Source organism: Elaeis guineensis, chromosome 14 (genome assembly GCF_000442705.2).
Source record: "Elaeis guineensis isolate ETL-2024a chromosome 14, EG11, whole genome shotgun sequence".
Classification (NCBI taxonomy): Eukaryota; Viridiplantae; Streptophyta; class Magnoliopsida; order Arecales; family Arecaceae; genus Elaeis; species Elaeis guineensis.
In genome coordinates, this window is record NC_026006.2 from 57560655 (window position 1) to 57671596 (window position 110942).

Sequence of the window (110942 nt, forward strand, 5' to 3'; positions counted from 1 at the left end):
CCCCCTCTGTTAAGTGCTGCAGGCCAAAAGAAAGAGTTGGTCATTATGGTTACAGAGAGGATTCCTTCAACTTTTATTATTTGAATGATGCTGAGAATAAAAGTACACTGAAAATAATTGAAATTCTAAGTTTATTCTTACTTGGGTTCATAAAATGTGCTTGCCTCTCTGTATCCATTTGACTATCCAGTTGACCAAGATTGCTTGTGTTTTGAGCACCATCTTGAGCCTGGTCCAAGGCCTGAACCCAAGCTTGCTCAGCCTGACATCTCTATTTCCAGCCCTATCCATGTAGAGGAGATTTGGACACACCAGGAAATGTTAATCCTTTTTTTTTTTTAATTGTTCTGTTATCCATCTACCTGTTATGATTAGAGACACATGCCACTGGACCAAACCAAGCTTTTCATCATTGTACAGCTTTCCATGTGGAAGTGGGACAATACTGATGATACCCACATTGTTCCATAAAAAAATGCTTCATGCACCCACTCGTGGCATCATTTCACTCTACTTGATCCATGGTGCCCAAACCATGTGTCATTTTGAGAGTGAAATAGGCATCCTTGTCACCTATTTGGTTAGTCTTATAAGAACCTAGGATCATTAAAGTCGCTTTATATTGAGATCATCTAATTTCTCTTATCAATTTGTCTAGGGATGATGGCGATCGAGCAATAGATAAGCTATGAAGGCTAGAGATTGGATCAAAGAAATGAGGAGATGGTGTGCCACGAAGCACTAGATCATTTATCTGGCTAGTTATGATGTTGGTGATGGCTTTCAATGTAAAGCAGAAATGGCAAAAGGGAGCTTTGCGAAGAGATTTGTTGGTGCCATTGAGGAGATAGAGTTAGATATGCTTGGGAATCTCAATTCAGAAGCAATGCATGGAGGTGGGGTCATAGGGACCCATTTGTAATGATCTTTTCGTTGCAATGCAAAATGATCTTTTTTGCACTACCAATGGTATGCGTTGCTTGCACGTTTTGATCAAATGCGAACCCACACCAAACAGAGGTTAGGATGTTAGGATGTTACTACTGCCAAAAAATTCAGTAAAATCATATAGCAGTTATAGGTTCCATCGCAGCTTAAATACTTGCCAGTGGAAAGAAAGAATTATCCCACAAGACAAAATATGATCCATACCACCAATCACCATGGTAGATTTTTTTGAGCACATTAAGCAAGATTTTGTAGAAAATCCATGTTAGAAAGACCAAGTTCATGACCATGTGAGTGAGACCAAGTCCATACATAGAGTGCATTGCTGCATGCTATAGTTTATGTAAGGTCAAGTTAATCATTGTAATTAAAAAACATTGTTCAATTATGCAAAGAAAATATCATGATGGATGGTGATGTAGGGTCCTAGCACAAGGAAGCATGACAAAGTATCAACGGTACATGATACAGTCATCGGTGGTACAATTAACTGTAGACTAACTGATTAATGGAGGCAGAACTCCAAAAACCTAATCAACCAGTAAGGTCTAATAGTGGATTATTGTGATGAAGAAACAAGTTCAATGTTGTTATATAGAAGGTTGTTATCATGTAACAACTCAGAATCTTATCCAAAAAATTAGTCAGAAAATATTATTTGGATTTCTTGGCTCTGTATAAATATCTAGATCTTCCCGATAAATAATCAATGTAGGATTAAATACATGTCCGATCCTTGTATATCATCATCTATCCACCTGTATGACTATCTTTTCTTGCATTAGGGATTGAATATTTGGATGTGATGAATGGTTTGAATGATGGACATAGGAAAGGAGGATTGCAAATCCATAACCTACATAAAAACTTTAATATAGAAGTGTTACATATATAGTGAAGATTTCTCGGTCAGGGATGAAGAAACAAGTCATGTATATATCACTATGAGAGTGAAGCTAATAGTGGATCCTTGATAAATCATGGTAAAATCTTTGAAGAATCCATCACTTGATGTATGGCTCAATGCACATTCCAAGTATAGCTAATTTAGTTGTATAGTTTATAAGTGGGGTCTTCCTAATAGAATCAATTATGCTAACTACTCCCAAAGATCTCTTTCTTCTCCCAAATATTACATTTTCCTTCTTCAATACTTCTATCGAATAGTTTCATTTTAATCAAACTATTGCAAGCAGTCATTTAGTCTGAAATAGCATTACCACTTGCAGTGAATGTAATTAATTATCAAGCTAATTGTTACTCACTGGTATAAAGTAAGAAGAAAATTTGCTAAGGAATTTATCCTTGTCAATGATCCAAGTAATAGGAAAGGCACAGTTCTTTCATATGGATTACACCAGAACAAGGAAAAATGCAAAATGGCAAGTAGCGTATAATTGATTGCCTTGTGGTTTTATAATTGTGAAATATGGAACTACCCACAACCAGCTGGTAGCGTGCAGTGTTAGAAAGTTAAGGACCAAGTTGACTAAAGGCTGTACTTTCTTCCTTATTTGGAGTGTGGATTATTGAGGATATACTAGAAAGCTATACTAAACAGAGAATGGAATTATCTGTTTGAAATAAGATAATTATTCACCACCAACAATCTGTTTGAAATAAGATAATTATTCACCACCAACTCAGGTTTGAAACTTAGATCTATCACTTGGAGAGATTAGCAGCAATCAACAAAATTACGACCTGTTGGCTTCCATCATATGCATGACATGTGTCGATCGCTAGTCTATATGGAATGTTGACATTCCACCAATTTTTGCAAATTCTTTCTCCAAAGTGTTATCTAACACTCCAGCTACCACAATTTTGAGAACCGAAAGCATGATCATTAGATGCATATTTTTTCCTACCAAGTGATACTATTAAAGAAATCAGAATGTTATATATGTTCCACTTTATCCTTCATCGGGGTGCTTTAAAGAATTAGTCATGCTTAACAGCCACATCTTCCTATTCTCATCTATTGTTACTTTCTTTTATCCTGTGTTTGATCATGATCATGAGGAGAAGATGGATGATCTTCAATTACTGTTTGGTTCAAAAATTCTTTAGAAAGATGGATGAAAAGAAAGAATTGCTTGTAAGTGACACAAACTTTCATAAGTGAATAAACCTCCGGTCACTTTCTTTGGATCTAAATATATCGATAATTTATCAAATTGGAAGCTTAAAAGTTTATAGAAAACTTTGAGAGGATACCAATGAGAATAGATATCAATACCAATGGCCTGGATTTGAATCCAAAAAATGACACTATGTTGCACGACTCTATACACTACGTAGTTCACCATCCCCCATGGTACAAGAGAAATAATGCAATTTACAATACTACAATTCTGTGCTACCAAAATAAATGTCCCATGAAATTGCATCTATTCACTACTTAGCTTAATTAAGTGGCAATTGCATGCTGCCCAAATGCCACGTTGGTTGGTGAACCGAGTGGCGAATAGACCGTGCTGCACGACATTTCTCGATCCAGAATAAGAATGTGTAAAGTTTAGGTTGGACAGTTGAATTGGTAATGCCAATTTTTTCTCATCATGCCAAGATCGATTACCCATAATTTTATCTATGGGCTTTATGAAGCTCATCTTTTTCATATATAACACAAAGTCTTTGGCTATAAATGACCTACCAATAGCAGTCGCTACCCTATAGCTCATATTCTTTGGGTTGGGAGAGTTGGAATCTAATGATGTCTCCATGGGCTTTCTCCTCTCTCTTCCTATCTTTCTTCCTTATCTTTCTCCCAAGCAAAGCCAAGCCTTTCGACCACCATTTTCAACCAAATTGCACCTCAAATCCTCCGGTGGTCTCGGTCTCGGTGTTCCCCTACGATGTGGAGCTGCTACAGTTTGCACTGAACTTGGAACATATGGAGTGTGATTGGTTCTTGTATGGTGCACTTGGTCATGGGCTTGACGCCATTGCACCAGAGCTTGCCATGGGTGGACCACCTCCGATAGGTGCCATGAAGGCCAAGCTTGATCATCTTACACAGCGCATCATTGCGGAGTTTGGTTATCAAGAAGTTGGCCACTTAAGGTCTCTCCCTCTCTCTCTCTCCTCTCTCTCTCTCTCATGTGCGTGTCATCGCATGGCATGTCAGCATGCACGCTGACAATCCCATCTCGGATGAGTTATATCTATGTAGTATGAATACATCCAATAAAATTAAAAAATAACATATCATAAATATCAAAAAATCCCATCACAACATTTGGAATGCAAGAAGTTTTGCACTTTTTCTTTTTCTTTTTTTTTTTTTCACTCGGTTTTCAAAGAAATAGTTTTGCTCTCTCTCATTTTAGATGTGTAAAAAGTTCTATGATGCTGCCTTAAATTGATATTGGCATAAATTATTTTCAGTATTTTTCTTGTGAGAGAATTGGAATGATCCGTCAAAAAGTCGGACTTGTTTTTTTTTTTTTGTGCTTTTTAATGTATATAAATATCAAGAAAGCTAACATTTTAACGAGATATATTTAAATCTTGCAACAATGAAAAGCCATTTGACAAAATTAAATAGCAAACTTTGCAAGCTAGAAACTAGCATTCGTGGATGTCCCGATTAGCCAACAAGTAAACGGTAGGTTCGATAATGTCTTGACCTGCTTGGAGTCAAATTTCTACATGACCTGACTCATTTGCAACCTTATCTATCACCAATTCACTTGTGTCCACATACACGCAACTATGATGGATTTTTCCTTCATGTTTTTGGTATTGTTTATTATCATCTTTTATGCGACATTTTGCAATTGACGAATCTTCTTGTGGTTGATGCTAAGGGCCATCAAATCTACGGTCGGTGGGTTGCCAAGGCCTTTGATAGATCTGAGCGTACACAACTTCGCAAAGATAATGGATGATGCATTTGGATATCATCTGAACCCTCCATTCAATCCTTATATCAACAGCCTCAACTACTTGCTGGCCTCTTATATAATACCATACATGGGCCTCGTGGGCTACGTTGGTGCTAACCCAAACATCGATGGCTTCGTTTCAAAAAGGGTAATACACAAACACCACATGTTGATGCACCTTGTATTATTAATATTGATTCCATTATCTTATGTACTGATACGAAATTTGCTCTTATATGCAATTTGATCGATAAAATCGAGAAAAACATAGTAATGTCTCTTAGACAAGAATGAAATATATAATACCTCAATCTGTTGTTGTATTGATTAAACTTTCTGACTCACAGCAAATTAGGTTCTTGGTAAGCTCATTTCAAACTCAAATCAAAGAAACATTTACTTGAAGAACTCTCTGTAGGGGCAATAGTATGCAACTGCTCACTCAGCTATATCCCATCTGCACTCTTAATCATTAGCTAATCGTTGGAATTATAGTCACCAGTCTGGACATGGGAGCTGTGAATTCTAGATGAAATTAATAGTCTCATGACTCCTGATGTTGTTAAAAACTTACAATTACTCCTATATCTTACTTCACTATCATAAATATTAAATTTTGACTTATGGCGAATTAAAACATACACCAGTAGCTGCGCTAAAATGCTTTATGCTTCAAACTAGGATATGAGGAAACACTAGGCCAATTAATCTCTCTTCCAAGGAGTGAATGAAACTGAGCTATCATAATGATACAAACAAAGATGAAACATGTCACTTGGTTTTCATGCAGCTTTTAGCAGGCTTGTTAGCAGTGGAAGCTGGGCAAGATGCAATAATAAGAGCTCTACTCTATGAGCGAGCCAAAGAGCTAGTCCCACCTTACAACATCACAGTTGCTCAGTTTACCATCCACATATCGAACCTAAGAAATGAACTTGCAAAGTGTGGGATCAAAGACGAAGGTCTCATCGTCCCCACCGAGCTAGGAGCGGAGCAGAGGACATGCAGTAATATCATATCAGCCAATGCTGATTCGCTGGCTTACAGGCGAAACCCTGCTGAGATCCTCAGAGTTGTGTATGGAACTGGCAATGAGCACCAACCTGGTGGTTTCCTGCCCAAAGGAGGAAATGGAAAAATAGCTAGAGAACTTCTGCAAGGAGCTTAGGAGATGTCTTATGTCATATGCTTGTATCTTGTTACTCATATAGTGTTGGTTGAATGATATGTAGAAACTAAATTACACTTATAGTTTATTACATAAGATATCTTGTGAAATTAATCTTTTACACAGCAAAAGCTTCCTGCTGCTCTGATAGCCTAGCATGTAAAATTGACCAACCATGCATTGAAAACTATTTGCCTGTTGCCGGTGAATTTAGATTGAAAACTCACTCTTGGTTAGTGGATAAATTGAAATTAGTTTCACTTACGGAACACCTTGACATGAATAAATCTCATTGCAATCAAATCTTCTGCCAAAAAATGAAACAACAGTTTGCAGTTTTGACCTGCCAAGCACTAACTTTGCTGGAAAGCAAACATTGCCTGTGCTTGCTAGTTTATAACCGAATATAGTTTGCTGCTTAAATTAATTATTTTCTTATTGTTTGGTAACGAAAGTAAGCTAGATCACTAAATTTTACAAGTAAACATTAAAAATCAGAAATGTGCTTATATCTACATGAATAATCTCCAAATGTGCAAGTCTAGATGCCATATCAGCACACAATGGGTGCTCAAACTACTTACATTTTATTATTCGGTAACAGAACTAAACCAAATATTCTCCAAGAACAGAAGTAAACCAAATAGCTAAATCTTACAACATTAAAAATCAGATATATGCGAATGCCAATGTGAATAATCTCCAAAAGCATAACCGATACACCGCGAGTGCGACTATGGTTTTAGCTGTGTTCGTTTTACCGAACATGAATAAACCATGATTCACACAGTTACAGACAAGCCACTTAGCATCATATTTGGTGAAAATATTACCAAAGATATTGAATATGTGTAGCAGGGCAACAAATATAACTAAACTAATATCAGAAGCCACCTGACCTACAATATTACCATTTCTTGGCTGCACTTGAGCTCATTCAAAGGCTTCCAGTGATTCAGAAGCTTTTTTTCACAAGAAACCCCCATTTTCCCAAAATTTAAATTCAAAACACTACCTTAATCATAATCATTTATGAAACTCCCTGAAAACACTCAGATGGAAAAGTATAATACAAAAGTTGGGATAAGAATTAACAATGAATAAAGAAATAAAAGAACCGATTAAATTCTCAGAATTTCTTCAAAGCTCTGTAAATATTTCTAAGAACAGTCATTGTCATGAACATAGCAGCAATTAGCATACTGCAAACCCTAACAGTAGCCACAGCTTGACTCAAATAAATTAAAAAGAATCACCAGTTTTCACAAGAACCACCAACAATCACATACTGAAAGCCTGTGCATTGCAGGTGGGAAAGTTGTAAGAGGGGAGACCCCATCCACTAAATTTAGGTGAACAAATAACATCAACCATCAACTAGACCACACAGACCCCAGGGTACAAACAGCTACATTTTGGCAGAAAGATAACAGATGAGAAAACAACAATGCTACCAAGTTCATCTGATTAAATCATCACAGAACAGCTGAAAAACAAGATTACCAAGAAATCACTTTAAGAGTCATGAAAATATGAGCAGATATCAGCAAATATTAAAAAGTAAAAACCAAGCACCATCTAGCTGTTAATTGAATTTAAGAAAACTAGGTGGTCTGATATCCCTATTTCAAAGCAAATAAAACTTGGAAGATTTGGCACCATCAACTAAAAGAGCTCAAAACATCCCCCCTTACATGTCCACAAAGAATATCTGAATACTCCTGACAAAATATGGAACCATGCTAAATAATCAGACAGCAGCAGCAGCACCAGAGGCAGCAAGCAGCCTCCTAGCCTCCTCGATGATGCTGAGCTTGACATCCTTGCCTTCGGAAGAGAAAACCTCGGCTTTGTCCACTTGCCAATGGTGAAGACATTGCCAATACGAGTTGCAAACTCGTGACCAAGTGCATCTTGGAAGTTGGAGGTGGATAGTCTCAAAACTACCCTCGGCTTCTCTCTGTTCTTTTTTTTATTTTTGATGAGAAAGGAGGTCAGACAGACCACCCAGATGATCTTATTATAATTGAAGATGTCCACACCCAACAATGCATCGGTCGAAAACGGAGAGTAGAGCAGTGACAGGTTAGAAACGGGGGTCTGATGCTGTTGCGAACAGAGAAGGGAGGCAGAGAACAGGTAAAACTAGTAGATTCAAAGCAGTAGGTTGCTCCCAGCTGAAGTCAACAGGGATCTGAACGCTTGACTGGAGCTAATCTAATTTTAGACAAGAGCTTTCCAAAGTGCGACAAAACTGAAGGCTTACACAGTAGTGACCAGCCTTTGAAGTTGCTCAGAGCTTCCACAGCTACCGAGTTTAGCGACGAATTTTTGTGGAGGAAAAGCCTGGAATTTCATTCTTTCCAACAAGACCAAGCTACTGTTGCAAGTAGCATTAAAACCAGAGGTCGAAAGTTCTTAGGAGAATTTCTCTTCATATAGTCCAAACAAAGAAATTTGAATGAAGATCAGGGATGCAGCAGCAAATTTAATTAAGCTGCCAGGTAACCGAGCTGATCCAATCCGATTCGAATCCGAAGCATGCACGGATTTGAAAAAAGTACTTGAAATGGGTTTAGATAATAGCATGCCCTACCTTGAATCCAATCGATATAATCTTAAGGATCCATTCTTTGATGGACAAATATCAAAAAAAAAATGGCAACTTTCTCATTGATCAACTTATCCATGGTATTATGCTTCTCTAATTAAATGAATTATTTTTTCATAGATAGAATTTATCCAGAAAATGAAAAAAGTTTTACCCGTAGATAAGTCTTTTTTCTATTAACTAGAAAAAATATTTTTTTATTTTATTTCTAATATACCCCTAACCCTATAATAATATAATAATAATATAATATTATCTTATATATAATATAACATTATTATTGGATAATAATATTATATTATTTTTAATATAATATATTATTATAGTATAATATGTTATTATATTATTATAATATAATATTAATATTTCATAGTATTATAATAAAATGTAATATAATGTATGCATTGTATACTATATAATATATTTTTTATTTTATTATATATAATATAATTTATTATATTATATCATATATATTATCTATATTTATGAACATATATTATATGATATTGTATATTATAACATACAAAATATAATATATTATACTATTTTATACTATATATAGTAATATTTATATAATAAAGAGTGTTATAGAAAATATAGATAAATCTTAGCAACTTACCTGAAAAACTAGTAATGCAAAACAATATGGATAATAGATTCCTGAGCTATTTTCTAATATATAAAAGAACATGAATAAATTATTTTTTTATTTAAATATTGTGCAGAAAATACTTACTTAGAAAAATATATATTCTTGGGAATATTTTTTGTTCTAAAAAAAGAGAGAGACATAAGATATAGGTTTTAAAATTATAATTCTTTTATAATATTTACATGTATCCAATTTGATCCGATCTAATATTTTTTATTCATCCGATCTGATCCGACTTGCATCTATACTTGATCCGATCCTATATGGGTATGAGGTGGACATGAATATGAGCCTTTTAACTACGAGATGGATATAAGTATTGGCTAACCTAATCGATACTCAATCCGTTGCTATCCCCATTGAGAAAAGATAATCTATAGCTTTGGCAACTTGATGACCAATGGTGCATCCATCCAAAAAATGCCTAATCTTCCTTCCAAGCATGTCTCTATTGTTGAGTTTGTTTTTGCAACATAACCACGAGAAGCATTTGATTTTTAGAGGGACGCTGAGGTTCCACACACACACACAGAGAGAGAGAGAGAGAGAGAGAGAGAGAGAGAGGAAGGGAAGTTGCATTTGATGCCGGTGGAATTTAAGAACCGATACATTGAAGAGGAGAGAAGATGCCACTAGCCTTCCACACAATCCTATCATCTTCCAGTTCCAGGTTGATTTGCCGCTGGATGCAAGTTTATTTTCCATCTCCCTGTTCTTTGATTGTAAAATTGTGGCACAGAGCCATTACTTTTCCTGCTGAGATGGAATAGTAATGGGAAGATGGGATTGGAGCAAAGCTTGGCAAAACCAGTTCTCTCTCCAAAAAGGTGTACTGATCCCATTTCCAACGTATGTTCGATTCTGTTCCAGAAAGGTGGCAAAGCACGTATAACGTCACGCCACATAAAAGAATATCTCTCGACTTTTCTATGGTAAGCAAAGCGAATCTGTTTCTTCCAAAGTTCCAAGTTCTTAGGTAAGTATCCTCCAACCCCATTTTAAGAGGAAGGCTATATTCATTTGAGAAATATCTTTGGACTCCAAGCTCTCCCTCTTTTTGTCAGCATAATATTTTTCAATTTACCTTGCAAGAGATGCCATTTGACGAAGAGCCTTCGCACCACAGGAATGATCGCCAACAGGAGTCAATTTTCTTTATAACCCAAGTTGGGATTCTGCAGGGAGACATAAATTGCAACAGAAGAGAAGAGAATCGAATTTATTAAGATCAGTCGACCGGCAAGAGATGGGCACTTAGGAGGTGTTTAGTTCGCAATCAGAATCAGAATAAGAATGAGAATCGGAATAGCTTGGAATCGAAATCGAAATCGCAATGGTCAAATCCCCCAAAGCATTTGGTTTGTGACCAGAATCAGAATCGAAATCGAAATTGGAATGAAAAATTGAATCCATAGTGAAGAGTAGAAATTGAGTTCTATATAAATTGAGCCATTCACATTCTACCCTGGAATTGGAATCAGAATGAAACTCCTCCAACCAAACGGTTAGAATTGGAGTCATCCATTCCGATTCCGATTCCAATTTTAGACCCTCACTCCCCTCTACTCTTCCAAGTGGCTAATCTTGATTCCGTGCATCGAACCAGCAACATCTATTCAGCTTTGGATGGTTGTTTATTGCCCAATGGCCGCCCAAGGTACTTAAAAAGGAAGGCGCGATACATTGCAATTAAGCCATGAAGCACATAATTCTCCTAGACCTTCTTATGGACCAACATGAGAGATGGAACTCTTTTGATAATTGATACCAAGTCCGAAGCATAGGGCAAAGCTGTTCTTGATAACCCCAACACGTCCCCTGTTCCTTCCACCGGTCACCATGACAACATCTCCAACATCAAAATTGATGAAGTCAACAATCTTGTTAGTCTCCAGATCAAGCTTAATTGTGTCATTAGCTTTAATCAGAGGTCTGGATAACGAATTGCGCAACCATCATCAAACTGAAAGATGACACAAACAGAGAACTTTTTAAGTCAGCACACAACAAAAACCATTTGCTACAAAATAAGTTTCATCAATAGACTACCCGTGCATCATATGATAATTCATAGCTAAGTAGTTTCAGCAAGATCAAGGGAATGACATCTAGAAAATTAAATGCATTTTTGCCATAGTTTTATAAGCAATTATGAGTTAAAGCAATTGATGATTCAAAAATGACACGAATGAAATCATCTCAGCACCAATGAAAGAGAAAAAGAAAATATTGTGGTAGTTGAAAAAGTTCAAGACTAGTGAAAGCAGATCAGCAAGCAATTTCCATTGAAAGAATATACTGTTCAAGAAAGCAAGGACATGTGGCAGGCAACTTATGTAAGAGAGAGAGAGAGAGAGAGAGGGTTATTTTCTTTTCTTTTTTTTTTTTTTTTTTTTTTTTTTTGGAGGGTGAGGGTCAAAGAGAAAATAGTGATTTCTTTTGATCGTTCAGCAACAACCATGGACTACCTAGATATTATGATGGTGCATCAATACATAGAAAAGAAAACAAAAAGAAAAGGGGGAAAAAGATGATTCAGACCTTAGCCTCCTGATCCCTCATCAAGTGGAGACCTATATTAGTCGTAGTAATCGATACAACATCTACAAATTACAGAATAGAATAGCATCGAGATAATAGATATGATTAATATTTCCTAAACAATGCTATGGAAATGTTTATGACAAAATATCGGTCATACACATGCATACCCATGAAACCAGATGGATATATAGGTGTTTCCCGTCCTAACCTTTCCATCAAACATTACAAGTATTCACATCAGAATTGCAATGACTTCACGGTAGTCGGTACGTAAGACCATACTTCAACCTGTTCCTTAAGATCAGAATGAGGGGCAAATATCCCTTGCTTTGTATGGGATGGAAGATGGCTTAACAACTTTATACAATAAGAAGAAAGTGTAAGAAAATTAGAAAGGAGGAGGAGAAAAGAAGAAGTGATTAAGGGCTTGAAGCGTGATTATCAACTCTCTTAAAAGAGTAATTGCCTGCATATGGAGAATTGCAGACAACGCTCTTTTTTAAGATACTACAAGCTCCATTAGAATTTTATAAGTAACTAAAGGAAGTCACGTTCAAATTTATTGATTTTGAACAGTTGTATTCATGAGCAGTTATACCTTTCTAGAGAAGTTATGTCTCTTCAGAATTTTTATTCTTTCTAGAGAAGTTATGTCTCTTGAAGTTTTATTCAAATAGACTTTAACTGCTCAAATTAAAAATTCTTAATTAAAAGAAAAGACCTTTTATCTCAAAGGCCTAAGCCCCAAGTTTAAGTCCAAGTTCTTTAAATATTAATATAAATATATGCTATTATATTATATCATATTACATGCCTAGCACATGAGACCCACTATTAAAAAAGTTCTAGTCTTGACAAGGGTTGGCTATCTTATAAGCCTTTCAACAACACAACAAACTTCCAATGTGGGACTAAAATTCCTCACAATATTATAAATTTTCTAATAATCGCCCACTAATTTGTAATATTATCCTCATAATACCATGCATAATAGAAAGTATCTCATGGATTTGCACTTCCTAATAGTGTAAATATTTTAAAATTTAGACAAAGTTAATGGTATTACCTAGAATTGAACCATAACCTTTTTTTTTCTTTTTATACCCAAATCGAAAATATCACACATATGGTATTATGCTGTCACTTAAGATTCTGCCTTGCTCTAGCACTTAAAGGCCATGTGCTAATCTTGATTCATGAATATTTACAAGAGTAAACCTTTTAACTCTTGTTTGAAGCGGCACTACTTCAATATTTATATAGATAAAAATATCATTATATCCCTGTTACTCCAGATATTTAATATTTTTATTAAGAGCTTATGCTCGCCCTCTCTCTTGGTAACAGTCAGCACTGATTATCGTAAAATGAGGCCAAAATAATTTAGTGCCAAAATACAGCATTGGTAACTTGTTGTTACCCATTGAACTTACGTTTATTGTTAGTTTTGATAACTCAAGTTTGGGTTCCCATTACCAATGCCTTTTACATTAAGGATTTCAACCCTATTCCACTAGATGTTGATATTATAGCATCTCTTGGTAGTGCTTTTGTAAGTGGGTCAACCAAGTTCCTATAGGATTTAACATAAATGATTGTTATGACACCACTTGTAATTAGTTCTCTTTTGTAGGTATGTTGCAGACTTATGTGCCTAGACTTTTCATTTTAAATTTTATTTTGGGCTACACTCATTGTCGCCTCACTATCACAATATATGGAAATGGTTGTCATTGGTTGTGGCTACAACGCTATGTCTAATAGTATATTTCTCAACCATTCTGCTTCTTTTTCAGCAGCTGCCAATGCTAAAAATTCAGATTTCATTGCTGAATGAGTAATGTAAGTCTATTTCTTAGATGCCCAATTAACAGCACCACCATCAAAAGTAAAAATTCATCATGATGTGGATTTTTTATCATCATCAGTTATCCAACTGGCATCAGAAAATCCTTCCAAAGTACTAGAAAAATCATTATAATAAATTCCCAAATCTTTGGTTTTCTTCAAATATCCAAGTACTCTAAAAATGGCTCTCCAATGTTCTTTGCTTGGTTTACTTATATGCCTTGAAAGTTTGCAAACTGCATATGCTATAACCGATCCAGTACAATGTGTTGCATATATTATACTTCCTATAACACTAGCATATTCAAGTTGTGCTACAACTCTTCCACAATTTTCAGTCAGCTTTATTTTAAAATCAAAAGGAGAATTAAAATTTTTGATTCCTAAATACTTAAATTTTTAAGTAATTTTTCTATATAATGTGATTGATTTAAAATTATTCCATTATTGTCTCTTTTGACTAGAGCTGTCAATTTTGATTGGGCATGTTGGGTTGGCCCACCCCACCATGTAAATGAGATGGGTTGGGTTTATATTTTAGCAATCCATTTAAAAGTGGATCAAATGATCCATCCCGTTTGGGTCGGTGGGTCGGGGCGAGCTGACCGTCTCTTTTTATTTATACATATATATATATATATTTCAAAAGAGGGTTCTGATATTATTGAAAGATAATTGATAAAGAAGAGGAAGAAGATGAAGAATTGCATGATGAGGACCACAATAATGATATGGAGGATAATTTTTGGAGTCTTTGATTTGCCTCTAAATTAGTTTGAAAATTAAAACTTAAAGTCTTTTAAGTTTGAATTGTATTAAGTATTTAGTTTAAGTTTGACAATTTCATTTTGTAATTCTAAGAATTGAGATATGAGATTTTGATTGGTTGATTTGAGCTCAAATTGAATATGAAATTCAGTTTATATTATTGTCTACAGTTTTTTTTTTTTTTTTTGAATTTTGACGGGTTGGCCCGTTTAACCTGTGGCTCATGGTGGGTCAGGTTGGGTCGGATTGGGATTTTTCTAACCCATCAGTTAAATAGGCTAGCCCGCCCCTATCCATTTAGAGGCGGGTCGATATGGGTCGGGGTGGATCGGGGTGGGCCGGCCCATCTTGACAGCTCTACTTTTGACCTTAATTTTCAAAATAATATCACTTCATTAAAATCTTTCATTTTAAACATTGAAGTTAGATACTTCTTAGTTTCATCAACTCCAAGCATGTTCGTACCAAAAATGAATAAATCATCCACATATAGACATGTACATATGATCACGCCATAGTCTTTTGTGAATTTAGAATAAATGCATTTATCTGCATTATTGTGTACAAAGCCATTTGATAGTATAGTACTATCAAAATTTTCATGTCATTGTTTTGGAGCTTGTTTTAATCTATAAAAAAACTTTACTAATTTGCAAATTTTCTTCTCATTTTTAGGAAGAACAAATCTTTCTGGTTGCTCCATATATATTTCTTCACTTAGATCTCTATTTAAGAAGGCCATTTTAACATCTATTTGATGCACATATAACTTACAAATCGAAGCCAAAGCAAAAGGCATTCTTATGGATATTATTCTTGCTATAGGAGCATAAGTATCAAAATAATCAATCCCTTCCTTTTGTGTGAAATCTTTAGCAACTAATGTTACCTTAAAGGTTTGCACAGAATGATCTGTATTATATTTTCTTCTAAATACCCATTTGCAACCTATAGGTTTTGATCCAGGAGGTAGATCAACCAAAATCCAAGTATTATTGGACAATATAGAATCCATCTCATCATTTATTGCTTCTTTCCAAAAGGCTGCATCTCTTGAAGACATAGCCTCCTTGAAAGTTTTTGATCATCTTCAATATTTAGCAATATGGGTATCTTTTGATACACATTGGTTCTACTTTCTTCCATAAGGAAGACTATTGCATGGGAGGAAATAAAGTCAGAGTCAAAGTATTTTTCTTTTCTTGCTCTTTGACTTCTTCTATACTCAAGTTTGAATCTCAACGTCTTTTCTCTTATTCAATGGAGCATTAGAAGTCAAGTCACTTGGTTCACAATTAGGAACAATTACATTTAGCTCATATAAAGAATTATCACAAGAATTATATAAAAATTTATTCTCAATAAATTCAACATGTATAGATTCTACAATAACATTTGATTGTAAATCCAAAAGTCTATATGCCTTAGAATTTTGTGCATAACCAACAAAAATACTTTTATTACCTCTTGGACCTAATTTTATTTTTTGTGGATCAAGAACCTTATAAAAGGCTAAGCACCCCAACACTTTAAAATAATCCAAGTTAGGTTTACTACTATACCAAATTTCATAAGGTTAAGTTTTAATACTCTTAGAAAGAACTCTATTAAGTATATAACATGCTGTTAATATGGCTTACCCCATAAATCATTTGATAAACGAGCATTCAAAAGCATAGCATTTGTCATGTCAACCAAAGTCCTATTTTTTTTTCAGCTAAACCATTTTGCCTATGGTGTGTAAGGAGCACTCTTTTCAATTGATGTATTAATCCATGCTCTTCACAATAATTGTCAAATTCAGTAAAAAAATACTCTCCTCCTCTATCACTTCTTAAAATCTTGATTTTTTATTCAGTTGATTCTCCACAGCAGATTTATACTCTTTAAATTTTTGAAAGGCTTCATCCTTTATTTTAATTAGATAGACATATGTAAGTCTCGAGCAATCATCTATGAATGTTATGAAATATCTTTTATCTCTTCTGGTTAAATGTCCATCTAACTCACACAGGTCAGAATGCACTAAATCGAGCAATTGTGTATTTCTCTTAACACTATGAAAGGGTTTCTTTGTCATTTATGCTTGTATGCATATTTCACACTTATCTATTTTTTCATGTTTGTATCACTGTTATTAAACCCGGCCCGGCCCGACCGGTCGGACCGCAAACCCGGTGACCCGATCAGAAGACCGGGCCGGTTATCTAATTAAACCGTTTATGTTTAAAATTCGGTTAAAACCGTATGAATCGGCCGGTTGAACCGTGAACCATCTGACCCGGTCGAACCCGGTTGAGCCGTGAAATTAAAAATCAAAATTCTGATTCGAGATCGTTCGACTTCTTGGCTTCCTCCCGTCGTCCCCGTCCCTTCGTCTCTTTGTTCCCGAGCTCAAACCCCAGCGGCCCAAGGGCCCCAACCTCAGCCAGTCCGCCATCTTCCCTCGGCATCGTCGGCGACGAAATCAGCAGCGGCAGCCGGCAGCGGAGGAGAGGAGAACCGAGTCTTCTCCGTCTCCGGTCAGCCGGTGAGTAATCTAAGTCTAAATCTTTTTTTTTTTTCAAATCTCCGGAGTCCGACAGCTCTGCTCCGTCCGCTTCCTCCAAGGCTCCAACCGCGAGTCCGCGACGGCCCTCCTCTGCTCGCCCTCCTTTGCCTCTTTCTTCTCCGCTCGGCCACCTTCGCCCTCCGCCTCCTCCTCCTCCGCCGTCCGCCTCCACTTCCTCCGCTCGATCCCCTCCCCCTCTGCCTCCTCCTCCGTCGGCTCCTTCCCCCCTCTGCCATCTCCTCCTCCTCCGTATGCTCGACTCCCTCCCCCCTCTGCCTCCTCCTCCCTCGGCTCCCTCCCCCTCCGCCGCCTCCTTCTCCTCCTCCATACGCTCAACCCCCTCCCCCCTCGGCCTCCTCCTCCGCTCCGTTCCCTCCCCCTCCGCCTCCTCCTCCTCCGTACGCTCCCCCCTCTGCCTCCTCCACTCGGCTCCCTCCCCCCTTCGCATCCTCCTCCTCCTCCTCCATATGGCCGTCGGTCGTCCGCCTTCCTCCCCCTTCCGCCGCCTCCTCCTCCTCCTCCGTATACAGCAGCGGACACGGGGAATTTTTTTTTTTTTTTAAATGCTGTGACCTGTGAGCAGGAGCCTGTGACTGTCTGCGGAGTGCGGTAATACAGTATTACTGTAAACAGTTTTACTGCAGCTGTATTACTGTAAACATCACAGTACAGTAAACACATTCCGTTCCGTGAACATGAAAAAAAAAAATTTTTTTAATGATGCTATGCTGATTGACCCGATAAATATTAAATATTATTTTTTAATTTCTGTAATCTGTGATCACCATGAGTTTGACTCTATAGGATCATGGGAAAAAAAATTTGGATAGAAATAAAAGAAGATGTTGATGACTTCATCTTGTTATTTATTTATTTTATCTTCTACTTATAAATTATAGCTTAATTTAATTTTCTTTGTAGATTATCAAAATGGCCTCTGTTGAGGGAAGTATGCCATCCATGGATGATTCAAGTAATACTTCATCCACTCAAATAACTGGGGTTAGAGGTAAAAGTGATCCTGCATGGAATCATTGTAGAGAAGCTCCTGAACTTAGTGGTAATACCAAAAGGATGAAGTTGGCATGCTTGTATTGTGGAAAGTCATTTGCTGGTGGTGGGATCAATCACTTCAAACAACATCTTGCAGGAGTAAAAGGAGAAGTAGAACCATGTCACAAGGTGCCGGCGGATATTCGCCATCAAATGATACAAAATATTCAAGCTATTAGTGAGAAGAAGAAAAGAACAAAGGAAATGGGTGAAGATTACAATCCCTTTAGTGCAAGGCATAAGGAACATGAGGAACAAGTATATTATAGGCAATTAGGTGAAGATGATGACATACAAGAAATTCCTCCCTCATCAAACAAGTCTACGGGTAATGTATTACCTACAAGAGGTAAAAATATAGAAGGTGGAAAAGGAAAACAACTAGGAACAATTGGAAATTATTTCATGCCCAGAACAACTCCTGGTGCTCAACCAACTATAAAAAGCTTGTTGCAAAACAAAGAAGCAGTTGAAAGGTGTGATCTTGCAGTGGCAAAATGGATGATAGATGCATGTGTGCCATTTAATGCTGTCAACTCTAAGTATTATCAGTGCACGATAGATGCAATAGCTAGTATGGGGTCGGGTTACAAAGCTCCAAATTTTCATTCTGTTCGTGGTTATTTGTTAACCAAGAATGTTGATGAGGTGAAAAAGTATGTTGAAAGCTTTCGTGCCACATGGAAGAAAACAGGATGCACAATCATGGCTGATGGATGGACAGATCAGTGTAGGAGAACTTTGATTAATTTTTTAGTTTATTGTCCTAGAGGGACCGTATTTTTGAAAAGTGTGGATGCTTCAGATACCTCAAAGACAGCTGATATGTTGTATAAGTTGTTCAAAGAAATTGTCATGTCCGTTGGTTTTGAAAATGTGGTTCATGTAGTGACTGATAATGCTGCAAACTATGTTGCTGCAGGTAAAAAGTTGGAGCAAGACTTTTCTACACTTTTTTGGTCACCTTGTGCTGCTCATTGTCTTAATCTCATCATGCAAGACATTGGCAAGTTAGTTTCAGTGAAGAACACCGTAGCCCATGCTGCAGGTATCACAAAATATATTTATAATCACTGTTATCCTTTATATTTGATGAGAAAATTTACTGATGGAAAGGAGATAATTCGTCCGGCACCTACACGTTTTGCTACCAATTTTATTGCTTTACAAAGCATATTGGGCCACAAAGATGCATTAAGAGCAATGGTGACTTCTAGAGAGTGGACAACTTCAGCTTATGCTAAAGATAGTAAAGGAAAAAAGCTCACCGATGACGTGCTTAATTCTCTTTTTTGGAATGAATGTGCTACCATTGTTAAACTAACAGAGCCTTTAATTCGAGTTTTGAGGATTGTTGACAGTGATGATAGACCTTCAATGGGTTACTTGTATCATGCTATGCATCAAGCTAGAGATGAAATGATCAAGAGATTTAGAAGGAGAAAGATTGTAGTTGAACCTTATTTGAGAATAGTTGATTCTCGGTGGGATTTGCAATTACACCAAAATCTTCATGCAGCTGGATTTTGGTTGAATCCCTGTTTTCAATATGACTCAGAACTTATGGATAAACATCCTCGTAGTGTTTCTGGACTCTTAGATGTCATAGAGAGATATTCATTTGGTAATCCAACCTTGCAGGAGAACTTAACTAATGAGATGAGATTATTTAGAAATGCAGAAAATGACTTTGGACGCTCATCGGCTATAAATGATCGAAGTCGCTTGGCTCCAGGTAAGCTTGTTCCTTAGTTATGTTCTTATGCTTTCATTAGTTTTATTGATATAAAGTTTTTTCAATTACATTCTATTTTAACAAATACAATATTTTGTATCTAGATGAATGGTGGGTCACCTATGGAAGTTGTGCACCTAATTTGCAAAAGTTAGCTATTCGTGTTTTAAGCCAAACTTGTAGTGCATCCGGGTGCGAGAGAAATTGGAGCATCTTCGAACATATTCATTCTAAAAAGAGAAATAGGTTAGAGCATCAAAGGCTTAATGATCTAGTATTTGTGCACTATAATTTGAGACTACAACAAAGGTAATTTTATTGTGAATGATATCCAATTACTTGTATTTATTTTTTGTTATTTAATTTTCAAACTAATAAATATTAAATACAGGTTTTATTTCAAGGGTCGCAACTATGATCCTATTGACTTTGAATTGTTTGGTGATAATGATGCGTGGATATTAGTCGATGAGCCATCGGAGTTAACTAGTGAGGAATTAAAAACTTTTCACCGTGAATTGGCATCATGTTCTATTCAAGAAAATAATAATAATGGTGAGCGAATTATTTTATTATATAGTTTATGAATAAAATATTATTATAATTTTATTACATATGATTTTTCTTTTTAACTTTTTGTTAAAATTATGGTTTTGTAGATATATTGAACTTGGAAGATTTGGATGGTGATGATGATGAAAATGATGGAAATGATGCGAATAGGAGAGAAGATGGAGGAGATGAGAACATTGCAACTCAAGAAGATGTTTTTGCAAATATTGACATAAATTTCAGTCCATTAGTTTGAATTTTTATGTTGTGTACTTGTTTATCACTTTTAATTTTTTTTTTTAAAAGATATTGAAGTGAAATGTCGTACATTATTATGTACTTGTTTGTTAAAACTTTTCATTTTGCTAGCAGATGTGGATGGTTATGTTTTAAAGTTTAAACTACTAGTTATTATGCATTTATAACTTTATGCCATTAAATCTTTATATTCATCAATATTTTAGTCTAATTATTTGTATTTATAGGATTACAGTTTTGTTTCATTTGTATTTTGATACTTGTAACATTGGAATATATATTATCAGGACTATTATTGTATTTCTGGATATAAACAGGTTATTAAATTTTAGATTTTATGATTTGTGCATTGACCCGCCGGTTCAACCGTTGACCCGACGGTTGGACCACTGACCCATTAACCCGGTGCCTTATCCGGGTTAAGGTCCGGGCCGGGTTTAATAACTTTGGTTTGTATATTATATATCCATTTTTGGACATAAATTTCATAGAACCAAAATTTAAATATCCTAATCTAACATGCCATAATAAAGAATTAGATTTAGCAATATAAGAAGAAAGCATATTCACGTTATTAATGCTAAGCTTAAACAATCAATCACAACAGTATCCCTTTCCAACAAACAGACCACCCTTAGATACAACTACACTGTTAGACTCGATAAGAATCTTAAAATCCTTCTTACAAAGTAAACTTGTAGAAACTAAATTCTTCCTAATTTCAGAAACATGATACACATTCATTAAAGTTAACTTCTGTCCAGAAGTGAATTACAAATCAACAGTTCCTTTTCTTTCAACTTTGGCGACAACATTATTGCCCATTAGAACTCCTTCATGGTGCCTGCATTCAGTATATATTTTGAAGAGGTTTCTGTCATTGCACACACGAACAGTGGCACCAGAATCAAGCCATCATTCTTCAGACTTGGAAACATCGGCCATGTTTGCTTCTATTATCATGCCAATCTGTATATCAGAAACCATATCAACCAATTCGGAGACAGCTTCTTCAACTAGATTTGTATTTTCAAAATTCTCTGTACCAGAGTTCCTTGCAGCCTTCTTGAACCTGCACTCATGAATGACATGGCCTTTCTTTCCACAATGGAAACAGGTTACAGGCTTGTTATTCTTTTTCTTAAAGGTTCTTTTCAAACTTTTAGATCAGAACCAGAAGGCTGATACTTTGCCTTATTATGAGGATAATGCATGATATTATTAACCTCAGAATTGGAGTGCATAAACTGTGCATCACGTGCATGAGTCTCACACCCAATTTGGAGATGAGTTTTAAACCGTTCTAAGGTTATAGTATCAAAAGGACTGTAGAACATTCTTTTTTTAATTACTCCATGAAGGAGGTAGTTTGGACAGAATTGCACCAATTTGAAGTGCATCAGAAATTTTGACATTAAGATCTCACTACAAGAAAATAGCCTTTTTGCAATGAAATTATTTGTGTTGAAAATATTTTCATCATCAATAATATTATTTATGGTGATAAAAATATTCATCACAAATAATTTACTATTTACGATGAAAATAATTTTTCATCGTAAATAGTCGCGTATCAATGACGAAAAAAATTTTCATCATAAATATTTATTATTTGTGATAAATATTTTCATCGTAAATAATGTGTCATTTATTTTAATTTTAAATTTTTAAATATTAGAGATGAAAATATTTTCATCATAAATAATTAAGTCTTTATGATGAAAATTTTTTTCATCACCAATAAGTTTATTTGCAACGCAAATATTATCATCATCAATATTTGAAAAAAATAAAAAAAATTAAAAATTATTGATTATTTACGATGAAAATATTTTCATCATCAAAATTTAAAAAAATAAAAAGTTAATTACTTATTATTTGCGATGAAAATTTTTCATCATAAATAATTAAGTATTTACGATAAAAAAAATTTACATCATAAATACTTAATTATTTATGATAAAAATATTTTCATCATCAATATTAAAAAATTAAAAATTAAAAAAATTATAAAATTTAAATTTTTGATTTTGTGTAAGGCAACTGCATCTATTTTTTGTAGCTGCTATATATATTTTTTATCCTTTTATATAGGAAAGAAGTAAATATGAGTTATGATCCAGATCGAACTTTTGTATGAAAAAATTATATGAAAGTAGGCGATATTCGTAAAGTAGAATGAATAGATCTTTTTGAATGAAATGAACTATACATTTATTTACGACGTAAAATTCATCTGTTCATCACTGTCACTGTTACTAGTGATATCAATGAATCTTTTTGATGGAGTATCTATCTTAAGCTGCATAAAAGGAGTCTCTTTTCATGCAGAAACCATATAGTTAAGCAGCGCATTCTAGCATGGCTTCTACAATCTTGAAAGGTAACATATTTCTGCATCGATCGACGCTCAAATGTATCTCTGTAGGAGTTTCAATCATGATAAGATAAATAATACGAGCACTCATCTTTCTAGTAATGCAAAGTATAAATATGAACTTGTACTTTATAACATACTTGCACTATCCGCAGGTCTGTTTTGATTCTGATTAATTGCTCTTTAATGCTCACACAATTTTTCTTAAATTTCTCAAGCTCGATCCTCACATACAATATACGAGCTTCTGGACTCTAACTTTCTATCTCTATCCTATCTTTCAAATCTCAATCTTGATAGATTTCTCTCGTAATCTCAAATTATCGTGATATTTTCGTACTCCGACTTTCAGAACGAGGACTCCAAGAAGAAGACGAGCTTCTTGGAGATCGAAGATCTCAAAGCTATCAAACTCTCATAGTGTCTATTCTATTGCGGAAGCCAAAGAGCTGATCTTATAATAATTATTAGCGACGTAAATTAAATTTTTTATCATAATTATATTTTTTACATAATTTTTTTTGAAGAAAAAAATATTTTTTGAAGAAAAAATCATAAATTAACTATTTATATAATTTTTTTTGATTAATAGAAAATTAATCTTTTCGATGACATTATTTTGAAAAAATTTTTTAGACCAAATATTTTTTAGATTAAAAAAATAATTTTATTTTTCATCATAAATATTTTTTTAATATCATTTTTTTGTTAAATTTTTTGGATGAAAAATTTTCTTAATGGAAAAAATTCAAAATTAATTTTTTTATGAAATTATTATTGAAAATATTTTTAGACTGAAAATTTTGAAAAAAAAAATTAAATTATTAGCGATGTAAACCAAATTTTATTGCAAATAGTCTTTAAATTTTTTTCTAAATTTTTTTTAAAAAAATATTTGCAATGTAAATTTATTTTTTATCGATAACCATGTTTTAAAAATATTATTTTAATCAATTTTTATGAAAAAAATTATTAATAGAAAAAAATTATTAGTGGCAAAAAAAATTTTGTCAGCAAAACCATTTTAAAAATATTTTTTTATTTTTTTGAAAAAAAATTATTAAAGAAAAAAATTTTGGATGGTATTTATTAGCGACGAAAATCATATTTTCGTCGCTAATACCCTTATTAACGATGCATATTTTTATTTTCATCATCAATAATTTATTTCATAAATTTTTTGTACGAAATTTTTTTAGAAGAAAAATTTTTTAATGGAGAATTTTTAGCGGGCCTTATTGATGATGAAAATTAATTTTCATTGCGAATAAGCATATTAGCGATGAAAATTTTCATCGTTAATAGTTGTTCATTTATTACAGGTCAAGTCGACGTTGCTTCTCTTCTTGCAGAGCCTCGTAACCCTTCCCGCGAAACCCTCTCCCTCTCCCTCTCCGAGCTCTACCCCCCTCTCTTCCCACCGACGACCGCATCTCCATCGCCGTCCAGTGCAGGCTTCCACCATCGCGGGGATCCACCATCGTGGGCTTCTACCGTGGCTTCCACCGTCTTCGACTTCCACCGTTGCTTCCATCGGATTCTCCGCCATTGCCGTCCGCCGGAGGTAAGAATGCTTCCCTCTCCCTCTCTTTAATATTTAAGGAATTTTGACTACCAGAGGAAAGAAACGAAGGGAGGAGCATGGGGGGGGGGCACGACAGAAGGGTGCGGGTGGGTGAGGGCGATGACACCGCGACAGCGCGGGTCGCAGGGGGTTAGAGAGGGTGGCGGCGTCGCAGGGGGTGGGTCATGAGGGGTGGGTGAGGGCGGCGGTGTCACGGGAGTGGGGGTCACGGGGGTTTGGTGAGGGCGGTAGGGGTTGGTGAGGGCGGCGGCACCGTGGGAGTGTGGGTTGCGTGGGATGGGTCAGGGCGGTGGGGGGTGGGTGACGATGGTGCACCGCGGGGCAGGGGTCGCGGGGGCCAAGTCCGGGCGGTGGGGGGTGGGTGACGGCGGTAGTGCCACAAGAGCAGAGGTTGTGGGGGCCAAGTCCGGACGATGCGGGGTGGGTGGCAGTGGCGGCACTGCGAGAGCAGAGGTCCCGAGGGCTGAGTGTAGGCGGCAGGGGTGGGTGATGGCGACGGCGACGGCAACGATGACGTGGGGTTGGGGCAAGCCGCAAGGGGCGGGTCAGGCCGTGGAGGATGATGTTTAAGAAAAAAGTAATTTTTAGAAAAAAAATATTTAGGATAAAATATATTTAGAAAAAAAAATTATTAAAAAAAATATTTAAGAAAAAAATATTTAGGAAAAAAATATTTTTAGATAAACATATTTTAGAATAAAATAAAAAATTATTTATTATATATATAAAAGTTAAAACATGGATTGGATCGGGTCGCGGGGGGAGAGGAGGGTTAATCGATCCAAATCCAATCGGGTTGGCTCTGGACCGGGTCAAATGTCTGCTCGAGCCCAACCGATGGCCAAACAGGCCCCATTTTTTTGGCTAGAGCTTGGCCTGAATGGTTTGGAGCCGAGTCCGAAGCCCGATCCGATGGACCTCGAGCCAGCCCGATGGACCTCCTGGTGGCCCAACCCACTTCCAGTACTATCTGCAGGACTGCCTCTATAGTGCTGCTTTTGGTGAATTTACAAGATGAGGGAGAGGAAGTGGAGGATATTCATATTTATTACATAAATTTTTTAGTGTTACTATTAATTTTTTTATTATTCCACTAGCACAATACACGTTACTTTTGCTTATTACAATTTAATTATTTTATATGCTGTTTATATTTTTTTCTTATTATAATTAAATATAAAAAATATTCTTACTTTACAAAAAATTCTATTAAAATTTTTGATGAAAAAATTTCAATGCAGAGTTATTCTTTTTTGATAAATTAGAAATCCATCTCTGAATGTATGTTCAGAGATGGTAGTTAAATTACATTGAGCAGTAGATTTTCGTTCAAGAGTCGATCTTGATCAAGATCGACTCTTGGATGTCTCGTATTCAAGCTTTTTAAAAAAACAATAATCTTATTATTGTTAATAGTTGATATTTTATTTCATTATGTGATTGTCAGCAGTTATCTGTCCATTGTTCTTCAGATATATGGTGGATAGGATGCGTAGGCATCATATTCATGTCATATACTTAGAGAACCATGAAGAGATGCTGTCGAAATTTTCACAATAATAAAATAAAATATCAACTATAACAATAATAAGATTATTACTTTTCTAAAAGGGCCACACTTGTTAGTAATGATTTGAAACGGATAGAATCATATATTTTTGCTTCATTAAATTGATAGAAGGAGATTTTTGTATTATTGTTCAGTCTGTGTTCTTTAATGCATGCTGTTTTATATAAAATGATCAGTGTCTGGATCCAAATCAGGATTTAGTTCGAAATTTGGATCGAAATTCGATCCGAAATTCAGATCGAGATCGATTTAGATGAATACCACTAAAATTTTTTTGTTGTTAATGATTTTCGTGTTTGTTGTTAGATAGATATCAACAAAAGTTGGATGAATGTCAGAGATATTTTTTTGTCTGAATAGCAAAAAGGTGTTCGAGATTTATTGAGTTTGCATGATATAAGGCTGACAGTGCTAATCAAATAAAGTGTCCATACAAGAGATATGTCAATATGGTATATTATCACATAATACTTGTTGAGGAGTATCTGCTATGTTATAGTATGGACAAGAAGTATACTCGCTGGATATGGCATGGAGAGAGTGATTCGAATGAAGTTGTGTGCGACAATGACGATACTGAAGATGATAGTGATGCTACTGAATCTGTCGAACGTGATGGTATAGGAGGACTATTGGATGATTTACATCATAGTTTTTGTTCAAATGTATGCATGAGTACTAATGCATCTGAAGGTAATTCTGATCATGAACATAATATTCGGCTTGACGTAGAAGGACTTCTGAACAGTTTGCAAAGCTTGTAAAGAATACACGAGAGCCGCTCTATCCAAATTGTGCAAAGTTCTTCAAGTTAGAATTTTTAATAAAATTACCTCATATTAAAACCATGAACCGATAGAGTTAGAAGTCATTTGATCAAAATTTGATATTGATTAAAGCAGCTCTTTCCGATAGAGAGAGCTTCCGAAATCATATTCTGAAGCAAAAATATACATGCGAAAATTGAGACTTGCTATATTCCTATACATGCCTACAAAAATGACTATATATTATTTTATTAAGATAACGAATAGATAATTGAATGTTCAAAATATGGTGAGCCTAGGTACAAAATCGATAATAGAAAAGGAAAAAAGATACCTCAAAAAGTTTTGAGATATTTTTCATTAATTCTAAGACTTCAAAGGTTGTATATGTCCACAAAACAGCTGAAAAAATGAGATGGCATCATGAGTAGCAGATTCTGGAGGAGAACATACTTAGCTACCCGACCGACTCCATAGTGTGGAAAGACTTCGATACAAAGCATCTGCACTTTGTGAGTGACCCGCGCAATATCTGGCTTGGTCTAGCGATGGATGGATTTAATCTCTTTAGCAATTTGAGTACTTCCTACAGTATATGACCTGTGCTGCTAGTTGTATATAATATATCACCTTGAAAGTGTATGAAAGAACCATTTATTTTTATGTCACTGTTGATTCCAGATTCGAAAGCACCAATTAATAAAATTGATGTATATCTACAACGTTAATTGATGATCTAAAGAAGCTATGAGAAAATAAAGTACAGGCATATGATTCTATGAGTCGAAAGAATTTTAAGTTGCATGCTTCAATTTTATGGATCATAAATAATTTTTCTACACATAAAATTTATCTGGATGGAGTACCAAAGGATATCTGACATGTCCAATATGCAACAAGGATGCATCCTCCTTACATTTAAAGTATGGATGAAAAATATGCTTCATAGGTCATCGATGGTTTCTATTTGGTAATCACTTTTGGAGGATCCGTTACAACCAATATTTTGATGGTAAGTGCAACCGATGTCCGCCACATAAGGAGTTAAGTGTGGCAGAAGTTTTAGAACAACTTGAAGTTATTGGAAACATCTAATTTGGAAAAATATCGGATACTCGCAAGTGAAAGCGTACTGAAGCTGAGCTGAATTGGATGAAGTGAAGTATTTTTTTCGAACTACTATATTGGAAGCAGCTACTACTTCATCATAATTAGATGTAATACATATTGAGAAGAATATTTATGATAATATCATCAGTATAGTATTGAATATTCAGAAAAAATAAAAGATAGTACAAAAGCTCGTCTTGATTTGTAGGAAATAAAAATTTGATCGAAGTTGTATTTAGTTCATCGATATGATAGATTTTTTATGCCACCTGCATGTTATTCATTATTTGGTGAGAAAAAGAAGAGTTTCTATAGATAATTCAAAATCGTAAAGTTTTTTATGGTTACGTTTCAAACGTATCATGGTGTGTTGACAATAACGACAGTAATATCTCTGGCATAAAAAGTCATCACTTTCATGTGATGATGCAATGCTTGCTTGCTGTGGTCATGTGTGACTATTTGGATGGTATGTTTAAACTACATTGATTGAGTTGAGAATATTCTTCTGAGAACTGTATTATCGAAAATTGAAGATTAACTTACTTAAAAATTTGAGAAGGACATCATGCTCATTCTTTGTAAGTTAAAAAAAAAATCACCATCATTTTTTGATGTTATGGTGCATCTGACTATTCATCTTCCAAAGAAAGCTCTTTTGGTCAGACCGATAATTATCGATAGATGTATCCTATTGAAAGGTAAAAAAATTGTATACACTTTATCATATCAGTTATAAGATATAAATATATTTTTAAAATTTTAGTTTATTTTTATTTATAGATTCTTGTGTATTTTAAAAAAAATATGTGCGCAATAAAGTATGGCTGAAAGGTCTATAGCGAAAGCATACATAGCTACGGAGTGTTTATGTTCTGCTGATGTATTTTAACGATATCGAAATAAGATTCAATCATACAGATCGTAATGTAGATCGTGAATTGGGTGACAATGAACTATACTGTCTATATTTAAACAAACGGTTCGACCATTGGTGGAAGAGATATTAATTTATGGACGTGAATGAGCTATCCAAGCACACTTCTATGTTCTAAATAATTATGAAGAAATTGAAGATTTATTGAGTAAATACCATCTTAGTATATTGTTTAATGTTCTAAGTAATTTTTTTATGTTGATGTAAAATTAAAAATCATAACTTGTAGCAGTGAGCAAAAGAGTATACTATCTAGAGAGAATAATATGAATGTTGATGATCGACATAGAAAAAAATTTATAAAATGATTTGGAGACCTTATAAGTTACATAGTAATATATTATTTTTAATAATTATAAAAATAATTATTGAACCAACATAATTTTTTATGTTATGGTATAGATGAAATATAAGTATTTCAATAAAGAAGAGGGTGCAATCGATGAGTTGTACGATTTAGTATCTGATCCTAATTGAAGGATTAACCACTACGCATCCTATATCATTAGAGGAATGAGATTTTACACAAGAAGCTTGAGATGCAACGACGAATTCAGAATAGTGGGATTGCTACGATAGGATATGAAGGAGAAAAAGAGATTGAATATTATAGTGTACTATAGATATCATAGAACTGAAGTGTGGATCCAGTAATTCAATATTCTTATTTCAATGTGAATGATGGGATATTAAGAATAAAAAGATCGGTATTCATATCGATCCAACTTTATCAGTATAAATTTTGCACGAACATGGTACCAGAATGAGCCGTATATATTAGCAACTCAAGCGAAACAAGTAATATATTTGAAAGATCTAAAGTATCGAGGTAATTGATATGTCGTACAAAGAATAACACCTAGAAGCATATATGACACACCAACCCGACTAGAGATGGATGAAAATTTAGATTTACATGAAGAGAAAGCTTTTCAAGAGGAAGAACAAACATTAGTCAAGCTTCTTGTTGATGAAGAACTTGTAATAACTGCTTTGAATAGGGCTGATCTGCCGTCCAACGAAGTTGAAACAGATTTTGTATTTAATCTTGATGAGTCAGAGGGCGACGATCCGTTCATAAATGACGATGAGATAGAAGACATACATTAGTTGATTATTATGATTCGGAGGAGGACCTACACATCGAGGAAGATACGAATATTATGAGTAGATTATATTCTTTGTTGATTTCTCTTGCATAATGGTATGCGATTATTCTATTCATTAATGTAATTTATTTTTTTATTTTTTTAATATTTATTTTTTATATCAAAATTATAGATATGGACGAGGAGATAGACGATATCGTTCGATTCGCAGTCCACTCTAAGACTGAGGCGCCTTCACCCATTTCACTGCCGCACCAGCAGAGTCGTCAGAGGGTCCTGCACTGGTAGTCCCAGTGAGCAGGTCTGAATGAGGCGGATCCGAATGGTATTATTATATTTTTTATATAATAAAATTTATTTTTTTATTTGATAGCTATCATACTAATGATTTATTTATTTTGTTTCAGGTCAGTCTCCACAGTGGTGTGGTGAGGAGAGGTCCATCGAAGAACCTCGCTCTAAAGCATTGGAGATGCGAGCATCCGGGATAGCATCTCTATATTGAGATATCACCCGATTACACCAGACCTATTTGGAGATGGTGCGAGCCATGCAGACTGAGTTGGGCATCATATGCCATAGTTATGCCCCCGAGATGCTTTTCGATTGGTGTCACATTGTACGGGCTCAGAGAGAATTTTCTACACTCATTATAGTAAAATAAATTATACTATGAATATTTAATTAGCATGATATTTTTAATATTTTTATTGGTAGGATATATTTGATATTGTTGATTTTGAGGAGGATCATGTGCAGCGAGCTGTGGACATTCATTTATATTTGCATTTCAAGAAGTATCGCCATCGCATTTATCAGCATTGGTACCATATGATGCAGGATCATGGGGTGGAGGCAGCATGGCAGTGGCTGTATGACAGCATCACTATGGATGATTGGGCTCTCGTATGTCGGCATTATGAGCATCCGACATATCAGGTTACACATCCAAATTTTTTTTTTTAGAGTTTAATGATTGAATCATTTATTCTTAAATTTAGTTTGTTACCTACTAATTTGACTGCTAACTGTATAGAGACGATGTATCCAGAATACCGCAAATTGAGTGAGACAGATCGTGTCGCATTGTGGGAGTTCGAGGTCATTCACTCGTCATATGGAGCAGATGATAAGTAATTTCTAATTAGCATATTTTAACTCTCTATTTAAAAAATTTTTAATTAATTATTCTCAAATTACAGAGAGATACAGAGAGTGGCGAGCTTCCTAATAGGATCAATATCTATCAACGGACCCACCAGCGATGGTCAGGAGAGTGGACGACGGGGAGCCAAGAGCTTTTTGTAAGTTTTTCAATTATTTTTTTCATTCGCAGTTTGATTTTCAGTATGAAATTAAAATAACTATAACTTTAATTTTCAAGATCGTATGATAGGCATCAGATCCCAGCTTACTCCTGAGGGCTGACTGCACTACAGATGACAGATCTGTGATCAGGTGCTTGGTATGAGATCCTGTTATATTAGAGGTCTAAGATATGGGATCAGTGCTTCCTCATCTCACGCTCGTCCAGGGCTGACATCCATCTACCTGCCATGCTCAACTGGTGGAGATATAAAGACAGGCTACTGAGGATCGACAGCGGACTGAGCAGTGAGCTGATGAGTTGGTTGCACGCGTCGATGAGTACCAGCTATTCAGACCAGATGATGGAGCGGATGGCGCAGATAAAACGGATGATGCAGCTAATGAGGCAGCAGCAGGCCGGTCCGAGCTTTTCAACGCTCTCCTTCCCCAGCCCGTTCTCCTTCTGCAGATGCTGACACTTGACGGTCTGTTTATATTGCTTGTTATTTTTATTTCAACTTCTTATAATTTTAATTTAATATAATAAAATATAAATTTATTTATAAATTTTTTATGTAATTTTTTATTTTTATTTTATAAATTATAAATAAAAAATATTATAAATATAAATTTAACATATATATTCATAAATTATTTTTAAAAAATTATGTTTAAATTTTTAGGATAGAATTATTTTTGATGAAATTTTGATCGTCAAAAAATCAATTAGCGACAAAACAATTGGTCGTAAATAATTTTTTAATAAATTTAAAAGTATTAAAATTTTATATTAAATTATAGCAACGAAAATAGTTTCGTCGTAAATAATTGCTAATTTAGTAGCGACGAAAATTTTCATCGGTAATTATCGTATTTGCGACAAAACTTTTATGTCGCTAATTTTTTTTATAAATCTAAATTTTATAAAATTTTAAATTAAATTAATAGCGACGAAATATTTCTTCATAAATATTTTTTTAATTATTTTTTATTAGTGACGTAATAATTCATTGTAAATTAATTTTTTTACGACAAAAATTTTTTATCGTGAATAATTTTTGAAAAATACTTTTTTTAACGAAAAATTTTTGATCGGTAATATCGATTATTGGCGATAAAATTTTTTTCTGTCGTAAAAAATTATCAACGACGTTATTATTTGCGATGAAATATCAGCGACAATAACTTCGTCATTAATAATTATTACTGACAAAAATTATACTAACGATAATTTTTTGATCGCTAATATTCTGTTCTGTTGCAGTATCTCTTAATTTAGACACTAATACTTGCAGTTCATGTATTTGATCCATGATTAACAAATATCATGCATCTTAAATTCGAAATATTGCAAAGACAGGAATTTGACGGTACCTTTCTTCTCATTCTTATAAGTTGTCTCCAGTGCAATCCAGATTTTCTTTGAAGACTTCAGATTGAAGTATAGATCATAAAGATGTTCAGTCAGAGTATTCAGAATGTGCCCACGACACATGAGTTCATCTTCTTCACGTTTTTTCTTTCTGTCTTCCCTTCTTCTGACTCTCTATCAATTGGTTCTGGAAGTGCAGCAAGGTTTGGATCCAGAACGTAATAAATTTTCAAAGCAGTGAGTAAGAAAACCATCTTGTCTTTCCAATGGATGAAATTGGATCCATCAAACCGATCAAATTTGATGAATTCTTGTTTCATGATGGAGAGACTTGAATTCGTATTTGACTCCATTGCAGTAGCAGTTAATTACTCTTTTAAATGGTAAGAAAATTAGAAAGAACAAGGAGAAAAAGAGAAGTGATTAAGAGCTTGAAGCGTGATTATCAACTCTCTTAAAAGAGTAATTGCCTGCGTATGGAGAATTACAGACACGCTCTTTCAAGGTACTACAAGCTCCTTTAGAATTCTATAAGTGACTGAAGGAAGTCACGTTCAAATTTATTGATTTGAATAGTTGTGTTCATGAGCAGTTGTACCTTTCCAGAGAGTTATGTCTCTTCAGAATTTAATTCCAATAGACTTTAACTGCTCAAAATAAAAAAATTAAAAGAAAAATATCTCAAAAAAAAAAAAAAAAAAAAAAAAAAAAAAAAAAAAAAAAAAAAAAAAAAAAAAAAAAACTTCCAAAATGGGACTAAAATTCCTCACAATATTACAAACTATCTAACAGAAAGAGGGACAATACTAATGACACCCATATTGTTCCCATAAAAAATACTTAATACACCCTCCCATGGCATCACTTGACTCTACTTCCTCTCGCTGATACATGGTGCCCAACCCATGCGTCATTTTGAGATGTGAAATAGGCATCATTGTCACCTGTTTGGTTGGTCTTATAAGATCCCAGGATCATTGGAGTGGCTTTAAATGTCCTGCATTATATTGAGATCATCTAATTTTTCTAATTGATTTGTCTAAGGATGACAACAATCGAGCGATAGATAGGCAATGGAGGATAGAGATTGTTAGCAAGATTTAGAAGCGCATATCAATATATAATAATTTTTTATCAATATAATTTTATAGTATTTTATTTTTTTAGTATAATTTTATATTATTTTTTTTGTTAGAATGATTCTGTACCAATTATTTTTTTTTTTTTCATAGGACCTAGTATAAATAACTTCTATGATGTATTTAATAAAATTAAAATAAAGACGATGAAATTTTTTTTTCTTCCTATCTTCTTCTCTACTTCACAAATATTTTAACAGAGATGGATCAAAGAAATGAGGAGATGGTGCACCGCAAAGCGCCAGATCATTTATCCAGCTAATTATAATGTGATGAAAGCTTTGAAGGCAAAGGAGAAGGCGGACATGGAAAAATGTTGGCATTGAGAAGGAAATGGCATATTCTTTCAAAGGACAGATTTGTGGTGCCCTTAGGAGCTAGAGTCACATATGCTTGGGAACCTTAATTCAGAAGCAATGCATGGAGGTGGGGCCATAGGGACCAATTTGTAATTAATGATCTATTCATTGCAATGCAAAATATGTTTAGTGCACTACCAATGATATGCGTTGCGTGCACGTTTTGTTCGAATGTGAACCCACACCAAATAGAGATTAATTAGGATGTGAGTACTACTCACCGCAGTCAAACGCGCTCTTGGTTTAGTTTTGTGGCAATTGCACGCTGCCCACGTCAATGGCCGGACCATGATGACGTGTTTCAATCTCCTCCTACCACGTTGGTTGGTGGACCATGTGAGGAGTAGACCGTGCTGCATGACTTTTCTCGATCCAGCCCAGGAACGTACGAAGTTTAGGTTGGACGGTTGAATTGGTAACGTGAAGCCAAGGCCGATCACCCATGTCTTATCGAGAAATATTTTGTCCACGGCCTCCGATTAAGTAAAAATATATCATCCAATTATATTAGATAATATAGTATAATTAATAATAAAATAGACACATTTAATTTTTGATATTTTTTTATCCGTAGAATAAAAAATAACGATATTATTATTTTTTTGATATTTTATATAATTTTTGTTGAATATATATGATATTTTAAATAATATATATAATTTTTTATATTTTTATATGATATTTTAATGATTATTATGACTTTCTGATGCCTTTTATATATATATATATATATATATATGAATTTTTGAAGAATATATATAACTTCTTAATGCATAACGACTTTCTGAGTAATATATATGATTTTTTATATTTTATATGATATCTTGTTGATTATTATAACTAACGAAAATCATATAAGTCATCAGAAAGTTATAATAATTATGAAAAGTCATATATATTATTCAGAAATTATATATATTATTTTAGATATCATATATATTTATAAGAAATAATATAAGACACCAAAGATCATATATATGGTTGAAAATATCATATATATTTATAAAAAATTATATATATTATTCGAGATATCATATATATTCATAAAAATCATATATATTATTCAGAATGTCACATATATTCACAAGAAGTCATGTAAAACATCAGAATACCACATAGTTTAGGATGTCATATATGTATATTCATAGAAAATTTATATATTGTTCAAAATATTATATATATTCACAAGAAGTCATATAAACATTAGAAAATAATAAATTATTTTTTTATTCTATAAAAAAAAATATTTTTTAAAAAAATTAAAAAAATAAATTATTAAATATCGACCCCATTATTAATCACGATGTGGCCCATATGGTTAGGTGGTGCACCTTTTTTTTTTTTTCAAAGGTGGTGGACAAAAGATTGCTGTTTTATCTATCTTTATATCTAACACAAAGTTTTTGGCTATAAATGACCTACGAGGATCCTCCACCGCCTCATAGCCGTGGTTTGGGACTTGGGAGAGAGTTGGCATCCAATGGTGTCTGCCCGGGCTTTCTCCTCTCTATTCCTATCTTTCTTCTTCGTGTTTCTCCGAGCAAAGCCGAGCCTCTCGACCACCACTTTAAGCCAAATTGTGCCCCAAATCCACCAGTGGGCTTGGTCCCGGTGTTCTCCTACGATGTGGACCCGCTGCAGTTTGCACTGAATTGGAACATACGGAGTGTGAATTCTTCTTGTATGGTGCACTTGGTTATGGGCTCGACGCCATTGCACCAGAGCTTGCCATGGGTGGACCACCTCCAATTGGCGCCATGAAGGCCAAGCTTGATCATCTTACACAGCGCATAATTGAGGAGTTTGGTTATCAAGAAGTTGGCCACTTGAGGTCTCTCTCCCCTCCCCCCCTCCCCCATGCCTGTGCATACGTGTCTGTGTTATTAGTACTATCACTTAGCATGCTTACATGTACGCTAAACAATTCCATCATATTTCTTTTGATTTGGATAGATCAGACTTATCTGATATAAATATATCCAATAAAATCAAAAAATAAAATATCATGAATTGTTGAAGAATACTAGCATAATCATCCCTCAATTTTCAGTCGTTGCCCAAAGAAATAGTTTTACTCTTTTTCTCATTGATATGTGCAAGATGTTCTATGATGTTGTCTTCAATCTGATATTGGCATAAATCATTTTCAATTGTTGCGAGAGAATTACAATGATCCATCCAAAAATCAGCCTTTTTTTTTTATTTTTTAATGTATAAAAACAAATATCAAGAAAGTTAACATTTTAACAAGATGCATTTATTTCATGCAACAATGAAAAGCCATTTGACAAAATTAAATGTAAACTTTGCAAGCTAGAAACTGGTATTGATTTTAACCAAGTTTAGGCAACAAGTAAACGAGTAGGTTCCGTGAAGTCTTGACCTGCTTGGAGTCAGATTTCTAAATGACCTGACTCATTTGCAACCTTAGCTATCACCAATGCACAAGTCTACACATACATGCAACTAGAATGGATTTTCCCTTTATATTTTTTGTGTTGTTTATTATCATTTTTATGCAACGTTTTGCAACTGACAAATCTTGTTGTGGTTGATTTTAAGGGCCATCAAATCTACGGTCGGTGGGTTTCCAAGGCCTTTGATAGATCTGAGCGTACCCAACTTCGCAAGATAATGGATGATGCATTTGGATATCATCTGAACCCTCCATTCAATCCATACATCAACAGCCTCAACTACTTGCTGGCCTCTTATATAATACCATACATGGGCCTCGTGGGCTACGTTGGTACTAACCCGAACATCGACGGCTTCGTTTCAAAAAGGGTAATACACAAACACCCCACATTGATGCACCTTGTATTATTAATATTGATGCCATTATCTTATGTACTTGTACTAAATTTGCTCCAATATGAATATGATCAATAAAATCGAGAAAAACATAGTAATGTCCCTTAGATAAGAATGAAGTATGTAATACCTCAATCGCTGTCGTACAGATTAAATCTTCTATTTGACGCCCATCCAATTAGGTTTTCGGTAAGCTCAAGTAAAACTCAAATAAAAAAAATATTAAAGGGGTCCGCTTGAAGGGAGTTGACGTCTTGAATCAAAATAGGAATAGATGACTCCTATTCTAACTATTTTGTTAGGAGAATTTCATTTCGATTCTAATTTCGAGATGAAATGGAAATAGTCGATCTATCTAAACTACGATCCTTACTCTCTTCTAAGAATTCAGATTTTCATTTTGATTCTGATTCCGGATTATAAATCAACGCTGCTATGGATTTGATCATTCCAATTTTGGTTGTCAACCAAACACCCTTCAAATTTAATTGAAGAACTCTCCATGAGGATATACAACTGCTCACGAATAAAGCTAATATATACCTGCCTATCCAACTAATTAAATATATGGCAGCTATACTCCATTTGCACTCTTAATCATCATCAAAGAGTTGGAATCATAGTCAGACTGGACATGGAAACTGTGAATTCTAGATGAAATTAATACAATCTCATATGACTCTTGATGTTGTTAAAAACTTACAATTACTAATATATCTTACTTCACTGCCATAAATCTTAACTGCTGACTCAAGGCAAATTAAAACATACACCGTTAGCTGCACCAAAATGCTTTATGCTTCAAACTAGGATATGAAGAAACACTAGGCCAATTAATCTCTCTTCCAAGGAGTGAATGGAACTAAGCCACAATAATGATACAAACAAACTTGTCACTTGGTTTTCATGCAGCTTTTAGCAGGCTTATTAGCAGTGGAAGCCGGGCAAGATGCAATTATAAGGGCTCTGCTCTATGAACAAGCCCAAGAGCTAGTTCCACCTTATAACATCACAGTTGCTGAGTTCACCATCCGCATATCAAACCTGAGAAATGAACTGGCGAGCTGTGGGATCAAAGACGAAGGTCTAATCGTCCCCATCGAGCTTGGAGCAGAGCAGAGGACAACCAGTAATATCATATCAGCCAATAATGACTCGCTCGGTTACAGGCGAACCCCTGCTGAGATCCTCAGAGTTCTGTATGGAACTGGTAATGAGCACCAACCTGGTGGTTTCCTGCCCAAAGGAGGGAATGGAAAAATAGCTAGAGAATTTCTGCAAGGAGCTTAGGAGATGGCTTGTCTCATATAGTTTGTATCTTGCTACTAAATAAAGGGTTGGTTGAATGATAGATATATGGAAACTAAATTATACTTGCACTTTGTTATATAAGATATGAAATTAATCTTTTATATAGCAAAAGAAAATCTTCCAGTTGCTCTGAAAGCCTTGCATGTAAAATTGGCCCACCATTGACAACTATTTGCCCGTTATGGTGAATTCAGATGACAAACTCACTCTTGCTTAGTAGATAAATTAAAGACACCTTGACACAAGTAAATCTCATTGCAGTCAAATCTTCTGCAAAAAATGAAACAATAGTTGGCAGTTTTGACCTACCAAGCGCACACAGACTTTACTGGAAATCAAGCAGTGTCTCTGCTTGCTAGTTTAAAATGGAATACAGGCTGCCACATAATTTAATTATTTTCTTATTGTTTGGAAACAAAAGTAAACTAGATCACTAAATTTTACAGGTAAACATTAAAAAACCATAAATGTGTTAATATCCACATGAATAATCTCCAAAGGGTCTGCCGAGATGCCATTACAGCACATAGTGGGCACTCAAGTTGCTTTTTATTTTTTGGTAACAAAACTAAATCTCATAACTAAATTTTACAAGTAAAAATTAAAAGTCAGATATTGCAAAGTCGTGTAAGCACATAAGGCACACTCCATTTTTCCGAACATGAATAAACCGGGATTCACATAGTAACAAACACATGAAAATATTACCTAGATATTGAATATGTCTAGCAGGGCAACAAATATAACTAAATTAATATCGGAAGCCACATGAGCTACAACACTACAATTTCTTGGTTGCACTTGAACTCATTCAAAGGCTTCAAGCGATTCAGAAACCTTTTTTACAACAAGAAGCCCCTTTTTCCCAAAATCTCAATTGCAAAAACACTATGATAATCACAACCATTTACCAAACTCCATTGAAACACTCAGATGGAAAAGTTTAATATAAAAGTTGGAATAAGAATTAACCAATGAATGAACTAATAAAAGAATTGATTAAATTTTCAAAATTTCTCAAAAGTCTGGAAATACTTATAATTTGTTATAGATCGATGCTGGCAGAACAGTCATTGCCATAAACATAGCAGCAATTAGCATATTGCAAACCCTAACAGTAGCCACAGCTTGACTCAAATAAATTAAAAGGAATCACCAGTTCTAACAAGAACCAGGAAAATCACATACTGAAAGCCTGGCATTGGAAAGGCAGGCAGGCGGCAAATTTGTAAGAGGGGAGACCTCATCCACCACAATCTTAGGTGACCACGTAACATTAGCACACAACTAGACCACACAGGCCCAAGGGCACAAACAACTACATTTGGCAGGATAACAGATGAGCAGCAGCAATGCCACCAAGTTCATCTGATTTAATCATCACAGAACAGCTAAAAAAAAAAAACCAAGAAACCACTTTAATAGTCATGAAAAGATGAGCAGATATAATCAAATATTAATAAGTAAAAACCAAGCACTATCTGGCTGTTAATTGAATTTAAGAGAACTAAAAGGTCTGATATCCCTATTTCAAAGCAAACAAAACTTGGAAAATTTGACACCAACAACTAAAAGGGCTCAAAACATCCCCCCTTGCATGTCCACAAAATACATCTGAATATCCCTTACAAAATATGGAAGCATGCTCAATACTCAGATGGTAGCAGCAGCACCAGAGGCGGCGAGCCGCTTCCTAGCCTCCTCGATGATGCTGAGCTTGATACCCTTGCCTTTGGGAAGAGAAACCCATGGCTTTGTCCCCTTGCCAATGGTGAAGACGTTGCCAATACGAGTTGCAAACTCATGACCAAGTGCATCTTGGAGGTGGATAGTCTCAAAACTACCCTTGTGCTTCTCCCTGTTCTTGATAACACCCACACGTCCCCTGTTCCTTCCACCAGTCACCATGACAACATTTCCAACATCAAACTTGATGAAGTCAACGATCTTGTTAGCCTCCAGATCAAGCTTAATAGTGTCGTTAGCTTTAATCAGGGGGTCTGGATAACGAATTGTGCGACCATCAAAAGTATTCAGATAAGGAATGCCTTTCTGACCAAATTGAACAGACCGGACCTTGCATAGCTTGAACTGAAAGATGACAACAAAGAATTTTTTAAGGCCATAACAACAAAAACCATTTGCTGCAAAACAAAAGTTTCATCAATAGACTAGCAGTGCATCATATGATAAGTCATAGATCAGTAATTTCAGCAAGATCAAGGGAATGGCATCTAGAATATAAAATGCATTAGCATGGGTCAGCAATAGTTTTATAAGCAGCTATGAGTTAAAGCAATTGATTGATTAAAAAATCACATCAGCAACAATAGAGAGAGAGAGAGAGAGAGAGAAAGAGAGAGGATAGGGCTTTTTTTTTTTTTTTTTTTTTGGGAGTGGGTGAGGGTTGAAGAGAAAATAATGATTTCTTTTGATCATTCAGCAAGCATGAGCTACCTAGATATTATGACAGCATATTAATGCATAAAACAAAAAGAAAAAAAAAAAAAAAAAAGGACAGACCTTAGCCTCCTCATCCCTGATCGAGTGGAGACGGAATCGCCCTTTGGTGTCATAGAGGAGACGAAAGTTCTCATTAGTCTTAGGTATTGATACAACATCTGCAAATAACAGAATAGAACAGCATCAAGATAACAAATATGACTAATATTTTCTAAACAATGGTATGGAAATGTTTATGACAAAATATAGCTGATCAATATGCATACCCATGAAACCAGATGGATAGGTCTTATCAGTCCTGACCTTTCCATCAACCATTACATGTCTTTGCATCAGAATTGCAATGACTTCACGATAAGTAAGAGCATACTTCAACCTATTCCTTAGGATCAGAATGAGGGGCAAACACTCCCTTGCTTTGTGTGGGCCAGAAGATGGCTTGGGGGCCTAACAAATAACCACTTTATAATGTAAGAAGCAAGGGGATGACAATATAGTAATTTTTTTTCTGAAGAGAAAAAGACACAGCATGTTGTTGACTTACAAAGGCACCACCAAGCTTGTCCAGCATCCAATGCTTTGGGGCATTAAGCCTCTTCAGATGCTTCTTCAATCCCCTTGCCTGAAGTAAAACAAGCATGACGGTCAGCAACAAAATGAAAAATAAGTACCCACAAGAGATAAGGTGCCTGAATTTCTACTATATATAAAGTAGCAGAATAACTTTTACACAGTGCTTTCATGCCAGCAAAATAAACTAGTATTTTGCAACCGACATTATCAAAAGGAGAAAATCAAACTACAAGTAAAACCAGACAAAAAAGATATTTGCCCCACACAATCGCTCTTTTTATATTTCTAAGAACAAGCTGGCACAGTTCAAATTGAATGATTTCTTGTCAACCTTCCTTGTAAAAATCTTGCATTTTTCAACTAATATTCTGATAACACATAGTGGAGAACGAATCCAATTAAATGCACAGACAATAGATAATCTTCAACTGGAAGCCTATATGGTGACCCAAGGGCTAAAAACAGCAGTTGAAAAAGTGACCCATTATCTCACCTATCTACAGCAGTTGAAAGGAAGTTAATGTTCCAGTATGAATTAGTCGAAAAGGAAAAAGACTCAGCCAGAACTCATTGTGGGGTTGGTCATTCAACAAAATGAGTTTCTTCATGATATTTGGAAGTACTCATCCAGATGCTTTATATAGGGAACGGAAAACAGACTCAGATTTCAAATGAACGAAGGAGGGATCAAGTTTTTAGCATGTTTTCTTGACAAATGAAAAACTGAACGGACCAGAATTGGTACTGGGTTTATATTGACCGATATTTCTGCAACAGAATATATGCAGACTCCAATGTGCATTAGCATGCACAGTTATCAATGAGTAGCTATATTTGAAAAAAATTAAAAACAAAGTTCAGATGAGAAATGTTGAACCTAAAACAACGATTTATGCTAGCATCTATTGCATAAAAAAGTCGACCATAGCAGATAACAATATGATTGGTGTATAACAATCTATGGCATTTTGACAGAGCTAAAACAAAAATGTTTTAGCCCAAAGGCGAATTTTTTGCTTGCAGCAGACTGGTATCAACTTGACGACATAACATAAATACTAGGGGGTGCAATTTATACCACTAATCAAACAAGTCCTTTTCTTTTTTTTTTTTTTCCAAATCTTATAGTAACGTAAACAAGGGGAATCTACTTTTTCCCATTTTCCATTATTTTTCCAAACTCTAACATAGACAGATTCAAAACATAGGGTTACATATCCCACAACATTATTCGCCAAGCTGTATTCACACTCCAGTCTCAAAACAGCCACAAAAGCTCTCTCTTTCTGCTTTAGTTTACAATATAATTTCATACAAGATTTTTTTTTTTCCCAAGGATGTTAAAATAGAGTGGAAAAGTATGGATCCTCGCAGAAACTCGCAAACAAATCAACAAATTTTTCATAAACGGATACTTTCTACAGCTCCAACTCTATTTTTCCAATCTAAAATCAAAACGTTCTAGCGGAAAAAAAAAAAAAAAAACTTTTTTTTTTCTATTGAAAACCCTACAATGTAATCGCCCACTAGATGGCGCAAAAGAAATAAATCGAAAATCCTCAAAGAACCAGGAAAAAAAAAAAACAAGTCAAGTGGAAGAGCTTGTAAACCCTAACGCTGGATCGAAACCCAATCTGGGGAAAAGAAGCCAAATCATAGCAATTAACTACATCAAGAAGCACAAATAACATCACTATGATTGAAAGGAGGCTGGAATCGAACCATTGTTGTTTTAGATCTCCACCTTCTCCTCCTGCTGCAAGAGCTGGAAGTCGCGCGGAGATCCCGTTCGGCTCTTGGAAAGAAAGGTCAGAGGCCAAACCTTAAGAGGAACGCGAATACAAGCTTGTAGGGTTTATGACATCGGTCTCAAATTACGAGAGTGCCCTGGTATTTGTTCGCCGTCCAACCTCATATCCACGGTCCAGATGTTGACCATCATTTGGACCGGGTCCAAGGAGAAAATCGGTTGGGTTCGCTGGCGAGTACGGCTTGCCCAGAAATGGACCCCATCCGCTGTGGAGTCAATTAATGAAACCTGGTGTCCCAAATTAAATTTTTTATTTATTTATAATTAATTTTAAAAAAATTACTAAAATAATATCGATTCCAAATTATTTAAAAAAATATTATTCAGAAAAAAATATTTTTCAAAAATATTTTCTTTGTCAACTCACCTGAGTCGTCTTTGGATAGGATGGTTTATAAGTAACTTTTTGATAGGACGACTTCTTCTTTCTCTTATTTATTTTTTTTTTATATTTTATTTATTTTTTTATTTTAAATTAATATTAAAATATAAATATAAATAAATAAATATTTTTTTTTGAATCAAGAAAAATATTAAAAAATTTAAAATTTTTAAGAATAAAAAGTCAAAACTTAGGTTTTAGTTCAAATTTTTTTAAATTTGAAACTTTTAAAATTTTATCTCTCCGGAATGAATAGATTAATGGATCTTAAAATTTATTAAAAATTATTTTGTAACTCACTAACATCAAAAGATCAATTATCGTTAATTTTAATTTCAAAAAAATATATATTTTATATTGCACTCCATATATGTACTAGTTTTCTGATTTAGAAAATTTTCAAGATCCGTAACGATAGATAGTCACAAATTGTATCCAACTGCTTCAATAAATTTTGACAAAATAAATTTAATTTTGACAAGCCCAACTGACTTCAACAAATTAAATTTATCTTGTCAAAATTTGTTAAAGTCAGTTGGACACAATTTGTGACTATCTGCCGTTACGGATGCTGAAAATTTTCCAAGTCAGGAAACTAGCACATATATGGAGGGCTATATAAAATATATATTTTTTTAAATCAAAATTGATAGTAATTAATCTTAGATGTTAGTGAGGTATAAAATAATTTTTAATAAATTTTGAGATTCTTTAACTTATTCGTTCCGAAGAAAAAAAATTTTAAAAGTTTCAGATTTGAAAAAAATTGAACTAAAATCTAAATTTTGACTTCTTATTCTTAAAAATTTTAATTTTTATGATATTTTTATTAATTTTAAATATAAAATATTTGTTTATTTATATTTATATTTTAAAGTTAATAGAGAATAAAAAAATAAAGATATTAACTTAAAATATAAATAAGACACAGAAAGACACAGAAAGGGAGAGTAAATAAGATACAGAAAGGGGGAAGAGATAGAAAGGGGAGAGTTGTCCTATTAAAGGAAGACTTATAAAGCCATCCTATCAAAGGGTGACTCATTTCTCTGATCCATCCGGTCTCTAGTTGGGGGTCAGATTGGTAAGTTGGCAAAAAAAATCGCCTTTTGAAAGGACGACTTTCTTCTGAACAGTATTTTCATAAATAATTTGAGCTCGACATTATTTTGATAATTTTTTTAAAATTAATCATAAATAGATAAAAAATCCATCCAAATTTATGACCCAGCACCATCAAACATATGCCGGTTAGAGATGAAAATGGATCGGATAATATTCATTAAAATTTATTTTTATATCAAATATATTTGAATATTAATAAAAATTTGAATGTCTGACTAATATCTATATCTTTATCTATATCCAAAAATATGTATGAATATAGATAGATAACTGTCCAATTCATATTTGAATATCTGATTTTACTTGTAACTATTTAATTATATACAATACTTATTAACTTTTAAGAGTATATAACTATATTAATATGCCATTAACTTAGTTTAGTTAATATCTTTGATTGTATGATAAAAAAAGTCTAATTATCCAACAAATATTTATATTGATATCAATACTACTCGTGTTTGATCTTTATCCATATCCATTTAAAATAATTATGGATATAAATTTGTACATTTGACTAATATTTGTATCTATATTTATATTTATTAGATAAAATAAAATATAGATATGAATATACTAATATCCGATCCACACCCGATTCAATTTCAACATTAATATTGATTCATAATTCGAAGATGATGGTGAGACAACACTAAACAAATTGTAGTGTTATATATTAAATATTTTGTAAATTCTCACAACTCTGCTTTTGGACATGTTTGATTGGAAAAAGTTGATTTAGAATCAGAATGAGAATGGATGACTCCCATTCTTAGTTGGAAGAGTTTTATTCTCATTCTAATTCGAGGATAGAATGAAAATATTCTAATCCTAACAAATCCAAGCCCTACTCTTTTTTAATATTCAAATCATATCTGGTTTCAATTTCAATCATGAACTAAAGATATTAGGGATACAGCTATTCCGACCATCATTCCAATCCATCCTGATTCGTATTTAGATCTCAATAACCAAATGCGCCTTTATATTTTTCCAAGCATAAATCTTGAATTAATTATACCAAAAAAAAAAAGGAAAAGAGATTAAAAAAAAACAACTTTAGGGACATCTCACGTGTTGTTGACGGAGATATAAACAGTAAATCATGTGTTGTCCAGGCCTTCTCACATGAGGTGCTCAGGAGATCTTGATTGGCAAAAGCTATGAAAAGTTACGTAAAAGATATCAAAAGTTCTCTTATATTCTAGCTTCCTTTCTCTCTCCCCCTAAGTTCTCTTCTATTCTAGCTCTCTCCCTCTCTACGTGTGTGTGTGCTTGTGCACGTGTGCACCCTCGCTCCCCACTGCCTCAAGATAATCGCTGGCAACTTGCAGGGTCAACAAACGTAAAAACTTCATACCCAAAAAAAAGAGGTTAAAGATTTTGGACTTGTTCACTAAATTTGAATGCACCTTAAGCATGAGGTATGTGCATAGATTACATGCAATCAAAGTATGGAAAATTGTCGATCATCTCTTAACCAGCCATAATCGACGGCATGACTCTTATGATCTAGGAGAGATTAGCCATTGGTCCCTTGACTATCAACAGAAGCATATCATCAATCAGAGTTAAGTCAATAATGTTATGAATTACAAAGTGAAGCAGCAGCATCATGCAACCTAATCAATACTTAGGAGATACTCCAATGAAAACCACCAGTAGTTATTCCAAAAGTGGAACACTAAATCATCCAATCCTAATGATATTTCGAATGGATATCCACCAAATTTGATCACATCAACTCATAAAATAAAGCACAGTTAGGCGATATGTTTAGTCTTCAAAGTTAAACAAATTTCCCTCCCACAAAAGCAAGACAAAATACTACTCTTCTAACAAATTAGAGGGTAACCAATTGCTTGATCACGAGGGAGGGAAGAAATAGATGCCAAATGACCTAATTGCTCCTTTTGTAGCCTAAGGATTCCATGTTGGATCACGAGGGCTAAAAAAACAACTCCTAACTTTCGAATTAAGGAACTTGAGTGCAACACTGGACTCAATGCACCTTGGTGTCTTGTATTGGTTGATTGAGCTACCTTGGCTAATGAATATGTCCATTAAGGCTTCAAAAGTGCCAGCCTCAACCAGGCGAATTTCCAATGGTCCCACAGATTTATCATTCGACCGACATCGTCGATAGATATAGTCAAGCGATTCTTCGATGGCGATACAACAATCTTGGAGAAGATGATCATCAAGTGGTATTATTTGACTTGTGTCATCAGAGGTGCATTTGATCTCCCAGAAGAGCACATAGTGTCCAGGAATGGTGGATGTGTCTGTATGGCTAGTGTATTCTACAAGAATTAGATTGTTGGCTTCTAAGAGCTTCTTGGAAGTGGTAATGCTCTTATGGAGGTCTTCTTCATTGGTTTTGTCAAGATCCACACTAAGCACAACATTTCTCCGGCAAATAAACCTGAACTGAGGAGCATTATTGTGGAAGCCACTAACTTGGAGCACATCTCCAATCCTGTACCTATAGAGGCCTGTGCTAAAACAAGATTCATAAGTTAATGAGCCATTAGTTTCATCAAAAAAAAGTAATGAGACATTAAATTAATTTAAGTTACAAAATAATCATCGGCATTATTTTTTTTTTCTGTATTAATTCAGCAAATCTTTCAATCTAGAGTCATAATCCTGTAAGCACAAGCTTTTTCAAATTTTATCTTAATTGCACCAATTCTTGCCTTCGATTCAAGATGTGTCCAGTGCAGTTTTAGAGGAAAGATAAGAGCTAATAGCTAACATGAATTTTATTAGGAAATTCCAAATCCTAAATCATAATTTTATTGGTGAATTTTAAAATTATTTATCAAAAAATGAAGCAAAATTACATAACTTGACCTATTAATCCTTCATTTACTTCAACTTACCAGCAAATGTGGTGACAACAAGCTCATAGTAGCATCCAATCTTGACATCAACCAAGCCCACCACCTTGTCATTCTCCACCTCCTTGACCTGATCCAATCCCAATCCCAATCCCAATCCATCCTCCAAGGGTATGAACTCAAAGTAGCCCATGTTGGGTAGCAGAGTGTAGGACACCTCCATCGGATCACATAACGGCCTCAAATTCACACCAAAGTAGCACTCCGAGGAGGCATACATCACACACACCAAAGGTATCTTTGCATCACTGTAGTACTCCAGCATTGGAATGTACTGTGCCATTGACCCTGTTAGCACTGCCTCAATGTACTTAGCCTTAGGCCACAGTTTGCAGATTATTCCCTTCCATGATCCATTGCTACAGATGGATTCAATCTCATCGGCGAGCATCGGGTTTGGCGACGCTAGCAAGGCCGACATCGCCGACCGGCATTCCTCATCGGTGATGGTTGAATTCAGTCGACCAGAACGTATGTCATTCGCTAAGTCAATCCAGTTGCACTCGAGGAAGCTGATGGAGCGGAGGAAGGCAGAGGCGAAGACTGCACCGAGGCGGAGGACATGGTGGCGGTGGATGAGGCCGGCAAGGAGCTGGCAGTACATGCTCTGGTGGCTGCCAGGGCAGAGGATGGCGGCGTCAGGGCTTGTGTAGTCATTGAAGGGATCTCGAGGGCGATGCCGGAAATGTTGGCCCTTGTAGTAGCTGGTGAGCACAGGCCGGGCCGGCATGCCACAAGCCGTCGGAGTTTCGGCCTTGACAAAGAGGAGGTACATGGCCTTGCCTTTGTCCAGCCCTGGGATGTACCTGAGGAGATGGATTTGGATGGCAAAATGCAGGAGGTTATTTTGATGAACAGCTAGCATAACATTGTAAGTTCAGTGCAATAGATGAACATGATGCTAAATTTTATGCTAGCCAGCCTGTTGGTAAAAGTATCTGATAAGTTTTAGTAGCAAGCTAAAACTAAATCCTGCTTTATTAAGATTAGAATGACCCAAATCACTTTCTTGTGACAACAAATTTTACTACTGACAAAAGCTTCAAAGTGGCACCTTGTTTCTAGGAAGACAAGAATTGTAATCATTAGGAGCCTTATGCATTAAAACTTTGAACCAATTGTCAATATTGTTATGATGGTCGTGAAAAAAGAAAAGAAAATAGTTGTTATAATGGATTTAGTCAAGTTTTGCGAAGCATCTAGGCGATAAAATGAAGCATGGATTCCACCACCTTTTGTTTCTTAGAAACCAAGAGCAAACAATTTATAATACTAAGTGCGTTTTTAACATTTAATGTTGACTGCAAATGTCTTACAAGTAGGGCGATTTTATTTGCCAAAAGGCATTCTTACTGGTTCATAATGGGCATGATGAGGTTGTAAAGATAAGTTCTGCGGTCGATATCCTCTGCAATGGATGGCATCAATCTTGGCTCCCCACCAGAAGTCCCTGAGCTGCATGCAAATCATACACTTCAGAAACCATTACATGATAGACTTTGAAGATTGATATGCCAAGATAGAGTTCTGTGATGTTACTTTATAGAAAATTTAGGAAGAAATAGCAAAGCTCGAGGAATCGAAATAGACGGCAATTTATTTGAAACAAATCACTTGTTTAAAAAATTTAATTATGATATATGATAAATTTTGTGAATGAAACAACAAAAGAAGTTGAAATATTAAACGTTGGAGTGAAAAAAAAAAAAATCAGGAGAGGAAAGAAAAATAAATTAAAAAAAAATGGATGAGGGTTTTGAACAATTACTAGAATTTTGTAGGGGGAAAAGGGCCGGGGGGGGGGGGGGGGGGCCTCCACAAAGACCAAAACACAAGCCAGTATGATGAAACAAATGTACTGGATCTTGATGGAACTATGTTGAGTAAGATTAGATGTGTTCATCTAAGGTGGGGCCTCTCCTGTTGCAATCAACCTTGCGTTCTGGACCACAAGGAGACCATATGTAGAGGTCGCTCTAGGCCAAGTTAAAACAGATGCCACAGAGAGTTGGTGTTTATGACATCATTGCACCATACTATAACAAAGAAATTGAAGGGTAGAGAGAATGCACCTTGTCAACATCTCTGTAATTGGGTAGCCAGATATGATGGAAGAATCCTCGCCATTAGCAATCCTCTGTATGTATGGCTGGATTTCGTCGTACGTGATCACCGGCACCCTGCACTTATACTCTGCAACATCTGTAGACCCCTCCATATACTTGCTCAAGTACTCAGTGGCTCCATTTCTTGTAAGGATCTCCTTCAGGATCATCTCTTGGACTTCTCTGGCATTCATCGTCAACCTTTCAAGCTCTCGCAGCGCATTCTCTCCTTTGTATTCCAACTTCTTCCCATCCATAACTCAAAAGCAAAAGAGAATATAGATGTCAACAGAGAAAGGAAGGCTAAAACCACAAGGTGATGAGTGTAGAGTCTTGTAGGTGCTTATATAATGTGAGTGGATAAATGAAGCAGCATATCTTCTTCTTTTCTTGGTGAATCCGCCAAATTCCAGCCAATCTGACAATGCAACTCCAGTGGGGTGGAGGACCCACGACCTTTTTCGACATGATGGCATGTTTCAATAGTTGTAGAACTTCCACAATTTTTATAGCTAAAAGAGTATCACTATTAGTCTCCATTTTTCTCAAAAAAAAAAAAGAGAGTATCACTATTCTATGATATCCTTGCATGCGAGGTAAAATTTGAAATGCTCAATAACCATAAGTCTTTTTGCTCATCTGACATGGAGCTCCACCATAGAAATTTGTTTAATGTCCTCATGATGATTTTAAGACTAAGGTTTCCTTGTCTGCTAAAAATCAGATGAACGCAATCAAGATATAATCTCTTAAAGCATATACGTGTGGTAGAATTTAAGCAGCATGATGACTGACAAAATGGAAATAAAGGTGATTGTTTGGATTTTATTCCTGGAATTATTCTATTTATAAATGAACAATGAAGTTTCACCTGCTTCATAGTGGAGGATCATAGGTCTGAAACAAAATTGGCATTTCATCAAACATTTTATGAAATCAGTTGAGCTTGAGTAATATCTTTGACAATTTAACACTAGATAAGTTTAGTTTAAGCATGCAAGACTAAAAGATAAAAAGCTCAACTCGAGGTTTCAGACATGGTGAAGTCCAATGGCTTGTCCAACTCTACTATGGAAGTTTTTCATTTTAGCTAAAATAATGGAACAATATAATCAAATGCTATTTGATTTTTATACTGTTGAATTATTAAAGGCGTTCATATCATTGTCTAAAATCTTGTTATTCCAGTTAAAACTTTTTTTCTGAAAAAACGAAGAAGATTCCAGTTAAAACGGGGCAACTTGATGCACATAGTTCCAACACCAAATGAAATTTAGTTAAAATTGTCATACATATAGCAGACACCTTTTCTTCGTAAGGTAGTTTTTAATCCACATGAGTTGAACTTGTTAATTAATGTAATCAATGGATAAGTTATTTTATATAGGGAATCCAACCATTGGCAAAATTTGTCTAGAGTGCTGCCGACCACAGTCAATTTGGACCTCTTTGATATTTTCGATATCGGATCAGGTAACATGAACCTATAAAGCTAGTCCTGCAAATAATGATTGAGATATTCTGTAGAACACTCTTTTTGTTTCAGTTTCAAAGTAAACATGATTGATGATTCTGGTAATCACTATTGATATCCTATGACAATGTGATAAGGCATGTTATCTACCTCACCTTTTAAATAATTTCATAAACATAGAGTGTACATACTAGAAATTTTATGACCTTTTAAATCTTCAGTTTTGCCAGCAGCTAATAATATTTTTCATCACCGCAGCTGTCACACATCAGATTTTGTTCCTGATTCTTTTTGCACATGATAATCAAAAGTACACTTAATGCTTTTTGAGATGGACTACAATCCTAGCACTCTGGTAGTCTTGCTTATATTGAAGAGATCAATCAAGATTGCGGTACAGATTCTCCCACCATGGAACACAAGCTAAAGCAGGAATCACGAAGGTGACAGACATTTTTGGCACATGTCCTGCCTCATGTAACTCCAATTCTGTTAGTGCTACAAATACATTGATACAGAATTTGTAATGACAGTCCATATCACTCACCATCACGTCTGGGCATCTTGGCTCAGGTTTCTAAGATAGCAAGAAAGACTGCGAAAGCATGAAAATGAGTGAAGAGGATGGTGAAGATGAACTAAATCTGTCATATTTTATTGCTGATTTTCTCCTTCCCTATCAACAAACACAGCCCTTATTCTGTTGTTTTCTTCTTCAAACATGACTGGGTTTTTGAAGCAAATTCGTGTTAGATCTCATGCAGCACAAACATTGTACAATTTTAACTGCTTATTTGTAAGATATCACTTGAGATTCTGTTTTCTATACATATGCCAAAGTTCAAGATCATGTTGGCATGCTATTTAATTATTTAGATCAAATACCGAAACATTTGCCCACTCACTTGCATAGAATTTACATGTTTTCTGAAGAAAAAGGCACACCAATGCCGTCGCCTAGAAGTGTTGCTAAATGAGTGTATATTGGCTCAGGACTAAGTCTCCATTTGAGTCTTGTGCAACATGCATTTACGTACAGAACTGCTGCTACTTTAATTGACATACGTATGTGCAAAGCAAGTGACATAGTTCTAACACTTTTCATGACCACAATCCATCTGAAAAGATGGCAGAACAAAGAAGGGTTCTCCAAAGATAAGATTGCATCATATCTCTCGGAATATAATCTTCTGGAAGTGAAATCCATTTGCATCTTGAAGCTTCTGTAATAAGATTTTCCAAAGGTCTCCACACTCCACATTTCCTAGCTTCAAGTAGTTGTCAAAGAGCCCTCTGTCGCTCGATATCTAAATAGCTGGTGACATCTATGTGGAGATGGATCTCAGTTTGCACAAATGACAAAGGATTCTTTATGAGATTAACAGTGTAATATTCCATGCATCCTTGTGGAAGTTAAAGGCACACACGAGTGGAAAGTAATTGCAGGAATACTAGAGATTGTATTGCACCAAGATATTCGATGATCAGATCCTGTTGCGTCACAATATATTTCGTGATTGTTTGATGTCACCATCATCATAAAGCTTGTCCTCTACAGAAGTGGGTGCTCGCCACAAATGTTACAATTCTGGTATAAACTTTGAGGCTTGCCAAAATGTTGTGGCACCCCATATTCTCATTGCTTTTGTCAACAGAACAGTGCATTGGTGCTTTCAATTGCAATGTCTCTAAGAAAAGATTTATAAATGCATGGCTAAAGACCTCTCCCACACTCCAACAACTGTCCTTTTAAATCCTTTCGCAAGACAAGAAGGTGCACCTTTGGTCACATTATGGTGCTTCCATTATCGACTGGTTGATCCGGACAATTAGCCATGGATCGAATGCTGGATAGGCTTCAACATTCCCATGTGCTTATCAACTTCATCCACTATTCTAATGTGTGCACGAATAATAATGGCAATCGTCAAATCAACGCTTTTTGGAATTTATCAGCAATGATGCACTATAAGGTGGATGATGGATCGACAGCGACTACCTGGACAAATTCTCCTGATTCCAGGATTCTACTTGCTTTAGTACTTCAACCAGAGGCCAGTAGTGAGGATGGGTTTTGGATGCACCAGTGCTTGACAAAAAGAGCAGGCCATAATTTCGATGGAGGGAGGAGGAAAGGGGTGGGTGGGGGTCGCTTGTGCTTTTTCTGTCCTTCAAGGAGTATGGTGGAGGGCTGCCTTTCGGTCATGAGAAGTTGACAAACAGAAAGTTTTGTCCATGTGACCCACATCCCTCCATTTGTTTGTTATCCTTTCTTGGACTCATTTTACTACACATGCCTTGCACATCTCTCTCACCCCCAAAGGCCAACAAGAATATTAGGGAAGCATCATAATTAACTTGCAAAAAGGAAGCATTTGTTATATAATGAGCAAGTTTTCTTTACTTAGTGCATGAAAATATATCATTGATGTAAAAGAAATGGTCTCGAATGTCCTGCTGGTGGACTTAAGCATCAAAAATTTTATTGGCAAAATTTTTTGTTATATTCTAATTCTATGACAAGAAGAAGCAAAGAAATTTTCATTCCTAGAGTCACTTGATATTCTATGCTGCTATCATGAAATGACTGAAGGATGCACATCATTGTTTCGAACAGCACTCAAGTCATTTCCTGTAATAATCTGGCGAATATTAGGATCATCCAACAACAAAAACAAAAGCCATCAACTTCTACCTCACTTTGGCACCAATCTTCTAAAGCAGAGATTAAGAGGTTGGATGCGAATCATACATCAGATAAAAAGGCTTGTCGGTGTTTATCCACCTTATCTACCTGGCCACAAGTTCAAGCCTGCCTTATTCTAGCCAAATAAGCAGAGTTACCAAAATAATAATAGTGAACGTTAATAAATAATAATTATGAAAGTGTGCAAAAGATGAAAAGACCTTGGTTGTGCTTAAGCATTTTATATTTGATTCTAATGACAAACCCTGCTTGTTTAGTCTTATTGCATCGGTACTTTTGTCTCAACAAATACGTGAAATACTGCATAGAAATTATTGTCAGAGGCTTTTGCATGGAACTTCTGCCATTCCTTCTTTCATTTTCAGTTTTCTGACTGATGAATGCTCTAAAAATTTTACAAAAATTGCAAGAGTAAAAGGACTCCATGAAACATATTTGCTCAGTCTAGCTCAGTTTTCTTCCTGGTTTTTGAAAACAAAAACAGAAAACATGAGCAATACCAAAAGGCCTATAAAAGAATGATCTGCCCCTCATTTTTCAACTTATTGCTACATTTCCCTGTTCACTGGCCATACTTGGGTCTGGCTAGAAACAATGATTGCTTCAATCTCTGTTGGCTGATTTCCATGCCAACAATTCACACTCTGCATGCAAGTACTACCGTACAATGCTTTGATACAGTGCAATCCTCCATACTGGCCATTAGCTAAACTCGAATCTCAATTAAAGTTCACAAGAATTGTGCACTCCATTTGAGGCAAAAACATCTAACAGTGATCGCACGATTTACTAGTGGACTCTGTAAATGTTATGGCAGAATTATACAGCAGTTGAAAGCCCCACTCAACAATCCTCATCAACCACTACCTTTTGAAATCATCTAATATAAACTTTTTTTTTTTTTTGGGGGTAGAAACATCTAATATAAACTTTGACAATTGACATGTTGTAAGGATCTGAATTTATGATGTGCATAATCGAATGATATGACTGAAACCGTTCATTGTGGCAGATGCAACCAAAAATTGCCAACTTGTCAAGAATATCTAATCTCTACATTAAATCCTAGTTTAATTCTAGTCTTTCTATATATGACATGTATTTAACTAAAAGCCAATATTTAACCATTGCTCCATTAGCACAATCCATCTATGATAGGACTAACTATTGTTGTTTTACTGTTTTAGCTGTTCATCCAATGAGAGCATTAATCCTTGAAATTATAAATTTAGAGTGACATTACCAGAAAAACACTTTTCATTGTTTCTGTCTGTAGCGGTAGTTATAACAGCAGTTCATTTCCACAAATGACCTGTCAAAGGCTTTATCATGTAAAGTTGCAAGTAATAATCATAACCTAAAGGCCAAGGGATCCCATTAAGCAAGATTTCAGTCAGTGTCCTAAAACCATTAACAAGTACCGGCTAAGGCAAAAATAGATCTAGAGTTTTGATATAATATATAATGTAATATAATATAATGATTATAATCTAATTAATAATAAATTATAATATAATAGATTATATTATATTATTAGTAATATTTTTATATCAAATTATATTTAATAATATAATAATACTATAATAGATTTATATTATATATTTATAATATATTATAATATTATATTTATAGTATAATGATATAATATGATATAATTATGAGATTTGTTAGTGGATATTTTGTCATTAAAAAAATTTTATTTAAATAAAACAGCTTTTCGATATTAGTCAAAATGTATTTTTGGGGAAGCTTCAAAAAAGAACTTTCTCCAAATAGATCTTTTCAGTTTTCCGATAAAATCAAAACAACTTTCTGATTTTTTATCAAATATTATTATATTATCCCAAAATACTTTTTAGAGCTAGAAAGTACTTTCTGATATTTAAAAGCTTTGCCAAATTGAGCCTTAGTTATATTGCCCCTCCATCTTTGTTTGTGCTGCTTGTTTCAAAAACTACCACATTCACAAACTCCCAGTGATGTTGAAAATGAGGATCAACAAGATAGCCGAGCCAGATAGTAACTGTAACCCCATGGAAGCACAATGGATTTGGAGTTTCCCCACCGAATACCATGAGGACTCTAGGACCTAGAGATCAAGAGGGTGGTAGAATCCATAACGTGATCTTCCAATCAAGGAATGATTTCCACTCCTAAATGTTTCAACCACAGGGAAGTTTTAGATCTTCCAACGCAGTCCACGGTCCTGCTTCTGAGTGGTTCGATATTGGAATTCAGGTTCTTCGACTATAGGCATGTTTTAGATCCATTTCTTCTTGCACTCTTTGTAGATAGACTAAATGTTTATCTTCAATCCAGTTACTATCATGCCTAAACCAGAAACAGTTTTATTGAAAGAGGGAGACCAGCCCGGTCGAACTGTAATTAACTAATGACCTTGTTGAGATCACGCGCACCGGATAGGATCGACCTAAACTTTTAATCTAATGTCTAATCTCTTTGAGACAATTCGTCAAATACATTGCAGGCATAAATAAATAAAGACAAATAAACCAAGATTTATGTGGTTCGGCACAAGAGGCCTACATCCACGGGGAGGAGGAGCAATCCACTATAAATCCATCCCGAAAAATAGGTACAATATGAGGTATAAAATATCCAAAACCGAAATCAACAAGAAGGCAACAAAATATCGAATAGAAGGCAACAAAGATCCAATCGGATGTACCAATCTCAGCCTCGGCAATAGATCAAAGGTAAGAGAATACCTGAGGCGAAGATACCTTTCTCAATCCTCGACAAAAAATCAAGATGAATACCTCTTTACCAACCGAAGAAGCGTTCGGTCATCAGCACAGGGCATCCGTGAAACCGAGAAGGAAGAAGAAAGGTAGAACACCAACCAAAAGCCTTTATCCACCAGGAACTCAAGAAGAAAGAGAGACGACACACCAGGGAAAACACCAACAGAACACTAGCGGAAGAATGCCAGAAAAAACACCAACAGGAGAAAGCCAAGAACCAAGCCTGCGCAAGAACACCAGGAACCATCGCGCACCCTTCAAAAAAAAAAGATGCTGCGGCCTCCTTTTAAAGAAGAAAAAACAAACTCCGCAAAATAGAGGTTCACCCGAAGAGGAATTCTAAGCTATCACAGGAGATAAACAAGGAAAGAATATATATATAACCATTTTGCAGAAAACCCCCTGATCTCTCTATAATTTTGGAGCAATATATAACAATCCTCCTCCTTGCGACAAATATTGTACCTTTTATATCAGATGTGAAAAAAAAACTTTTATAACCTCCTCCTCACCACAAGCCCCGCAGGGCATTACCAAATGCTTATACCAATCAAGTTCAGGAAATTCCTGAACTTAATTGCAGGGATTGGTTTAGTGAACATGTCAGCCAGATTATGGGCAGTGTAAATTTTCTGAACCCTGACATCACCTTTCTCTACCAGATCTCTGATGAAGTGATACCTGACATCTACATGCTTTGTTCGTTCGTGATACATCTGGTCTCTGGTAAGGTACAAAGCACTCTGACTGTCACAATGAATGTCCAAACAATCCTGTTCGAGACCCAAATCCTGTACCAACCCTTTTAGCCAAATAGCTTCCTTTGCTGCCTCTGTTAATGCCATATATTCTGCTTCAGTGGTAGATAAAGTAACTGTAGACTGCAAAGTAGCCTTCCAACTGACTGCACATCCAGAAAGAATAAACACATATCCGGTCAAAGATCTTCTCCTGTCCAAGTCACAAGCATAATCTGAATCACAAAATTCTGTAACTATGCAATTACTCTGTGCAGTAAATATCAATCCCAATTTAGAAGTGCCTTTTAGATATCTAAGTATCCATTTCACAGCTGACCAGTGAGCCTTTCCAGGCTTATCCATGTATCTGCTTACAACGCTTATGCCTGTGAAATATCAGGTCGAGTACAGACCATCGCGTACATGATGCTGCCAACTGCGCTCGCATATAGTACTCTAGACATATATCTCTCCTCATCCTCAGTCTGAGGAGAGTCTCTGGCAGAAAATCTAAAATGACTGGCAAAGGGGTAGTGACAGGCTTAACTGTAGACATACCAAATCTGTCCAAGATTTTTTAATATAATTATGCTGAGTAAGAAAAAATCTACCTGACTGCTTGTCACGAATAATCTCCATCCCAAGTATCTTCTTTACCGATCCAAGGTCCTTCATATCAAATGCAGTACTGAGCTTGGCTTTCAATTTCTGGATGATTGATATGTCCTTGACTGTAATTAACATATCATCCACATATAATAACAAATAACAAAAGGACCCATTGAAAGCTGCTGGTGATACACACAACTGTCATATGGAGATCTACTGTATCCATGGTCGACATAAATTTGTCAAATTTACGGTACCACTATCTTGGAGACTGCTTGAGACCATATAATGATCTCTTGAGTAATCATACATGATCTTCTTTATTTGGAACCTCAAAACCAGGTGATTGTTGCATATAGATCTGTTCCTCTAAATCACCGTGAAGAAAAGCTGTTTTAACATCTAGTTGTTCCAACTCCAAATTTTGAGAAACAACAAAAACAAGTAACATACGGATAGAAGAGTGTTTGACTACAGGAGAAAATACCTCCTTGTAATCAATACCCTCTCGTTGACTGTATCCCTTTGCTACTAACCTGGCCTTATATCTAAAATCTTGAGGAGTGACTCCTTCTTTCCTTTTGAAGATCCATTTGCAGCTAATTGCCTTCTCACCTTTTGGTAATTTGACTAACTCTCAAATCTGATTCTTTTCTAGAGACTGAAGTTCTTCAACCATAGCCATGGTCCATTTATCAGCCCGTGAACTACTAATAGCCTCCTGATATGTGATCAGCTCATCACCAATGGTGTCTGCAACACTCAGAGCATAATAGACTAACTCAGCACAAGCAGAATCCTCAAAGCCATACCTTTAAGGTATTTTGATCTGACGCCTGGGTCTTCGGTGGCAATACTATCAATCTGATCCTGATCTTGTAATGTTACCTCCTCCTGAGTCTGAATTTCTGCATATGTCTATTGTTGTTGTTCATTATAAATATCTTCACTTGACTGCTGCTGCTGTGATTTAACAGTCTGATCAATATCTACAACAGTCCTATCCTGCTGACCCCGATCCTGATCTCTCTGAGAAGAATTAGGCTATAGCTGCCTTGAAGCAGTGGCTGTCTCATGAAATGTCACATCCCTGCTGACTAGAAATCCTTGAGATCCAGCTCTATGCACCATAATTTATAGCTCTTTACCCTATATGCATATCCAATAAATATGGACTTTTTAGCCCGGGGTCCAACTTTCCATCTCTTACAATGCATAAGCTGGACACCCAAAGATTCTGAGTACTGAATAGTCTACAGGTCTTCCTGTCCACATCTCTTTCAGAGTCTTCATGCTTAATGCTGATGCTGGAGATCGGTTTATAATATAGCAGGCTATGTGAGCGGCCTCTGTCCAAAAATCTCTACTTAATCCAGAACTAGATAGCATAGATCTGACTCTCTCTAATAGTGTGCGGTTCATGCGTTCTGCCACACCACTCTGTTGAGATGTACCCACTGTTGTTATATGTCTAATAATGCCTTCTGACTTGCAAAAGTTATCAAATTCTGTAGAACAAAATTTTAAACCATTATCAGTCCGAAAATTTTCACCTTCCTTTCAGTTTGCCTCTCGACCATAGACTTCCACCTTTTGAATGTTTCAAATACATCACTCTTATTTTTAATGGTATATATCCAGACTTTCCGGGAGTAATCATCATAAAAGTAAGTATATATCTTGATCCACCCTTGGATGTAATTGGGGCAGGTCCCATAGGTCAGAATGAATATAGTCTAATATACCAGTTGTCCTATGCACGCCTGTAGTGAAGCTGACTCTGTATTATTTTTCAAATATGCAGTGCTCACAGAATCCAAGTGCACCAATTTTCTGACCACTCAGCAGACCACGCCTGCTCAGTTCCTGTAGACCTATGTCTAAAATGTGTCCTAGTCTGTAGTGCCATAAATGTGTCAACTGCTCAATAGAAGATTGTACTGCTGATGCCTGACCAACAACTGTACTGCCATCCAGGTAGTAAAGGGTGCCACTTAATTTACCTCTCAATAAAGTTAATATCCCTTTATTGATAGTTATAGATCCTCTACCCCATCTGCCCTCATATCCTGCTCTGTCTAAGGCATGTATTGAGAGAAGGTTCCTTTTTAATTTAGGAACATATCTGACATCATCCAATATCACCACGGTATTTGAATTAGATTTAATTTGTATCATTCCAATACCTTCTATATTATAGATACCATCATCTCCAAGAAGAATAGTACCACCTTCATAAGATCTAAAGGAAGAGAACCATTCCTTGTGAGGTGTCATGTGGAAGGATGCTCCAGAATCCACGATCCAAGTGTCAGCATGACTAACACTGCAGACAGCTGTAAACACTGATCATTTGGTATACTGCTATGACTTCCTGAAGAAACTGCAATTGATGCTGTATCAGAGATTGTTCCTTTATCTTTTTGTTCCTTCTCCCTTTTAGATTGTAGAAGTCTACATTCAGATTTTCAGTGGCCTGACTTTTTGCAATAGTGACAAATACCTGATCTTTTGGGCCTAGACTTTGATCTATTTTTGGACTTACTTCTACCATGTCCCCCTTTTTCTGTTCATCTCTACCTCTAACAGTAAGACCTTAAGCTGGAGTCTGAGCCTGATGCTGAAGCTGTACTTTTAATCTAAGTTCATTGGATAACAAGGTAGCTTCTACTTCTTCAAGACTTATTGTTTCTCTTCCATAAAATATGGTAGTGGTAATATGCTCAAAGGACTTAGGCAAAGAGTAAATTAAAATCAAAGCCTTATCTTCTTCATCTACATCGACACCAACATTTACTAGATCAAGCAGGAGCTTATTATACTCATCCAAGTGATCCTTAAGTGAAGTTCCTTCTGTCATGCGAAATGTGTGTAATTTTTTCCTCAAATATAATTTATTAGTCAGGAATTTTGTCATATATAAACTGTCTAGTTTTTTCCATACACTTTTGGTTGTATCTAGTTCCACAATATTTGCATAGGACTTTATCATTTAAACCTGAAAACAAGGTTCCTAGGACTCTCTCGTTAATTTCTTCTTTAGCAGCCTCATTATCTCCCGGATTGAATCCATACCCTTAAGGCTTTTGCTACACTTTAACCAACAAATATTTCATCATTACCTTCCATAGTGAAAAGTCTCTCGTGCCATCAAAGACGGCCACTTCATGCCTGATGGTGGTGGAGTGAGAGATGACGCCGGATCATTAGCCATTGAAAAACTTTATTTCTTGTCACCAGCCATCCAAGTGCTCTGATACCAATTGTTGAGATCACGCGCACCGGATAGGATCGACCTAGGCTTTTGATCTAATATCTAATCTCTTTGAGATAATTCGCCAAACAATTGCAGGCATAAATAAACAAAGACAAAGAAATCAAGATTTACGTGGTTCGGCACAAGGGGCCTACATCCACGGGGAGGAGGAGCAATCCACTATAAATCCATCCCGAAAAATAGGTACAATATGAGGTATAAAATATTCAAAACCGAAATCAACAAGAAGGCAACAGAGTATCGAATAGAAGGCAACCAAGATCCAATCGGATCTACCAATCTCAGCCTCGGCAATAGATCAAAGGTAAGAGAATACCTGAGGCGAAGATACCTTTCTCAATCCTCGACAAAAAATCAAGATGAATACCTCCTTACCAATCGAAGAAGCGTTCGGTCATCAGCACAGGGCATCCGTGAAATCGAGAAGGAAGAAGAAAGGTAGAACACCAACCAAAAGCCTTCATCCACCAGGAACTCAAGAAGAAAGAGAGACGACACACCAAGGAGAACACCAACAGAACACCAGTGGAAGAACGTCAGGAAAAACACCAGCGGGAGAAAGCCAAGAACCAAGCCCGCGCAAGAACACCAGGAACCACCGCGCACCCTTCAAAAAAAAAGATGCTGCGGCCTCCTTTTAAAGAAGAAAAAACAAACTCCGCGAAATAGAGGTTCATCCGAAGAGGAATTCTAAGCTGTCACAAGAGATAAACAAGAAAGAATATATATATATAATTATTTTGCAGAAAACCCCCTGATCTCTCTATAATTTTGGAGCAATATATAACAAACCTGTTAACTGGCTGTGAAAAATGTTTCGACTAGATCATCTGTTTTAAAATACTTGTTTCAATATCAGCAGACACCCTAGGTTACCGTTATTAACCACCATGTTGGAAATAAAGGTTGTTAGTTGCCTATCCCATCCTTACACTAGTACTTACATTGGTCGGATATACTCAATAGACCATCATACAAAAAAGAAAAATAAAAATCCAACTGAAATGGGAATGCATCTCAGAGTTTTAGTCATGTTCCAATAGATGGTGCAAGTTGAGTTGTTGGGGAGCCATATGAAAGTGGATACTCAGCTGAACATGTATTTCATCAGATGTGCATTGGTTCTCATCCCAGTTAAAACTGCTACAATATAAAGTGGTCAAGTAGCATGAGCTTATGATGATCGACCGTTAAAATGTCATACAGAAAACCTCAGCATATCAAGAACTTCAGCATACCAAGAAAGCACAAAACTGGACAGGGCCAATTTTACACCAGCTTTGAGGCCTCAAGTAACAAAAAGCATAACCTAGTAGAAGCAAATTGATGTCATATAAGTTGCCACTGTTGCAGAAAACTTCAGCATATCAACAAATCACAAAACTCTAACATATCAAGAAATCACAAAACCATAAATAATTGATTTTACACAGACTTTAAGGTCTCAGGTAACAAAGTGCAGTATCTAAAACAGATGCAACTGATGTCACATACACTGATGCTCTCAACTACAAGAGCCAAGTAACAATTATCCCACCTGGTCTTCCCACTTCATAAGCTAAAACCTTTGATACCAAAAGCAATCAGTCACAAGAAAAATATCCCTCAAAACATCCATAATTTTAGAGGAGAAGCACTGAAAAGCATCTTGGAGAATGTTAAACTTGACAGTTGGACTTGAAACAAAGTAGGTTATTTCTCAATATGCTGTGTGGACCCGCGGATGTGGTTGCAGCAACTCTTGAGTTGATAGTTGAGCTTGAAACAAAGTTTTCTTGCTGGGATTTTTTTGACGAAGGACCCTTTCAATGCTTAAATCAGATAAAATTTAGAGAATAATAGAAGAGAGAAAAACAGTTGAGAAAGAGTAAGAGCTTAGTAGCTGTTATGGAGATGGGCAGGATGTACAGTAACTACATGGTAATGACTATAATAATGCTTAACTACATAGTAACAACTATCCATATAATTCAGTAGTTATAGCTGTTTTAAACATACAATAATGACTGAGTGGATATAATTGCCATCGATATTTTCATACTGACATAATCATGCCTTCAGCTAATACATATCCGAAAAGAATGAGATGAATATTATCAAGATAGGTCTACTTCAGTTGTTATCGAGGTTAGACAAAACATCCACCACATCAATATATTTTTCTATTTATTTTAGGACACATTTTTGTTTTGTTCAATGGCTGGTGGCACAATTAATAAGAAGCTAAAATAAGACCAACGTGTAAAAGAAAAACTAGCTAAAAATGAATGGATGCACAGCCCTAAGAAATGGCACATATCTTTTCATTAGCATGATATTGATGGACCCAATTGATGCCCTACTAATAATTATTTTCTAAGAAAATCATACTATATTAGCCATTCACTAAATCTATGAGCAAAATTTTAGATTCATTGGTCATTTTTAGAGCATGGCCATCGAGTAATTCTTCCACCTTGGCTCCACCTTGTTTCCGCCCAATCACACGCGTACACTTGTCCGCACAGGGCACGACTCTTCCCGCCTATGACTCGAACATCTGAAGAGCAACACAGGCCACTCCTTGGACCCGCAAAGCCGTACGCGCTACCGCACCAAAAAATCCCGTGCGCGCGTCTGGACCTCGCCCACGATATCCGGCCCGCGGCGGACACTACGAAGCCACCGCTCACCTGCATCCAGACCAAAACCAACCGCCCCACCTTATCTCTCTCTTTCTCCGTCTCCGACCATCTCCTCTGTTTGATCTCTCTCTTCTTTTCTCCGGATCCTTTCTTCCATGGAAGCTGCTGCCGTCCTCCGTTCCTTCCAAGGTAACTCTCTTATCTTCTTTTCCGGCTCATTCACTTCATTATATCCGAGCTTTTGATTCTCTTAGGTGGCTGCAATTTGTGATGTTTTTTACTTTCATTAGCGGAATTGTAATGTATTTTTCACGATTTAAGTTTGCAGCTTTTTTTTTCCCGACCGGTGAGCTTGAAAATTGTCTTTCGATCTTGGTTACATGGATTTTTGGTGGTTCTTGGTGTTGGATTCTTGGGAAGATTCCAAAAACCTTGCCTTGGGATTGTTAGCTAATAATCAGTACTGATAAAATAGTGCTTTATGGAATCTTACTGAATCTTGGCACGCCTTTGATGAGATCCCATGATTATATTTGCGATTGTCAAGCTTTTAGAACTGAGGTGAAGTGAGATTTGTGGCTATAGATCAGTTTAGGTTTAAATTTTCGTAGATGAACATATATGAAAGAGAAGAAATTTTAGGTTAATTGCGCTGGATCCATTATATTTCATTGATTAAAATATCTTGCATTTTATTTTAAAAGAATTGTTTGAACGGAGACTCGTTACATCTTCTTTTTCCCCTGAAGTTACCTGCTTATCCATGTTGCATGTGCAATAATGATCCATGAACTAAAACAAGCATCATAAGAGGAAGAAGGTTAGCAATGGTGGTTTCTATCAAATGGTTTGGGTGGTTAAGCATGTGGGAAGCTCAAAGCAAGTCTAGTGAACAACTTGGTACACCTGCAACGATGACAACAAGCATCCTTCACTTGACTTTTAACTTCTCAGAGAAATAAGTTTCAGAGGGGAATTGATACAGCCCTGTTAACCGAAGGTGACAAGTTAAATTTGATAAGATTGGGATTGATTGAATCAGCAAAAATCAACTTACTGTATCTGAGTGTAATTTTGTAAAGAAAGAAGAATAGAGAGAACAGAAAATAGAGTAGGGGAATGATTACAGGTAAAATTTGATTAGATTTGGGATTGACCTACTGACCAAAAAGCAACTTGCTCTGTAATTTAGTAGAGAAAGAAGAATAGAGTGAACGGAAAATAGAGTAGGAATGGGAAGAAATAGAATATGAAAAACAAAGAACACAGAAGGAAAAGCATATGAGATGAAAATTTAGTCTCCATCAATCATCATGAAAACCAATTATACTAGCTAATAATATAGTAAGACTCCACAAATAGGAGACTTTATGAAGGCATTACACTCTAGTTTTTCTCCATAAGAAATATAAAAGAAAAAGAAGCATGTATATTCCTTCCAAACTTTCTGAACATAGCAAAATTTGTCTCAATGTAACAAAGAATCAAACATCAAAAATCAAAATCATTTCAAATTTTCAAGACACAACCCTATTGGCCCAAACCTATCCTAACTCAACCTTAACCTAGATTAATATGGATAGACACTAATCTTTTCTAAAAGAATATTAGTATTGGCTCTTGCTATGTGCACATGAAAAGTTCTATCAACCACATGGCAAGAGGGAATCCGTGCAAAATTGATGTGATACTTTTTTTTTTGTTGGGGTAGTGGGAGGGAGCTGTTGAATAGTGCGTTGACATTCCAGCTCCCCCCGTAGACCTGGGAAGCTTGTCATATCGATGAAACAAGTTTCCCAAAGCTCTTTCCTTTTTAGAATAGATTGAAAATGGTAGAAAATGATCTAGAAGGATCACTAGATCCATTATGGACTACTATAGCCACTTTGGGTAGGTTTGGATGGGGTTTTGGAGCAAGATATTCACCACTCCAAGACTCAATCATGAACCAACATGCCATAACTTTATCATCTAGCATCTATTTTTATCGTGCCAAGCACCAAAATGAAATTCTTGACAAGTGATATGATGATGCATCCACCCTTAAAGGGTTCTCGTGAGCCCATGATGATGTTTGGGCCTTAAAACAAGCTAGTTAAAGTAAAAGTTACCTTTATTTCAGAAAAGAATTTGCTCAGGCATAACTCTCAATATATGAGAAATTAAGCGAAGTAGCAGAAGAAAAAATTGATATAGAAGTCGAGATATAGCTCCATGGGATTTTTAAATTTTCATGATTTTTTCTACCAGTCATGACTATTTTAGAAAATTTGTAACATCTTTTAATGAAAAGACGAATCCATTCTGGATTTTGGAACTTGTACCTTACTGGTGCAAATAGAAAGATTGTAATCAATTTTGTTATTTAATTAGTAAAAAAGGGATTTAGAACCCTACTTCGCAAATTTTTTTATCTTCTATTATTCTCTTTAAGGGTCCAAGTTGAGTGGCTGAAGAAATTTTTTTCTTCTCACTGTCTGATCAAATATATAGAGAGATAGGAGTCTATCACCACCTAGATGCTTGCTTTGTATTGCAGTCATGATGTTTGAACTTATTGCCATGTTCTTGTTATATGCGTATGAAAGGGAGAGCTGCAAAGACAATCCTAGTTAATGAGCCCAAAATAGTTTCACTTAGTTCATTATTGCCTATCACGTTAGGTTATCTTATATAGGTAGATATGTATGCCTCTATTTCGCCCCCTTTTTTCATATATCCTAAAAGATCATGAGTTATTTCAAATTGTGTGTGTTTTTTTCCCGTAACATGGATATGAAAAACACGCGCATCTTAGTTCCGTAATTATTAAGTGATATTATGCATTGTTTTGCATAACGACATGCTATTGTTGATCTCCCTTTTTGTTAGTATTTTGTTTTACAACTTTGTGATGAAATGGACTTTTGGTCTTTGTGTTCCCACTTACTCTTAGGTGGTGTTTGGACAAAGCAACCTTCAGAGTCTTTCTTGGAAAAGCCTGCTGTGGCTTCTGTGTCTAATGTTGCACTGAAGGTAAAACCAATTTCTGGAGTTTTAATGGTAGCTCAGGGCTGGAAGAGGTCATTCCTGCCATATCTAAAAGCCTCAGAGACAAATTCGGCTCTGACATCTGAAGGCAAGTCTGTACCTGGTTTCTTTGTAATTTATAATTCCTTTTTGTGTGCTTGACATTTTTCATCTTGTCTTCAGCATTAGTGTTTATTAGAAAATTTTTAGTGATATTGGATGGCAGAACTTATAGAAATGCCCCACAGATTATCTGATGAGGAGTCAAACTGTCCATGCTGCTTCATACATTCAAGAGTATTGGATGACCATTCATGGACAATATGGAGTAAATGGCTCTCTCAGTTTTACTGAAATGAAAATATAGAATTTGTTAGAGAAATTTGCTTGCTTTAAGATGCTGGCATGAAACTGTAGACAGTAGTCATTTGATCAGAAATACAGAACAAATTGTACCTCTATGTAAGATGCAGATGTTTTAATATACTTTAAATAATACAAAAATTTAGAAAAAAAAAAACAGGAATGCATAAGATATGATTTATTCACATGCCAAACATGACTTCCAACATTATTGCATGTAAAAGAATATGGATACATTCAAGATTCAAAAAATGAATAACTTCCATACGGTAACATGCACAATGGTAAATGCAAGCTTTTAGAACATGTAGAATGCTAGTCAAACTTGAAAGATTATATTTACATAGTTCAAAGTGTTTGAATAGAGGATTCTGATTGGGAAGTCTTGCATCGATGTGGTGGTTTCTTATTTTGTGAAATATACACAAAATAAAAGAAATATGGAATCCCTCACTTTGATCAGTTTAGTCTCCTATCCACCACCTAGCCTTCTAAATTTCATGGCATTCCCTTTTTCCTGCCCCAAGTTGCTGTGGCCTAGAGATTGACACCAATTGATAGAGGACCAATGTCAGGTTGTAAGATGATGATTCGATAGTTGCATCATTCCTTGATCCATAAAACCAACACCATATAATTTAACAAGGCGTATTCTTTTGGTTAAAGTTATATACTCTCATTTACATTTCACCGTTGATGGGTAAAGCTGATCATATCTGCTTCAGCTGTATGATTAGTTACTTGATCTATTATGTCCAATGCTGTCATATGCTTAGCATTTTCTCTGCAATCATCCATGCACTTAATATGGGCTTGTGATGCTGAAGTGTATTTACTGTGGATGCATCAGTTACTTCAGACAGGAGTTCACAAGAACCATTGGAGGAAAGTGTGCAGAATTCAACTTTTCCTAATGGGTTTGAGGTAAAATCTATTCTTCAAGAAAAGTCAACCTTCCCCAATGGAAGCTTTTCTCCTTATCTCATCATTTTGTTGTGACCATGCAATCTTAAACGTGTTCTCTCATGGATTATTAGGCACATATGATGATTGCATTTCTTCAAGCATGAGCATGATACCTAATTTTGGTGTGGGTTTTGTTTACTGTCATTACTTTCCAATCTGACTGAAATTCAAATTCTTCTTATTATCTATTTTTCTGGGAACCAGTGAACGACCAACGATTGCTTGGGAGTTCCCAATTTATTATATGTTCCGTACATTTAACTACTTTAGATTCTTCCTGTCCTTGTGAGGCTACTTCCCATCAATCTAATAACAGAAAATTGATTTTGACATGCAGCAATCTATTGCAAAACTAATTATATACCAGGACTCAGTTTATCTTAGTTGCACATGATCATTCTGTTTAATCCCTTTTATGTACCTTGTTACACTGAATTTGATGCCTTTTGGAGGGAAAATCTGCACAGAATGCAATAATTGTAGTACATAATTGCAATATCCACGCTCTAGAAAGTGTTTCAGTTGTCAATCACTGCTTTTGGGCTGCACTTTAATCCACTTTTTTTTTTTTTTACAATATATCTCAAGGGGAGAAGAGGGGGAAAGTATTTCATTTATCAATCACCATTTTCAGACTAAACTTTAATCCACTTTCTGTGTTACAGAATGTCTCAAGGGCAGAAAAGGGAGAATTTATAATTTTTCAGATTGCAAAAGGTTTCACTAGGATTTTCATCTATGTTACACAGACTTAGGTGTATGCCATAGGATGTCTCTAAGTTTTGGATCCTTCCAATATTTGAAAAAATTCTTCTTGTGGATCCATACCCAAATGTTGTGCCCCATACCCATTTCTAAGTACAGGTAATTCTGGTTAAACTGAAGAGTCTGGTAACACAGATTTTCTCAGTTGAGGGATGAATCTATTCATCAACAGTGGGAGCTAGTTAGGTAAAATAAGCTGAATAAATCCTGAGAGGATTTGAGTTATCTTCTTGTAATTGGGACTTTGCAATCTTTATGTTAACCATCTGCCTACTCTACCTTGATGCATCACTAAAACTATTTCTGCTGCAGGCATTGATATTGGAAGTCTGTGACGAAACCAATATTGCAGAGTTTAAAATAAAGGTAATTTTGTCAGCTTTACTAGTTAATAAAAATTCATCTCACAGTATATGTTAATCACTGATTAATGCTTGAAGAGAGTTATTAATGAAGGAGCTAATTTCTGTCTATGGATAACTTAAAACCCATGAAGACAATTGTTCCTGCATTGCACAAGATCAACTTATTTAAAGCTTTTGCCCCTCCAAAATGTATTAGGAGCCTTCAGATAAAATCTCAATACTTTTTCCTTAATCTAGTTGTTGAAGCATTCTGATATCCTTGTAGTTTTCAAACCATGTTCTCATCAAGCAAGACTTCTGGTAAAGTTAGTTTTGCAATGTATAATCATTCAAGTCTTCAAGGTTTTTATAGGCTTTCTTGGGAGCTATGCTACTCGGAGGTTTATATCTTCTTTCCCTTATATCTGTATGTCTATCTTTTTATCCTTTGAATTGCCTAGGTGAACTTTGGCCAATTCCCTTGGTCACTATTACTTTCTAAAATGGCCTTTCTGGTGAATGCTTCCAACTTTATGATCTAACAAATGAAGGCCAGTTTATCACTTAATATTGTTGTAACTTTTTGGGTCTTGGATGCCTCAAATATCATCTTGTTAAGTTGTGATGGTCATACTACAGTTTCCTGTGGATTTTGGACATGTTTAAATAAATATTTAAGTATTATCTGCCTTAAAATATTAAAGTAAAATATTGCTGTTAGTGAAATTAGGTATTTAATGTCAGTTGTATGCTTTAAGCACTTGTCAGATTTTCCATGCCAAGCATAATGATACACACCAGGATGATTCAGATTGGTGACTTCGAAATGCATCTGAAAAGGGACATAGAAAGCCCCAGAGCTCCTAGTCCCAGTACTCATATTGTGTCACCTACAACAGCACCGCCAATTCCAAGTGAGCCAATGAATGAGTCAGGAGCTGCTGCCCAACCAGCTGTATCACGGAAATCCCCTCCTGCAGCTACCAGTCCATTTGCAAATATTTCTTCTGCAAAGGCATTAAAGCTAGCAGCTTTAGAGGCTTCTGTATCGAATGCATATGTTCTAATATCATCACCTACGGTATGAATACTCCAGGTATTTGTCTCCTTATATATGTGAATCAGTGCCTTAATAGAATTTTTGCATCCCCATTGTCTAGGTTGGTACATTCCAAAGGGGAGGAACGTTTAAAGGAAAAAAGCAACCTCCAAGTTGTAAAGAGGTAATCTTGTTTGCTCCAATACAATGCTCTGTTTTCACTTGTGGTTCTGCCTTAGCTCAAATAATAGTCAAAACAAATATGTGTTTCAAGGAACAAATTCTAATTAGTTGATATTAAAAATAAAAATCAGGGTGACATAATTAAAGAAGGGCAAATCATTGGCTTCTTGGATCAGTTTGGCAATGAACTGCCTGTTAAAGTGAGCCATTCTCCCTCTTCCTTATCACTGTTTCATTACTTAAAAAATATCCATGCATTTCTCATGCCTATGGGCTCTTTCTTGTGCAGTCAGATGTAGCTGGGGAGGTCTTAAAGGTCCTCTACCAGGATGGAGGTAATATTCATATCTTCAACTCCAACAACAATTAAATTTCTTTCAATGTGTATTACCAGCAACAGAGCAAGTGCAATGCACATTTGAGGGAAAAGGCAGAATATGAATATAAAATTTGAAATTACATTAATAGATATTAAAAATGATATTATTTGAACAAGAAATAATATTATATTAAATGGATGGTGTGCGTGCGTGAGAAAGAGAGAGAGAGAGACTTAAAAGTTAAAGGGAAATATTACCATATGGGGCTGGGAGATTTTGAATTGAATGACTGTAAAAATAAAAAATGATAAAATTTAAATGACAGTTGATTTTGAATAGTTTAATTGGTGTATAATTGGAGAGGGATGAACAAATCAAGCAGTCAAGATAAAAAAGAGATCTTACCAAAAGAGATAGGTAAAAAAAAGACATACAGAAAAGAGAGCCGATATGCTTTCCCATTAATTCTCCCCAAAAAGAATGTATTTGTTTATGGGCTGGATTTTCAGCTGTGCTAAAATTCGACTAGAGAGAGGGGAGGTGCACAATTTCCCAAAAAGTCTGAGCGCATTTTGGAAAGAAAAAGTGACTAGCTAAGTTTTTTAAGGATATTCTAAAAATTAATGAGATGGGGAAGCCATTTCATGTCACATGCACTAAAAAGTATGCTCTATTGAAGCATTGATGCATTTGATCTATTTTTATTCTAGTTCCAGCTGTTTCTTGATCTTGATTGGAATGGTGAATATTTAGCTTACCTGTACTCCAGTTATCCCTTCTTGCTTTTGGAAAACAGGTTTCACTCGCATGCACCTGTGCGTGTGTGTGCAGAGAGAGATAGATAGATAGATAGATAGAGAGAGAAAGAGAGGGGGGGGGGGGGGGGGAGAGAGAGAGATGGAGAGAGACTGTCTATTGGAACTCCTACCACTACTATATTACCATTCCTCATACGCTACCCTCAAACTCTCACTTGTCATCACCATTGGTGGATCATCAGACCTCATTACCCCTGCAGCAGCTGCATGGGGGCTGTGTTGGTGGACAGGGTTTGCAATATCAGGAGGAGATAACAGGAGGTTAAAATATTTTGGGATAACCACAACATTCATGGGATGGTTGGAGTGTAACATGATGACATTGGCTGTCTGGAGTTCTAAACTAAAAGCAGCCAGATGATAATTGGATCAAGTTTTCATTTCTCACTGGTCTTACCAGTTGGAATTGTGACACGACCATATTTTTTGCTGGATCACCAACAAACTAGTTGTTATGCCTGGCTACTTCCTATATAAAGTATCATAGAGATCACTGATGCTGGAAGCACATGCTGGAAATTTGTTATGTTAGGTATTCATAATGTATATGAGAAAAAATACAACTAGCGAACATTTTGGTGTAGTTAGGATAAAGATTTGTGCTTGATCAAATCATAATGCTATGTGTGACTCAATATCAATATCTGATACATCACGGTGATGTTCTCTTTTTTCATGCTGCTTTTATTTCTGCTGGATGAGCTCTTCTGGGGCATTTGCTGACACAACATAGCACATGAATATAAGAGATTGGATTATTATGTTGTCTGCATTGGTATCTACAACTTGGTTATCATTTATTTGAATCTTTGTTTCTGCAGTGCAGTGGTGCTTAAGACATATATAACCTCTCTGATTTTTACCCAAATTGACTGTATCCGAATTTCTGACTTACAGAGGCAGTTGGCTACGGAGATCCTCTCGTGGCTGTCTTGCCTGCCTTCCATGGGATCGAGTGAGTTGCTTGACAAGCCACAGACTCAATTTCACGGGTGGTTTTGTCATCCATGCGGCCTTGGATTTGCCATTTCTGCTTTCTCCATCCAGCTTGACCGACGGTTATGTAATCATTGATTAATTTTAGTAAGACAACATGGCAACCGATTGTTAATTGTTTGCCAGAGAAATAAATTTACAGTGTAATTCATGTCAGGAAGAACTGCTATTACTCTCTCTTGCTTGTAAAACGATGATGTCAGAACTAATGGTTTGAGGCTTTTGTCGATGAGCTCCCATTGTTTTAGTCTCCCTTACTCGGGCTAAATTGCATATTGCCCTGTGAGACAGTGATCAGGTGCGAGATTGTGTTGTTGCTGTTAATATGCTGTACGGCAGAAATCAAAATTGGTTGCTGTTTGACTGACCAAATGTCTTTCAAGATGCCACTGCCATTTTCTGAATATTTGATTTCAAATGAGGACAACTACCACATATCAGTGGCTAAAGTAGGATTATCCATCCCGGTGTGCACATCCAGTACTAAATCCTCATTATATGCCAACACAAATACTTCAACCTTAAAGCTATGAATGATGAGAAAGCTCAGCCAATTCAGGCCTCTTGGTGATTGTGTCGAGAAATCCACTCCAAAACTCTAAATCTTGCCTTCATCGTGATTTGGAATATCTGTTGTGGTTGGAAAAGGGTTGCTGTAATTTATTATCTATAAACCTTTAAATATATAATAATAAATTATAAATGGTGTTGAGGTCCTTTGGGAAGATTATATCATAAATTAAAAATGGCATTGGGGTGAAGGATTGCTTCCCGAGTCCCGGATGGAGCTCGCCTTGAGCGGGAACGCCCTCAGGAGCTTCAACCGCTCCATCACTTGCCTCGCGCGCGTCGGCACCGAGCTCGTCCTCCAGGCCTCCCCATCCAAAGTCCTCCATGCCTCCCTCTCTGTCCCTCCTCTGTTTCTCGCTCGCTGAACCTTTGTTTTTTTTTTTTTTTACCCTTGTTTTCTGGACAACAGTTGGAGCTGCACACCCTGAATTCATCGCGGACCGCGTACGAGACCATCTCCTTCAAGCCCGACTTCTTCGACGTCTACTCTCTCTCCTCGTCTTCGATCATCCAATGCAGCGTCCTCCTCAAGTCGGTTTGCTCCATCCTCCGCACCCCCGTCGCCTCCATCGACCGCCTCTCCGCCCTCCTCCCCTCCCCGGACTCCCCCAAGCTCCAGTGGTCCCTCCATTGCCTTAATGGTACTACTCCTCCCCTCCTCTTCCCGTTCTTCTCTCTTCGATTCATCCTTGTTTTCGTTGGTTTTCCAGGTGTGAGGAAGATGTATTGGATCAGCTGCAACGTAGAGCCCGAAATCCAGCAGCTGTCCCTCGACCGGCGGCGCTTCCCCAGCAACCTCGTCGTGAGACCACGTGACCTCGCCCGCTGCTCGCAAATTTCCAGTCGTCGCTGCAGGAGATCACCGTCATCGCGACCGAGCCCTTGGGTGTGCTGCCTGATGATGGGGGTGACATTGGGGGGAAGGCTGTGGAGCTCCGGAGTTACATTGATCCTACTAAAGGTGTTCGATGTTGGGACTGAGTTGGGATATGATTTCTTTTTGGGGTGTTTATCGGAGGGGATTTGTTTTTTATGTTGGTTATGGTTGTAGATAATAGTGATTCGGCGTTGCACACGCAGCTCTGGATTGATCCGGCAGAGGAGTTCTTGCAGTATACACATGTTGGGGATCCCGTGGATGTCACATTTGGTGTGAAGGAGTTGAAGGTAAAGCATCTGTTTCACGCCTTTTACAGTATAAAAAATTTAATAGTTATGCTAGTGATTTGAAGTGCATGTAGAAAATGGAAGAAGGGGCCTTGAGTGCAAAAATCGGGAGGACGCTGAATGGTGGAGAACAGGGCCCAGAGGCTCCTAAATGGAGATGATAGATGTGTTAGCCTAGGCTTGTTTGATGCATGTTAAATTTAATTGAGGCTGAGAAGACCACAATGACTGATTGCATGAATTACCTTCTGGGTTTTTTTTGGGTCAACAATTGGAACCATTATCATTGTGGTTGCCATCATTATCCAAAACCTATGCAAGTTATTAAACTGGGGGCAGGCCATAGGTCAATACTCTAAATCAATAAGGCTCGATCGAAAAGTTGAGCAAACTTCTATACCTATTGCCAACTTAACATCAACTGTCTAAGAATCAAATGCTGAATTCCTAGCCAAGGTAAGTTTAGCTAAGGGACAGACCTGCCTTGAAACGAAGGAGGCTGGTTGGAGGTTAGAAAGACACTTTATTGGTTCTTTAAGGTTTTGCAGGGCACAAATTATGAATTGAAGAATCAAATTGAAAGGTTGTCTCACTAAAGAGTCATAATCTCATTGGGACATATTAATTCACATTTCATTCTTAATCTATCGGGGCTTTAAGGACTTCCTGTCTTTTAACGATCCACCATCATTATTGCCTGTGAACAACCATTTTTGATCCATAATTTTCAGACAACATGAAAGTATTTGCTTTTCTGAATGAGAGCCCAAGGAAACTCAAGTTTTGCTTCTGCAGTGAAATAATCCAGGCATCATATAAGTTCATCTTGTGTATGTGGGGCTTCATCTCTTAAATCCTCCTAGTGTAATCATTAGTGATCTTCAGAGTCATATCAGATCTTTTTACTTGCTTATATGCATGCATTGCTAGCAAGTTTTCTTACATCTGTATGACACAAGCAATTAGTTGGCAAGTTTTTTCTCTTTAGTTTAAATAATAGAGAACAGGAAGATGTTGATCAATTTTTTGTGGCTGGTGAGTATGAGCTGACAGAGCTTTTCAATTTCTATTACACTATTATTTTTTAGGGATCTTGAATCTGAATATATTTTATCTCCATCTGATACTGAAATTTAATGTTTTCCTTTTAATTTAATGCATCAAAACTCTGCTCTTAAGACGGCCATCATGATAAGAAAGTTCCCTATCTGTTCTGACAGTAATGTCATACATCTTTCACTTTCTTTCATGGATTTTACCTACCATTAAGTTTTAGTGTCAAAGCACTTCTGGTTTATCCTCTTTTTTTTTAACCTGTTTGTTCAAGAGGATATCTGATATTTTTTGGCTCATGGTGAATAAAAGAATCCTTATGATTCCAACCTAGATGCTGAATTTATTCATATTATTGATTTAAAAAAACAAAAAACTATCTGAAGTACATATCTTAATATTTAGAAGAATATTTCAAGATGTGGATTCCTAGTCGCCAATGAGCTTGTATTCCACTGTTCGGACATATATAAGTTCATGTTATGCAGTTGAAATTCCCAACTTATTATCATTCTTATCTTAATTAGATGATGTGTTGCGGCACACGGGGATATTATTTTTGATATTCACTCATTTTGTTTTGGTTTATTCCAAATTCAATTGACTCATATACTACTAATTTACTTATCTGGTTTTTTCCAAACTAGGCATTTCTATCATTTTGTGAAGGATGTGAGGTTGACATTCACCTATTTTTTGATAAAGCTGGCGAGTAAGTTGTCATTGGTTCCTATATCTTTGATCTTGTCTTATGCCCATAATGATGCTCTGATAAAATCTGTTCGGGATGGACAGACCTATCCTAATGGCACCAAGATTTGGGTTCGATGATGGGTCAAATTCAGATTTTGATGCAACGCTTGTTCTTGCTACCATGCTTGTATCACAACTTCATGAGGTCAATACGGCAGATCACCCATCAGTTGCTCAGGGGCCACAATCGCAACGTGCTAAGGCTGCCAATGCATCAACAGTTGAGCATCCTTCTGACCACACTAAAATCTGGTCAGATCTTTCAGGTGACTACTTCTATATCTCTGGTGTTAATAATATACTAGCACATTGAATTGATCACATGCAACTGGCCTTTCTCAAACAGGAAGTGCTGCCAGAAGCTCAGAGGGTACCAGAGAAAGACAGGCTCAGATGGAAAGAAATCCAAGTTTTAGCATGCAGAATGGCATCCAAAGGACTAATGCAATGAATGTATCGCCACCTGCACAACAGAATGCACCTATGTATCCTGACATGGCTTTTCTGCATTTAATGCAACTTAATTTTGAAATCAACTTGGGATATTATTCCCTTTTCTATGTGCAGATGAGTTTATTTTTTTTCAATGTCAAGGCCTTTCTGGAACCAAGTCCTCTAAATCTGGGATGCCATATATCTCTGTTAGTGAGTCAAGCAGAAATTAAGGTTTTATTTACTTCATAACTTGATGTTATTATTGTGTTTTTATCTGCTCTCTGTTCGGGTTGCGGTTGCTTTTTCTTTCTTTTTTTTTCTTTTTTTTTTTTTTTTGGGAAGGAGTTGTGTTGGGGGGAGGGGGGTGCGGTTGTTGGTTTGAGAGATATGCTTCTGAAACTTCTAATGTTCAGCACCAGTGGATATCCTTTTTTTAGCCTAATTTCTAGGTGTATTGTCTCCACGAAGTAGCTACCAAGATTCATGAATGTACCAGCAAATTATCATTCCCAAGCGCAGAGAGGCAACATATTCTTGCTAATCCCTGACTCCTATGAGTAGTCTGTCTTGTTGTTGTGTAAAAACTTCAGATCTGTCCTATTTTAAACATTCACTTATCAATCTGAGATAGGAAAGATAAAAGAGTAGACAGCCATTTTTAATCAGCTAGAGAGACTGTAGCTCTACATCCTATAGCTACCTATCTTTGTTGCTAGATATCTGATGTTCGCCATAGAGGAGTCCATTTATGATAATTATTTGTTTTTTGAACATTTGAGGATGTTTATTATTGTGCATCTAAGCCTTTATTACCATCCTTAGTATATTTCACCTATGAGTTTTTTCTTATGCGTAACCAAGTGTTGCTTTTAGAAACATTTTGAAGAATGTTGATTGATCTTTCCCTGAAAAGTTAGCTTCATAGTATCTGAAATTATATAATTGCAATCTGCAATTGCAAATATCTGTCATGGTTAATTTGCAATGGGTACTTGGAAGATTTATCGTGGCAATTCTAGACTTTGAAGGTGGACCAAGGGCAAAGCAATTTTTCATGGAATATTTAATTTTATAAATTTCTGGAGCACTGGCACTTCCAGATAGTAGCACATGGTACTGCACAGTATGACACTCCTTGGTGCCCCATGGGAATTGGTGTAGCAAAGTCAAAATATGGTTTTGTTTGCACAAAGGATATGTTAAGGTCTTCCTGACAAATCCTAGATTTTTGAAGGGCATCCAGCTAATAGTCCTGTGGATCCTATACAATCTACTGCCAAATTATTTGTAGATCAGGGAGGTAATCTGATAATTTAGGAGAGATGAGGTTATCTGGCAGAGCTGCATATCTCCTGATCTCTAGGGCAAGAAATTTCTTTCCTGATGAGTTCTTACCATTTACTAAAATATGACCGTACTTATGGAACATGTTGGGATACATGATGGATGGAGCCTCCCTAATACCCTCAACTGCGTAACCCTGATGAAGGCAGGATTGAATACCATATGTCTGGGAAAACAACAAATTGACTTTACCAGAAGGCTAGCTCGCACCTTCTGTCCAGGTTTTGTAAAGATATGACTGTGCTTGCAATCATTTGGTTAAGTTAGTAGGAGCCTCTATTTATTTAGCATATTTGTTACTAGCCAGTTACAGTATCAGCAGCAGGGTAACAATACACTTCGTAACTTCCCAATTATATATTCATTCTTCTCTTCTCTCATTCATCGTCTCTTCTATAAACCCAGAAGGAGAGAAATATCTCTTGCAAAATAACTCACACAGTCAGACTACTTAATAACTTCTGGCTACTGTGCTATATGTTTTTACAATAAACATTAATTGAAAATCCTTAGATGACCACCTTGCATATTATAATTTTGCTCGATATGTTGAGGCAGGCAAAAATATGAAATAGAATCAGGTTTACATCTAAGAACAGTTAATTTGCTGAAGCATACTTTCTAAATGAAACCATTAATGATCACAACATAAAATTGACAGAAGAACCACTCTCATATTTTGTGCTTACTGCTACTATTTGGTGGTTTTCATTATGGAAGGACCATTTGTTGACAGTGTGAACCAGTTGGAAGAAAAAAATAACACTTGTGCTAAGACTTTATCCTATTATCAGACAATCTATCTTTCTGTTTTAGGCTTGCATGATCAAAAACAACTACTGCTAGAATTGATGTATGAAGGCACAATACCCTGAATTTATGGAACAAGTTTCCATGGTATTATATTATACATCTGGTTTTTTCCATGCTTTTTGAGATATTTTGCAGATGCAATCTCATGCATAAGTAGATATCAGAAGTCCTTTATGAGATGAATTTTGCCTTGACTATGCATTTCAGACAGCAGCCTATGGAAACAGATCATGCGAACGAACCTCAAGGTTGATCATCATGCCAAACAAATTTTAGAGATTTAAAGCACATAAGTGCATTAGTAAACTCTTGTTTGAATTTTTCTTTTGCAGATAGAGCAGCAGCGAATGTTAATTCCTATTCACAGCATCATCTAAGTAACTGGGTAGGTGCAGGTGATGATGAGGAGGAGGAGGATGAGGATGAAATGTATGTTCAATCTACACCTCATTATGATGATTAAGAGTAGCAATAGTGGGTCTATTTTCCTAACAAAGGATTATGGCTACTCAATTTTGTAGCGTAAGTTAAATGTACACTTTTCACAGACAAGGATCTTGATTTTGAGCATGCAATTCATTTTAGTCCTGAGACACAATTGCTAGGAAACAGCTTAAATGACACTTTTATAGATTTTATGTTTTATTTTAACCTGATGAATGACATAATTTGTAACCCTTATCTCTGCAAACAATATCATGCTATAGATCATGACATTGAGCTTGTGATCGGATGTGCAGTAATTATTTCTTTTCCCAAAGTTGAATACGCCATTGTCATGTTGCAGCAAAATTTGAGTACACATTACTGATATATGCAGTGCCTCAACTCATAGAGTTCACAGAGTTATTGAGCTCGTTTTCCCTCTCCTGAAATTTCATTCTGTAACCATTTGAAAGGAAAACTGTTAATGAAATCGAGAGGATCTGTCATGATCATGATGATATATGTGCTCCATTCATAGTGGCAGTGCAAATGGAGATTTTGTAAACATGGATTATTCATCGGTTCATGCAGCAGAAGATAAACATTTGCATATGGGACATCTAGTGGTTCTGATGTGAGAAAATGTCTAGTAGGTGCACAATCATACTGTAAGTATTGTTCTTATATATGTTGTATTGGAAGAGTCAAAGGATGTGTTACTGAGTATCAGTAAAGTTTGTAAGTTGCTCACATGAATGAAACTGAAAGATGCAAACATGAACAATTGCTGCTGGAATCCAGATGTACAAAAAGCTCATGCATGCGAAGTATGATGTTCACTTGAAAGGAGTGATTATAAGAAAGGGCACCCTGTCAAGTTGCTTTAGGAGCTCTGATATCACCAAAACTTATGGAGCAGCACCTGTAGTTTTTCAAGATTTTGCTAAACATCTCTACTTTCCAAACTGAAAGAAGATAGTGCAAGATGTTAGAACAATAATAGTTATAGTATTTCTGTTTTCATGGAGCTTTGTAGCGCATGGTTTTCTTTGTTTTAGCATGTATATGCCAGAATGTTAGATGTGCACACAATTTGTATTCTCTGTGCTCTTCTCCTGCATGGTGATATTCATGGTGGTTTAATGATTGCATCACATTTGATGTCTAGTAAATTTATCTGGTGATCTAGGAGTTACAAGATATTAGACTAGGCAACATGATGACTGCAGAAGAAGAATCAAATTGTGAGGTTAACAGAACTGATAGGACAGTCAAGAACTCTCCAAACAAAGCTTTCTTAAAAGTTGGTTGTTCTTTTCAAGGGTTTGAGCTAGTGTCTGTTTGTTAAAGTGGTCCCTTAACTAATGTCATAGTTTGTTTGAAAGATGAATAATCACAGAGTTGATTCCCCATTGTTTGGAATCTCTGGTTGTTTTTTATTCATGCGAAAATCACTGCTACTAGCTTGGATGGCTAATTTACTGTTATTTTTGGAAATTGACATGCTCATTGTGCCAAAAATAGATGTCAACTGTAAAAGTAACTTCTTGTGCTTTCTTCACCATTATTTCCCCCTAGCCTAATCACCTGATATATTGATTTTCTTGAGAATCCTCTGATTCTGCTATTATCAGTGCTTGGGTAATATTCTCTGATTTTTTTTGTTGAGAACTGCAACAAACTGCATAACAGTGTGACTATATAAATATATTGATCTGCATATTTCTTTCTTTGTAATATACTGCTTAAGTAACTAACTCTCGAGTTAAACTGTCTTGATGTTTGAAGCCAAAACTCAGATTCTTTCATCTTTCCATGGGAATAGCATCATTAGTGAGGTAAGTTGCCAGATCCCACTATCCAAGTTAGTTTGTTACTAATCCATAGGTTGTCACCTTTTTCGAAGCTCAAATTTTCCCATAAATTAAGCTCTCAGACTTAGTTTTTGCTCCCCTCTAGCTAGCCAGTGAGTCCATTCAATGCAATATGCCAAAATAGGTCCTCTCCCAAAGTTATAATTTCTTAATCTCTCTTTACAAGGATGGATGGATAGATCCAACATAGAAATTAGAAACTGCTACCCCAAAGCTGTACTCCCAAGATAATCGTTAAATTTAACAAACCATATACCCTTCTCTGCAGTCTTTTCCATGTGACCATTGCAGATCTGTTAAGTTTCCATACATCTTTATCCTTTTCTTGCTGGGGTTAAGTCTTGAATGGATCAGAACTTTGCAGGACCTGTAATATTCTGAGAGAGAGAGAGAGAGAGAAGGATGGGGGTCCCTAGAATCTCATGAGGTGGTGAGGATGGATAGATTGGCCTGCTTCATCTGCTGTTCTTATTAGAGAAGGGGTTATAGATCAGAAAGAGAAGAAAAACCTAATGTGGATGAGGCCTATGAGCTGTTTACTGTTTTCTTTTGTCAGCTTATAATAGTTGATGTGTGTGCGAATGTGAGGACAACTCAGAAATTTTGTCGGGGCAGTTTGGGAACGGGAGGGCAGATTGGTCAACCAAAAGAAGTGGTGAAACACTGGAAGCAAGCCTAGACCCTAGCCCTAGGTCCACAAGGAGGAGAACAGCTGCTGAGAGAGGGAAGGGCGTTGAGACAGCTGGCGATGACGAAGATTTGGGACGCGGAATCTCTGGCCCTATCAGGCGGCCTTCTCTGCGTGGGCCCCAGAGACCGCAAACGATGTGCGCGTCACGCTGTCCGCGTTGCTCCGCTGGCGTGGCCCAAACGGTGACGGCACCCGCAACGGCCTTAATTTCCCAATCCGGCCCAATGGGCCCCAAAAGGACCCTCCTCTTTGAAAGCCACACCATAAACGACGTGTTAGAAGGTTGTCTAATTGTGAGCCGTTGTGGTACATGATGCACAGCTTGTAATCAAGGTGATCGATGTCCATGATGATATCATTTGTCCGACCATGGTGTGAAATTCGTTTAATATTTCTCTTCTCAGTGTAGCCTTTCTTCCATGTTTACATTGTAATTCGTTAAAGGTCCACCAAGCTGTGCATTGGATCCCATGAGAATGATATCATGCATGAAGTAGAGCCAAATGTTGGTCAATTTGCATGAAACGTCATGCTATGGGAGTCCTCAAATAGTCCATTGGCATTTTCTGTCTTTTAACAATATGAAGCTTAGCTTGAAAGATGGTATTTACGAAATCATTGCGAGAATTTGTCTGCTTCCATATGTGATGTAACATTTTCAATCTAAAAAAAAAAAACTAAATAAAAAACCATGGACAGGTTCCAGAAATGGTAACAAGAAAGAATGACATTAAAGTGATTGGGGAAACCAAGCATTGCCTTTGGGAATAAGCTTGGCTTGGTCTTCAAGCTCTATTTCAGATAGCTGGTGCCATGAGCTTTGCGTTTGAGCTTTATCTGTGCACTAGTTTTTAGGCTTGGGGATGAAAACTTGGCCCGGCCAGGTGCTGGAAGGTAACTAACGGTGACGGCGCCTTGACGGCTGGGGTGGTGGAGTCTTGGACGGCCATGGAAGCTAGTGGAAACCCTATCTGGTACCATCCTGTCTATATTTCTTTTTCTTGTTCCCCATTAACTGAATTCCAAGTGGAGGGCATAAAATAAAAATAGCTGGCGATATAGAAGTACAAGGCTGCCCTTGGCTTCAGGGAAAGCAATGTTAGGGCCACCTACCCGAGGACCCACCTCTTTGCTTCCGCCAAGGATGCTACCCTCGCTTAACTTGCGTCCAGAACGGAACACCTAAGAAATATTGTCTGTCTCCAGCCACCACAACTGGTGCGTTCACCGCTTCGGCTGGTACTTCGCGGCCAGTAGAGTGGGGCGGCAGTGCAGCAAATTATAAAGGAGTTGATTCGTTTTCTGTCGATCTTAAACTTTGCATAATTTACTAACTTAACATTGCTTATTGGAGATAACAAGATTGATTTGCAATCTGCTTGCTGTTTTTTGGCTTCATTGCTCTGAAATGGAGTGTGTTACCATGTTAGCCCAATGAAACAAACGAATAGTGTTGTAGTAGAGACTCAAATGGTTCGCTCTCTGTGCCTATCATAGCGAGATATTATTTGCTTTAATTTACATATTGAGATGTTGTCTTATATTATAATCTCAGTATATCAGAATTTATCTTGGTCTTTGGGCCTCATAGTTTTATCTTATATAAAAGATATTTTTTTGAGAGAGAATGCATCGATCCATATAAACCAAAATCTCTCTGACTCACAACCAATGTGAGATTAAAGTGCTTTCCTCCGTAAAAACAGTAATTTGAGAATTATTTAATAAGTAACTAGATATGTGCATGAGTGGATACAAGTAAGAGTAAAGATGGATAGCTGTTATATTAATCGAATATTAAACGGCAGAAACTTAGTGCACAAGAAAGTTCTTAGAATCCGTTAGTGCCAATCTCTCGAGATCCTTTATAAAAATACTTAGGGCTGCTTATAAAGTGTAAATGAAAAGCTTTCTCAAGCTCATACATGTTGATATGCAACTCGAATCACTTCTTATTCAATGCATTAAATCCTTTGAGTTACACCAAACTTCTTGTACCACATGTCTAGAGAATTTTTGGGTCACAAATAGGCAATCCCTAGCATAACTCCTTTTCACCATCTAATACAAATTGGGGTTGGGAGGGTGGAAGGATGTTGGGATGTTAAGTCCTTTAGATTTAAAAGTCCCGTATTTATTAAAATAAGAGACTTGGAATATTTTGTCCCTTCGAGGGATTTCTTTCTCACCTGATCTTGCGTTAAAGTTCCTTTTAAGTTAGATGTCTATTACAAAGGATTTTTTGATTTGGTTGTGTTATCATAAATTATAGTTATTATTTTTTTACTATTAAATCAGCTACTAATCTTTGGTATAAGATAAAAATAAAAAAAAACTTGAGCAATATATCAATGCACAGAGAAAGTCCCACTAGCCCACATATTATTTGTTTGGTAAGTCAGCATTCAAGTTCAATCACTCTCACATATCAGTAGTCGATAGTGATGCAAATTTTTTTCCCTTATAAAGAAGATATTATTGATAAAATAATAATTATTAATAAATAAAAGATTAAAATATTAGAGCATTAAAAATATAAATAAAAAAAAAGTTGCACCGATAAAATGATATACTATTGCCATCGAATCAATGAGAATATAATTATTTACTAAACACGTAGGATTTAAAAGAAGTGTAACCAGAAGTTATATTGATGGACAACTTTAGGAACTAAAAAGACAAAAGGAAAGGATGTAAAATAATATAATGTACAAAGTTCAATTGCAACATGCCATTATACCGTGTTGACAAGACATTGATGCTTAAATCTGACACTGAATATCCAAATTAGTCTTATATTATTATTTAATAAAATGAACAAAATTATAAAAATTTAAAAAATTTATGAATGAGAACATAACTAAATTACATTTAAAAATAAGAAATCCATCAAAACATATCGACTTTTTTGACCCATTTTGGTGCATCAAAAAAATCCTCCCACATTGTTCATGTTTGTAGCATTTTCATTCTCACTTGTTCATGCAAGCTGCGCGTATTGACAATAGTTTATTGCTAGCTAGTTTGAAAACAAATTGATCATCTTCATGATTAGTTTAAGTATTTAGTTGTCTCAATTTTGTTTATTCACATGTGAAAGCAAGAAATTCATGTCATTTTCGCAATACCAAGCTTGTTTTTTAGTTGTTCTTGAAGCTGTCATCTTTATACTCTAATCTGTTGCCAGGCTGAAAACCAACAAAACCACAGAACTCTAGTCAGACCATTCTAGAAAGTAGTAGCACTACGTGAGGACGAGGAAAGAGAAAAGAATACAACGTCCACCGGGGTGGTGACTGGACTCCATTACGGACAAAACTATTAAAACGCGGTGATGCTACTCTTCAAAAAGAGAACGCCGTAATAAACCTTCCGGTCAGATGCCATTATCGTAATTTCTCCAAATATTAGGGTCATTTTATCCCATCCTCCATCTTATATCACTCAGTCCCATCTTCTTTTCTCATCCCCGTTCCTTCTCCTCTCCATATCCTTCCCAAAATCTCCACTTTAGAGAGAGAAGACTTTTAGAGAGAGGAAACGCGAAGCATCCAACGACCCGGGGCTCAAGACCAGCAATGGCGGTGCGAAGCAGCCTTCTTTCCCACTTCTTCCTCCTCCTCGCCGCCTCCATCGCTCTGCTCGCCGCCACTTCCGAGGCGGTCTCCGCCTCCGCCGCCGGGTCGATCGGCGGCGGCGCGGCCGAGCTGGGTTGGATCCCTGGCCAGACGGCGTGCCGGGGGACGGTCGCGGAGTGCATCGCCGGCGACGAGTTCGATTTCGAGTCGGAGATCAGCCGCCGGATCCTGGCTTCCTGGCGCTACATCAGCTATAACGCGCTGCGACGCGACAGCGTCCCTTGCTCTCGCCGCGGCGCCTCGTACTACAACTGCCGCCCCGGCGCCTACGCCAACCCCTACCACCGCGGCTGCTCCGCCATCACCCGGTGCCGGCGTTAGGGCTCTCCTTCTTCTCCTCCTCCTCCTCCCCCTTATCTCTACTCTATTTTATCTCTTTTCCCCTTTTTTTTTCAAGTTCAAAATCGATTATATTGGGTTCTGTTTGAGTGTGTACTTGGAAATTGATACATTGTTGTTTGTTATTATACATGGAATATTATTGATGCTTGGTAGCCAATATTGCACATATTTGACGCAAAAATATTATATTTTTTTTTTTTATGGATTTGTGTTTTAATATCACATGTTTAGTATATTGTTGTTGGAATCTTTGAAGGAAGGTGAGAGATTATAGGATTTTTTTTTAAAATTTTTTGTTCATTCCTTATTTTGTTTTGGAAATAAATGATTAAATAATCTTTTTCTTTTTTGGTTATAGAAAATTAAGTTAGCGGTTTGCTTTGCATTTTGGACAGTTTGTGAGCTTTGCAACTCCCTTTTCTTTTTCTTTTTTCTTTTTTTTCTGTCTCCAATTGAATTCCACTTGTCCAGTCTTTTGCTCCCACTTCGAGGAAAGGTGGAAGCTGGGATAAGAGAGAAATATGATGGAAAGATGAAATAATAATGTCTTTATATGTTTTTTATTATTTTTCCTCCTTTTATTTTCTGATAATTTAAGAAGGAAATCCCCATGTAGAAGAAAAAGAATATATATATATATATATATATATATATATATATATATATATATATATATATATATATTGGAGTCCTCTCATCTCAGACCTCTTTGATTGGTTGGGGACAGGGGAAGGTGGAAGGAACTGTGTGGTGGCTTCTTTGTCTGATAGGGATTGTGTGAGGCCATGAGTAGGCAGCACATGGGATGCATAATGAGGCTTAGATAGGTAGGATTTGGACTTAAACTTTTCCTTTTGTAATGGATTTGGGCTTAAATTGGTCCATCGACCCTAGCTTTGAATTGGAAATGAGGGGTCTTTTACCTTTTAATAATTTTGCGACTCGATTTTGACCTTACTCGAATCACGAGGAGGTTTTCTGATAGGTAGCTACTAGAAGTTTCTAGAAGTCACTGGTAACTAGAATTTATTTATTTATTTATTTTTTAAGATTCAACTCATTAACTTCTTGGAGAAGATAGATGCTGGCCATTGCTAAGATGATAATATTGCGTGCACACCATCAATCACCGGCGAGATGTACGGGCGTGGGTTTCATGCATCGTGGTCGTCTATGTGATGGTCCCACCGCAATACACGGCGGTGATTGATGGCGTACATCAGTGTAGCGCTGATTGCCCCCATCAAATCTTATCAAATCTTGAAGGAGACATCTATCATCTATTGGTTGGTTCTTTCCCTTGTCTTCGGCAATAGGATTTGGCCGAAGAAACCAGCTGCTTACAGACTGGCACCGTTCCAATAACGTCCCCTCTCTCTCTCTCTTCTTCTTTTTTTTTTTTTTTTTTTTTTTTTTAAGGGATGGAAAGAGAGGGCATTGCATCACCATAAACCAGTAGCATAACTGATAATGACCATAACCTGAAGCCAGCGAATATCGACCACACTAATTTACATAATAGAAGAAGGTATATCTCTGCAAAGTAAATGGCATAGAATGCTTCCTATGGCTATCAAAATGAGACAAACTTCGTCACTTGGTTGATTCCCTTGCCTGGAGATATGGGAGACCGTGAAGAGAAGTCGAAGAGCATATAGAATCAGGTTCGGCAAGCATGAGATATGATATGTTCTTTTGTTCATCTGTCATCAGGTAATTATCTCTTGCAACTTTATCAACGAGTGATAATTGAAAGGATTGCTGGATGCTAGCAGCTAATATTGTTTAATGCAATTCAGAGCTAGAATTTATTTGAGATTGTTCTGATTTTATGCTCAAAGCTTCCTTCCTTTCTTTTTTTGTGTGTGGGGGTGGGGGCGATTGAGTAAAGGAGTGGAAGAAGATTGTATGGAGTTGCTCACTTTTTTTTTTTTTTGTAATTCCATGATCAACACCAAAGGCTAATCCAGAAAAGTATCATTGATTTACGATGAGTTATTTGGACTCTTGGCTTTCAAATTATCACCTTGACAACTTCCAAGCAAGAGAGGGTCGATTATTGCGAGTTGCTATTCTTGATGTATTGCTAACAGTCAGTGAGGAAAAGCGACGAGGAAGGTTGTCAAGAACTTGCTTGCGGAAGGGAAGATATTTAGCATAAAGATAAAAAATCTATAAACAAAATTCCTTCAATCAACCAAGATTTTATAATCAAATATGGGTATTGCCTATCTTTGAACTATCACAACAAACACAGGAAGAGTAGGAGGTGACCCGCGAAGAGAGAGAGCAGTGGGGAGAGATTGGGGGAAGAGAGCCAGAGGGGAGAGGAGAAAGGATTGGGTGGTAGAGAATCACCAAAGGGGAAGGAGGGAGGATGGTTTTTCTCGGGCCAGGTTCAGGCCCGGTGCCAAGATCGGACTTAAGGCCTGGTTCCAACTCGAGCTTTGCTTGGTTACAGGCTCAGGTTTCGGGTCCGGCCAAGCATCCAATCGTGCCGTGCTAGATGGGCCTCAGACCGGCCCGGGCCCATTTCCAACCCTAATGGAAGGAGAAGGATAAGTAGTGTAACAGTAGTTGCCATGAAAAGTATAACTTATCATGGGTTGTCACAGATGGAGAATACCCTTCCATTTCTATCTTCCCATGCTGACCAGTGTGGGGAATGTGCGTACCATTCTTGGTTTTGAAGTGAGATGTGTGCCGTCTTTCATACTTCCATAATCTTATGCTGGTCTATTATAGGTTAGGATTAGTTGATAAATGTATTTTAGCTTTCTCAACTTGTGCTCCTTATTTAGTGGTCTTTTTTATGCAATGGTCTATGCAATTGCCAATGTTTTGGAGATTCTTAATTAAGTTCTCCGTTTTTTAATCTCAAATTTGATGGTTTCAGATCATCCGAGCCCATGCATGTTTCCTTTTATTTGCATGAAGAACTCAAAGTCATGAAGCATACAAAATGTATTGCTATTATCCCTTCATTGTTGCAAATATTGACTTGCTGAATGAAATTATTTTCTTCAAAGCTCAGCTCTTTTGAACCAAACCAAATTTATAATCCTGTCCCTTGACTTAAATTTTTGCCTTGTGTCATTTTTATCAAAGAAAATACTGTCAATGGAGATCTTTTCTGATCTTTCTTTTTTGTCTTTGAGACTTAAATCTATATTTTCAAGGCTTCCATAATCTCATCTTCCATGACAGCTTTAATAAGAGAATTATTTTGTTGCTCTGATATAGTGGATTGAATATAGGTGAATCCATCACCTCCACATTATTCATGTTGGCCATCCACCGTTGCTGAAAGTGTTCAGTTAAGGTAGATCTAATTAAGTCAATGTCATTCATTTAGTTTACTTGACTATCCTTCAGGGTATAAATTCTATTGCTTCGCCTCTTTAATATAGTTGATCCATGAAAATATTTAGGGTTTGTATCACCTTCTATGGGCCAAGCAGTGCACGCTTTCTATCTCTAAAAAAATTTCTGCATATACAAGCTTTTCTTAAAGTCACGAAGCAAAGCCAGGAGTTGCATATGCTGATGATCTGAGAGTCCACTCTGTTGAACTTCCAATAGTTGGAGCTGATAGATCCGGTCATTAATTTGCTGCCTCTTTTTGAACAAGTGACCCATACTATATTTCCATTTGTTTAGAGCCTTCCTAGTATTATGTAGTAGAAAAGGGAGTTTAACAATTGGGAATGGTTCCCGCTACACTTCCAAGCCTTACTAACCACATCCCGAATACATTCACAAATCATCCCTATTTTCTAAAACGACAAGGCACCAATCCATGACAATCTTAGCTAATAGATTTACTAACGGAGAGCAATGATCTAAGAAAAATAGTGCGCTATTGAGGTGGCATCCCAGCATAACGGACTTTTGTTTCCAACGGCATGATCCAAATTCGAGTTACAGTGGATATTGGACTGCGATTAAATACCAAGGCACGAATGATGCTCAAATAAAGCGTATTCTGATGGTCTGGATACGGCGTTCGAAAATGATATCTGGTCTGTTGGCCCTCGATGGTACTAGGGTGACATATTCATCCGTTGAGTTCGTCCATATTGTAGGGAGGAGGCCGTCTATTCATCCAAACTCGATCCCGAATCGAATATTCTCCAGTAAGGATTGGGGCCCTATGGTCACGTGCAGGATAGGTAGATGCGTCGGATCGCTCACCTCCAACTCCCGTTTCTTTTTAGCAAAAAAAAAAAAAAAGCTGTTGGGGTAAGTCAATCGACCCCCGACTCAGGTCAACCAACTACCGACTTTAACTCAACAACAGCCGACCGACCAGACATACAACTCCAACTATATATCGGCTGAATATACGATTCTGACTCTTCATCGACCAACTGAGCAAACCGCACCGGTCTACTGCCAACTGACCGACTAATGATTTGACTACTACCGATCGACAGCGGATGATTAGACCATCGGCATAATAGAACTATTAGCCGACGGGCATAACAGAACTACTAGCCGACGGTCACTCATAGATTCTACAGATATATGGTCGATTCTATCGATATATGGTCGACTAATCTGCTCAACATACCATAACCATCACGAATGGTTATCGACTATGTCCAGCTATTAAGAGGAAGTAACATCCCACTAATTCTATTAGCGCCATAAAATGCAGGATCACGTCCGACAGTTACAACAATCTCATCTATAAAAGAGGGTAAGGGAACAGGACTGGTAAGCCAACTTTGGGGCCAAAACTCTACTACTCTTCTTACATTCAACTCCTGTTTACCAATTTTTCTCTCTGATTTAGGCATCAGAGGGTCCCTGCCAGACACAAATCCGATCTGTGTGGATGCTGTCTTGTAGGTGTTCGTTCTCGATGACTGATGACGGAGAGATGGCCACAACAGATTGACGCACCAGATAGGAGAAGAGATCATATTCACTATGGTGAAAATTAGGGCCCAGCATTCTACTACAACCGGGTCGGTGAGACACTCTTCCCGTTGGAAAGAGGTCCCTCCCCCTCCTTCAGTAGCAGAGCGTAGTTCTTCACGTCCTGTGATCACTACAGACGTCCAGATCGCTGCACTTGTGCAGCAAATGAATGTCCTCACGGAGGTAGTCAAAAGTCTCTAACAACAACAAACCCAGCAGCAACAGCCACCGACGGAGCAATCGATGGCACAGTCGGTGCCATCCAGGCACAGCCACCGTCATCTACGGCGATCACCGTCTCCTTCTCCAGAGCGACCATCTCGGCTTTTCTGTCGAGATGAACAATGACATTCTCGGCACTCTCGACGTGCCACTCATCATTCCCGACGTTCCTCCTCTCCTTCCCATCTCAATAGTATTAGGAAGGGAAAACAACCGCGAACGCCCTCTGTGTCTCCTTCAAACTCGTCGGGTGGTTCTACCTCCAGAGTTTCCCAACAGCGATTCGATGATTATGAACGTAAATTTCAAGAGATTAATCACCAACTTGCTCAGCTCCAAGTGAAAGGTCAGAAGTCCTCCAACGACTACGACTTCCACACCGTCCAGCCACTTTCTTGGTACGTCTTGGACAACCGATCCCATCTCGATTCAAGATGCCTCAGGTGGAGCTATACGACGGATCCACCGATCTGATCGACCATCTTGAGAGCTACAAGGCTCTCATGATGATTCAGGGGACGATCGACGTCCTCTTATGCATCGACTTCCCGACAACTCTTCAGAAAGCTGTTCGAGCCTGATACTCCGGACTTCAGTCAAGAAGCATATATTCTTTCGAACAGTTAGAATATTTTTTCGTGGCTCACTTCAGTACTAGCCGAAGGCCGCCACGAACTTTTGATAGTCTCTTCTTGATTAAGCAAGGAGAGACTGAAACACTTCGGGATTTCGTGGCTCGTTTTAATGCGGTCACGCTTGAGATCAAAGACTTCAATGAAAACATGGCTATCTCGATCATGAAAAAAGATCTGAAGAGATCTCGATTCACGTATTCTTTGGACAAGACTCTTCTCTAGACTTATGCCAAACTTCTGGAGCGTGCATACAAATATATGCGTGCAGACGAAGGAGCTTCTGACCGGCGCCAGATAGAAGATAAAAGTCAGAAGAAAAAGAAACAGAAGAAGGGAGGAGCTCCAGCCGAATCAAGTCGGCCACCATCCAATAAGCGAGCTTCACCCCAATGATAGAGTTTAAGGTCGGGTTATGGTAGGTATGACTCATATACTCCTCTTTTCGCTCATCATGCGCAGATCGTTATGGAGATCAAAGGAGCAGAATATCTACGACACCCTCCACTGATGAAGGCGTTGTCAAGGAACCGTGATCGAAAAAAGTATTGTCAGTTCCATCGTGATCACGGTCATGATACAAAATAATACATCCAGCTCAGGATGAGATAGAAGCCCTGATTCGATGAGGCTACCTCGAGAAATACTGGAGAGATCTGCCGACTCAACCTCCTGCTGATCGATGACCTCAACTGCAAACTGAGGAAGCTATAAATAATCAACCGACTGCAGGGGTGATCAATATGATCTTCAGACTACTGGACAGGGGGGTAACTCCCAAAGAAAAGTCGGCAAAACGATGATGACTCGACAATGTAATAACTTTTTCAGAAAAAGATGTTCGGAGAATTCAGACTCTCTACGATGATGCTCTTGTTGTTTCGACAACAATAGCAAACTATGATGTAAAAAAAATTCTTGTAGATAATGAAAGTTCAACTGATGTTTTGTTTTATTCGACTTTCTTCCGAATGTGACTGCCGACTGATTGACTCAGAAGAGTCTCGACGCCACTGGTCGACTTTACAGGAGATGCTGCCACAGTGGAGGGAGAAATTTTTCTCCCCTTAACTGTCAGGATGAACCACAACATAACACTATTTTCATAACGTTCATGGTGGTTCAAGTACCTTCGGTTTATAATGCCATATTTGGACGATCTAGGCTTAATGCTTTGAGAGCAGTGGTTTCGACATACCATTTGTTAGTCTGATTTCCGACAAGATATGAAGTCGGAGAGATGTGTGGAGATCAACAACTCATCTGACATTGCTTCCTTGTCTCCACCCAGAATAATAAACCTAAAGACTCTCTGTCTGTCGATAAATTAGACTAAAGAGAGAATCAGGAGAGGGGTGAACTTGCTGAACAACTGGTTTCTATCACGATTAAAGAAGAGGAGCCCGAGAAAATGGTCTGAATTGGATCACAATTACTCGACTCAAAGCGGCAACAATTAATAAAATTGCTTAGAGCCAACATCGATATTTTTGCTTGGTCGGCCACCGACATGTCCGGGATTTTTTTAGAAATAATAACTCATCGACTTAACATCAATCCAAATGTTAAGCCGGTGAGACAGAAGAAGCGACCTTTTGCTCCTGAAAGATAAAAGATCATTGATGAAGAAGTCGACAAACTCCTCGCAGCAGACTTCATCAGAGAAGCTACATATCCCGACTGGCTTGCCAATATGGTAATGGCAAGGAAAGCCAATGAGAAGTGGATGATCTGCATCGACTATACTGATCTGAATGTAGCTTATCCGAAGGACAGCTTTTCATTGTCAAAGATTGATCAATTGGTTGATGCGACTTCTGACCATCAACTTTTGAGTTTCATGGATGCTTTCGTTGGATATAATCAAATCCGCATGGCACCAGAAGATGAGGAGCATACGGCTTTTGTGACCGACAAAGGTATATACTGCTACAAAGTAATATCTTTCGGTCCGAAAAATACTGGTGCTACCTATCAACGGCTCGTCAACAAGATCTTCAAGATATAGATCAGACGAAACATGAAAGTATATGTGGACGACATGCTGGTGAAGAGTCCTTGAATTTCAGATCATATTCGGGACCTGGAGGAAACTTTCGACACACTCCGATGGTATCGGATGAAATTAAACCCGACTAAGTGTGCATTTGGGGTAACCTCCGAAAAATTCCTCAGATTTCTTGTTTCATAACGAGGAATCGAGGCTAATCCCAAAAAGATCATAGCTATTATCGACATGAAGCACTTGAGTTCAAAGAAAGAGATATAGCAACTCAACGGAAGGATTACCGCACTCAGTCAATTTATTTCTAGGTCGGTCGAGAGATGCTTGTCATTATTCAACATTTTGTGGCAAACGAAAGATTTTTCATGATCAGATGAATGCCGACAATCCTTCGAAAATTTGAAAAAAATACTTGGCTTCTCCACCTCTGCTCACAAAATCAAGTGTTGAAGAGACATTGTATCTCTATTTGGCGACTTCAGCTGAAGCAGTTAGTTCGGTGCTCATCCAAGAGGATGAGAATCGAATCCATCAATCAATCTACTACACCAGCAAAGTACTTCACAATGTCGAAGTCCGATACTCAAGGGTGGAGAAAATGATCTACGTCCTAATTAAATCGGTACAACGACTTCATCCGTACTTTCAAACCCATTGATTGTAGTTCTGACAGATCAGTTGCTGAAGGCAATCTTACATCGACCTGACACGTCGGATCAGATGGCAAAGTGGATAGTAAAACTTGGCGAGTTCTACATTCAATATTGCCCATGACTGTCCATAAAGGCGCAAGTCCTAATCAATTTTATCGCCGAATGTACTATATCCGATAATAAGTCAGAAGATACAGATGATAATACAATAAAGGAGGCTACAACTTCCGACCCCGATCTAAGGTTGACCTGGGTGCTGCATATTGACGGAGCATCTAATTCACAAGATAGTTGAGCCGACTTTATACTCACAAATTCTGAAGGGATAGTCACTGAATACGCCCTTCGATTCAACTTTAAAGCCTCAAATAATCAACCCAAATATGAAGCACTTTTAGCTGGCTTGAAGATAGCCAAGGAGCTTGAGATTGACAGTTTGAAGATCTTCATTGACTCACAACTGATTGTTGGACCGGTCAAGGGTGAATTTGAGGCCCGCGACCCCATTATGATGAAGTATCTTCAGAAGGTGAAAGATTTTACAACAAGCTTGAAGTATTTCGAGATCTTTCATATTTCAGAATCGAAAATGCTCGGACCGACATACTTTCATGATTGGCTACTACCGCTTTTAACTTGCTGGGTCGGACATTTGTTGAATGTCTCGAACAGCCAAGTATCGATAAAGTCGAGGAGGTATTGCAGCTCACTATCGAATCAAGTTGAATGGATCCGATCGTTCAATATATGACCGATGGGACCCTTCCTGTGAACTCCTCAGAGGCTAAATGACTCCGATGGACGGCCTCTCAATATACAATAATGAATAGATATCTTTACAAAAGGTCGTTCTTTCTCTCCTTACTGAAGTGTTTGGGACTTACAGATGCCGACTATGCACTCAGAGAAGTACACGAAAAAATTTGTGGAAATCACTTAGGGGGTAAGTCTCTGGCTTATAAAATTCTGCGACAAGGATATTATTGGCCCACCATAAAAAAATATATAGCTGAACTCATCCGAAGGTGTGAACCATGTCAAAAGTATGCAAATTACAACATCAACCGGCTAGTCAGCTGACATCGATTGTAGTACCATGGCCTTTAGTATAATGGGGGATTGACATACTTGGTCCTTTTCCCCCGACATCTGATCAGAGAAAATTTATAATGATCGCCATCGATTACTTTACCAAATGGATAGAAGTCGAACCTCTAGCACAAATCACTGAAAGCAAGATGGAGGACTTCATTCAAAAATTCATCATTTACAGATTCGATTTGCCACACACCATCATCACTGACAATGGTAGACAATTTGACAACCAAAATTTCAGAGAGTTTTGTATGAAGTTTCATATTACCACAAACTCATGTCGGTCAGCTATCCACAATCAAATGGTGAGGTAGAAGTAACCAACCGGACAATCCTGCACAGACTGAAAATCTGACTGAATAAAATCAAAGATCTCTGGGTGAAAAAATTATATCCGATCTTATGGGCGTATCGAACGACTCTCCACATACCGACTGGAGAATCTCTCTACAATTTAGCTTATGGGACAGAAGCAATAATACCGCTCAAGATCGGATTGCCATCAACAAGAGTCGAACAATATAGTGAACCGAATAACTTCGAATGTCAAAGAGCCGATTTAGATCTCCTTCCCAAACTCCGACAGTAAGCTCAAGTTCGGATGGCTGCATATCGGCAAAGGATAGTCCGGTATTATAATGCAAGAGTCAAGTCGAAGATCTTCCGATCAGAAAATTTGGTCTTAAGAAAAGCAGAAGTCTCAAAATTCTTAATTAAGAAAAACTATCTCCGAACTGGGAAGGATCTTACAGAATATCTGAAACTCTTAGACCGGATGCATATCGGCTAGAAATCCTTGAAGGATCGACATTCTCCAAACATGGAACGTCGATAATCTGAAGATGTATTATCAATAAAATCATCAATATGTACATTATTTGAAATAGAATCAGAATTTTAGAATCACAAGTCTTTGACAAGTTTTATCAACTACTGGCTATATGTCGACTTTCATTGCCAAAGCCGAGTTATCTACTGTACTTTGACATGAAGTTTATCTCAGCCTTCACTATAAAAGCCAAATAATCAACTGCTTCGGTGACGACTGTATTTCAGTTCTCCTGCAAAAATTGACATATCGACTGCAATCTCAATCGACATCGACTATACAGGCTTTCACTATAAAAGCCGTACTGCCGATTATACCTTAATTCTCAATGTCGGCTCTCCATTATAAAAGCTGACTATAGTCGAAAGACTAATATGCCGACTTAGCTCCAACTAAGTGGAACGAAAATGCTAAAACGATCAAAGTCGGATTGAAATTATACCGACATGGCTACAGCTAGTCGAAGGATATTCGGCTTGCCACCAATTATCAAATAATCCGACGTACAAATCCGATCAAATATCGAGTACAGGATATTCGACTTACCATCATTATTCTAACTTCTATCAAGTACGTCAAAGACTACGTGACTAACATATATTCTACAGGTCCTACCGAATGATCGAATCATTGATTAATATTCGATGGTTATTTTACATTGCAGACATTTCAAAAAATAAGAGTTCAGACTTAAAATATTTTCATTCATTGTCAACAAAAAGTTACAAAATTAGACCAAAGTCCGACTACAAGTATCAGACTACAAAAAAAAGGGCAAAATACACCGACTAAGCTTCATCATCGTTTTTGTTCCTTTGCTCAGGGATAGCATCGTCGACTGAAACAATTTCAGGCCCAGTCGGTGCTTCTTCTTGTGTCGAAGCAGCTTCCTCTTCAGCAACTCCATCTTTCGATCCTGAAGGGACGATGTTGCTCAAGTCGAGGCTCGAGTATAATTTTTTGACCGCATCTCGGCCGTCTTCATATCTGATGCAATACGAGGCGAAGCCACTTTTGAGGATCTCTTCTTTGAATTCTTTCGAACTTCGAAAATCCTCGACTGTCCGACTCAGTGCTTCCCTTGCCAACTCCGCTTTCGCCTTTGCCAAATCAGCATCTGCACGAGCAGAGGATAATTCTTCTTCGGCCAGTGCCAACCTTTCCAAGCTGGCTCGATGATGTCCATGTTCGGCTTCAAGTTCTTCGATGCATCCGTCTCACTCTCGTCGAAGCTGGTGGATAGAGTGTTTCTTGCTCTTGACCTAGGACTCAAGAGCCGAAATAGTCTCATGAGCCGACTCAAGTTCAGCCCTTAAGGATGCCAAGTCATCAGTTAGTCGAAAAACTTTCTCCTGAAGTTTGGCTTCCCGTTCCACTGTCGATTTGAGTTGTTCAAGCGCAGCCGCTTTCTCAGCATTGGCAGCTGCCACTTTATTCTTCCATGCACTATGGATATCGACGAACTTCATGTAGTCGGCCTTTAGGTCAGACATGTGTGGATCAACTGCAGATAGAAGATAAATCAGATTAAAACATAAAAAAAAAAACTTACCCCGATGATTGTCGGATAAAAGGCCGAAAATATCTCAACCACCGACCGTTTCGTCCGACGCTCCCAATCAGCGGAAGAAGAGTAGCCTGGCACAGTCGCTTGGCCAATATGGAATTAACCAAGGCCGATTCATTGACAGGCACTTGAAGGTCAAAATGAACTACATGGCCCTCCGATGCAACTTCTTCCACCGACAACATCGGAGCTTTCCCCCGATCTGTTATCGACGGCCCCATGTTTGAAAGTGAGGGGAAGCTTGAGCTTGACTGCGCCCCAATTGAAGGAGCAACTGGTGGAGCCATAGATTATTCGAGCTCTCTTGCCTCGGCCCGAACCTCCTCAGGTGGTGGGACTACCGATGTTGTTTCGATAGTTCTCCTTGCTTCCTTTTCCTCAGACGACACAGCAGGGAGCACTATCGGAGCCCACAATGCCAGGACTGGTTCAGGAATCGATGCCGATGGGGCATCGGGTTCCACAGTCGATGTTGAAACACCGACTGGAGCTGGTGCTTGATGCCTCTTTGGTGGTCGTGAAGGCCTGACCTCAGATGTTGCCCTCTTCTTGGCAGCGTGTTGACGAATATCGACATTCGATACTCACATCCTCTGCTGCATAGCTGTAGTTACAACAGAGGTCAATACAATTCAATAAGTAAAAAAAAGTCAGAAATAACCGACCAACTATACTATACCTAGACGAGGAACCAAACTAAGGCCGGCGTCATAAAGGGCCTGTTCGGTTACAAGCTCTTTCTATTTCGGCACCGACATATCTTTCAGTCGGTGAAAGTCCTCCTATCATCGATCTCTACTCAACTGTTGTCATTGGGACCGGTTCGTGGATCACCCCAACGAGAAGAAAAATCCCAAGGAAGGAAAGAAGAAGCAAAGAAGAACTAGTTCTTCCATTCATGAATGGATGATGGAAGACCAGTAATAAAGGATAGACCTTTTCGAGGGTTGAAAAATCACCATCCTCGAGCCTTCGGATGAGGTCGGAGGATAAAGAAGGCTCAAAAAAGAGAAGGACGAAGCATGGTCGACAACATCCGATACAGCAAAGCAAAACTAATTATTAGCCGGACCGAGTTCGGTGCCAGCTGAGTCAGACAAAATCCGTAATAGTGCAAAATATTTCGGATAAATTTTGAGATCGAAAATCGAAGATCCGTCCGAAGATCTTCAACATAGAAGGCCACCTGGCCCGAAGGAGGGTTATTCACCCGACCATCGACTTCAGGGGCAAAAAATTGAAACTGCTCCGAGATACAAAACTGCTCCCGGAGTCGCTCAACATTCGATCCTGAAAGTGAAAGGCCTCCACATCTGGACTCGACTGGGATTCATCAGTCGGATTCTCCGACCGATCTTTCCGAGAAGGAGAAGCCCTAGCCATGAGAACATCTATGAAGAAGACAAAGACTTTAGAGGAAAGGACTCAAAAGAAAGACAAAGTTAACCTAAAAGTTGGGAGCGATAACCTTGGGTGTTGGGGTAACAATTCGACAGAGTTCCAGCATCAAAAATAGTGAAAAGTAAAAATTTGACTACGAGTGACCCTATATATAGGATCCCTCAACGGTCGAGATGAAGGTGGTCAAATCGAAGATCTACCAGATGACGATACGAGGTAACATCTGGACTGACCATTGATCGGATGGTTCGATGCACCTACCCCAGATTGAGCCACGTTATCTCTATCCGCTTGAATAATTTCGATCCAATAACATTCGGACATATGGAATAAATCTATTTGTCAGAATCATATCATCAGATGCTGAATCGACTTTCTAAAATGATGCCTGACATTGATAACTGATATCGAATCGTCCGATCAGTGTGACAAACAACTGTACCTATCAACACGACAAAATAGCCAATCATCCGTATCTCAAAGAAAACGACATCAAAATCGAAATTCGATGTGACAAAAAATAACTATTTTCATCCAACGTGACAAACTACGTGGTAATATACACGTCGACTCACCTTGGACTTGAGAGTGGGGGGCAACTGTTAGGGTAAGTCAATTGACCCTCGACTCAGGTCAACCGACTACCGACTTCGACTCAACAACAGCCGACCGACCAGACATACAACCCCGACTCTACATCAACTGAATATACAGTTTCGACTCTTCATCGACTAACTGAGCGAACCGCACTGGCCTACTGCCGGCTGACCGACTAATGATTCGACTATTACCAATCGACAGCGGACGACTTAGACCATCGGTATAATAGAACTATTAGCCGACAGATATAATAGAACTACTAGCCGACGGTCGCTCATAGATTCTATCGACATATGATCAATTCTACTGACATATGGTCGGCTAATCTGCTCCACATATCATAACCATCACGAATGATTATCGACTATGTCACGACTATTAAGGAGAAGTAATGCTCCACTAATTCTATATTTATGATCTGACAATTTAGCGTAATAAAATACGGGACCACGTCCGACGGTTACAACAATCTCATCTATAAAAAGGGGTAAGGGAACAAGACTGGTAAGTCAATTTTGGAGCCAAAACTCTGCTACTCTTCTTATATTCAACTCCTGTTCACTAACTTTTTTTCTGACTTAAGCATCAGAGGGTCTCCGTCGGACACAAATCCGATCTATGTGGATGTTGTCTTGTAGGTGTTCGTTCTCGACGATAGGTGATGGAGAGTTGGCCGCAACAAAGGCAAATAGTATAAGATTCTGGACAGTAGATTTCAGAAATATATCAATCCATTGCTTAAAACCAATGGCACAATATATCCTTTCTCGGACCCTTGCCAAGCCTAATCAATCATGACACCAGATATATTTTGGACCCTGATATCCCAAGTCAATTAGGCCAGTTTGGCAAAAGAAGGGCCTGAACTCCTAGATGTCCTCGTTAACCCAAAAAGGCTTGTCTCTCAGTTTGTCCTCAACTTGCAACACAATTAAAATCACCGATAATAAGCAAAGGAAGCTGCTAAGATAGAATGGTTGTTACTTTATCCCAAAGGCTTCTACGCTAAATGCCACTAGTACTAAAGTATATTGCACCCAACACCCAAGTGACTCCTTTAGAAGTGGTGATAAGATAGAAAGCTCCCTACCTACCTACATGAGTGAAATGAACAGTCCCCAAATCTTTCTTCCAAGCAACAACAATTCTCCCTGACAATCCCCTTGCCAGAATCTTGTGAACCTCCCAATGAGGTCCCATAAATCTATGAATTCAAGGAAGGGTAGTTTCAGAGAGTCTAGTCTCAAAAAAACAGCAAATATTAGGTTTATATTGCCTAATCATAGCTTGATATTGATTAACAAAAAAGAGCTTCACCACCCCTCTGCAATTCCAAGCAATGACTCTCATTGAGATGCATCCCTCAGCCCTCCTGAACTAGGGTATGCCCCAGCACTTTTCTTGAGAACTCCACAGGCCCCTCCCAAAGCACTCATGCTAGAAGATGATTCAGCTCCAATAGATGAGATAGTATATAGCCCGACAGTTTGTTCTAATTTATACTGTAACTGGTTAAAAAGAAAATGATGAGATTGGATTGGTATTCTAGTTTGAGGAGTTGAAGGGAGTGCTATCACCTCCTGTCCCTCCCTTTGTTTGTCAGATGCCTCTCCCAGCATTGGTTGTGGATCCGCCGCCTCCTTATGAATCTCTTTGTAAACTTTGACTACTGATCCACGTTGTTTGGAGGAAGATGATTGAGATGAAGATTCTTTGATAGAGCAAGACCGCGTTGGATTATCTTCCAAAACCAACACTTTAGTTCGTAGGGGTGAATCTGAAGGCGATTTCCACTATCCTAAGTTAAGAGGTGAGGACCTCTTCCTTTCATTCTTTCTGATAGCCTTCTCTATTGAATACAGTTGAAGCTCGATAGCTTGTGCCCCAGCAGGCTCCTTAGAAATAAGATTCATTAGTGGAGCATACTTAGAGCCAACCACAACCGGCTGTCTCAACTCAAAATTTGACTGTCTTTTTTTTTTTTTTTTTGATAAGATGGATAATTCAAACTCATCTAGTACGAATATATCCAAGATTAGGGCTGGAATTGAACTTGGGCCGGCCCGAGATCTATCGGGCCGGGTCAACTTCCGGTTGGGCTTCGGGCCAGGCCCGCAATAATTTGGGCCGGACTTGGGCCTAAATTTAAAATCCATTTGTATTTCGGCCGGGCTTGGACGTACCTTTGATCCTATCTGAATTCGGCCCGGGTTTGAGCCCGAATTTCGGCCCGAATCTGAGCCCGAATTCTAGCCTTAGACTAGAAGCCCAAGGTCTAAAAGGAAATATATTTCGTTGCCTTTGGGGTCCTCCTTTAGGTCTAGAATCCAGGACCGAAGGTGCTGCTTTAGGTCCACCGTCCACCCCATCCACTACCTTCAGGATCCTCCAATTCTTCAGCGGGTTAACCATCGCTGCCGCCTCCTCCTCCTCCTCCTGTTGTGCATCCTACACCTTTGAGAGGTATGGCCTCGAGATTGCCAACTCGTCCACCTCCTTTGAGATGCAAGACGACCCCTCCGCCGCTAGTTCGCCATCTCCGATCACCCGCTTTCCCAGCCGCTGGAGCCTGAGCACGAATGACAGCATTCTGGGGCCTACCTCTGGGTCGGAGAACGCAAACCCCAGATCCATGAGAACCCATTCACCTCAGATTTTAGCTCCGATAAGCTACTGCTGCCCCTCTCAATCCTTTTCCTTCTCTTCGAGCCCAAATTATTAGTATTTGATGCCTCAAGATTCAGTCTATGCTGAGCTCACAGCAAGGTCCAAGACAACAAATGGAGTCCAACAGCCCAAGATCAGCCTAAATGGAGTCTAAATGGAGAAGATATGCACAAAAGAAGGTGGCATGATTCACGGAGCGACAGAGACTGGTGGCGGGCTGGTGGAGGTCGGGGCAAAGCAAATGCACAGCGACGTGCGGGCTAGCCGTAAGCGCATGGGCTGGCTGTGGCCCAAGCCCAAGTGGGCACACGCAAGCACAACCCATGTGGATTTCTTACGCAGTCCATGCGCGGTGCGTGGATCGACAGTCCATGGAGAGGCTGCATGGATCGGGAGGTGCTTCCCAGTGGTTTCTCACGGTCCACCATGGACCGAACATGGTTTCTAGATATTTTTCAGGGTATTTGCACGATCAGATGGGTGCAGTTGGTGACGGGTGTGATTACAGTGAGATCCGACAGTCAGGAGGATTTTTAAACTTGTGATCGGACTCCTATCTCCATTTTGAACATGGATATTGGCCTTTAAGAGGCCCTATGGCGAAGCAGAGAGGAATCGTGGTGTACACAGTCGGCAGTGAATCCAGACGAGCAGTAGTCATGAGCAGAGTTTGATAGCAGGGGCAACAGATCTTGGAGGGACGTCAATAGAGAGTAGAAGCAGGGGCTTCAGACAGACTGTCAGGTAGCGGACAGCGATTGCTTCAGGGGTTCAGAGAATCTTCCTAGAGAGAGAGCTTTTATGAGGAAGAGCTTCTTGTGAGGAAGAGATTAGGTGTACGAAAGTTGAGGATGTGATCTCCTCTTATAATTTTTTTTCATAGTGAAGCTTGCATGCCCCATGGAGGCAAGTTTTTTGACTGATCCACGTATTTGATTGTGTTTCTATTTTTTTTTTCTGCTGCGATGTATGGTAACAAAAATATCCTATAGTGGTGGTGTCCTGGCTAGACATCCCCAACAAGGGGTATTAGAGTGAGGCAGTACTAGGGCGTATGTTGCGGCAGTAGTAATCAAGATTGAGGATGGAGAAGAGAGGCTCAATCAAGGTGGAGATCAATAGGTTTGATAGAAAGAATAATTTCTCCATATGGCAAGCGAGGGTAGAGGACGTGCTCATCCAGTAAGGGTTGATCGATGCTCTCTTGTACGAGAAAAAGCCAAACACCGTGAAGGAGAAGACCTAAGAGCGGCTACAGATGCAGACGGTGAGTACCATCTGCTTGTACCAGATGGATGAGATGGTGATATATATACTTGACGAGATTTTTTCGATGATGCTGTGATCGAAGCTCGAGGAGTTGTACATAACGAAGTCTCTCACCAACACTCTTCCTTTGGATACAGTTCTACCAGCTGCGGTGACTAAGGGACAGAGCATGCAGGAGCATCTAAGCAACTTCGTGAAGATCCTCACCATCTCCTCAGTATTGGTGAGAGTTGAGGAGAAGATCAGGGTGCTGGTCTTGCTAGCGTCGCTTTTCTCTTCATATGAGTCCTTGGTAACTGCTCTTTTAGTGAAAAAAAGTACCATCAAGATGAATAAGGTCACCACGGTGATTCTTCAGAACAAGGTTCTCAAAAGAGAGAACCCAGCTTTGAGCTCAGGCAGCAGCTTAGCTTTGGCGATTTTTGGAGGAGTAGGAGGCGGCAGACGGAGTGACAGGAGATCATGATGAGAGTGATCCAAATCCAAGACGAGAGATTTGAGCAAGATCAGATGCTATGGATGCAATGAGTTGGGGCATCGTGTCAAAGATTGCCCACAATGAAGAGATCGGATAAGAGCTACTGCAGTTATGGTCAAAAATAAGTCAGAGGATGATATCCTGGAGATATCTGACAAGATATCTACTTCTTCTCAGTAGTAGATTTTAGATTCTACATGTACCTATCATGTATGTTGTAGAGAAGAACAGTTTGACTTCCTAGAGAGTAGTGAAGGCACTGTTTTCTACTGGATGGATCGAGCTATGCGATCAGAGGCATCAAGACTGTTAGCTAGAGGACACATGATGGTGCAGTGAGAAAATTTAGAGAGGTCCGATGCATACCCAATTTCAGACAGAATCTTATCTCACTGAGCAGACTGGATTCGAGAGACTATAAGACGGTAGCTGGTGAAGAAATTTTGAAAGTATTGCACGGCGATAGGATTATTCTAGAGAAAAGAAGAGGATGAGAAGACATTACTATCTAGTAGAGAGCTCAATGCGAGGTGGAGCTCCATATGGAGGTGGATCGAACACGAGATGCGAGACTCGAAAGGATGAGAAGCGATATCGTAGAATGAGATTCTTATTGCTATGAAAAGATACCTCGAGCAGATCTCAGATCAGGAGGAGCACAGCATACGATAGAGATAGGATTGAGTGATCTGACTCGACTTTCATGTTTGTCCATCCATGATCAGCAGGTGATTACCTCAGGACATGGGATGAGGAGATCTAGAAGTTCTCAAAATTAGAAGGAGGTCGAATGTCGAATCGAGATGAGGATTGTTAAGATTTGAGATATCGAGATTCGATCCATATTGAGCCCACAGTAAGATCTAGGATGACGAATGGAGTCCAACAAGCTTAAAATCAGTCTAAACAAAGTCCATATGGAGAAGCTACATGAGAAAGAAGATGACATAATCCATGAAGCGGTGGAGGTTGCGGTGGAGCAAGCGTGCGTGGTGGCACATGGGCTGGCCAAAAGCGCATGGTCCAGCCCGCAGATGTGCAGGCACACGCGGCCATGGCCCACATGGATTTCTCATGCGGTCCACATGCGGTGCATGGACCAACGGTCCATGGAGAGGCTGCATGGATTGAGAGGCACTTCCCAGCAGTTTCTCACGGTCCACCATGGACCAAACATGATTTCTGGGCATTTTTCAGGGTATTTGCACGATCGGATGGGCACATTTGGTGCCGGGTATGATTGCGGTGAGATCCGACAGTCAGGAGGATTTTTAGACTTGTGATCGGACTCCTGTCTTCATTTTGAACATGGATTTTGGCCTTTAAGAGGCCCTATGGTGAAATAGAGAGGAACTATGGTGTGCGTAGTCGGCAGTGAACCTAGACGAGCAACAGTTGTGAGCAGAGTCCGGCAGTAGGGACAACAGACCCTGGAGGGATGCCGACAGAGAGTAAAAGTAGGGGCTTCAGATAGATTATCAGACATCAGACAGTGATCGCTTCAGAGATTCAGGGGGTCTTCCTAGAGAGAGCTTTTGTGAGGGAGAGTTTCTTGTGAGGGAGAGATTGGATGTACGAGGTTTGGGGGTATGATCTCCTCTTATAATTTTCTCTTTTCTCATAGTGAAGCTTGCATACCTTATGGAGACGAGCCTTTTGGCTGATCTACGTATTTGATTGTGTTTCTGTTTTATTTCTTCTTTCTTTCTGCTATGACGCATGGTATCGAAAAGATCCTGTGGTGGCGGTGTCCTGGCCAAACATCCCCAACAAAAATTTCATCACCTCTCTTCTCTTCTATCTCCCCTGCCTGACGAGGTTGGCCACAAAGGTGTGGATGTCTCAGACGTGGACAGATTTGTTGACGGAGGCGGTGCCAGGGAGCACAAGGGAGATGATCTCGTGGTCGTGGGCAGGGAGCACAAGGGAGGATTCAGGGTCGCGGACATCCCAGATGCGGGCGGTGTGATCGTCGAAGATCGATGCAAAGACGTCGGCCAGATTGGTTGCAGTGGTGAGGCCGGCAAGGTCGGTGCAAACGATTGTGGTGCCGTCAGGCTAGGTACTCACAGTGGAGGCCAAGAGAGGGAGGAGGAAGAGCATGCATAAGGGGAGAAAGGGTTTGGGCGGAGACCGGGAGAGTGGGACGCCGATGGGATTTTGGAATTGGACCGGCTTGATTGGACTCGAGTGGGGCTCGAGCTTGGGCTCGGGCTAGGTTTAGGCATAAAATTCTAAAATATTTTAGGATCTAAGCCCGGCCCGAAGCTCGAAAAGATATTTCAGGCTAGGCTTGGGTAGGTATGTGGCCCGACCTAGCTCTACCCATTTTTAGGCCTATCCGAGATAATCAGAAAATAAAATATCCTAAAAAAAATGGGAGCATCTCACATGTCAGTCCAAAAAAGTGGTTCTGAGTACTCTGCAACAAAAACAGCTACCCAATCAGCCGTCATGTTCATCTACTGAAAGATATACGTGATGATGAGATCAGCACATCCAGAAAGCAAAAATATGATATCCTGCAAGAGGAGATGACTAGCATCACCTTGAATATACCTCTGGAGCCAAGTAACAATGGTTGCTAAGTCACCCTGAATGACCAGATGCTCGGCGTAGAGGGATCGATGAGCAAAGGTGATCTCGGCCCAAACAGCCTGAAGCTCTATAAAAGGAACAGATGGGTCCCAGAGCTAGCTGCCTCCAGCTGCTACAAACCTAAAGACATAATCATGGATGACAAAACTAACGCCACCGCTCCTCCCCCTAACACTGCTATCGAAGTTGACCTTGAGGAACCTCAGAGAGGTGGTTTCTAGATAATGAATATCCGATGGGATGCTGCAAGAGCGGGGTAGCAGTCGCAGATCTCTATATCTCTCAGGTCAACATCAATCAACTTAGCTGTAGAGGCCAATGCCCTCTCCAGGATAAATCACGTGGAATACCTTCTCATCTCAAACAGTAGGCTATTCCTGGAGAGCCATATCTGTTGTGCAATGTAGGCAACCCAGATGCCAACCGGCCTCAGTCCTCTACTCTCGGTGCTCCACCTTAGTAGATCCAAGAAGTCCTGGGCAGGGGACTCAGACTGGAGGAAAGGTTGTACTCTCTCATCATACGCCACACCTATGCCATCTCAAGCAAAGAAAAAGGATGTGCTCAATCATTTCCTCCTCTCTGTGGTAGATCGGGCAGACGAACTGGATATCCATGCCTCTCCTTCTGAGAATAGATCTGATCGGAAGCCGCCTCCAAGCGACTTTCCAAAGAAAAAGACTCACCTGCGGGTGCACTCCGATCCTCTAGATCCACCCAATATCCAAGATTTTGGATAGCTCCCTTCAAAACCGACGATAAAGGTTAGCCGTCACAGCCCTCAGTAGGTACGAAGATCTTCAGACCCTAACATCCTGAGTACTTTGGGTCAGAATCATGAAGGACTGCACACGCTCTGCCAAACTCTCCCTGAACAGTTGGGTCAGGGCCATCAGGTCTCAACTCCGATCATCTTGGGTGATCAGATCACACACCCTCAGAGAGTCTCCTACCCTCGAGCTGATGAAGGTCGGCCATTGACTCAACTATATGCCTGCAATCTAAGGGTCCGACAAAATATTCACTGACCAACCATCTCCCACAATCCATCTAGTCAAAGGGATGACCTCGGGCACCTGTGCACAGATCTCCTTCCAAAGGAGCACCTCCTAGTCACATGGATCTCTGAACTAGCGATCCATATACCATACCTGATCCTTATCATCGAGCTCCACCAACTGTCAGGGTTAAGAAAAAAGCAGGTAGCATATCGGGCAATAAGGGCCTCCCACCAGCAACCAAGGATTGGATCCCCAATCTGCCATCTACTAGTGGCTGACATGCCGCATCCCAAGCCAGCAGGTGTATGCCACCACCTCCAGACCTCGGGCCCTACAAAAATCTCAGAAAGTGCTGCTCGATCTTCACCACCAAGGTCTTGAGAATGATAGTGTTGGAAAGAATGTAGACAGGTATAGCATTGAGAACTGACCTCATCAGGATAACTCTGCCCAGTATGGATAGCACTTGAGTGTGCCAACCCTCAAATCGCTCCTGGATCGACTCTTCCACCCCCACACATTCAGCTCTTCTAAGCCTGTAAAAAATTTGACTAAGTTTTAGGTGGAGATTTCTTCAAATTCTTGCAGACTTGGACCCATGATGTAGTAGAATGCCCACCAGTAGGGATTGGAGTTTGGGATCTTTTAGTTCCCACCCCTGAAGGGGCAAAAGGCACCCTGGCTATCCAGATCCAAGGGCCATCCATCAAGTTAGGATCAGTACCTTGAGCCTTTGCATAGTCATACGTATCTATAAGTCGATCCATTTTGCAACACATATAACATATCTCGGGCAAATTGATGTGGGACGACACTAGTTCTAGAGGATGCAAACAAACAAGATTAACAACAATGCAGCAGGTAACCAGCAAACAATGATAACGGAGGTGATTATATTAAAATTGAGAAGTGATTATTGTTATGCATGCAAATAGTTCAGTCCCCTAGATCTGGAAAAAGACTGTAGATGATTGAGAAACCATCTATGATTAGGGTATCAGATCACAATTAAAAAAATTCAGATCTAATTAATAAAGAAATACAGGATTAACTTTTACAATAACGATCTACTCAGAGATTCATTTAGAAGCAAGAGATCTCACAAACACATCGATGAAGACTTCTGGATGAGGGAGGATTCGGACGTTGAGTCAGGCTGTGGTTGTTGGCAATTCTTTTCATTGTCCAAAAATAAAGGGATTCGATCCGAGCATGCGAAGAATTGCCTACAATAATAAATTACAAAATCAATAATCCTAAAAGGAGTAGATCTTATCAAGGATGATGAAAATATAGGCGCAGAAAATGGATTCGTAAATGATAGATGATGGCGTAGGGAGGATGTAGGCATTGGGAAAGAGTTGATGTGTTGGGATCCTGTAGGTTAATGCGTTGGGATCCTGCAGATTGATGTGATACTTTGTTTTTCAATTGAGCAAAACTTATGAGAAAAGAAGGAAGAGAGGGAAAGAAGAGGGAAGACGGAGAGGGGGGGAGGAAGAAGAGAACTCGTGAGATAAGAAAACAGTTTTTTTTTTCCAATCAATTACCGATTACAAGACCATTATTTCTTCTTTTAAAAGAGAAACCAAACAACCTAAATAGAGTAACGTTGAGAAGGGTGTTAGCGATGGAGATGGATCATGAGTTTTGAGGAGGATATTGAGAAGGTGATAATCTGATGGCGTGCGATGAGAAGGACGATGGGCTTTTAGCATGAAGAGGCCATGGAGATCTAAAATCACTGTGAAGAGGGTGCACACACGTGAGAGGGCAACATTCATCTGGTTGTATGTCTTCAAATGGTATGCCAGAAAGAAAGAAAAACTGTTTCTCTTTATATGACTCAGGTTGCATCTAAATTTTTTTTTATTAATCTACATGAATAAGGATCAAATTCTTGCTTGATTAGTAGTGAAATCAAAGATCAAATCTCAAATAATCTGATATAAACGTTTACAGAGGTCTGGATGTGCGACCTTCTACTTCGCATGCACGTCAGACGTCGCAAGAAAGCAGGATGAACTTCGATCTTCGCAACCCAATCAAACAAGGGAGGAGATGTACTAGTATGACGCCTCATACCAGTAGGTGGGATGCCCAAGGAGGACCCATGCCCAAGGGAGAAGGGGCGACACTGAAGGGGAGAGGCTAAGGAGAAGAATGACTTCTCTCTTCTCACACCTCTCTTTTTCTTTCTCTCTTCTCTTAATCTGATTTGTTTGCTATGCATCCATAGGTAGAGATTCTCTCTATTTATAGATGAATTCTATGATCCAATAAGTATAGGAGTTCTAACTCAAATCTGATTTGAATTAGTCCAATGCTCATGAAAGAAGGATTTCTATATGAGATAGAATTGCCATCACTTATAACAACCACTTTGCACCCACTTCCTCTCCCACATGAGACGCCCCAAACTAGCACCATTCCTATTTTCTAAGTGGTTCATGACAAATACCTAAGTTCAGACTCTATTTCAGACCTGAGTTTAGGTTAGATCCGAGCCCGAGTTCGGGCTCTATTTTGGGCTTTGTTTGGGCTCGGATTCGAGTGAGACTCGGGCTGGACCAATAATATATCGAGTCCAATCTAAAAAATATACGGGCGGCCCCTACATTGAAGTCCAAATTCGATTCAAATTTTTTCAAGCCTAACCCATGGTCTAACTCAAAGTCAACCTGACCCAATAGGCCTCTGGCCACTCTGAGCCCAATTCCAACTATAGTCCAGGCCAAAAATAAACAAATATATAAGTTAATCTAGAAAATTAAATTCATGATACTTCTGTTGTGATCCATCTCGACCAAATATTAAGTTAATATAAGTTAATCTAAAAAATTAAATTCATGATACTCCAGTGGTGATCCATCTCGACCAAATATTAAGTTAGTACGGTACTGCATCGTACTGTATCGATAATAGCATGCGGTGAGGTGCTGGTACGTCCATTTCGGTACCGTATCCAGAGAGACTGGAGTGGCAAAGTGGGAAAGCACGAGGGTCCCAGCAAGGCTTTGGGACTCGGTGGATGCTACGAAGGTGTGGGAGCCATAGCGGGGCGTCAAGGTGTCATCATCAGCCGTCATCGCTGGAAAACAAGAAGGAATCGCTGGAACAAGACAAGAAAATAACTCGGAGGAATTTGAGACTATAGAATGGAGGGCGAGACAGGGACCCTGGGAGTCATCAGT

The 110942-nt window shown here is 37.9% G+C and overlaps 9 protein-coding genes across 11 annotated transcripts; 7 read left to right on the top strand and 2 right to left on the bottom strand.

Annotated features, from left to right (window-relative positions):
• Positions 1-3588: 3588 nt before the first annotated feature.
• Positions 3589-6130, top strand: LOC105037802 (ferritin-like catalase Nec2). The gene is made up of 3 exons (XM_073248216.1): positions 3589-4017; positions 4764-4989; positions 5632-6130. Exons 1-3 carry the CDS (start codon positions 3665-3667, stop codon positions 6007-6009), a joined length of 957 nt encoding a protein of 318 aa, XP_073104317.1. The 5' UTR covers positions 3589-3664; the 3' UTR covers positions 6010-6130.
• Positions 6131-17913: 11783 nt separating this feature from the next.
• Positions 17914-19051, top strand: LOC140853637 (uncharacterized). Its single transcript, XM_073248283.1, has 2 exons — positions 17914-18995; positions 19048-19051. The coding sequence occupies exons 1-2, from the start codon at positions 17914-17916 to the stop codon at positions 19049-19051; spliced, it is 1086 nt and encodes a 361-aa protein (XP_073104384.1).
• Positions 19052-19128: 77 nt separating this feature from the next.
• On the top strand, positions 19129-20579 carry LOC140853638 (uncharacterized). The gene is made up of 4 exons (XM_073248284.1): positions 19129-19771; positions 19876-20080; positions 20163-20326; positions 20431-20579. The coding sequence occupies exons 1-4, from the start codon at positions 19129-19131 to the stop codon at positions 20577-20579; spliced, it is 1161 nt and encodes a 386-aa protein (XP_073104385.1).
• Positions 20580-35644: 15065 nt separating this feature from the next.
• Positions 35645-38420, top strand: LOC105057495 (ferritin-like catalase Nec2). The gene is given in 6 exon segments (XM_010940124.4): positions 35645-35746; positions 35749-35865; positions 35868-36045; positions 36777-36838; positions 36841-37001; positions 37941-38420. Coding segments are annotated over 6 exon segments (948 nt in total). The 5' UTR covers positions 35645-35694; the 3' UTR covers positions 38319-38420.
• Positions 38421-39795: 1375 nt separating this feature from the next.
• On the bottom strand, positions 39796-43235 carry LOC105057494 (small ribosomal subunit protein eS4x). The gene is made up of 5 exons (XM_010940121.4): positions 43098-43235; positions 41347-41424; positions 41069-41249; positions 40863-40960; positions 39796-40430 (listed from the first exon to the last, which is right to left on the bottom strand). The coding sequence occupies exons 1-5, from the start codon at positions 43098-43100 to the stop codon at positions 39993-39995; spliced, it is 798 nt and encodes a 265-aa protein (XP_010938423.2). The 5' UTR covers positions 43101-43235; the 3' UTR covers positions 39796-39992.
• A 3245-nt stretch (positions 43236-46480) lies between these two features.
• Positions 46481-50003, bottom strand: LOC105057493 (probable indole-3-acetic acid-amido synthetase GH3.11). Its single transcript, XM_010940120.4, has 4 exons — positions 49668-50003; positions 48949-49050; positions 47578-48401; positions 46481-47187 (listed from the first exon to the last, which is right to left on the bottom strand). Exons 1-4 carry the CDS (start codon positions 49955-49957, stop codon positions 46613-46615), a joined length of 1791 nt encoding a protein of 596 aa, XP_010938422.2. The 5' UTR covers positions 49958-50003; the 3' UTR covers positions 46481-46612.
• Positions 50004-63910: 13907 nt separating this feature from the next.
• LOC105057492 (uncharacterized) lies at positions 63911-72931 on the top strand. 3 transcript variants are annotated; one of them, XM_010940118.3, is made up of 9 exons: positions 63911-64085; positions 66832-67014; positions 68119-68192; positions 69312-69365; positions 70155-70424; positions 70504-70566; positions 70697-70765; positions 70855-70900; positions 72601-72931. In XM_010940118.3, the coding sequence occupies exons 1-9, from the start codon at positions 64052-64054 to the stop codon at positions 72660-72662; spliced, it is 855 nt and encodes a 284-aa protein (XP_010938420.1). In that variant the 5' UTR covers positions 63911-64051; the 3' UTR covers positions 72663-72931. The 3 variants fall into 3 exon arrangements, with proteins under 3 accessions (XP_010938420.1, XP_010938421.1, XP_029124037.1); XM_010940119.3 differs by having other exon boundaries at positions 70155-70358; XM_029268204.2 differs by lacking the exons at positions 70697-70765; positions 70855-70900.
• Positions 72932-73423: 492 nt separating this feature from the next.
• On the top strand, positions 73424-79560 carry LOC105057491 (uncharacterized). The gene is given in 10 exon segments (XM_010940117.4): positions 73424-73586; positions 73679-73910; positions 73980-74090; positions 74093-74230; positions 74321-74436; positions 76137-76201; positions 76285-76508; positions 76589-76727; positions 79042-79082; positions 79167-79560. Coding segments are annotated over 10 exon segments (1302 nt in total). The 5' UTR covers positions 73424-73481; the 3' UTR covers positions 79298-79560.
• A 5693-nt stretch (positions 79561-85253) lies between these two features.
• LOC105057490 (protein RALF-like 33) lies at positions 85254-85962 on the top strand. Its single transcript, XM_010940115.4, has one exon. The coding sequence runs from the start codon at positions 85404-85406 to the stop codon at positions 85782-85784; it is 381 nt and encodes a 126-aa protein (XP_010938417.1). The 5' UTR covers positions 85254-85403; the 3' UTR covers positions 85785-85962.
• Positions 85963-110942: the final 24980 nt, after the last annotated feature.

Excerpts from the sequence above, each read along its gene's own strand:
- LOC140853638 (XM_073248284.1), top strand. The coding sequence starts at position 19,129 with ATGAGAAAATTTACTGATGGAAAGGAGATAATTCGTCCGGCACCTACA. Across the intron at positions 19,772-19,875 it reads TCGAAGTCGCTTGGCTCCAG|ATGAATGGTGGGTCACCTAT; the intron begins GTAAGCTTGTTC and ends TTTTGTATCTAG. Across the intron at positions 20,327-20,430 it reads TCAAGAAAATAATAATAATG|ATATATTGAACTTGGAAGAT; the intron begins GTGAGCGAATTA and ends ATGGTTTTGTAG.
- LOC105057492 (XM_010940118.3), top strand. The coding sequence starts at position 64,052 with ATGGAAGCTGCTGCCGTCCTCCGTTCCTTCCAAG. Across the intron at positions 67,015-68,118 it reads TTCGGCTCTGACATCTGAAG|TTACTTCAGACAGGAGTTCA; the intron begins GCAAGTCTGTAC and ends TGGATGCATCAG. Across the intron at positions 69,366-70,154 it reads TTGCAGAGTTTAAAATAAAG|ATTGGTGACTTCGAAATGCA; the intron begins GTAATTTTGTCA and ends AGGATGATTCAG.
- LOC140853637 (XM_073248283.1), top strand. The coding sequence starts at position 17,914 with ATGGCCTCTGTTGAGGGAAGTATGCCATCCATGGATGATTCAAGTAAT.
- LOC105057494 (XM_010940121.4), bottom strand. Across the intron at positions 41,250-41,346 it reads ACAAGCTTGGTGGTGCCTTT|GCCCCCAAGCCATCTTCTGG; the intron begins GTAAGTCAACAA and ends GTTATTTGTTAG. Across the intron at positions 40,431-40,862 it reads TCAGGGATGAGGAGGCTAAG|TTCAAGCTATGCAAGGTCCG; the intron begins GTCTGTCCTTTT and ends GTCATCTTTCAG.
- LOC105057493 (XM_010940120.4), bottom strand. The coding sequence starts at position 49,957 with ATGGATGGGAAGAAGTTGGAATACAAAGGAGAGAATGCGCTGCGAGAG. Across the intron at positions 48,402-48,948 it reads ATCATGCCCATTATGAACCA|GTACATCCCAGGGCTGGACA; the intron begins GTAAGAATGCCT and ends CCATCTCCTCAG. Across the intron at positions 47,188-47,577 it reads TGTTGTCACCACATTTGCTG|GCCTCTATAGGTACAGGATT; the intron begins GTAAGTTGAAGT and ends GTTTTAGCACAG.
- LOC105037802 (XM_073248216.1), top strand. The coding sequence starts at position 3,665 with ATGATGTCTCCATGGGCTTTCTCCTCTCTCTTCCTATCTTTCTTCCTT. Across the intron at positions 4,018-4,763 it reads CAAGAAGTTGGCCACTTAAG|GGCCATCAAATCTACGGTCG; the intron begins GTCTCTCCCTCT and ends GTTGATGCTAAG. Across the intron at positions 4,990-5,631 it reads ATGGCTTCGTTTCAAAAAGG|CTTTTAGCAGGCTTGTTAGC; the intron begins GTAATACACAAA and ends GTTTTCATGCAG.
- LOC105057490 (XM_010940115.4), top strand. The coding sequence starts at position 85,404 with ATGGCGGTGCGAAGCAGCCTTCTTTCCCACTTCTTCCTCCTCCTCGCC.